The sequence below is a fragment of the Colias eurytheme genome, chromosome 8 (assembly GCF_061535395.1).
Source record: "Colias eurytheme isolate Ceu_HAF_F1 chromosome 8, ilColEury1 Martin Lab GWU primary, whole genome shotgun sequence".
In the NCBI taxonomy this organism is placed as follows: Eukaryota; Metazoa; Arthropoda; class Insecta; order Lepidoptera; family Pieridae; genus Colias; species Colias eurytheme.
The window spans coordinates 11,030,604-11,156,585 of NC_142987.1; the positions used below are offsets into that span (position 1 = coordinate 11,030,604).

Consider the following 125,982-nt stretch of genomic DNA (forward strand, 5'->3'; position numbering starts at 1 on the left):
GTATTTACACTCAATATTATAAAACTAGAGAGTTTGTGTGATTGTTTGATATATGAGCTAACATTTGACTACTGATTTGAATTATAATACTTGTAGTGTTGTATCTAGTCAATTAACCAAAAGAAGGGTGCCGCTACTACGCTAGTACGACTGATATGAGCGAACCATCACTGAAACATGTAATGAAATCGAAAGAAATATTCTTGATCTAAGAAGACGATCCTGCGTGGTGTTGGTAAGTATGGATTTTATTCTTTTAACTAATCACTTGCCAGGTAAGATAATAACATAGCATCATTTAATCTATTTTTCGACCAGTAACTAATATACAAAGGTGTACAAATAAGTTTCCGCCGTTTTGAATTCAGCGGAAAGCTCTTTGTATTTTCACTAAACTAAACAATTATTGTTATAGGTACCTGTTTAAAACCGTGGGACATAACTATAATATAAAATTAGGAAAACAATATATCGAACTTCATGTATCTAATACCGCCATGTCATCTAAGATTGTATATTTATTGAAGTTCAAACACTGCCGTTGGCCTGCCGCCATCTTACGAGCGTGCTCCGGGATAACTCAAGTCTGCTAAATATAAGTTTATGGGTTAGGGGTTAGGTCAACGTATTCATAATATTACATTATGTATTGGATACAATATATTGCGAAATGTGATTGTCTCCTATCAACCGATTTCAAAAAAGAGGTTCTAAATTTAAATGTATTTTTTTTGCTTGTGGCCCCAGGAATTTCTTTCTTTCGTTTTTATTTAAGAGCTGCAGGTGCCCTCCGATTAGACCAATTTAAATTTTGTGTAGTTCTGACAATTAGAAGGCGGATTAGTTTATTGTTAAAAAAATAATAATAGATGTTCTCCTAATAGCTTTAATGGTGATGACGTGTTAATGAGATGTTATATTAACCATAATATGATAGATACTTCTATAAACATTTTAACAATTTTAATGAATAAAATATCATTGTCACTTCAACACGTTTCACCAAAAAGCATAATTAGGACCCATAAAGATAAGGGACATTAAACTGTAGGCAATTTTTCATTTTCTACAATAATTATTAGATACAACTTTAACCAACAGCATTTTGCAATAAACACTTAGAAACAACATAGTGCTAAGTACCTAATCATCTGACCTAATCACTCAAGACAATACTCAACTAATTATTTATCACAGCTCGGTTAGCCAGACCAACACATCACCATAATTACTAGAAGATACATATCTTCTTCACTTCTTAATATGTGTGTGTATGTATTATCTTACAAGTGCAATGTATGATACATAAAGACATTTTAAGTTTGAAAAATCAGATGTTTTGCGCGAAGTGACAGTAGTACCCACCTCAACGCTTCGCTTATGAGGCGTGCAATAATCATATGGAAAACACTTTTCATTTGTTTTTTTTACTTTCACGCCCAACTACTATACAATAATTACGTTGTTTCGGTATTTTGACGAGAAAACGCAGGAAACATCCGTCGTATCATTTTAGATAGATTGTATATTTGGTATCTGTAGAATTGAAATCAAAGCTATGTATATGTTGTCTCCATTCTTTTCTTATCGGATTGTTGATCCCAATGCGAATGCGTCACTTAAATTTTATAAAAGACAATTAAGAACATCAAAAATAAAGTGATACGTAAATATTTCACAGTGCAATATATTATGTACTTAATTAATAATAATTATATATTTATGAAAAAATAATTACATCAGATTTAGTAATCGCAATTGTTTTGAATGTACATATGAATAAATGATTACATCATAATAGTAATAATCACAATTGTTTTATTTCCCATTTGTTGCAACCCTAGCATATTTTCATGTAGCAGCAGAAGTACCTACACTGGCGTCGCGGCGGCATCGTGCGACATCAAAGGCCTTACTAGGTAAGTTTATAATGATTAATTCTTTAATAATTATTTTTGACTTTACTCATTTCTTTTATTATATAATTTACGTTTTACTTTTACAGAATCCGATTCAATGGATTATGAAGACGAGTCACACAACGCCATACGATAGTGATGATGAATGAACATTTCAATAAATGCATGCGTGTTTTTTTTATCTTGTTTTGTAATTGTTAATTGTTTCTTAAATAAAGAAATAAACTAAATATTTAAATGATGATTTGTTATTTGCAACACAACTTTATATTTGAGATTCTTTACAAATGTATTTAGTTTTGTATCATCAAATTTATAAATTTTATTCCATAGTTTTCAAAATTAAATGTAAATGACCATAAAAACATTAATAAAGTAAATCATTGATGTAAGGTCAGGGAACGTAATACATATATACATCTGACCATATAGAAGCTAAGTCTTGTTGACTGCTGAAGTCTGTAAAGTTTTGTTGTCTGCTGAAGTCTGTACGCAATGAAAATGTCTGCCGTTTCGAAAATAAGTTTTTAAGACCCTAATAAATAAAATATATGAATGGCAGATCTGGTCAAATACTTTCAAAATTGTATTTTTTTCAGCACTTTCATAAGTGTCTGCCAGAATGTTATCCGCGTGATAATGGTCTGCCATTGTTATTTTCCGATAGTAATAATAATCTATTTTCAAATATCAAAATGGCAGACGTGGTCAAATGGTTTCAAAGTTCGCCAAAAATTTCCACCTGTCTTACCTAAGCGCGCGCCCCGTCCACCACTCTGGGCTTAGTGACTCCTCATCTCATGTATAGTAGGTATAGGGGAATCAACACACAAAAATCCAGGTCTGGTCAAATACATACAGGTAGCTTTGCGCTAGCTCTCTAGCTAATACAGTTATAATGACACGTGGATACATGTCCGTGGACACGTGTTACCGATGTCACCAACATTGGACAATACAAGCAAATTAATTACATGAGTAATTAAGTTCAATTGTTATACGATTTGTCCTGTAGGCATCCTAGTTCCTAATGCCTAGCAATCATACGCTGCGAGCCGAGCGCAAAGCCGAACAATAAGAATCAAACATTCACACGCAGATTTGTCTGTCTCGTTGTTGCTCGTTTGTGTGGTATTAGGTTAATTTAAGCATGTATATAATTATTCATTACTGACATTCTATCCGTTTTGTTACCAATTTTGTCCGAGAAGATTTTGCGTGAACATAATATAACCTATTCAAATCAATAGTGGATATTATAAGAATTACTGTACAGTGATTTAAAAGCAATAAAATAAATCTCATTACATAACCAATGTCGAATTACTTGCTGCGGATTCGAGATTTTATTCCGGGGTATAAACTAAAGACACACAATAGTCGTGTTACTGACTAAACTCTATAGTTTATTTCATATACATTGAAAAGCAAAACACATTTATTAAAAACTAGCGGTCCGCCCCGGCTTCGCCCGTGGTACATATTTCGCAATAAAAGGTATCTATGTCCTTTCTCAGGGTCTAAAGATTGGCGATGCCAAATTTCATCAAAATCGATTGAGAGATTTAAGCGGGAAAGCGTAACATACATATATAATTATTACATAGATAGTCGTGGGACTAGATACAAAACAAATTTCTAAACGCCTCTGCTAATGCCCTTTAAAAATAGCATCGGAATTCATTCCCTAATCCCCACTTGGCTAATTTGCGCCTGTTTCACTGATCTATTTCCTTTTCAGAGGCTCAGAGCATATAGGTCACCTCATGTTAAGTGCTCGCTCGCTACAATAGTAATATTGCAGGCACTTTTCCAACCTTTTAGGGACGTAAAGGCTCTTTTTTATAGGCCTAGGTTTTTTGCGTTTAGTTATGGATGTTTGTGGTAGTCATTGTTTATTGACAGCTGCTAACCAAGAATTTTAGTGGAATTTTGTGTGGCTAAGTTACGCAAGGTAACACGCGGTACGCTAAACATAAAGGTCTGATTATTTATAATTAAGATAATGACAAAGGCTGTATTTTGTAGAAGATCATATTAGGTGATTTAATACTAACAAAATAATTATTTAATAACAACGAAGAAAAGAAATTAAAAAAGTACTAAGTTTAAATGGGAGCACACCACCACCACACAGCAAGCACCAGCTTTCAAATAAATAAAAAATTATCAGAATCGTTTCACCCAGTCGACAGTTCTGAGGTAACAAAACCAAAAAAATACAGGAAAATTGAGAACCTGCTTCTTTTTTTAAGTCACTTTAAAAGTAAATAGAAAATGTAGACAGCTATATCGCAACAAGAAATAAAATCGATTAGTGGCACGGATCAAGTCGGTTAAAAAGTAAAGAGAAAATGCAGAAAGCTGTATTGCACCAATGAATAAAATCGATCAATGAAACAGATATAATCTTACCCTATGAGGACACACAAAGAAGATAAAGTAACAAGATAGTAGGTACTTAATTGAGAAGAATTCCAACCAATACCCGCGGCCCCATCATTAAAGCGGCTCGACGGAACACAGTGGGGTTTTAGTCGGTAAGAATCCGACATAACCCACGGCTCCTTCCCCGGGGGTCGTTGGTATCTTTGGAAGATTTCCCCACTTTAAAAAAAAGGCACTTAATTGAATCTTAATAAAATAGCTCCTCTTTAATGAAGAAAATAGTTTGAGCTAGCTCTAAGGTCTGTATCCGACAGATTTGCGAAGTTAGCATTTAATTAAAATACTTCAGCACGTTTGTCGGAATTTTCATTTCATTTTATTGTCATATCTGCGTCTAATGAAAACTTTTGGTATTTCCTTGTATCTTAGAAAGGAGCTTGGCAAAGGATTTTCTTGTGGAATAATTACTATGTTACTTAATTTAACTCCATGTATAAAGATAAAAGAATTAATTATATGTCATCATCATCATCATCAGCCCATAGAGGTGATTGAAACTGCTATACGCAAAAAGCAGAAGAAGTAATTTGAACAGTTAAAAATCTCTCGTTAAAGTTAACCACTGGTCATTTGGCAAATATTAAATTCTCAAGGGCTCTGCGAAACTTTTAATTATTGCACACATTTCACAGTTTGTCTGTCTATAACAGATGCTCTCAAACTTTCCAGACAAAAACTGGTTTGACCATCAATTAATTTAACTCCTAAATTATTTAAATTACAAGACATTTACAGGTTTTTTTAAACAACTTTGACCGACATAGCTACTGAAGTAGATTTTTTTTATATTCTAGTTAGATAAATAAAAAATAAAATAAAATAAAATATGATAATATCCTCATTGAATTATTATGTACATTAATGGACGACTAAGATCCGTTAGGCAAAAATAAAAATACAAGATAATTATTGTTACATAATATTACTTAACAATTCCATTGATTTGGTTGTATAATTAGTGTTTGTTTAAAATATTAAGTATTTATGTATTTCAATCACGCGAATGCCTAAGGGAACATCTTAAGACTATACACTTTTTTTTATCTCTTTTCATCGCAACCCAATTAGTGTAAGTGGGAAGCAGATAGCATTATTCTATTCAATACTTAATAGGGCTGCTAAAAGATAAGTATCAAATAATTAAATGTGTACGCAGCTCCACAGTCCACTCTTCATTATAGTACAAATATGCCTGTCATAATGAGGTACTAATTTTCCTGACCGCCTCCTTGGTACAGTGGTTGACGCGTGAGCGTAGAACCGAGGGGGTCCTGAGTTCGATTCCCGGTGGAGACGAAAAAAAAATGTCTCGGTCTGGCAGGACACAGAAGGCTGATCACCTACTTGTCCCTAAAAGAGAAATCGATCAGTGAAACAGATGTATGCATAATACATCTGCCCCTTACCCGACTATGGGACACGGGACTTCACTACTAAATTTCCTCGAATCTGAAAAAAAAAAGTTGGCAGCCCTATCCTGTACTATGTCATGACACGCTCTAAATTGTATAATAATCTCTTTATAATGATAAATCAATCTAAACGGAAAGTGCATTTATAAGTTTTCCACAGTTTTGTCACAATTCACGTCTGGTAAGTACATTTTAAATCAATATATTTTCATAAAATTGGAGAAATAATTACATGTTCAAATAAATTAGTTATTTCTAGACTTTGAAATAAAAAATGTGATAATATTGTGCTCGGCTCTATTATGAATAATTTCGTGAAAGATATTGCATTTTGTGTTTTATTGTGCTTTGGAAAGAGTGTGTGTAAATAGTGTGTTGTTCCAGATTATGACTTGTCCCCTGCTTTAAATTTCGTCACGATCTATTCAGCTGAGGCGCCGTCACAGCCTGAAGTAAAGTTGGTAAATCACGCATCACTACATAGTATAAAACAAAGTCGCTTTCTCTGTCCCTAAGTCCCCATGTATGCTTAAATCTTTAAAACTACGAAACGGATTTTGATGCGTTTTTTTAATAGACGTTATTCAAGAGGAAGGTTTTATATGTGGTATATAATTTATTATTTTTTATTTCAACTGTAATTCCATGATAGAAAGTTAAAATATTTTGATTGCATTTACCAATCAATATTAATACAAATAATATTAGGTATTTATTATTTTATTCCCTTTGTAAAATATCATTCTTTCATATTGTATGTACTTACTACTTATAGGTATTTATTTAATAAAACATTGTTATTTTGACCTCCTAGATAAAATAAAAAATACGACCACATTCCAGATGGACATGTTATATTTTTGTTTGTATTTTGTCTCGTCTCAAATGAGTAGCTTAATGTTAATTGCAAATGAAATGGTCAGACGTATAAAGTCGCAAGTGTATTTCCCAAACAAAAGGTCACAATAAAGGAAACCTGTATCTTTGCCAGTCGTGAATACCTTCTCCTAACGTGTAGTTGGATATTTAAGTTTCTGTAAGTTTATTATATTATCTACTAGCTTTCCGCCCGCGGCTTCGCCCGCGTTTTCTAAGAAAAACCCGCATAGTTCCCGTTCCCGTGGGATTTCCGGGAAAAAACCTATCATATGTGTTAATCCAAGTTACCCTCTATATGTGTGCTTAATTTCATTGTAATCGGTTCAGTAGTATTTGCGTGAAAGAGAAACACACACACACACACACACATCCTCACAAACTTTCGCATTTATAATATTAGTAAGACTAACTTAGTTTATACCAAGTTAACTGTAACTTCGCTAAGTTCGTGGTGAAACTCTCATGACTTAATCTTTATTTTGGCAGTGTTTTTACGTTTGTTAACTATTTACATATAACTAGCTGTCCCAAACATTGTTCTGCTTCACTCTTATCACTTAGGTGTATGAAAAATAAATGCTGGGCGATTCTGTGAGCCGTTTCAGAGTTGTATGGTAACTAACATTGTGACACGAATTTTATATTTATAGAGATTATAATAAACTAGCCGCTCCGCGCGGTTTCACCCCCGTGGCTCCTCTCCTGTTGGTCGTAGCGTGATGATATAATATAGCCTATAGCCTTCCTCGATAAATGAGCTATCTAACACCGAAAGAATTTTTTAAATCGGACCAGTAGATCTCGAGATTAGCGCGTTCAAACAAACAAACAAACTCTTCAGCTTTATAATATTTATATAATAAATTATTGTCGCTGTTGTTGTAGGTTCCGTAATCCATATTATTATATCGCGCTTTTTCTTACGAAATAAAAACAATAATAAAACTAGTAGCTTTACTTCATATAGCTTACTAGCATAGCTACTCTAATAAGCCAGGTTCCTGAAAAACAGTTCTTACTATCTTAGGAGCCTGGGTCGCTCTAATTTGTAAAATGTTTTAAGTGGAATAAATGATTTATTTATTTATTTATTTATTTATTTATTGCGTCAAATCACGAATCTATACATATAATAAATCTGTAGAAGGGTCAATTCTGTACATTGAAAATATTAAAAAAATAAATAGCAGGGGGTGTTACTGGATCGATAGCAAACCCAAATATGTGATTAAAAAAATTTTTGTCTGTCTGTCTGTCTGTCTGTATGTTCAGGCATCACATGAAAACTAACTGTTCGATTTCGATGAAACTTGGTATAATTATACCTTATTATCCTGGGCATAAAATGGGATACTTTTTATCCTGGAAAAATACGTAGAAAAAAATAAATCTTAATTTTTCAGTTTTATCCATAGACGTTGTTCTGTAGAACCGAGAACACACGTTGCGTTAATTATTATAGGTATTTGGGTCCAATAGATATTTATAAGATGTCATTGTCAGAGTTACTCAAAATGGAGAAATAAACCATCCACGCGAAGACCGACATCCGCGCGGACGGAGTCGCGGGCGGAAGCTAGTTTATAACATAAAAATAAAATGATAAATTATGTTAAGCATAACTGAAAACATACAGAACACCCTCCAATTTTCAGTCAGTCAAAAGCTTGCTCATCCAACCCAAAAAACACTTTGTACGAACATGAAGCAATGTCATACACCTACATACACTCAAAGCCTAATTTCCAAGTAACTAAGACAATTAGCAAACGACAATTAGGTCGAAATTGCTGTACACATGTACAAGCTCTCACAACGCTTCTCTTTATTAGATCTGAAGACGTTTCAAAGAAATTCCCACCTTGTCTGTTTGATCTTTGCACCGTGAATACCGTTTCTTGATTCTAATTAAAATTGTACAAGTTTTAAGGACTATTGAGTTATTAATGTATATTTATTATGTGCTTTGATATCGTTTTCACAAAGCTTTAAGTGTATAGATTTTAGTTAATTACTTGTGTTACTTTATGTATTAAAATAAATGGCTATGCTTTAAATAAATTAAGTAACAAAATTTTCCTATTTAACTATCCCTACTAATATTATAAATGCGAAAGTAACTCTATCTGTCTGTCTGTCTGTTACGCTTCTCCGCTTAAACCTCTCAACCGATTTTGATGAAATTTGGCACAGACAATCTTTAGACCCTGAGAAAGAACATAGGCTACCTTTTATCAAAACACCACGCGGGTGATGCCGCGTGCGGAAGCTAGTAATTAATAAAATTAGGGTAACTTTGTGGTAATAGAAATACTATAATTCTAATAGATATGGGTTGGATACTGTGGGAAAGCCAAACGTAATAGGTATTGCTCGTTACCGTAATACCAATAACAGTTAATTTTAGAACTATTTTTTTGTGTTTTGTCCTATTATATTATTAATTGAAGTTTTTAATTCAATGTTAAAGTACTTTAATTTCGTAATTTCTTTTGATATTTACGGCGGTTACAAATGCGCATAAGACATCCCAAAAAACTTCAGCGATATTTTAAACACAATAATTTTGAAGATTTTTTTACTAATCGTAAGAACTGTCTAAAGAAAACCCATCTCATTGTAAAACTTCAATATAAACATGGAGTTACACCAAAGTACAAGCAGATGCTAACCGGTGTGGCCTATACGTTGGCCCCTCTCCAATTGGGCCAAAATATTGCAAGCACGTTCAGATAAAATATCCCTTATCTGCCACGCTACCTGCCACGAAAATGAAAACCTTTTTTATGCTAACCTCTTTACGTATTTTATGGTTTGAGAGTTCATTCACCTTTTAATCGCGGTATATTGGAACTGTGATTGGAACAGAATTTTAAAATTAGAATAGGTTTTCGTTCTTCAATATTACTATCATACGGCGCCAAAATATACGTTCTTTTTTTTCTGCCAGTAGCGTGCCTAAATAATTGTATGAAGTTGACACAAATTAAAAATTAGAATGTGGTTTTAGAATGTTTTTTTTTTCGATATGGCGCCAAAAGTTTATCCTTCGTCTGAGTTTTGTAATGATTTTATGCATTATAATTTGAGGTGTTGTAACATTCTTCTTATTTGGAAGATTAACATTAATTTTTTGCCGCCATTAACAAAAAAAAATTAAAAACCTAGTGAGTAGCACATATATCTCGATGGTGAGTAGTGACATATTATATTAATTTCTTCTTCTATCTTAATAGCGTAAAATAATGGATATTATTATCTGAAAAATTATCTATTTTCTGTTTATACATAGGTAAGTGTAAATAAAATTCTCTTGAGATAAAAAAGACGCGTATTCGTATGTACAATTCTTACTCAGATTTAACAAGGTGAACATCATCTACTTTATACCAAGTAGGTATATACTTATACGAAAATATAAACCTACATACATTGGAATGTTTATTATTAACAGCATGAATATTCATAATTTTTACTTTTTTATAGAAATAAGTCAAGGAATCCAGCTTCCCTCCGTGTTTTTAAAGCTGTAATAGTTTCAATATTATGTTGTTATACTTAATGTCATATTTTTATTGTAGGTCATCATGGCGGAAAGGTTGAAGTTTCCATTTGAAATACGCAACGTTACTGAAGAAGAAGACAAATTAGCAAAAAAATGCTACAAAGGTTAAGAAAAGTTACTTATTTGTAGATCTAATCCTTATACAATTTTAACAGATCTTTAAAAAATGGGTGTTACTTTTATTTAGCATATCTACATACTTAAGGCATTTACATGTATGTAAAAAAGATTTTTATAAGTTTTTAGTTTTCACAGTTCAACCACAGATTAATAAATACTAAATAAAGACGATTAAAATGAAAATGGAGAGGGAGAGTGAGAGCGAGAGGGAGACGGAGAGGGAGAGTGAGAGGGAGACAGAGAGTGAGAGGGAGACAGAGAGTGAGAGGGAGACAGAGAGTGAGAGGGAGACAGAGAGTGAGTGGGAGAGTGAGAGGGAGAGTGAGAGGGAGACAGAGAGGGAGAGGGAGATGGAGAGTGAGATGGAGAGTGAGAGTGAGAGGGAGAGTGAGAGGGAGACGAAGAGTGAGAGGGAGAGTGAGAGGGAGAGTGAGAGGGAGACGAAGAGTGAGAGGGAGAGTGAGATGGAGAGTGAGAGGGAGAGGGAGAGTGAGAGGGAGAGTGTGAGGGAGAGGGAGAGTGAGAGGGAGAGTGAGAGGGAGAGTGAGATGGAGACAGAGAGTGAGAGGGAGAGTGAGAGGGAGTGAGATGGAGACAGAGAGTGAGAGGGAGAGTGAGATGGAGACAGAGAGTGAGAGGGAGAGTGAGATGGAGAGTGAGAGGGAGAGCGAGAGGGAGAGCGAGAGGGAGAGCGAGAGGGAGAGTGAGAGGGAGAGTGAGAGGGAGACGGAGAGTGAGAGGGAGAGTGAGAGGAGAGTTTTATATAATATGGGAGAGTGAGAGGGAGAGTGAGATGGAGACAGAGAGTGAGAGGGAGAGTGAGAGGGAGAGTGAGAGGGAGAGTGAGATGGAGACAGAGAGTGAGAGGGAGAGTGAGAGAGAGAGTGAGTGGGTGAGTGAGAGGGAGAGCGAGAGGGAGAGTGAGAGTGAGAGGGACAGGGAGAGTAAGAGGGAAAAAAATTTAGAAGTTAATTATTATGAACACACATTTTTATTTTTAAGTTAAATATTTCTTGATTTAAGATTACATTCGTCCCTTCATCCGAGTGGGGCCACAGGGGTACTTCTGGATGGCGGGGTTTGGGGACAAAGCAGAAGAAATATATAATCTTGAAGTTAGACCTGATGATATATGGGTCGTCTCTTTCTCAAGATCTGGTAAGTTATATGTTATATTTTGTAATTAGATAATTGGCTTCTACAAGTGCGTAAAAGATGTGCAACGAATTAATAAGTTTTACAATGGGAAAGTCGGTTAAAATTGTAATAGAGCGGAACAAAGAATATCGCAGTTCATTACATTGAGTTACTATGTACTACGTACTAGAGCGACTATGTACTGCACTACACTCTATGTAACACGAGTTAGAGGTTTAAAATTTTTTGTATATGATCCGCCCCACGCCGCGCTTGTCGCTCAGATTTTGTTCGTGGTGTCCTCTCTATACGTAGTAATAATACCTCAATGGTTCATTTTGTGAAACTTTTCGCTTCCAATCCATCAAACAACTTAACATAAAAGATACGCGATTAGAGTCTCTATAATATACTTTGTAAGAAATATAATCGCGTGCCATCGGGATACCAATGTCCAATACCCACGGTGGTAGCGTATACCGCTCTACTCTCAATAGGCATTAAACAAATATCGATTCTTTTTAGATTCTAGGCATACATTTTTCTTTTTTCAATTAAATCAATTTTAAAACTTTTTTTTTCCTATCAGGTACAACATGGCTACAAGAGCTAGTGTGGTTGGTAGCCAACGATCTCAATTATGAAGAAGCTACCGCCTCATCACTTAACGAACGATTTGCTTTCATAGAGTAAGCTTATTTACTAGTTAAAACTTGATATTTGTGTATCCAAAATGTCCAAAGGGTATAAAATTGATAAACCTTCCAAGTGCGAGCCGGACCTGCGCACCGAGGGTTCCGTGTACCTAAACATATTTTTTAAATGTATCCTACAAAATCCATACTAATATTATAAATGCGAAAGTAACTCTGTCTGTCTGTCTGTTACTCAATCACGCCTTAACTACTGAACCAATTTGCATGAAATTTGGTATAGAGATATTTTGATACCCGAGAAAGGACATAGGATAGGTTTATCCCGGAAATTCTACGGGAACGGGTTTTTCTTTGAAAACGCGGGCGAAGCCGCGGGCGGAAAGCTAGTATATTATAAATACGAAAATTTGTGAGGATGTGTATGTGTGCGTGTTTGTTACTACTTCACCCAAACACTACATAACCGATTACATTGAAATTTAGCACACAATATATAGTGATCAGAGAGTAACTTGGATTAACACATAGGTTTTATCCCGGAAATCCCACGGGAACGGGAACTATGCGGGTTTTTCTTTGAAAACGCGAGCAAAGCCGCGGGCAGAAAGCTAGTACATAATAATATTTCTTGTTGACCTAATATATCTGTTCTATACAGATACCCAACCCAAAGTTCAGAAGTATCAAAGCCACCCCCCACCACTAGCCACCGCGCTACATACCACGACTACCGAGACTTACACACACTACCATCACCACGGTTTGTGAAGACACACCTTAATTTGCAGTTTCTGCCACCCAAGCTGGTTGACACTGCTAAGGTAGAGTATAAAGTTTTAATAATTGTTGTTTTTTTGTGTGTGCAGTACAAGAAAAATATTCTCTATTTCTCCCTAATGTTTCAATGATATCAAAAGTTCTTTATTATTTTAAACCTTTTATTTAAATATTTTTCTTAACCAATATAATATATATCTTCTTCTTATATATAAAATTCTCGTGTCACAATGTTAGAAACGGGTGGACCGATTCTCATGAAATTTTCTGTGCATATTTTATTTATTATTTATGGGGGACAACGTTGCTCGCGTCCGTAGGACTTACCATCTTTTCCTCTAAAGACCCACCCTACACGTGTCCCCTGGGTGGTGCCAAATGAGCAACTAACGCCGAGTCGTAGGCGGCGGTCAACTAACCTACATGAGCCTAACAGCTTGATTTATTGGAGGTAGAAAATGACCTTCACACCCGTATACTAGTGGTCATGTTTCGCTAGAACGGGGACCTTGGCTTGACTGCCTGTGTCGCGAGGATGACAACCTCTTATAAAAAAATACCCCAATCCTAAGGTGTGACCGTGCTGAAAGGATGGATGGCTGTGGGTTTACAGTCGCTAACGCAAACCTCGATGGACCTGGCTCACATCGTTGTAGAGTGCCTTCTCACAGGAATGGGCGTTACCCTGTGAGCGACCTATTATATCGACCCTTCTCGTGGGAACAAAAACGAGTACCATTCCAGAAACCCAAACTCAACCACAACAAAAAATACTTAAGCAACAAGCACTTCACCCTTGCTATTTTAGCAGACAACGCTCCTCATCCCTTACTGAAGTAAATAGGGGCCTGACGAAGAAAACCTCAACTATAACAGTTGAAACTCAACCACAACCAAGTATAACTGATGAAATTACTTTACATGAATCTGTCTCGGAATACCCTGCTCCGCCACCTTGGCAACGTGTACCATTGTCTCGTAGCAATAAGAAAAGAAAAATGAGTGAATCACCTCCACAGAAAGCCACAACTGCGACCGAGAACCGGTACGGTAATCTACCACTCGATCCTAAAGAAGACATTATCGTTACAAAACCTCTTAAGCCTAGCAAACCACCTCCAATAGTTTTAAGTGGTATAGAAGACGTTAATGAATTAACTAAACTTATAGAGACAGTTAGCCATAAAGAAGAATATAAACTGAAACTTATAAGCAAAAATATTCTTCATGTTCTTATTAAAACTTCAGAAGATTACAAGAAAATTATTTAACTTCTTAGAGATAATGGCCTCATAGGACACACTTTTACCCCTAAAGAGGCAAAATGCTATCGATTTGTTATTAAGAACTTGCATCACCTTACTCCCCTCGAAGCTATTGCTGAGGCTGTTGAGGGAACTAATAACAAGGTAAGAGGTGAAATAATTAATGCGCGATATGGCCCTGACAAGAAACCGACAACAACCTTTTTCGTCAATATTGAACCAGGGGCTAACAACTAGTGTCCGACCGAACTTTCGGTTTCGGTTTCGGTTTCGGCCGAGTTTCGGCCAAAAATCAAGTTTCGGCCGCAGTTTCGGTTTCGGCCAAAATCGGCCGAAACTTTTGCCGAAACCGAAACTTATTTCGCAAGTTCAGTGAACTTAGTTCACACACGTTCACGCTCGCCTAACTTCGTTTTCCTCGGCAACGCTTTGACGGACGCTGTCAAAGCGTTGGTTGACCCACGCTGGTGGAAACAATTTTTGATTATCTATGTTGAGATTGGAACTGGGTGTAATAGTAATTAATAATTATTATTTTTATATAAGAGGTACCTAAAAGAGACTGATTATTCTTCTAAGTACAAATATCAATCCAAAGTATTAAAGACTCTTTAATAAAGAGAAAGATCTCAAAATACCAAAACTTAGTATTTAAAGTAACAGTAACAATTACTGATTTGATTTAGATGACTGATTTTACTGAGAACTTAATTTGAAAAAATAATAAAAATTAAAATTGTTATTCTTAATATTTTAAAAATATTATTTTTTTATTTTATTATATTATTTTTAAATAAATGATTACAACAAATTTAATATATGTACTGTGCTTTCATTTCATGCCCTAATTAAGGCAAAATAGTAGGTAAAATGCACCAAAGTTCAGTATTTTTAGAAATTTCATACTTGACCACGTGAGTTTCGGTTTCGGTTTCGGTTTCGGCCGAAACTGAAGCCACGGCCGAACATTCGGTTTCGGTTTCGGTTTCGGCCTGGAAACCAGTTTCGGTCGGACACTACTAACAACCCTCTGGTAAAAAACATTAAATATATTGCCCAACAAAAAGTCAAAATCGAAGATCACCGAAAATCAAAGTTTATTGTTCAATGTCAACGTTGCCAACAATACGGTCATTCAAAAAATAACTGCATGAGACCGTTTAGATGTGTGAAATGTGGTGAAGGCCATAAAACTTCAGAATGCAAAAAGAAAGATAGGACTACTCCAGCTAAGTGCGCTTTATGCTCCTGCGATCACCCCGCAAACTACAAAGGCTGTCAAATATATAAAGAAATAGTAGCCCGTAGGAACAAAATCCCTACCCTTAAGTCGAAATTTCCCTCCCAAGAAAAACCAAAAGAAAAGATAAACCTAGCTGGTATACCCACTGTCCAAAACCTGGAATCTGAGAAATCTAGTACTAACACAAATAACACATACGCTGATGTCGTTAAAGGAAGACCAAACCCCCTACAACATTCTTCAACAAACCAACAATCTAATTCTATATTAGAAGATATACTTATCAAGCAAAATGAGAAAATGGATCTCTTAATTCAACAAATAGGCTCGCTCGTAGGGCTTATAACCACCCTAATATCCAAACTTTCAAAATGACTTGTCTACGCATTGCCACGTGGAACATCAATGGACTTGCTCCTAATACTAAAGACCTTGAGATCATCATGAAAACCAACAAGCTCGATGTCTGTCTTATATCAGAATCGCACACTACGGCCAGATCGCGAATTTGCATTCGGGGATACTGTGTGTATTATTTTACTTCGCACCCCGATGGCGGAGCACATGCTGGAACTGCAATAGTAATTAGGGATAATATAAAGCATTGCCTACTCAGACCGTATGAAACCAACTATGTGCAAGCTACAATCATACAGATAAATGACCAAATTGGACCACTAAATCTCTCAGCCGTATACTGTCCTCCCCGTCATATTGTTAAAGAGAATTTGTTTACTCAATTCTTCAAAGGATTGGGAAAACGCTTCATAGCTGGCGGTGACTGGAGTCTGGAACGCGAAGCACTCGTACTGGGGATCGAGACTGATAGCTCCTCGAGGCAGGGAATTGAAAAATAGTGTCGAAGCCAACCATTTGCTCACTATGTCAACTGGAGAACCCACATACTGGCCCACTGATATCAATAAAACACCCGATCTTCTGGACTTCTTTATAACTAAAGGTATATGTCAACAGAATACTCATATCGAGACAAGCCTAGATGGATCTTCTGATCACACACCAGTACTGTTGACTGTGGGTTCGACTGCTTTATTCCGAGATACCCAGAGCTCGTATTTAACCAATGTAAAAACAGACTGGAACTGCTTCCGAAAACATCTAGAGGACAATATTATTCTCAAGCTTCCACTTAAAACTGCTGAAGACGTAGAAAATGCATCTCTATACATAACAAACTTGATTCAAGTGGCAGCGTGGATAAGCACTCCTATATTGAAAGAGTCACATGGCAATACTTTGATTCCACTTGAATTACGCGAAAAAATAAGTGAAAAGCGTCGCCTTCGTAGAGTTTGGCAGCTTTCCCGTAATAGCGAAGATAAGAAACTCCTAAACAAAGCTATTAAGGATCTTAAAAACCTCCTTCATGTAACTGCAAATGATTCCGTCAAACAAAGACTAGAGAAAATGTCACCTAATGCTCATGGAATACACTCCCTCTGGCAGGCCACCAAGAACTTACCTCAGCCCCAACAGTGTTCTCCTCCAATTAGGAACGGGAACACATGGGCTCGAACAGACGCAGAAAAAGCTGAGACCTTCGCTAATTATCTCACTGAAGTGTTTAAGCCTAATGAAGAAGTAAACCCTGAAGACCCTGAAATAGATCGTGTTCTAAATCAAGATCTACAATTATCTTTACCAATAAAACCGACTTCTCCACGGGAACTACTGAAAGAAATCGCCGACTTGGACTCAAAGAAGGCTCCTGGGTTTGACATGATTACTCCAAAGGTAATCAAAGAGCTTCCTAGAAAGTGCATCGTCTTTTTGACATCTCTTTTTAATGCAATATTCAGAACATCTCATGTACCTACAATCTGGAAAATATCAGAAGTAGTTATGATACACAAACCCGGAAAGCCAGTCAACGATGCCTCATCTCATCGTCCGATTAGCCTAACTCCGATCTTAAGTAAATTATGGGAAAAGATTACTCTTACTCGGTTACGCCCATTTATAGATTCTGACCAAGTCATACCTGACCACCAGTTCGGTTTTCGAAGGAAACACTCGACCATAGAACAAGTACATAGAGTCTACCACACTGTGCGACACTGTCTAGAGAAAAAAGAATATTGTTCGGCTGTTTTCCTAGACATCCAACAAGCTTTCGATCGAGTCTGGCATAAAGGGTTACTATACAAAATAAAAAAAAGTATTCCGCATACTTTCTATCCTTTACTAGCCTCATACCTCAGTGAAAGAATGTTTAGAGTAAAATATGGAGATGCCAGATCTGCTCTACATAGCTGCTATGCCGGAGTACCCCAAGGATCGGTTCTTGGTCCTACATTATATAACATATTTACTAGCGATCTTCCCCAGCTGCCTAATGTAACAGTAGCAACATATGCTGATGATGCAGCATTCCTCGCCTGTAACACCAACCCAGAGGAGGCGACTAATTTACTACAAGTTCAACTCGATTACACAAATGAGTGGCTTAACAAGTGGCGTAATAAAGCTAGCGTCCCTAAATCTCATCACATAACGTTCACCTTGCGACGCGGGAACTGCTCAGCGCCCAAATTAGGTAACAACACCTTACCACAATCAACCTGTGTCAAATACCTGGGGTTCTATCTGGACAGAAGGATGACATGGAGGGAACACATAAAAAATAAGCGAAATGAAGTAAATTTTCGATTCAGAAACTTACTTTGGCTTCTTGGGAGGCAATCGACCCTATCCCTGAGCAATAAACTGAGAGTTTACTGCTCGGTGATTAAACCGATTTGGACTTACGGTATTCAGTTGTGGTCATCGGCCAGCAAATCCAATATAAACTGCCTTCAAAGAACACAGAACAATATTCTAAGATCGATATCAGCTGCTCCATGGTACGCCCGCAATTCAGAAATCCACGAATATCTGGAAATGCCCACAGTCACTGATGAAGCAAAACGCTATACAGCTAAATACAGAGATCGTTTGACATCACACCCAAACCCATTATCACACATACTTTTACAGCCTAAAAGTATACACAGACTGAAGAGAGCTGATGTGCTTCCTAATTAAGACGAACTAAGGCACTGGCCTTACCTTCGTCCAATCGTCCAAATAAACCCAACCGATCTGCTTATAGTTGTTTGACTGATTGCAGATTTGTGACATCAAAAAAAAAAAAATATTTTATTTATTTATTTATTTATTTAAAAAAGGCTTACCAACTAGATACATAATTTTTTGTTCAAACAATTCAATATTAACTTAAAATAAACATTAGTATTTACGTATCTAAATTACAGGTAGGCACCGCTTTAACAATTTTTCATAACAATTAAATTATATCTAAATGGAAACCAAAAAGTAAAAACTTAAATTACAATTTGTTTAATGTTTTAACAATATGCTTTTTGAACGAGCTTAGTTTTGAAAAATAAATATCTGTGTTATGATCAACTGCAAATATTCTATTATATAATTTTAAAATAAGTTGTAACGGGGAGTTCGAACCATATTTATTTTTTGAAAATTTTGTGTACATAGGGCAAAAAGTACTTAGCCGACAATTATAGATAGGCACCGAGAGACCAATTTGCGACATTACAGTGATGGACTATATATCGGGTAAGTCTGAGAATCGGCCAACATCTATTTTTCATATGTACCACGGGCGAAGCCGGGGCGGACCGCTAGTAAATAAATAAATTTTTGTTTTAATATTATACTAGCATATGCTGATCTACAATATTAAAATATATAGAAAAAGGCGCCTAATGTGTATTTTATTTCATATTTTTTAGTTCCAATAACCTAAATAATTGAGATTCAAATAGAATTTTAAATTTTTTCAAAAGCTCTACTTTTATTCAATTTGTAAATTAATCATAAAAACTGCAATCGTGAAAGCTATAGAGTCAGATATTTTTAAGTTCACAATTCTGAAAATACAAACACATCTTTAATATCTATATAAAACGCAAAGTAAATGACTGATTTATTGTTAACACAAATTACTGGACTAATTGGCCTGAAATTTAGCATTCAGATAGCTACTATGATCTAGGGTCTACAATGAAAATATTTTGATTAATTCTACTCCCAAGGGCATAAAATAGGGGGTAAAAGTCTCTAAAATTATTTTGACCACGCCACACAGGCGAAGCTGCGGGCTAACACATGACAAAAAAAGACGTGTGGCACTCGGGGACTGCCGCGGTAAAGCTATTGCATGCTATGCCTTCAAGCCACACCTCCGCGCCCGTCGGAGTGGGGAGCGTGAGGTTTTTTCGTTACGGAATTTCTCGATTCGGTCCCCGCGCTCAAGGCCCGCGATAGAAGCTATGCAATAGCTTAATAAAAAAAAATAAGTTCACTCCTAATGAATACTCACTTAATTAAATATCTTTTTCTAGGTATTCTACATAGCTCGCAATCCCCTAGACGTGGCCGTGTCTTTCTTCTTCATGCACAAACTGTTCCGGTATTTCGACCAAAGTGTCGAATTTACCGAGTTTTGGGATCTTTTTAAACGGAATTTGAGTAAGTTATCATAAATATGTACCTTTTATTTGATGATTTAACTATTGTATTGTTATAGTACCTAATAGAATTTAGAAAATAATATTTTTTATTAAAATAAAAATAATTTGATAATTAAGTGAAATTCAGTGATGGAAAAAGGTTGCATGTGTCTTCGTCCGCAGTAAAATTATTTTTGAAGTGAAACTTCTTTATCGGGGTTGGACAAAAATTTAGTGTAACATTTTTGCGTTACGCCGTACGCGTGACATTTTTGCGTTACGCCGTACGCGTGACATTTTTGCGTTACGCCATACTCGTGACATTTTTAAGGTCATAAAGAAGTTTCACTTCTTACGTGTGTACTCTAGTACACGCATGCATACATTTTTTACTTATATTTTTTGTTTATTTGTCAGCTTTTGTCTAGTACCAAGTTAGGTACATTCTAACATTAGAAAATATCTTTCGGTGAATTATCCTGACATGTTTTTCATTCCAAATTATATTGTCATACAATTTATATAGACATTTTACCCACTTTCAGTTCTCCACATGCCAATATTCCCTCACATCGAAGAAGCGTGGCAGAAACGTGACAGCCCCAACATGATGTTCTTGTTCTATGAAGAAATGTAAAAGGTAATTATTCAATAGGCTTTCATATACATATTTTATGTCAAACTCAAACTCAAACTCAAGTCAAACATTTATTCATTCATCTAGACTTCCTCTTAATGTACTTTTGAATAGTCAAAATACATAATTTAATAAGTACTTACTTACCATACCTACTTAAGATCATTAAATAAAAATAATATAATAGTTACGTTTAAGTATAAATAACGTAACATACCTATTAAAATAATGCTATTTATTGGAGCAGATTTATTATTCTAGTTATTTATTAAAGTAATTCTTTAGACTTTAATTTATTACAAAAGGTTAGTTTTGAATAGATTAGTTAAAAAGTATTTTTTCTAACAGGACTTACGAAAAGTGATTGACCAAGTCTGCACATTTCTTGGCAAGGTCTACACAGACGAACAAAAGAACAAACTTGCAGAACATTTGACCTTTGATAATATGAAGAAACATACTTTAAAAACAAATGACGACGATAAGGACTCAGAAATGAAATTCATGAGAAAGGGTTTGTATTTACTTGTTTATTATTTTTAACCATACATTAATCTTTATAGTTACATGTTTTTTCGTGAATATGCCGTGCCTATAATATGCTTGAGTATTAAATATAAAATAATGACTAAATCATATTAAAAAGGTTTTTTTAAACCTCTTTAATTTCCTATTAACTAGTAAAACATTAAAAATATTCAATTCATTCATTCAATAATCGATTTAATTTATAACTTAAGTTGATATAATATACTACTTCCTTTTTTATATTTAAAGTAGATCCTATCCACCAGATCGAATTCTAGAACATCTCATACTATCTCATACACTATCTCATATATCTTAAAAAATATTAGTCACACAAGAATTAAAGAGTAACAATTGTATATTAATAAAAATTATTAATTTCCACAGGAAAATCCGGTAACTGGGTGAATTATTTCAACACAGAAGAGTTAAGAAAAGAGGCCGAGGAATATATGAAGGAAAACCTCAAGAAAACTGACATGCAGTTTCCAGTTGTTGATTGATTAAAATTAGTAGTTTTGTTACAATAATAATAATTTTTGGACCAATAAAAGTTGTTATAGAACTTATTGCGTTTTATTAATCAGAGAAAATGTTATAGACCTAGGTACCTACTACCTTTCCTTAATGATAATGAATAGTATTGTAATTAAATACGTATAAGTTTTTATGTATCTTATTGTTGATCTTGTTATCTATATGAATACTCATAAATTATACCCATATCAAAAGTAGTCGTACATTTGAAAACATCACCCATTTCATAATATCCTCGTTACTAAACACAAAACATTCCTACACAAAATTCATGTAGGTAGATACTTTTTTTATACATCTCAATAATATTATATTCAAATGCCTTTCCATTTTACACATAAAACGAACCCCACAAAACTGCACATTCTAAAAAGTAAATCGAGAGACTAGCATATTCAAAGTCCGTCAATAAACCAATAAATCTCCGTACACAGAAACTTCATAAAACATGCAAGCGTTGGAATAACGCAATTTCAACAATGTAAGGTCAGCAAACATCATGAATTTATAACTGATCCGATTAACCCTTACTGCCGCGATGTCGCTGTTTCACAATGAGGTTTTGCTTTTCTTTTTGTTATTTGTTTGAATTACATAAGCGCATGTGGAATGTTTCTGGAATATTATAAAAGTATGTGGTAGCTATACTAGATAAGTCGATAACGTATATTAAATTTTCAAGTAAATAAAAGTACTGGAGCCTTGAGGAGCATAAGTACTTGGAGTGCACAATTTAGTTTTTTCAACGAGCTTTCCACCTGCGGCTTCGTCTAAGTTGTATACCAACCATCTAATCTATCTATGCATTAAAAGAAAGCACATCACAATCTGTAGCGTTTAATTTAAGCATACATAGGAACAGACCGACAGTCAGCGAGAAGCGATTTTGTTTTATACTGAATATTATGTTGTCTATTCCCTGATATTCCATATCACCAATACCAAATTCAATACGATTCATAATGATATCGTGTAAGTATTAAGTAACCGCCGTGTTCAAGAATAATAGAGCCAATAAAGAGGAAATGTTTCTACAGTGAGATTAAAAAATACTTTATGATGATTAAAAATTTATTTATTATAAGTACACGATTTTCCATGAATTAATAAGAGAACCTGTCTATTTTTGCGTGCGGAGGCGGTGGCTGAAATTATTTTTTGGTACTAGCTATAAATAGTAAATTGCTAAATGCTACTTTGCGATAATATTTCGAACTATTAAAAATGTAATGAGTGATTGTGAGCGAACTGGATTTTGATTATTATCATGTCTTTATCAATTGGCTGAACCGATTTTTATGAATTTTCCATATAAATATATTTTAAGTTTTTAAATAATCATAGAATTTTATTTTATTGGATATCCTCCTTACGTGGAGGCTGCTTATATTTTTTGCGTATTAACCTCTTGTATTTCTGTAAATAATGCTAAATAATTTCGTGTGTATTTTGATACATACCTAACTACTTAGATTTAGTAAATTTTCTTTAAAATATTATTCTTTCGTATGTTTCATTTGTATGTACTATAAAGTTATAATTCATGGATAGGAAATAGGAAATGATAAGCGTAGTGATAAATAAAAAACAGGTTTTATTATTATCCATTTATTTACTCATTGTAAACTCATACACTTGATCTAATCATCAATCGTTTATATTCGCACAGTCGTGCTTCAGAATTCAATGAGCCTCTTTACATTCCGATATAACAAAAAAACAAATAAAAACATTAAAATTATATTTATACTGCCAATAAATTACTAAAAAATATTCTAACACAAATTTTTAAAAACTTTTGTAGCTGCTAAATAAAAATAAATTTATATAACAATGTAAAGAGGACCACAGTGTATATAAATGTAACATACGCACCATAATTGACTCGAAAAAGCATAAAGTATTGCATAGCTTTAATTTCTTCAATAAACACAAATAAATTACAAATATACCGAATCCAAAACACAATTTAATCGTAATATGGCACATAATACCAGTAATAAATAATTAAAAATAAAAAACAACCACAGACTCAAAATAATCAATTTTGACATTGACAAATGACAGATACATAATTTCACACTGGCAACACTGAATGCTTCGTCAAACAATTTCCCGCCTTGGTAACCATGATTGTGCAGATTATTAAAATGGGTACAAAATTAACGTAATTGTAAAGCAAATCGAGGCTAGCAAAGAAGTATATCTCGTAATAGTCTAAAACATTATAACTGCCTAATTAATTATTTATAATGATAATAAATAGTGTGCATTACTTACATTGAAAACCGTGTATTTATCTCTTAAAGAGGTACTGATTTAGAAACTTGAGTGAGACCATTTCTACCTTAAAATGAATACTCATGAAATTCATCAATGCCCAATTTTATAATGCTTCAATATGTCTTATTTCGAGGTATTTATGTTGTGACATAACTTCTCTTAGACCATATTTAACTCAACCGATTTTAAATAAGTCACTGTGTCTTTGTGTATTTTATTAAAAGATTCGGGAAATAATTACATTATTGACATTAGATTAATTATTTCACCACCTGTGTCCAAATTCTTACATTTTTTGGAATAAAATGGGTTATAATCAAATGCGGTTGGATAATTTTGGTTTCTTTTTTCACTCAAGCTTCTAAACCAGTACAAGATATTGCATATTCGTTCAGATTATTTATTTATACTATAATTCACTCCATAAACGCCAGACAATAAGTTCAATAGAAAATTGTTCATTACTTTACAACAAAGCTTTATGATTTAGACAAAACATTGTGATTCGTTATCCAGCTGTATTTGAGCTTTTGATTTACTTAATAATTATGTACTTTTGTCCCAAAATTATTAGCAATACTTGAAGGAAAAAAAATCTATTTCCTGAATATTCAATTAATAAATCGCAAATACATAAATCAAAAGCTATTACAGCTTAAGAAGTTACCTGCTCAAAAATAATTTACATAAGTTACAAAATTGAGCAATATGTAGTCGACAATATAAATACATGTACAATATAAAATAGGCGACATTATCATAAATATTCACTTAAAATAAATAAGAAATGAGATTTGTACAAATTAACCGATTGGCATGTAGCAGCCGTTAAATATATCTTAAACTATCGATAATAATAATATACTAGTTATATACGTATGTACTTATACATTATGCATATCTTTGGCGAATACACTGCTTACGGTACCTTGAAGTTAACTAAAATTATCTCCATTAAAAACGTACGAAACGTCGTTGTAAATTCTCACAAAGTTCACTATTTTTTAATACTGAATAAAAACTGGTACCACATCGCTTATTAACTACTAGCCTAAACGAGAATTATTCCAAAAAAATGATCGCGAAAAATTCTTCAATCGTATTGTCTAATAAAAATATTCTAGTTTTTTTTTTTCCTGACACTGAAAAAAAGTACTTTCACATTGCCACATTACATAAAAAATGACAGTTAAAAAAAAGTATAATTTGCCGCCTTTTTGCCGCGCTTCTATCAACAGATAACGAAACTATTGTCAGTTTTTTTTTTCTTTTTAGGTGAATGGCTAATATGGCTATAGTTCACATACTGTCAAAATTTCTTGTCTTTCGCAATCATTTTCCTTACAATAGATGGTGTTATTAGGAGGATTATTACACTCTGAACACCTAATCTAGCATTTCAAATGGCAGTATTGTTTTTGCACCTTAATACCAGTAAGTCAGTTTTAGATCTACCAATTCCCGTTTCACTACAAAAGATGGAATGCTTACTTACTCATACACTTAACAAGATTATTTTTACAATTAGGTCCACGCTATATTATCTAGATAAAAAAATGCCTTGAGCCGAATTAATATGTAATATAAAAAATCGGTGCATTCACAACTTGTATCGAAATTGAAAAGTTCCGTTCGTCAATAAATGCTCAAAAGATTAAAATTCACACAAACGAGCCTATACGTTATTATGAGATATCTAATATATTTATATACATTTTCTACGTTAGGCTCGGAGCCCCTACTCGCCAGACTACATTTTGGCAAAGTTACCACTATTTAAATAGGTCGCATTATATTCGAAACGTCGAAAAATTTCGTCTAAATTTTTTACAAAACTCAAAACGCTTTCCTCCTCTCATACTGGTGTAAATTTTACTAAATTGTATCTAGTATAGAAAGGAGTAAGGTCGAATTTCGATTGAGCTATTCAATAAATAAGACGAGAAAATCAATGTTTTATTCTTCAGTCATTATCAGTTTCCACAGCCGTAGACAGAAGCTCATTGAAAATAATTCCCGCCATTTTCGTTTCGAATGTTCTAGAATTTTTCGAATATAAAGTAGAGAGATTAAAAATATATACAAAAGTTCCTAGGCCATACTTTTTATTTTAATTTGTACGCACGAAGTCGATTTGTACCCGCTTCGAATGTTAACTGTTAAAATGCAAATTATAGGCATTTTCGTCTTTTAGCGCTCCATGCTCGTTATGGCCGGCATAAAGAACCATCGAGCGAATTTTATATTTTCATAAAAAATGTCACATCACTTTCGTAGGTACAGGGTTACAGAGTAACAAACTAAATTAAATGCTTCACTTGAATTGTCCTTTATATTATTTTATATAGAGTTGTGTGGTTACCGTTATTTTCAGAGATTGATATATTTATTAACCCGCCATTGGTGACGTGAATTTGACTTACACCGTTGGTGACCCCGGTCTCACGCACCGGGGTTTTTGACTACGAGTTTTTCTGTAATTTGCGGTTCATGCTACTTTTCATTGGGATGGATATAAAATTTGATCTTTTATTGTCAATAAAATATAGGTATTTCATAAATCAAATCTCTTTTATTAGCATAAGACAATATCTTTGGAATAACTAACATTTTCAAGTATTTTAACAAAGTTTTTTTAAAACTCAAAAATAAAGCAACAAACTTAATTATTTAACAATAAAATTAGGCTTAGTCAGTCTTATGACATTGAAAACATAAAATGAAGTAACATAAATGGTAATACAAAAAAATATACAATACTAAAATCACTCATCTTCAACAGCAAAACAACTAGAGCAAGTTGGTACTACGTGCGATCTGGTTCGAAATTATCTGGTTCGAAGTCACTTCCAGATTCACTTTCCGATGACGTTTGTAATCTGTCCTCATCAGATACTGCTTCTTGCAAAAGAGCCTCGAGACGATGCTGATTACTTTCGTAAGACATGCTGAGACAATGTTCACAATTTGAACAAAAAACACGGAATTTCTTCAATCAAATCTAGCAAAACGCTTACTAATAATAGAATTATATGATTAAACTATAAATTACAACAACAGCTTTATCAAAATAAATAAATAAAAAAAATACACAATAACCATTTGACTTACTTAGTTGGTAACACCGGTCTCACGCACCGGGTTGGGGCCAAAACTCTGTAACGTGCACCCGCGTCGCTATCACGGGGTAGGTGTAGGGTAGGGGGCGCGAAATTAGGCAGCTACTCGAAACCACAGTGTAATTCGATAAACGGTGAGAAAAATATTTGGGTTTCTTTAACTACCCGGTCTCACAGACATATAAGGTCACCAATGGCGGGTTAAACTTGTCTGGATACAATTTATGTATTAAATTTATAAATACATAGTTACCATTTACGTGTTGTCACATTATAACTATTTCGTTGCATAGAATAGGGGAAGATTACATAAGAAAAAACCTTTATAATTTTTTGCTGAATTTTAGTTTTGATTATATTATGACATCGATTAGAGGTATACTTACGATAATTATTGTTTCTATTGAATGATTTTCTTCAACACGTAATTGATAACTATTTAATCAGATCATTTATTGACACAACAAATTTTAATTGCATCCACTTTTGTCTCGGGTTAACATTATTTAATGCTATATGCACTTAATCCCTCTTAAGAAAAATAGGTGATGAGCCTTGTGTCCTGCTAGATAGGGACATTATTTTTCGTCCCAACATGGAATCAAACTCAGGACCACCGTTCTACGTTCATACGAACCAAAGCGGTCACAACATTCCTTTAAACCCCCTTCTCTTCACAACACAACTTTTTCGCTATTTCACTTTTATTTGTAAACACCTTCTAACCAAATCCACTTAACACTTCACATCAGACAACATCATGGCGGCAGTTTTGGTCGCACATCCTGAGCCGGCACTACAACTCCGTTACCGCGTAACCACTATTTAAATAGGTCGCTAAATAGGCCCTTACATCATGTCGCTCTGGTCTTCGACGCAATTGCCTTTCAACCCTATCTTGTCTTTCTACCCTATCTGGTCTTTCGGGTCGTTCGGGTCGACACAAATTTTCCGCTTTAATCACTTTAACAAAATCCATTACACAACATCATGGCGGCAGTTTTGGTCGCACATCCTGAGCCGGCACTACAACTCCGTCACCGCGTATAGATCCCTTGCATCATGTCGCTCTGGTCTTGGGCGACGCAATTGCCTCTCAACCCTATCTTGTCTTTCAACCCTATCTGGTCGTTCGGGTCGATCTGGTCGATCTGGTCGGTCGGGTCGGTCGGGTCTCTCTTGTCCTTGTCGCTCCTGTCGCTCGGGCCTATCTCTGTCCCGCTCTCGGCGCGGCCGCTGCAGGCTGCGGTAGTCCAGGGCCGCAGCGGAGAGGGGCTGCGGGTCCCGTCGCTGGGGCCGGAGTGTCGCGAACTTGTCCCGGGGGGGGGAGAAGGTGGCGAGGGGGGGCGGCGCGGGCGGGCGGGGGCGCGGCGCGCGGGGGCCGAACGACGCGTACTTCGGGTCGAACCGGTTCAGGCTGGCCGTGCGCCCCGCTTGACCTGCAACGTGATGGAATACGTTAATGGTGTTTCATGACGTGTTTGAAATTTTGAACTAAATGCTTATGTATTTTATGGCAAAATTAAAATAATGAATTAAATGTTGGTGTGTATCATGTCTTGTTGTAAATATTTGAAAAATACTGAAACTTCAACTGCAATGTGCCACGTTAAAAATAATAAAATACAAACTTAAACATTTATTTATTCAACGCCGTGAACAAATGAGTTATCGTGTAAGTGGATTAGCGAGTGAGTTATCGTGTAAGTGAATTAGCGAATTAGTCAGCGTGTAAGTGGATTAGCGAATGAGTTAGCGTGTAAATGGATTAGCGAATGAGTTAGCGTGTAAGTGAATTACCAAGTGAGGTAGCGTGTAAGTGGATTACCGAGTGAGTTAGCGTGTAAATGTGATAGACTAAGTTATGATGTTATACAAACGCACCAGCAGGCTCGGGCGCGCCGCCAGGCCGTTCTCAGTAGAAGTCGTTGCTCTCGAGCGTCTTGCACTGCTTGCTGAGTGTCGCGTACTTGCCGTTGTGCGGAGCCCGGCCCAGTGTGTGCGAGCCGCCCAGGGCTCCGCCCAGCGCGCCCCCTAGGGCTCCGCCACTGTTGCGGCCGAGGGTCGCGCTGCCGGATACGCGCGATCTGCGGGTAGGTATATTGAGACGTGTGTGAATATGTACACATAAAAAAGAGTAAATAACTACACAACGTTTTGACAACATAAATATATATGTATATATTTTGAGTCAAACATAATAATAGAATGTTTGACTCAGAAGTGACATGAAAGTTTTACATGTCAAAACAAAAGAAAGAAGTTTCACCGCTTATTCTGATACGTACGTTTACATTTATCATTTCAAACGATAAGTAATGCATGAAATTTTACGCCAAAAAGGATCAAATAGAGCGGTGAAACCCGTCACAACTTTTTTCCTTTATTTTTAAGGTGATTGCAACGATCTGTTCCCAGCCAATATCCCGCTAGATGGCGCTGAATTCTACATTTCTAGTTTATTTGAGTTTTTGCGTAATTGGAATAGTCATCAAACCTAGGAATAGTCATGGCGGTTACTGAATATTATATTTTATTGAAATATGTTATATCATTGCCTTAAAATCCACCCAATTCGGTAAAATTATGCGTTTTAACATCTGTCATTGCATACAGGGTCGTTTACACACACAGACGTATACAAAAATGATAAAGATTTAACTCTAGATGGCGTGAATGTAAAGCGCGTCACACACGGTGAAGATACTACCTATAATATTTTATCTAATCTAGTAATATTTTATATTACAGTATCTTAAGGTATCCGGTATCAGCGTTCTGACCATCATTTTTCTTTTTTCGCTGTAGAACCGCCATCCTGTTACAAATGACCCACAAAGGAGAATGACCACGGGTGGTATCGGTAAAATTTTAGTTGTGCCACGTATTCGTTATATTGTTAATTCCTATTTGTATTTATAATGATCATATGTATCAATATTAAGTCTTAATTAAACCGGATAAATTGAAATAATAGTAAAAGTAAAAGTTTTTCTTTTGAAACATGTATGACTACGTATGGAATCGGTAAAATACTAGTTGTGTCACGTGTTCGTGATATTGTTAATTCCTATTTGTATTTATAATGATCATATTTATCACTATTAAGTTGTAATTATACCGAATAAATAGAAATAAAAGTAAAAGTTTTGTTTTGACACATACCTATATCTATCTCTCTTGCAAACGTCATATGTCATAGTTTCTATTTGAAATGTCAAATGAATGTGTTCGACGCATTGTTCGATGTTATTTTGAAATAATGTTTAAATTACGATTTACTTTTCACATTTGTCTTGTAAATTAAAATATTACCTATGTAATAAATGTAAAACTTAACGTTCATCGTTAGTTTAAACTCGATTAAGTAGTTTTTTGAAGTGTTGAATAAAACTATTGTTTTATTTTTATTGTCGCGAACTGCGGCTTATTTACATAAAAACTTTAATCATATCTAAAAGTACTAACATCAAGCTTTAAATTGAGCTATATTTCATCTTGACACAATAAGTTTGATTGCGATACCAAGTGCCATAGTCACTTGGGCAATCTCCTGTGCCCAACCAGCAAAGATGTCCTATAACAATAACTTACATCACTAAAAAGCTTTTTAAATGACGTATAACAGTGTCGCGGTGACAAGCTTGTTGTATAATAGCGTTTAATGAGATGATTTTGCTCTATAATCATACACAGCAAATTTGTCCCATAACAAGGTGATGTAAACATTTATATAACTATTTTATACGGCGTTTATAGAGCAGCTCTTATCCAGATTTTGGTACAGCAATAACAGGACGATATTATCACATAACAGCGCTGGTGGTCTCTTTTTTACAGCATATTAGTGCAATAAACGATTCCAGGGTAACCTTTATAGTCCCATGCCTATAGAGGCGTAAAAAAATCTACAATACGACAATTTAGTGTTGTAATGGTTTTCCTTATTACTATTATAGCACTGTGAATCTTCATGGTTGCTGAAACTCCATAATAGAGCAATTAGGTGATATATCCGAGTTTTATATCACTTCTTTGTAACCTAATTGAATTATATTAGTGTTTTTCTGCCCATTATAACGCAGTGGTTTAATAGCTGAGTGGTCAGAGTTATAGGACTGATTTACTGTATAAAAGAGTTATAACTCTGTTATGTAACAAAAACGGCGTATTAATGTAGTAAAATGCGACACTTACGAGAGATATACGGCCTATAAGAGAGTTTCTTTCACTTTAAAACAACAAAAACCTGCCATATTGTCAGCACCGTCTCGTAAATAATTGAAGGGTTCTATTTAATAATCATGGATTGAATGAATTTAAAAAAATCGCAGCTTCAGTAACGATTGTCACCAGACAAATTCAAGGTGAGGCTTCGAATACGGACAATGATTCCGTAGAATCTGTTACATCCTATGAACAAAACCAAGTTAACAGCCATCATGTGGTTTGTGATAATTCAGAAGCAGACCATTCAGACACTAGTGTTTTGCTTGACACTTCGGGATCGGAATCTAAAAATCGGAATTTACACTAGAAAATACAAAATAAAACATGTTATGGGTTTTCTATTTACATCAGGGAACCCTACTAATTTAATCCAGTATATGGCATGACAGTTGTCAAAACTGCGTTCGCTTGCGGACGTATAATAGCCACGGAGTTGCTATTTGGCATCCTATAAAGCAATTTGGTGTAAAATTAGTTTTTTAATTACTTAAAACTCAATAATTCGAGGGGGGCATGAAAAAAACAGCGTAATTATGCATATAATCTATCAGTAAAATTTCATTCACAGGTCAGTTTATGTATCTAACATAATTAACAGTGTAACAAAAATTAATACTCGACACCACGATGATGGTTCCTATAGTCATTTACTCGTATTATCAATTGGTACACGATTTACCATTTTGTATTATAATTATAGCGTCGCAGTGACTTGTACATCGCAACTTCGTGCTACAAAAGATTTGCGGTTACTCTTAAAACACAACTTCGCGCTGTAACAGCATCGCGGTTCCTTTTATATCACTACTTCGCTCTATAACAGCATCGCGATTCTATAAGTGTACTCTTCTATAGGTCCAATTGGCATCTGAGTTGCTGCTACAGCAACACAATACCATCAAATGGCTTTATAAATGCGCCACTTTGGGGTTTATACAACGTTCTTATCACCCTTATAGAACTACCAGTTAGCACCTCTGAAACGTTCTTATCCCTTCTATAGAGCAACGATTTGCTGGTTGGGTGGTTTTCATTTTTCTGTATGGGTAGACAAAACTTCAAAACGCCACCTGCTACGGTTTATATTATTATGAACGATTAGCTTTCCGCCCGCATTTTCAAAAAAAAACCCGTATAGTTCCCGTTCCCGTGGGGTTTCCGGGATAAAACCTATTCAATGTGTCCAAGTTACGTTCTATATGTGTGCTAAATTTCATTGTAATCGGTTCAGTAGTATTTGCGTGAAACACACACATACACATCCTCACAAACTTTCGCATTAGTAGGAAGTAGGATTGTTATAAAAATAAAAGTTATATTTGTTGGCGTAAACTATTTTATTGTAATTTTGGGAAATAAATAATGTCAAAATTGATTACCTACAATAAAACGCAGTTTTATTTTATTACCTACATTACACTATTGTTTTTTTTTTATCAAAACATGTATTTGAAGTAGCAAATATGATATTATGCTGATCCAAGCATTTTCACTCAAAACTAATATCACTAATGATTTGTAAAAGTAAATTATTTCAAAATACATTTCATAACCAACAAGTAAGAATAATTATTCATACAACAACAAATCAAAAACACTATTTACTATGGAAAAAAAACCAGGAAGGTGAAAAACATATTTACGATTTCGATGCACTCGACTTTTAGTAAAATAATAGGTAAAAATATATTATGGTTTTGATCACAGACATATCTGTGGTTTTGATTTTAGCTACTAGTATCAGAAAGCTGCGTGTTCAATGCACGTCGGGGTCCCACAACTGTGGAGGAAGGAAGGTAGAATACCTCCATCGAATAAGTGAAGTTTCTCGACATACTCGATTTGCCGGCCGGCCTCAATGAAAATAGTCCGAAAGTTGTATATGTGCTCTGTAACGAAAAAATTTCGCTAGCGCGATTCAGAGTGAGGTGTCGTACAATATACCTAATGAAGTTTTTCATCTTTTTATTTTACTGCAAATACAAAATAAAAATTAAACAATGGTAATGTAAATTCTAAACAAACTACTACCAAAATACAATTAGAACAAAAATCATTTGACTGGTTGATTTCACCCAGAGGCCAGAGGCGGCTCGTGACAAAATTGTATGGGTGTTCACTTGAAATAAAACAACGAAAATACAATAGCGTAGCAGGATAATTTATTACAAAAAAAAATGAGCACCACATTTTATAAATGTCTATAACACTAAAAATTACAAAGTACAGGCTATTTCAAAACGAATTCAATGACTAGGTATCAATAATTAGTAAATCACCGAATTTGCATTCGCGAGCGTAGGTATCCATAGTGTTTGTCACTGACGGTCACTGACCTCTATAACTTATAGTTATAGAGGTCAGTGGTGTTTGTTGTGTAAACATGTATGTATTTGAGTAGTTAGTAGCATATTATATTCTGAATTTCTGATCCATGCCTATTCACTCAAAACTAATAACACTAATGATTTGTAACAGTAAATTATTTCAATAGGTAGGTATATTTTGAACATTTCCCAACAAGACGTAAGAATAATTATTCGTAGGTATACAAGATACAATAACAAATCTAATACACTATTTATTATTTTATTATTTACTAGCGGTCCGCCCCGGCTTCGCCCATGGTACATGTTTACGTTTTCTCTCCATAAGAAGTAATAGCTAGAGAGCTAGCGCAAAGCTACCTGTATGTATTTGACCAGACCTGGATTTTTGTGTGTTGATTCCCCTATACCTACTATACATGAGATGAGGAGTCACTAAGCCCAGAGTGGTGGACGGGGCGCGCGCTTAGGTAAGACAGGTGGAAATTTTTGGCGAACTTTGAAACCATTTGACCACGTCTGCCATTTTGATATTTGAAAATAGATTATTATTACTATCGGAAAATAACAATGGCAGACCATTATCACGCGGATAACATTCTGGCAGACACTTATGAAAGTGCTGAAAAAAATACAATTTGAAAGTATTTGACCAGATCTGCCATTCATATATTTTATTTATTAGGGTCTTAAAAACTTATTTTCGAAACGGCAGACATTTTCATTGCGTACAGACTTCAGCAGACAACAAAACTTTACAGACTTCAGCAGTCAACAAGACTTAGCTTCTACATGGTCAGATGTATATATGTATTACGTTCCCTGACCTTACATCAATGATTTACTTTATTAATGTTTTTATGGTCATTTACATTTAATTTTGAAAACTATGGAATAAAATTTATAAATTTGATGATACAAAACTAAATATACATTTGTAAAGAATCTCAAATATAAAGTTGTGTTGCAAATAACAAATCATCATTTAAATATTTAGTTTATTTCTTTATTTAAGAAACAATTAACAATTACAAAACAACATAAAAAAACACGCATGCATTTATTGAAATGTTCATTCATCATCACTATCGTATGGCGTTGTGTGACTCGTCTTCATAATCCATTGAATCGGATTCTGTAAAAGTAAAACGTAAATTATATAATAAAAGAAATGAGTTATTATAAACTTACCTAGTAAGGCAATGCTACTAGGTAAGTTTATAATACTGCTTTCCGAATCGGTGGTAAATTTTAAAATATGTAATGACGTTTCAAAAGTGCTTCTATAAGAAGTCTAATTGAATAAATAAATGTTTGAGTTTGAGTTTGAGTTTGAATGCCTTTGATGTCGCACGATGCCGCCGCGCCGCCAGTGTAGGTACTTCTGCTGCTACATGAAAATATGCTAGGGTTGCAACAAATGGGAAATAAAACAATTGTGATTATTACTATTATGATGTAATCATTTATTCATATTATGTACATTCAAAACAATTGCTATTATTAAATCTGATGTAATTATTTTTTCATAAATATATAATTATTATTAATTACATAATATATTGCACTGTGAAATATTTACGTATCACTTTATTTTTGATGTTCTTAATTGTCTTTTATAAAATTTAAGTGACGCATTCGCATTGGGATCAACAATCCGATAAGAAAAGAATGGAGACAACATATACATAGCTTTGATTTCAATTCTACAGATACAAAATATACAATCTATCTAAAATGATACAACGGATGTTTCCTGCGTTTTCTCGTCAAAATACCGAAACAACGTAATTATTGTATAGTAGTTGGGCGTGAAAGTAAAAAAACAAATGAAAAGTGTTTTCCATATGATTATTTATTAAATTTACGCGATTAAGAATAATTTCAACGATACAATTTAGTAACCGAGAATTCAGAGGATTAAAGAAAATACCTGCCTGATCATTTTATCAAACTCTAAAAGAATTATGGTTATTTCGCATCACTCGGTTTATTAGTTTGGTAATAATTATTAAAGGTAGTTACAACCCTAGCCATTGAGTCGAACGGTAGGCAACACAATATCGACTTTGTGCGGGTACATATGGTACATTTCTTCTTGCTGTGAAGCGTAATTATTATTATTAAGATTTTTTAGGCTATTTTGAATCAGCTGTTCTAATTTAATTCTAGAAATTTATTAAAACGTGATTTTTTTAAAAGTATATTATGAGTTTATAAATACCTCAACCAATAGTTATTGTGTCCTATCCTCATTTCTTTATATCTTGGTAGTTAACTAAAGTGTTAAATTTACATAACCTCAACAACAACATTTACACTGCCACTGCACTAAAACTAAACTAACTAGCTCTCTAGCTATAAGAACCATCCTCGTACTTCAAGGGATATAATAAAAAAAGAATTATCGAAATCGGTTCAGCCGTTCTCGAGTTATGCGCTTACCAACACATTTTGCGATTCATTTTTATATTAGACTAGCGGTCCGCCCCGGCTTCGCCCGTGGTACATGTTTACGTTTTCTCTACATAAGAACCATCCTCGTACTTCAAGGAATATAATAAAAAAAGAATTATCGAAATCGGTTCAGCCGTTCTCGAGTTATGCGCTTACCAACACATTTTGCGATTCATTTATATATATATACTAGCGGTCCGCCCCGGCTTCGCCCGTGGTACATAATATTTACGTTTTCTCTACATAAAAACCATCCTCGTACTTCAAGGAATATAATAAAAAAAGAATGATCGAAATCGGTTCAGCCGTTCTCGAGTTATGCGCTTACCAACACATTTTGCGATTCATTTTTATATATGTATAAGATAAGATTATGTGAAAATAACCAGGAAGGTGAAAAACATATTTACGAAAACATAGTAACATAATATGGCTGTCGCTACAATAATTATATTTCAATTTTATCTTTTTATACCTAGTAGAACTGGCCGACGAATAAAAAAAATCGTATTAGAATAAATACAATAAATTACGGAACAAAAAAAGGATTGTAAGTTGTAACTGAATTAGGTATGTTTGTTTCTGGGCGCACCGTTTTCGACGACGCGACGCGCGACGTAAGCGTATAGGTATAGGTACCTACTTTGCTAAAACAAACTAATAAAATTGTGTGTCTGTCTGAAAATTCGGAAAAGCATATTTTGCAAGTTTGTAATTACTTTGATAGTTTACCGATTTATAATAATTGTAATTGTAATTGTATAATATATAATTTGCAATGTGGTGAAATTTCATAAAAATCACGGGCCAATTTTTTGTTTTGAATCCCACCGAAAATATAATTGCGTTATTAGAATAATTAATTACTATACCTACCCACGATCAATTATTACAATATAGTCTCAAATGCATACTAGAGAAATATTGCAATTTGATTCAATTAAAATGCATAGCATACAAAAATAAATTCACAACACAAGAAATTCCGCGCGCAAATCATAGCGCGTGTCAATGAAATCAAGAATGTTTTATATCAAGCCGACGCGGACGACGACGCGACGCCGAACAAAAGTACCTACGACGGACGACCACGCTTCGAGTTGCCAAACAACATGAGTAATAAATTGTTTACAAAAAAAACAAGTTTTCCATTTTTCTGTATGAGTAGACAGAACTTCAAAACGCCACCTGCTACGGTTTATATTATGAACGATTGTTATAAAAATAAAAGTTATATTTGTTGGTGTAAACTATTTTATTGATCAATAATTTTGGAATTTAAAATTGTCAACATTGATTACAATAAAACGCAGTTTTATTTTATTACACTATTGTTTTTTTTATCAAAACATGTATTTGAAGTACCATATAATATTATGCTGATCCAAGCATTTTCACTCAAAACTTATAGGTATCACTAATGATTTGTAAAAGTAAATTATTTCAATATACATTTCATAACCAACATGAAAGAATAATTATTATTATTCCTACCTACAACAACAAACCTAAAACACTATTTACTATGGGAAAATAACCAGGAAGGTGAAAAACATATTATTATTTACGATTTCGACGCACTCGACTTTTAGTAAAATATAGTAGGTAAACATAATATTATGGTTTTGATTTTTGCTACTAGTATAAGAAAACTGCGTGTTCAAACTACTTGTTTGTCTGTCTGAAAATTCGGAAGTACTTTGGTAGTTTACCGATTTATAATAATATTGTATATATCGTTGTTTAAAAAATATTCAAACACAATAAAATATGATATACTGATTTATCACTGGTTTCAGTGATGAACTGATGAGTCAATTATAGCCACTATACTTTCGTCATACGTGTGTATGATTGATGTGATTTGCAACGTGGTGATATTTCAGAAAAATCACGGGTCAAATTGTCCCACCGAAAATATAACTGCGTTATAAGAATAACTATACCTACGATAAATTATACATAATACAATATAGTCTCAAATGCATACTAGTGAAATATTTTATTTTAATCAATAAAATAAAAAAAAAAAATAAAAAATAATAATAATACAAAAATAAATTCACAACACAAGAAAATCCGCGCGCAAATCATAGCGCGTGACAATGAAATCAAGAACTTTCGAGCCGACGCGGACGACGAAGGAGCCTAACAAAAGTACCTACAATCATAGGCGGCTCGTGACAAAATTGTATGGCCGTGTTCACTTGAAATAAAACAACGAAAATAGGTACCTACAATAGCGTTAGCAGTACAAAAAAAATGAGCACCACATTATAAATGTCTATTTATACACTAAAAATTATAGAGTATTTCAAAACGAATTCAATTATTATTTAGCAATAATTAGAAAATCCCCGAATTTGCATTCGTGATCGTATTCATAGTGTTTGTCTACACTAATATTATAAAGAGGAAAACTTTGTTTGTTTGTTTGATTGTAATGAATAGGCTCATAAACTACTGGACATTTTACCAATGTTTGCAAGTTTGTGATTACTTTGATAGTTTACCGATTTATAATAATTGTATACTTATATCATTGTTTAAAAATATTCAAACACAATATGATATAGGTACTGATTTATCACTGGTTTCAGTGATGAACTGATGAGTCAATGTTAGCCACAATACTAATCACTTTCGTCATACATGTGTATGAACTATGATTGATGTGATTTGCAATGTGGTGAAATTTCATAAAAATCACGGGCCAATTTTTTGTTTTGAATCCCACCGAAAATACATATATTACTAATTGCGTTATTAGAATAATTAATTACTATACCCACGATCAATTATTACAATTTACAATATAGTCTCAAATGCATACTAGAGAAACATTGCAATTTGAATCAATTAAAATGCATAGCATACAAAAATAAATTCACAACACAAGAAATTCCGCGCGCAAATCATAGCGCGTGTCAATGAAATCAAGAATGTAATTTTATATCAAGCCGACGAACGACGACGCCGAACTAAAGTACCTACAGTACCATTTACCTTCAGTGTACAATACAGTTTACAGACCTACGACGGACGAACAATAATGAGTAATAAATAAAAAAAAACATAGTTTCTAAGGTCATTAGTTTTATTTTATTTTATTGTTATTTTCTTTGAACGATTGGAAATGAAATTACTCAATTTTTACACAGAACTTTGATTTATTAGAATTATGCTCATTATGCATAAGATAACGAACGCGAATGCACGACATCTAGCGCGTCAATGTCTAAACATCGCCTTTCGTTTAGACATTGACGCGCTAGATCTGTAATAAGTATATAGTCTATGCGCTAGATGTCGTGCTTTATGTCGTGTTTCGCTTGGCAAAAGTCACGCACACTACTGTAGAAGTGTCAAATTTTTCCGGTATTTTACTGTTGTTTTTCTAAGTAAATATTGTAAATTATTGATTAAAAAGGTCGAACGCGCACACATTTCATTATAGAGAAGTGATAAAATGATTAGTTTTAAAGAAATAGTGTCTGTGTTAAGTGTTTAGAGGTAATCAAAAATGTATGGAGGGACGGTCGGAACATCAACCTTAAGCTATTGCATAGCTTCTATCGCGGGCCTTGAGCGCGGGTACCGAATCGAGAAATTCCGTCCGACGGGCTCGGAGGTGTGGCTTGAAGGCATAGCATGCAATAGCTTTACCGCGGCAGTCCCCGAGTGCCACACGTCTTTTTTTCCCTTATTTCCTACCTGGGCCGTTCCCGTTCCCTCTCACTCAAGTCCATGAGCTGCACAGCCGCGCTGTATGACGGCGGCTTGCCGTTCGGGAACGGGGCCGGGCGGGGCAGCGTGCGGGCGGCTGCGGGCCCGCACGCTGCACCCGCTAGGAACGGCGCTTGTTCTTCCGCTGGGGACGCGCGTCTGGGGATAAATACGGTGTTAGATTACAAAAAATGGTGATAACTGAAATTAAGACTCGTTTTGAACAAAAAAAGAGGTAAAAACAACAAATTACTCTCATCGTTTACATTCTATTGTATTTTTAACACATCTTATTCCAATTTTTTTTTTAATTTATAAATTTAACGTGAATCTCCAACTATTCTCGTCATATTGTGATAATCAACATGGTAATATAGTGAAAAAAGAAACCAAAATGATATTTAACTTGATAATATATCCTTACAGTAGATAAACGCAATAAGATAACATAAATATAATAATAAATATATAAAATAATATAATATAAATATAATAAAATAATCTCAAACTACCCTCATCATGTGATAACAAATAAACTTACTTAGTGTTGATATAAATCCAAGCGTGCGAATCGACCAACACGATGGCTGTGAAGAGAAACCCGGCCACCACAGCTGCCAGCAGCTGAAGGCTTAGAGCCTGTAAAAAATGATATTTCAATACCTTTCACACATTTATACCAATTGAGGGGAAGGACACATTACAAAAAAAATATGACATTTAAATGTACGAAAATACAAAAAGAAAACACATATATTTTCATTTGGCGCCCTAACTGAAGCACAGCACCCTCAATTTCTATTATTATGTTGTTTAGCACCATTTTCTATTGACGTTGAATAAATGTCTAGAATTATCCTCAAAAATTGTCCGATGCACTCCGCCTACGCGTACTAGGCAGAGTTTATAAGCGATACAATAGATATTGTAAATTTGTCATCGATCGTTTCACCCGTGGGACATCCACTGCTGGACAAAAGACAATTAGACTGGGGTAGAAGCCTTTGAAAATAATGAAAAGATAAAAAAAATCGCAGTCGGATGAAACCCATTATAAAAGGAGGGGAATATGATAAAAAATGTAAGGAAAAATAAATTACGGTCAATCCGAGTTCGGGAAGCGGGAGGGGGGAGCTTTTAAGAGAAAAAAATGGTTTCTCTCGATTTCCGACAAAACTACAAGTCCTATAGAAAAAAGTTCAATGGCAAAGTTGTAGGTAATTAAAAGTTCTACAACTTTTGTATTCACAATTTTTTCACATAACCTAAAAATTTAGGTGAAAAATTCAAGAAACCAAGTTTTTGGTCTTTTATTTCTATCTACTTCAAAATTTATTTTTTTTCTACAAAATTTGGTGGAAACTTACTTTATTATGTCCCAAATACACTGTAATTTATTTGATTGAAAATATTTATTTTTTCGCCTTATTTTGAATTAATACCAAAAAAACAACCTAATTTTCAATCGAAAAGTCACCCGTCAAAATATCAGCTTTTTTCAAAAACTTGGGGTGCCTTTTATTCATTGAAATCTCTACTTTCATATGGTGTAAAAAAAAATAAACACCACTATAGTAAATGTTCTCAGGAAATGCATACAAACAGTGTGATAATGAGCTTTTACTAAATCAGGCACACTTCTTGAACTCTATATCTTCTCTTGTATCGGCTTTTCGGTAATATTTCAAAAGAAAAATAATTATCTGTTCTAAGTTTAATATTTTACAGCATATTCAAAAGCAAAATGATGTCGATAAAAACATTTCAGGTAGTTCGAGAAGTGTGCCTGATTTGGTAAAAGCTAATTTTCAGACTGTTTGTATGCATTTCCTGAGAACATTTACTATGGTGGTGTTTATTTTTTTTACATCATATAAAAGTAGAGATTTCAATAAATAAAAGGCACCCCAAGTTTTTGAAAAAAGCTGATATTTTGACGGGTGACTTTTCGATTGAAAATTAGGTTGTTTTTTTGGTATTAATTCAAAATAAGGCGAAAAAATAAATATTTTCAATCAAATAAATTACAGTGTATTTGGGACATAATAAAGTAAGTTTCCACCAAATTTCGTAGAAAAAAAATAAATTTTGAAGTAGATAGAAATAAAAGACCAAAAACTTGGTTTTTTGAATTTTTCACCTAAATTTTTAGGTTATGAGAAAAAATTGTGAATACAAAAGTTGTAGAACTTTTAATTACCTACAACTTTGCCATTGAACTTTTTTCTATAGGACTTGTAGTTTTGTCGGAAATCGAGAGAAACCATTTTTTTCTCTTAAAAGCTCCCCCCTCCCGCTTCCCGAACTCGGATTGACCGTAATTTATTTTTCCTTACATTTTTATCATATTCCCCTCCTTTTCTAATGGGTTTCATCCGACTGCGATTTTTTTTTGTTTCAAAAATTATCTACTCTAGTCTAAATGACATAATATTTATTACGATTTACTTCACATTTATCTTCTAAATTATAATGAAAATGAAAATGAAAAATATATTTATTTCATACACACAATGATATTATACAATAACGCCCCTAAATACCGGGGCCTCTCCTCTAATACGGAGAGGCAAATGCTGTAGTAGTCCACCTTATTAAGATATTTTTGAATGTATTTATTGTATTTTAAGATTTAATTTTTTTTTCCATGTAAAGTGTTTAGGTAGTTATAAGTCAAAAATTTGTAAAAGTATTTGTGATTAACCCGTGACACGTTCTACGCACAATATTTGTGTCGTAACGCAAATTGTACTGTAGTGTACTGCGCACAAACTCTGTGCCTAACGCGGCCCGTGACATTGAAGGCCATCTGTAGTGAATTACAAGTGAATGTTTCCAGTATAAAAAATATTTCTCTATGCCTTAAACATTTATAATTCGAATCGACACGACTCCGAGACAGGCAATAGAGACCAAAACCACAAAATAAAAAAAAAAGTGAATCATTGATTGAGTTGCGTCATCGGCCATAGTTTGTGACATTTGTCTTGTTCAACGAATATTTGGATTGTGAATTATGCCGAGAGGAATAATTAGATGAGTGATAATTGAGACGTATATTACTGGAAATTTTACGTAGAATACGTTTATGATATTGGTTTTAGGGATATTTGAAGAATACTCAGTGAAAAAGTGTCTCAACTTTTCAGTGCGGAAGACGCAAAATGGCGCTTTTTTTCTTGTTTGTGAATAATGGAGATTTGTTATTATTCATAGTGAAATACGTTGTGTTAAATGTGTGAAAATATAAGTGAATGTATTTGGCAATCGTGTAGTGATATGAAAACGTGAATATGATCATTTGATGACTCAGCATTATCATGTAAGTGTTAGTATGTAAGCAATTAAAATTAAAACAAAAGAAAATCATTTTTTTATAATTTTATAGAAAAAATATATCGTCATGATTACATTTTTATGCTATAACTAGTTTCTTCCTCTATCCAAAAATATATAATACATGGCATATAATTATAGAACAATAGGGTAAATAAAATTTTCAAACTCGGTAGTCATAAAAAAGCTAGATTTCGTGAACTCCCTTGACACTATCGGGATCGGTGCCGGCTGTGCGCCAGACGCGTGATAGGTTAAACATATTTTCTTTCTTCTTTCAAATATGCTGGTCAAGTACGCACCTGTAGCCCCGCGTCGCACGCAGCCCGTGCCGCGGTCACAAAGTACGCCCGTGCCATGCGGCACTCGAGCGCGCTGCTCAGCGACACGAGCGCACGTTCCGCTTCGCCCGTGCCCGCGCCCAGCGCCCCCAGGGCCGGCTGCAGACCTGTATAATACAAAAAAATATTAATGCAGACCTGTGATGTAGATAATATTCAGTATATTGATATACGAGTCAAAAAATAACTATTTATACTGAGGACTTAAGAAAAAGTGAAGTCCCATGTCCCCTAGTGGGGTAAGGGGCAGATGCATTATACATCTGTTTCACTGAGGACAAGTAGGTGATCAGCCTTCTGTGTCCTACCTGACCGAGACATTTTTTTTTTCTTCGTCTCCACCGGGAATCGAACCCAAGACCCCTCTACGCTCACGCGTCAACCACTGTACCAAGGAAGCGGTCAAATCCAAATCCATAAAATGCAAACGAAATTACTCAGGAATTCAAATAGAAATCCAGCCCGAGGGACTCGAACTATAAATCGTTGTTCCATGTTCCTCGAAAACTCTACAACTAAACGAAACCATTATATCAAATACACTTAGATATTTCAAAAAATCACATCCGGCTCGAAGGACCTATAATTTGATCCTTTGAGCCGGATACAGCCCTTACAAACTACACCAAATAACTTTAATGGCCATTTTCCTGATTTATTTAGCTATCTATTAGCAAAAATACGTTACAATTTACACCACCACACAGCTACCACCGCGCGCTGTGCGTTGCGCAGCTCAGCTGTTACTTACCGAAACCTAACAAAGGTACAGACACACAAACACACAAACTGACCGGGATCGTTGAACAGCTGTGGAGCGCCACGAGACAGCACAGCCAGCGCCTGCCGCACAGCTACCACCGCGCGCTGTGCGTTGCGCAGTTCGGCTGTGAGCACGTTTTCACGGGACACCTTGCAAGACAGGTAGTAGTGGACCATCTGAAATAGATATTTTTAGATGTTTAGGTATTTAGGTGTACTAATTAAAAGGCTCACTTATGAGGCATGCATATTTATTGCGCTCGGCGATACGTCCGGCGATATCGATATTCGAAAAAGAGTTTATAAAGTTAAAATTTAAACTTTATAACCCTCCCCCCCCAATCCCCCCCATTAAATACATACATCAAGCGGCAATCTATGCGGTGCATACAGTGCGATAGCTCGTGCAGGATCCTGGCACGCGTCCGCAGCCGCCACCGAGCCCGCAACCAGCGCTGCACTTGCTGCCCAGCATGCTACTAGCGCACCTAGCGCACACACCTGTATGGATATGAAATAAAATATTAATAAGTTCGAAATCGTGATATTATCGACTAGAGTAGATAATTTTTGAAACAAAAAAAAATCGCAGTCGGATGAAACCCATTAGAAAAGGAGGGGAATATGATAAAAATGTAAGGAAAAATAAATTACGGTCAATCCGAGTTCGGGAAGCGGGAGGGGGGAGCTTTTAAGAGAAAAAAATGGTTTCTCTCGATTTCCGACAAAACTACAAGTCCTATAGAAAAAAGTTCAATGGCAAAGTTGTAGGTAATTAAAAGTTCTACAACTTTTGTATTCACAATTTTTTCACATAACCTAAAAATTTAGGTGAAAAATTCAAAAAACCAAGTTTTTGGTCTTTTATTTCTATCTACTTCAAAATTTATTTTTTTTCTACGAAATTTGGTGGAAACTTACTTTATTATGTCCCAAATACACTGTAATTTATTTGATTGAAAATATTTATTTTTTCGCCTTATTTTGAATGAATACCAAAAAAATAACCTAATTTTTAATCGAAAAGTCACCCGTCAAAATATCAGCTTTTTTCAAAAACTTGGGGTGCCTTTTATTCAGTATAAAAAATAAACACCACCATAGTAAATGTTCTCAGGAAATGCATACAAACAGTCTGAAAATTAGCTTTTACTAAATCAGGCACACTTCTCTCACTTTAGGTTATGTGAAAAAATTGTGAATACAAAAGTTGTAGAACTTTTAATTACCTACAACTTTGCCATTGAACTTTTTTCTATAGGACTTGTAGTTTTGTCGGAAATCGAGAGAAACCATTTTTTTCTCTTAAAAGCTCCCCCCTCCCGCTTCCCGAACTCGGATTGACCGTAATTTATTTTTCCTTACATTTTTATCATATTCCCCTCCTTTTCTAATAGGTTTCATCCGACTGCGATTTTTTTTATCTTTTCATTATTTTCAAAGGCTTCTACCCCAGTCTAATCGGTAAAAGTTAAAATTTTAAATCAAAATGTGGGTAGATGTAAATGGTCTTAAACATCGAGAGAATATTCAAATAAAGTTCAAATTAAGTAAAATATATCTAAGTTAGGTATGAAGTAGAGCGTGTGTACACGTGTCAGAAGTGAACCTTTTTTGGTAAGATTCAAAGATATCAAAATACATATAGTAAAGCGTTACTACATGACATGACAGTATTTCCGTGACGCGAAATTTTACTCTCAGCGCCTCTCCGCCCATAAGTTTCACTTCACAAAAATCAAAAATCGTCATTTAACACTGAAAAAATGTCCAAATGCCATGTCGCCCCTCCGCACCAGCCCGCCTGCAGCCCGGCCCGCTCCCACAGCACAGCCAACACTCACACACAGCAGCAGCAGCGCGCGCCGCGAGCGCCTGGCGGCGGCGGCCAGCAGCGCCACGCACACGGCGCCGCCGCAGCACCAGCCCGCCATACCGCCCGCCCACCGAGCTGCCTCCCAGATCCAAAGCCGCTGGAAACACGACACGTTTCATTAGTTTTATGATAATAAAAATATGTTAATGTTTTAAAAGAAAAATTGATTAGATCCAGCTCGAAGGACCAGTAATAAGTACATATTGAATAGGTGTAAAATGTAAAAACTGCAATAAAAATATGTGGAATTTAATAGCTACAATTGTTAAATTAAATTTTAACGTTTATTTCGCGACACAAACCGAAAGAATTAATAAGATCCGGCTCGAAGGACCACAAAGAGTTTTTATACTAAGTGTAGAAGATAATGTAAAATAGACGCTGGGAGATTATCCTATCGTTGTTAAAAGCTGCAGAGCAACTGACGTTTCTCAACTCCAACAGCGCTTACCTTCATAAACGCGTCCAGATTCAGCGCTGCCAGCGGGCGCCGCAAGTTGTCAGCGGCTGAAGCAGCTGTGCTCGCGTTGTTGCGCAGCGCTGACAGCGCTCGCAGCAGCGTGCCCAGCGCTGTCTGGTTGGCAACGGGCGCGTCTAGTGCATCAGCAAGTCGTGCTAGAGGTGCCCGTGCGCGGGAGCCCATCGCTTCTTCTAGTATGCTTGACTGAAAATAAGTTACCACGCATTATTTACATTTCTTTTTTGTCAGGATCGTAATTTGTTTCTTTTTTTTTGCAAAACATCGCATTGCAATTGCAAATATGATATTTGTAATTTTGGACAGTCTGTCAACTGCTGGAATCTAGGAGAATCAAAAAACTGTTTTTTTGCCAAACAGTGTACTTTTTGAAGTCCTGTAAATTGGTGTCCAATAATGACTAGAAACTACATTATTTTTATCATTTGACAATTTGAAAATTTTATCCTACAAGTAGGCACTATGTTACTGAAAGAACAAAAAAAAATACAAAGATCTTACCATAAATAATTTCGACCATATCTACTTCTAATTCCACTAAATCTATAGCTCCCATAAATTACCTGATTCTTAACAGTGTTAACCAGAGAAGCGAGCTGGTTACCAGCTTGGATGCTCTGCAGCATCGCGTTGTGAAGGTCATCATTGCCGAAGAGACCGACACCAATCGCGCCGCAACAGAGCACCGACAGTATCATTAAAGTTATCTGAAAATTATTGAATAAATATTAATTAGAATCAAATGTTCAACGACATCTGCCAACAAGCACTTGGCCAGCATGGTGGATAATGGCCTTAACTCTCATATGAGGTCGCTAACGATCCCGTGTCCCTGCAGTGGGAACAAATAAGACTCATAATGATGAACAACAATTTATGTATGATTTATAGCATTGTGATTAAAATTGCAAATAGGATTATTGTACAATCAGTTGTTATAATAAAATATTTTATATTTTCATTATGGGGATACACTCAATTTTGAAATCACACTACTAATGTAATGTTCCTCATATGTAATGTTAACAATATGTTCATTTAAAGTTGTGAATCAATAAAAAACATTATAAATGCAAAAGTTCCAACGTAATGTTGAACTTTTTCAATTTACATCAATGAAAAAGTTCCTCGCTGCTCGCTTGTGCAAAGTAATCTTTTATTAAAAAACTAAATCGATTTGCAGCAATTTAATATGCAGATGGATGACCTAAAAACATGTAGGCTAAGTTGTAGTTATATGGGTCAAGACGAGATATTCTAGCGTCTCTTAGTAGATGGCGTGAATTGTCCCCTAGGATTTTTTATGTTTGTATTGTTAAGATTTTTTTTTGTTTCTTCAAGATAATATTCCCATGTAACATTTTTGCATATCCATACTAATATTATAAATGCGAAAGTAACTCTGTCTGTCTGTCTGTTACTCAATCACGCCTAAACTACTGAACCAATTTGCATGAAATTTGGTATGGAGATATTTTGATACCCGAGAAAGGACATAGGATAGTGTTCGAGAAGGTACTCCCTGTGGGACACCTTCACTGCACTCCCGATTCGCGGTATTAAAATGGTACTGTAGGGGTTCGTCTAAATGAAACCAGCCTTGTACTCAGATTGATCTTTATTACCACTAAAAAATGTTGAACTGAAATTAATATTATGTTCTTACAAAAAAATAACTATAGCGAGATTTAAAAACGCTTAAAATAAATTACCGCCACCTATGATTAACTTAACGAACTAATGTAACTTTATACAATCTAATGATCTGTCATGAACATACCGCCCACCAAGGACATTTATTGAGGAAATGTCCTTACAAACAAAATCCGCCCACCTTGAGGGGACATCTTTAAATATAATTATACAAACTGAAACTTACATTATATATGAACTTAAATTAATCTTCTTACATTTTACTCGCAAACATTTTATCTACGCAACAATATCACTTTCTATAGCATAACTTAACTTAAACAAGTACACTTTAAACATCTTCAAAAATACAATATAATATAACAATTATTCTTTCCTTACTAAAATACACAATTTGTTGACAGGTCTTTAAATAATACTTTTTTTAACTAAGATACTGACAACTCTAGTAACTTTATCGTGACCTGGATGTTTGTCTATGATCTTACCCATGATCCACCGCATCGGCGGAAGATCATCTTCCTTTATGAGGACAATATCTCCTATATTAGGCTCGCTGGTTTTGGACTTCCATTTATACCTTATCATTACATTCGACAGATATTCCTTTGACCAGCGATCCCAAAATGAATGAAACATTCTTTGAATAAGTTGCCATCTACTCAACGAACTCACGTTAGAATCTAAGTAATTATATACATCGGGTATGCCTAACAAAGGACCACCGATTAAAAAATGACCCGGCGTTAGAGGTGCAGGCTCATTAGTGTCTGATGTATCGACTGTGATTGGCCTAGAATTTAAGCAAGCTTCTACCTGAGCAAGAAGAGTACTCATCTCCTCGTAAGTGAGGGTGGTTTCTCCTATGACTCGCTTGAGGTGAAACTTCGTGGATTTCACTCCCGCTTCCCAAAGTCCGCCAAAGTTAGGGCTGTGCGGAGGAATGAAATGCCACTCGGTACCATTCGCTTCTAACTGTTCACCCACCGATGAAAGTGCTGACTGGAGCTCACGGGATGCTCCCACAAAGGTAGTCCCGTTGTCGCTCCAAAGCTTGGCACAGTGACCTCGTCTGGAAACGAAACGTCGAAAAGCAGCTAGAAATGCTGGTGTGCTCATGTCACTTACGACCTCTAAGTGAACGGCACGAGTTGCCATAGACACGAATAAACATATGTAGCCCTTGTATGAGTGATGTCCTCGGCCTTTGGTTGTCCTTATGTTTATTGGACCAGCATAATCCACACCGCTGTGCAAAAATGGTCTAGCTGGTGTACAACGAACTGTTGGAAGTGAACCCATTAATGGAGACTGAGTGCTAGCTCTTAATCGAATACACTTAACGCAACTCCTAACATGTTGTTTAACTAAAGTTCTAACCCCTATAATCCAATAGGCTGTTCTCAAATAATTAATCATCAATTGAGGCCCTCCGTGCAACGTCTTTATGTGAGCGTTTGCTATAATTAGGTGAGTTAAATGACTACTTTTAGGTAAAATAATTGGATGTTTGGTTTCATTACTTAGTTGTGACATTTCAATTCTGCCACGTATTCTGATTATACCCTTATCGTCAAGGTAAGGACACAGTGCTTTTAATGTATTCTTATTTAGTATATCACCCTTGTTCCTTAACTGTAAATATTCTTCTTTAAATATATCCCTTTGAGTAATCTTTATGCAACATTCTAATGCCTCCTCCAATTCAAAACTTTGTAAATATTTCTCTTTATTTGTTCTTCTGCGATATCCCCTTAAAAATCTTCGACAATAGGCAATAACCCGTATTAATCTTTGTAAAGATGAAAATCGTTCTAACATTGTAATCTCTTTTACAGCAACAGTAAATGTCTTGACACTTTGTTCTAAATCTGTGCTCATTTCCTTTGGCCTATTGTACTCAATACATTTCTGCTTGAGAAACGACGGTCCTGAAAACCATATCTGATTATCCATAAGCAAATTTGGTAATACGCCTCTTGAGGCACAATCTGCTGGATTGTCCTTAGATAAAACATGATACCATTGGGTGGGTTTCATGATGGTTAAAATCTCTGATGTCCTATTTGCTATGAACGGTTTCCATCTGCTTGGATGGCTATTCAACCATGCCAATACAACTGTGGAATCAGTCCAAGCCGTTATATTGTTCTTAGAAATGTTAAGTACATCTGCTGCTTCTGCAAGCAACCTAGATACCAGAAGCGCACCGCACAATTCCAAACGAGGAATGCTAATCTGTTTGACGGGTGCTACTCGCGTTCTGGCAACCAGCAACGAAACCGTTACTCCACCTTCGGCATCGATTATGCGAAGGTAGATTACCGCCGCATAAGCACTTTTAGATGCATCGCTGAAACCATGAAGCTCCAGTCGATCGTTCAACCTTGTTCGCAGCCATCGAGGAATCCGAATTCTGGTAAGTTGGGGCAACTGACTACGGTAAGCATTCCATTCCTCCATCATTTCTGCATTCACCTTATCGTCCCATCCTACTCCTGCTACCCACAACTTTTGTATAAAAACCTTGGCAATGACCACACTAGGAGCTAACCAGCCTAGTGGATCGAACAAACGAGCTATTTCCGAAATAATTGACCTTTTAGTTTCAGGTGCAGTCGTCGACATCGAGATATTCACCGAGTACTGGAAGTTATCTTCGCTGCGGTTCCAGGTAAGTCCTAAGATTTTTATTGTACTATCAAGCTTAATATTAAAATTTTCCTTTTCTTCATTATTTATGATTCCCGTATGTAGTTGTTGTTCTATATTTTCATTCCCTTCAATTGACCTGATCCTTTCCAATATTTCCTTATTATTACTATTCCATTTTTGTAACACGAATCCACCCTTTCCTAATAATTCTTTCATTTCCTTGTAAATTCTAATTCCTTCTTCAACACTTTCTGACCCTGTCATTAAATCATCCATATAAAAACAATTTAGAATTTTATCTGAGGCGACGGGGTAGTTTGCTCCCTCGTCATAAGCAACTTGATGTAGTGTTCTAACTGCTTGATATGGTGCAGATGCTGTTCCAAAGGTAACCGTTATAAGTTCATAATCTTCAATATTCTTATCAGGACTCTCGCGCCAAAGGATCCGCTGAAACATCGCATCATCTTCTGATATAAGGACTTGACGGTACATCTTAATAATGTCCGCGACTAATCCAATAGGATGTAATCTCCATCTTAAAATTGTGTGTCTGAGGTCTGCTTGTAACGTGGGTCCGATCATTAACGTATCATTCAAAGATATTCCATTGCTATTTTTCTCAGATGCGTTGAAAACCACACGTACCTTGGTTGTACTTTTGTCGTTTCTTATGACCGCGTGGTGAGGTAAGTATACTGCTTCATTCTTTTTATTATCGTTGTCCTTAACCTGCCTCATGTGTCCTAACCGTAAGTATTCATTAATAACTTCTGTGTATTTTTCTTTCAAATCCTTGTCCTTTTCTAATCTTCTTTCTAATGCTTTAAATCTTTTTTCAGCTATTGCACGTGAGTTACCAGCCGTACAAGGAGGATCCTCGTCACGAAACGGTAACTTAACTATATATCTACCACTAGCATCTCTTGTAGTGGTTTTTGTATAGAACTCTTCACACTTTGTTTCTTCCGGTGAGTATAATTTTTTTGTACTATATTTTTCTTCTATTTCCCAAAACTTTTTCAAAATTTCATCATCTTCATTTTGAATATGTAAATGCATTGCTCTAATATTATTTGATCTATTATTTTCAGATTCGATAGCTCCCGATAGTACCCAGCCGAAGGTAGTGTTCTGGGCCACTAGAGCCCCCGAAGAATTTTTCAGTATACCTTCCAGGATGATACTACCGTATACGTCAGCACCCAATAGAACATCTATTTTATTGGGAGTGTTGAACTCAGGATCTGCCAGTTTACTATCGCTTAAACTTAACCAGTCGAAGGAACTTGTACTAAGATCCTTCTCTGGTAAGTAGGCAGTAATATTTTTTAATACATATGCATTCAACCTTAGGCTAAATTCAGAATTTAACCGGGATTGAATCTTTAAATGTACCATGTATTTTATCATGGTTGAACTATGACCTAGACCTGAAACAGAGCCCTTAATTGGGATCTTCTTCAGTCTCAAAAGTTGAACTGTGGCCTCTGTAATGAAACAAGCCTGTGACCCTTGGTCAAGTAACGCACGTACCGTTAGGTAGTGACCCATTTTGGACTCGGCTTTTATTAGCGCTGTGGCTAATAAAACCTGTCTTGGTTTAGAAACCTCGCCTGAAGAAAAACATGAAACTATTGGATCAGTACTAATAGGCGCATTAGTACTTCCATGATCATGCTTCTTCAAGGTGGGTTGACCTTTATGCTCAGCCTCTCCTGAAGGATGAAGCAAAGAATGATGCCGCTTTTGACAGAGTCTACATGAAGTAGGCTTCTTACATTCATAGACTATGTGATTACTACCCAGACAATTAAAACAGATTTTATTTTTAGCTACAAAATCGCGTCTGTTTTCCAAAGTTTGTTTAGCAAACTTTTTACAAAAACAGAGCTTATGCGATTCTGTGCAAAACTCACAACTTAAATTTGGAGTCGACGCGATCAACGCTCGTGGTTTATGCGCCGCTGTACTATTCGACTGATACCCAGGTGACCTTTTTGGTTCTACACACTCTAACGCACGAAAACGGTTCTCAATAAACGACTTAAATTGTTCAAAAGATGGCAATTCATTTTTAGAATTATTACTAGATATATTTAATTCCCATTGCTTTCGCGTTTCTGTATCTAATTTAAATGTAACAATATGTATAATAATAACATCCCAGGTGCTTACATCTATGTCTAAATTTTTGAGAGCATTTAAACAATCACAAGTAGTGTCTAGTAATTCTTTTAATAATGCAGCCGATTCCACATTCATACGTTTTTGACTAAACAGTCTCTGCAGGATGCAATTGCACAGATACTTCCTGTTACTATATCTTTGCAGCAACAGCTGCCAACATGGCTCATAATTTGCATCGGTGATGGGCGTTTGCCTAATCAATTGCTCCGCTTCACCAGTCAAGTGACCCTTTAAGTAGTGGAGTTTTTGGACATTGTCCAATGATTTATTTTTGTGAACTAACGATTGGAATAAGTCTGAAAAGGTTGTCCACTCCGAATACTTACCCGAGAAGACTGGTATACTAATTTTGGGCAACTTGACTGGTGGATCGGAGGAGTTCGGTCTATGATTATCCTGATAGTTTTCCCTAAAGCCACCCAATGCTGCCCTCAATAAAGTTTTATATGTAATATAAACGTCTTCGGTGTTATCGTAAATATCTCTTATTTTTTGTTCGATGGTGTCAAAATCAAAATTTTGTGTTAATGTCGGAAAACTTCCCCCAATCCTTTTCCAAGAGCTCCAATCTCGCTTCGACGTATTCTCGAGTTACTCTCTCCTTGGGACTTTTTTTAAAATTGACTAAGCTTTTCCCTATTACATTTTGCAAACTTTTTAAGGTATTTATGGAACCTTCCATGGCTGCTTTACGCCACCTTATGCTTACCACTGATGCTTCAATTTGTCCTTGCTGCTCCACGCCGCCTGGCTGCTTCAAGTTGTCCTTGCTGCTCCACGCCGACCTGGCTGCTCCAAGTTATCCTGGCTGCTCCACGCCGCCCTGGCTGCTCCAAGTTGTTCTTGCTGCTTCACGCCGCCTGGCTGCTCCACGCCGCCCTGGCTGCTCCAAGTTGTTCTTGCTGCTTCACGCCGCCTGGCTGCTCCACGCCGCCCTGGCTGCTCCACGCTGCCCCGGCTGCCCTTGACTGGTCTTCTCCGCCTGGTGTTCTTGCTGTCTTCTTTTGCACTCGCGCGTACTTTCGACAGCGATCCACTGCCCCTTTCTAGTACGATTGACCGTATGATCCGGTTCGATTGGACCAATGTTCGAGAAGGTACTCCCTGTGGGACACCTTCACTGCACTCCCGATTCGCGGTATTAAAATGGTACTGTAGGGGTTCGTCTAAATGAAACCAGCCTTGTACTCAGATTGATCTTTATTACCACTAAAAAATGTTGAACTGAAATTAATATTATGTTCTTACAAAAAAATAACTATAGCGAGATTTAAAAACGCTTAAAATAAATTACCGCCACCTATGATTAACTTAACGAACTAATGTAACTTTATACAATCTAATGATCTGTCATGAACATCCATAGGTCGCTGGTTCAAATCCGGCTCGAAGGATCAATGTTCGAGAAGGTACTCCCTGTGGGACACCTTCACTGCACTCCCGGTTCGCGGTATTAAAATGGTACTGTAGGGGTTCGTCTAAATGAAACCAGCCTTGTACTCAGATTGATCTTTATTACCACTAAAAAATGTTGAACTGAAATTAATATTATGTTCTTACAAAAAAATAACTATAGCGAGATTTAAAAACGCTTAAAATAAATTACCGCCACCTATGATTAACTTAACGAACTAATGTAACTTTATACAATCTAATGATCTGTCATGAACAGATAGGTTTTATCCCGGAAATCCTACGGGAACGGGTTTTTCTTTGAAAACCGGGCGATGCCGCGGGCGGAAAGCTAGTCTGCTATAAATAAAACTAAAACTGAGCATTTAAATCCACCTTCTTTGCTTCACTAGTTCCATTTAATTTTATTCATTTTAAAATTAAAAAAAAAACGTTTTCAACATAATTTTTAACTACAGTTTCATCTAGAAATATCAAAACAAATCACAATGATGTCAAAAATAACTGTCAATCCATGATTTACCAAACAACAAATTTTAATACTTTTCCAAACGATCCAATCAATAAAGAGTCAAATAAAAATCGAAATTAAACTATAACTCTTCAGTTATATTGGTTGTGAATTCAATAAATCGTATATAGTTTAATATCGAGACTAACAGCTCACACATGTGGGGTTACTTCACTGTGGGAACCGTTTGATGATCCTACCAAGTACCAGCTACTGTAGGGTTTATCAACAACATTATGATTTTAACAGACATGGTATAAAAAAATATTCAAATATGTTCACTTAAATACATGATATAATGGTCTTAACAGATATAGAATGTCTTATTCTCATGCTAATTATATAACTTTTTAAAATACTTATTGTGCTACACAGTGATAATATCACAGCCAATATTATATTGCTTTTGACGAAACGTTAATATATTGATCGTAAGCATCTTTAACTACGCGTGCGAAGCCGCTGGCGGAAGCTAGTTGTGTATACAATTAACTTGCTAATACTCTCAGTAAAAATAATTAGTGGCAACCCTGACTAATATACAAAACGACGTAACTAAAAATATCCCGCTATTTAGTATTGTTTTAAAGGCGAAGTGCACTCAATCTAAATTCCATGCTGACATATTGCTTAATTTTATTATTGCGTGCAACACTTAAATAACGGCTTCGTACGTTTATAGAAAATTCCTTTTCGTAAATTAATTGTATTTACTCGGAAGTAGTGAATTATAGCTATTTCTCTTTGTCATAGGAACAAAAGGGACAAACAAAGTGGAGCGGTAATGAAAAAGCATAACAACAACATTACTACATAGTATAAAACAAAGTCGCTTTTTCTGTTCCTATGTCCCTATGTATGCTTAAATCTTTAAAACTACGCAACGGATTTTGATGAGGTTTTTTGTAATAGATAGAGTGATTCAAGAGGAAGGTTTTAGTATATAATATATTAGGTTTTAGACAAAGAGGGCGAAGCCGCGGGCGGAAATCTAGTTATATACTAAAGACGTTAGAAAATGTATTTGGCATGATATTGTTTCCATAATACATGATATGCCTTATAGTAGGCCTTCTGTTTATGTTATTTAAGTAGTATTAAGTTCCGTAATTTTAAGTTATTTAAGGTCTTTTTAACTGTAACTACATTGTTGTCTGAAGTAAATAAAAAAATAAAAATATATCACAATATGCCGGTCACTCACATTCGCACGAATATGCTCACAAATATTTTTTTCACCAAGGTGAACATTCATACATTTTACGAATATTTGTACGCAAATTATTTGCTCGACTTACATTAATATAATCAATACACAGTACTCCCCTTAAAAACTTTGCACGAATGTTGTGAAAATGTTCACAAGTGTGTGACCCGGGTCTTCTACACCCTACACCTATAGAAGAAGTTTAGAATAGGTCTAATCTTACCTTGAGCGCAGTGATACTCTTGGGCGGGCGTTGCTTCCTGTCGCAGCATCTCGTGAGCAGATATATGAGCAACACGGTCAGTGTGAGGATCAGCCAAGCGCCAGGGATCGAACCGAGGATTCCGAGGCTCTGGAAATTTAGAGGATAAAAGTTATAAAAGTCCTGTGTCGCCTTAACGATAACAGTCGTTGAACTTTTGAGGATAATAGACATGGTCGTCAATAATTTTAGCTGACTAATCAAATATAACAGAGTATAGGGTAATAGCACAGACTAATAATAATATACTACGTATACAATCATTGAAACGTGAAATGTATCACGTATGTTTGAATGATTTATTTTCCTTCCGGCAATTAGGTCATAAGCAACGTTGAACCAAGAAAATCTCCGTTCCCAGGAAGGTAGTTAATTAAGTACAAGGAAATACCATATAATTAATTGATTGAATAAAACCTTTTTTAAGAAGCTTAATAAAGTTAGAATAATAATTACAATAGATATAAAATGTACAATCCTATATAAGTGAAGTCCCGTGGTAAGGGGCAGATGCATTATACATTTGTTTCACTGATCGATTTTCTTGAATTATATGCATATAAAATGTACCTATTTATACTATTCTTCTTTATATAGATGTTCATAGCTAGTAACGTGCTCTGAATTACGTTTTGTATTAACTTCCTGCTATTCATAAAAGCTCAACCATTTAATCATGGACACGTAGTCTATTATTTTAATGCTATTCAATGCTAACACTCGGCCATGATGAAAATTCGCATCGTGTCAGCAGTTGTTGAACTGGGCCAGCTTCCCAGAACATCTGGGTTAATATGATTTTAATATAGGCTTTTTTTTGTAAAATAAAACCTATGTTACAAGAAATTAGGACATATATTTTGTAGTTCTTACTACGACGATGTGGCCTTGTATACCTATACTATTTTTGAATTAAATAACAACTTTAATTGAAGTGATTGTAACTGTTTCTTATACCAACTTTTCTACACCATACCATTACCCGGAAATCTCTAAATTCTCATCCTAGTGAATCATACTACGGATCAAACCTGTATCTTGGTAAAACCACTCTCTCCACTAATTGACTAACAAATGTAATTTTTTGTGAGTGTAACAATAATATGAGTCACTTTTGGGGAACTTATACTTCGACGAGCCTATCTTTTATCTTCTTATATATAAAAATGAATCGCAAAATGTGTTGGTAAGCGCATAACTCGAGAACGGCTGAACCGATTTCGATAATTCTTTTTTTATTATATTCCTTGAAGTACGAGGATGGTTCTTATGTAGAGAAAACTTAAATATGTACCACGGGCGAAGCCGGGGCGGACTGCTAGTTATTATTAAAGTTATATAACTTGGTGATTTAGGTTAACGTATTGGTAATGAGGGACATCAAGGCGATTATGCGCCTCGTGACATTGAATACTTAACCTTTAGGTACGATCTCGAAGGACCTCTTGTATATGACATTGTATCTTTTCTTTTATCCATCCACCTTATTTAAATATCGATGAGTATGAGTTTTACGTATCATTTTACATAATTTCAATGTCCCTAATGGCCTATAGCCATTTAAGAGATAGATACCAGGTTATTATACCCCATAAACATGCATAAGCAAGGTGATTTAAATGCATTGTACGATTTTCTAAGCAGTCAGATCTGAAAAAAAGTTCAGCTCATATTCCCTTGTGCTGTTTCAATTCTCAAGGTATATTTTTCAATGTGTCTTTTAAACGTATCCTTCAAGCAACTGATGATGATCAAAGTCTGTTCCTATACATTATCAGTCGTGGGTGAAGTTTGAAAGTTTCGCTATGATATGATGTTATTTACTACTAGAGTGATATTTTCAAGAGACAACAGATAAAAGATATTTTTTTTTTTAATGTACACACTCACCTCAAGGTATATCGGCGAGTTGGGCGCGAAGGTGTCGTTGACGCGGTGCAGCGTGACGTTGATGTGCGGCAGCGCGTGCAGCAGCCGCGACAGCCGCGGCGGCACGAACTCGTCCGACCCGCCCGACGCGCCCATGCCAGCTGTTCAAGCTCACACCTGAGGGTATTCAAATCTCTGCTTATCTCACTTCTGTTAGATTTCATCCCTTTTTTTATAGGAATAAGTTAGAAGATGCACAACAATTTCATCTCAATTATACGAACCTTTGCTATCACAATACATCTCTGTATAGCGGATGATTTCGTCCCTGTTATTATAGGAATAAGAGACAAAACTATTGAAAATCAATTGAATCTCATATTCAATAATTTAAGACTTGGATAAAAGTTTCAAACCACATAAATTAAAATGATCAAATTAAGATTATGAACCCTTTTATTTTGTAATCTAAGTTATGAACCAACAAATACATATTTCAAATCATTGGTTACTATTGCAAATAACGTCTTATTTGCAAGCAACAAAATAACATTTAATTTATACGCAAATATTCGTCGCAACATATGCCTTAACTTGTCACACATTGTGCACATATGAGAAAAATGTAACTTGAATTCCTATTGATACAGTCATAAAGAATAATATTTTACAACAAAAGCAATCTACCTAAGTAAAATTTTAGTTAACTATATGCAATTCTAGAATTTAAAGTGTTTTTAATAGGTATCATGCATGTAATATTATACTGAAAGGTGGTTCTGTTATAAATAAGCTATATTTTAAAATTGTTGTTCATTTAATATTTCGTTTAGAATTACTTCTTCTTCTTCTTTTTTTATGATTCCACCCAAATTATAATTATTTGCTAGTAAGTCTAAAAACACACACGTCACCTTACTTTTTAATCTACACACCGATAATAATAAGTCTACAATAATAAGTCTACATTATCTGTGCACCAAACGTCAATTTTTTTTTTAACTTACCGGAAAAATGTCACTTCCCGCGCTTTACGCCATAACCCGTTACGCAGCTGGAGTCATATCTCTATCGGGAACGCATCTGTAACAATTCAATGGTCGTTAAGTGGATCGTTGTGAAAAACATCTGTAACAATATTTATTATGGAAGATGGAAGATTACCTCACTGTTAACTATTAAGAATAAATAGGGAATTGAAAACAAGTATTTAATTGAAATTGTGTAGGTACATAATAACAAAAAAAGTATTGACAACAAATATATAACTACTGTTTATATTATGTGTTTTCTCAATTTAATCTCAATTTTTTATCAAAACACACACACATATTTTTTTTTCACTTGTAACGAACTATGATTATTAAAGTCTGATCGAATTTTATGATCCATAACCATCGAAAGCCGTCTAAATCCATAAAAAATTAATCCAATACTTAAAATTACTAGCCTAGTATCTTTAGGTCCCAGATCATCGCTATTCCTTACTATTTAATATCTATATTTAATATTGGTACAAGTAATAAATCTTACAAATTACAATCAGTCGTCTAAATCTATAAAAACCTAATTCAATAAACACCCACACAAAACCAGCTTACAATTCCTAGCCTAGAATCTGTACCTAGAATCTAGGTGCGATCATCACTGACTCACACCGGTGCAACCCGTTCTCTATTCCTAGACATAGAAAGCACGTAATCAATTTCTATGTTGATACGTGAATCCTAAACTCGTTTGATTAAGGCCGGTTGCAGAGCTTCACCGACCATCAGTGCGTACGTCAGTCGCGCTTGTCATATGTATGGAAATTCGCGTGGTCGCCGGTCGGTCTAGCTATGAACGGTTTTATGGATTTCCATAATTAGTTCTTATCGGCCCCTAAAAAATAAGACAGTTTACCAGACAAAACTAAAATGTCCCCTATTTGAGCACAAAAACACCCTGTTCATGACATCAATTAATAACATTAACAAAAACACCTATCCTTATTTCGCCCAAATACCCTTCATTCCGCAACATATTATAACCGTTTAAACGCGTTTTTGCATCGTTAAACATACTAGTTCCCATTATTCATTAGGCAGGTTCACACAGAACGAGCAGCCTCGCGAAGCAATTGCTGTGCAGATCTGCTCACCACGCTACACCGTGCCGTTTAATCATCCTTTACTCGAACGAGGAAAATAGTATCGTTTCAAACGCTAAATGATGGTATGATTGGTTTGTACAAACATATCCCGCGCTACGCAACCTCGCACATCTCTGGTCGAAAAGTACCCTTAGGCGAGTCCACACAGAGCGAGCATCCTCGTGAAGCCATTGCTACACGAAGTAGCTCGATCAGTATGGACATTGCCGAAGAAACACACTCGCTTTCTTCTGCCTAGCCATGGAAAATTGCTTCGCGAGGCTCCTCGCTCTGTGTGGACCCGCCTAATGGACACAATTCGCCATTTTGAATAATCACAACTCCATTTATGTAATACGCACGTGTAAATACTGAATAATGATGTTTGTTTTTGTTTACGTTACACTTACCGAAAGTTGTACAAAAAGAGGTTTGCTTCTTGTAAATAAGGTTTGGGTCACTGCACTTATTAACCAGATTCGTATGATTATTACTTTTTAAGGCTAATTATCATTGTAATTTCTGTTTTGATATGAATGATAAAATAAATCATTTATAATAAATAATAAACTGAATTTCTTTTGAAAATTTCCAATGCTCATATGAAAATCGTTTCATCAGTTCCATGGTGACATACCTAATTTAGTATCAAACTTCTTAACGTACCATCTAGTTTCTACATACAGTGTAAACTCTATATAACGTCACTTAAGGGACCGTGCATTTTTCGACGTTATAGAGAGTGGTCGTTAAATAGAGAGAAAGGGAAAATTGCATGATTGGTCCTGAGACAGGAATATTATTTTCTCTTTATTATCGCTTGATCAAGGTCTTCATATTGAGGTTTCTTCAAGTTTTTGGCAGATCGTCCATCTTCTTCAGCATGCAGAATTTTTTCTTTATTTTTCTACGACTGCATTTCTGAGAATCTTCGGTATGTCAGTAAAAAAGAATGTAAACAACTACATTTTCATTGATTTCGGCAACTTAGTCAGTACTTCCTAGTCCTAGTTCCTAGTTGTAATGTCTTATTGTGGTCGTTAATTAGAGTGAGCGTGATGCTATATGGAGTGTATTATTGTATAGACAACAATATAAACTAACCAAAGTCGAGAAATCTTGACGTTATACGGAGTTTGACGTTAAATGGAGTGTCGTTATATAGAGTTTACACTGTATTTGATACTAGCGGTCCGCCCCGGCTGCGCCCGTGGTACATATTTCGCAATAAAAAGTAGCCTATGTCCTTTCTCGGGTATCAAAATATCTCTATACCAAATTTCATGCAAATTGGTTCAGTAGTTTAGTCGTGATTGAGTAACAGACAGACAGACAGAGTTACTTTCGCATTTATAATATTAGTATGGATTACTACATAATATAATAGTAGGACATATAGATATACAAGCCATATTTAAAATTCATTTGTTCATGTAATGTAATTAGTAATTACCAATATAAAATAACGGTACCTAAACAAATACAAAATGAATATATTTCCATCCACTAGTACTTCACAACTAAATTGCATTATATCTAAATCGATTATATCTGCATATCGAATATAGAATCGATAATAACCCGTTCGAATATAAAATCGAGAGGTTATAAAAACAAACGATCATCTGTTCTCGACTCTTTGATCTGGAACAGATAAGTCGGTATTTATGAATCATCTAATGCTGCGCGCAGATTATGGACTAGACGAACTTATAATATAGGATAATTCGATATTCGAACTTAAATGCTTCATTCTAGAATTTAAAAGCTATAACAAGTATTTTTTTGGTGCGAAATAAGGATGGTTCCAATGACAGTGTATTCAATTTGAGAACACTATAGGGAACGTATTTAAGCCTGTATTATTACTGCAACAACAAATCCATACTAATATTATAAATGCGAAAGTAACTCAATCACGCCTAAACTACTGAACCAATTTTCATGAAATTTGGTATGGAGATATTTTGATACCCGAGAAAGGACATAGGCTACTTTTTATCCCGGGAAAATGACGCAATCCCGGATATCCCACGGGAACGGGAACTATGCGGGTTTTTCTTTGACTGCGCGGGCAAAGCCGCGGGCGGAAACCTAGTATAAAATATAGTTTCGTAGATGTCTAGCTCTGAACCTAATAATGCGTTACAGATGTTTGAAATAATTTGTTCACAAAAATTACTTATTATTCATAACGGTGTGTTATATTTTAAATTAAAGCATACAACGCTTAAGGAGTTTTAAAATAAAGATTGTACACATCAAGTGCATGAATATTCATCGAACTTCTTCACTCTGGTATAATGTGCACTCAGCATAATACTCTTCCGGATTCCTAAAGCAAAGTCAATGTGTCTATAATCTCCAGACTATAAAATTATTTTCGCCTTTTTCTCATATAACCTCGAAGTAGGTTAAATAACTTCTATTTGTCTGCGGGTGGTCCCTTTATAAAATAACGACATCAATACTTTGTGCAAACAACCTTATATTTTGTTTTTGGGGCGATGGTATTATTATGCGGGCAGTGAACATTGAAATATAAACAACACAAGTTTATCTTGTACCTTAAAAGGATTATATTATTCACTACGAACTACGCTGCGTGTTTTCAATTATAGTTGTTTTGTTTATTCGTCTGTATGCATAACAATTTACATAGGAGAATTTTAAAAGTTAAAACCATCAATAGAATCAAAACAATTTTTTATCCGTGAATCATTTTTGTCTGTCTGTCTATTTGTTCCGGCCTATCTCTGGAATGACCGGACCGACTATGTAATAAGGAGTAATTTATGATTATTTATATTCTGATATTTCATTAGGATTTGGTGAAACCGCGGGTCGCAGCTAGTATCACATATTCCATTTCAAAGCTTTCCAAAGGAAGAAAACCTTCTGACCCATTAAAACTTCCACCTAATTAGGTAAACGCTACAGCACTCTATTAGGTATAGCGGCTAGATCCAAATCATCAAGTCATACAAACATTTGAATTGACCACAATAGCTTGTCAAATGTTTTGTTACACGTCCTGCCGCTATTGTCACCCGTTTGGTGTTGACACGCTTCTGGTGACAATGGATTTGTTACTGTACTTGATAATCATTTATGGGTCCAATGTTGGTGCGCTCTTTAATATTATGATCCTTTATTTTCTTCGTACGGAATTGCTCTATTCTTTTCGCGATTTTAGACTATTGGTTATCTCTGATATCCTGCAAATGATTGTTTGGATATGCACCGTACCATTAAAGTAACAAGTAGTCAAGAAATAAAGATATTAAAATAGAATTTTATGAGATGCAGATACCAAGAATGTGGAAATCGTCGTAGTCTCGAATAGTGTTCATAAGTTTGGTAAATATGCTTTTATGATAGAGATCACATTTTCACTTGATTCCTCGTCCTATAATTACCTATAACTATCATATGAAGACGAGACGGAGGGCTACTAGCTATCAGCAACAAACCAAACGCAGCTATCAGCAAAACCACATATCTACCTACTCCACAAAATTCGCACACTGATAACCCAATATAATTTACATTATGTGACTTCCCATTCACTCAAATGTACGTTATGAAGAATCCCACGAGTGCACCGCCATTTTAATTCGCTTCCATTTATTTCGATATCAATTTTTCCGGCACGACGCGTCGCCGGCCCGCCCGCTTGTATTCATATTTTTATATTTAATTACTCGACTGTACATTTCAACGTGCACATGTGAAAATGGAACGCCTTTTCAATTTATCCTACTAAAATATTAACTGGTGTGCGAGGTGTGTTCAATGTTCATGTCTATTATACAGGTGTATAAATTATGTTGTCTTGGGAAGTGGTACGTGCGTGTTACAAGTTACAACCAGGAGGTACTGGGTATAATCCAGCTTCTAATCGAATAAAAAACCATTGGTCAAGACACTAATCACCTTCCTTCTTAATAAATAATAAGATAGTCAAACATCATGAATCGATCAGCAAATCAGCTGTGAAGAACTAGTATAAGTTCTTCTATTTCTCAAATTGGAACATGCCAACCAAAAACCCTGAAAACTTAATATACAAAAACAGTACGCACAAGCGCACACCGCTTAGCAGCCTATAGCATTTAGCAGGCATTAGGGAACCGGGAACAGGACTTCCTCCGAACCCTCAGTCCTATATAAGACCAGATTCTCAACCGGTTCACGCGGGAACATTGCGTGAAACAAATCCAAATCCTCCTGAGGATGCGCCCAATCAAACGGGCACACTTGGCTAATTGAATAATCTGCATACTAGACGTCCAATTATTCTAGAATATCTCCCCTATCCGATAACCTGGCCTTGAGCCGATTTCGGATGAAAACGTTAAAGCTAGTATTAATTAAACTTTATTGAAATACTAGATTTCCGCCCGCGGCTTCGCCCGCGTTTTCAAAGGAAAACCCGCATAGTTCCCGTTCCCGTGGGATTTCCGGGATAAAACCTATCTTATGTGTTAATCCAAGTTACCCTCTATATGTGTGCTAAATTTCATTGTAATCGGTTCAGTAGTTTTTACGTGAAAGAGTAACAAACATCCATACATCCATACATCCATACATCCATACAAACTTTCGCCTTTATAATAGTACATATTAAGATTAAGATTTGAGCGTCAATGTTAACAGTATTTACTTTGAGAGTAAAATAAATTTTAACTCGCTTAAGTTTCCCGATATATTCCCAGTGCGTATAGTTAGCCTGCCATAATCTTTTATGGAAGGAACTAGCCTTCCGCCCCCGGCTTAGCTCACGTACTTTACGTTATCGCGCGCCAGTCATTTTCCATACAATTTTTCATTCTATATTTTACCTCAATATGTTCAATTCTTTAAATGGGGTTATCTGTTTCTTACTTGTATTATGTCATAATTCATGTAATTGAGCTAATTTATGAGAATAAGATAAATAGTACCTATTTCATGTGCATTAGGTTAAACCAAATCACTAAATAAGGATGAGAACAATACTCGTAGAAGCATACATTCAAAAGTTTTGAACGTGATTCTTATAAGCTGTTTATAATAAAACTAAACATCATGTTAAACTCCCAACTTAAGTTTACAATATCTAAAACTATACATTCCACATAAATTCAAACCGATCCCAAACAACCAAAACGAAACATACAAACGACGTTAAAACCAAGCCCGTCTTTAATTAAAACAGTACTATATTTCAGCATTAATAGCTCACGGGTTTTCCTGTCCGACGCATGCGTACTCCGGCAAAGGAACTATGTCAAACATGGCTTAAATTTATGAACGTTAAAATGTGCAGCTACACGTAAATCGTAAGCGTCGAGTGCTGAATAGAATTAAGGGATTAAGATGTGGAACAATTTGGCCACCAAATAGACCAAGCGTGTGTGGTAAATTAAATGGCCAATCCTGGGTGTGTGGCAGTCAAAATGGAGATTATTTTATCCTTTTCCGCCATACTAGAACATAAATTACGAGGCGTCAAAAGCATTCTGATTGTACGCGTACAAACTGACTGTGGATTACTTAAAAAGTATATGAGTTGCTTATGTATGTTTCGACATAAAGAAAGAGAATGCAAACAATTTAAGCTATCATAGTTAAACGCGGACACGACTATGCAGAAATAATTATATACAAAGAATTCATACAATACCATTCAAATTATTCGTAGTGGAAATATGATCGATAGGAATTAATTCAGGCTGTTTTGCATGACCTAATTTCTACAATAGTACGCAATTAAAAAGCGAACGAAGCCTATTTCATAATTTCCTCGTATAGCTCCAAATCACGTAACAGTTGTTTTCAATGCGGAGATAATATCGAGTCAAAAGAGATCTAAAGTGAAGTGATCTGAATAATGATTCTGAAAACGAAATTATGACATCAAAAGTGGGACTCATTTATCAGAATTCCTCATCTTATTAAAGCAGAATTACAGCACTTAAGCCAACAAGAGCGAAGTTTTTATAATGTTTTCGCTATCCTGGAAATCTCCACGGCTTCTTAATCCCTAAAGTGGAACGCTTGTCGAGCGACACAGACAACTTAGAGAAGAATAAGCCACCTACTCCCTACTAAAATAGCCAAGATTCCAATAATATATTAAATCTCCCAACAAATACATCCTTTGAGCTTTTTGCCTAATAGGTACATATTATGTGCACTTTTGAGCTTTTTGAAATTCTCTTGTTATAAATTTATTACATCTAAAATCTGAAAAATATCTAACCATACATTCTTTGATAAACGCAATACGCGTAGGTAAAGAGCCTCACATTTACCTTTGAGTACCTCTATGTCTACCTACGTCTATTTCCCTGTACCGCAAACATCACCTAACTTTCAATGACAAATCTCACAGCTGCAAGCCAATCGATAGTGCATCGTACTATCCGATAGCCACTATGCTCCCACGTGGTGAATGAAGCACGTGGGGTGCGGCCGCTCGATACAGCGGAGGCTGCGCGCTGGGTCGCCCGGCGTCTTGTTTGTTAGGGCTGTCACTTTAAACTTTTTATTGTGAAATTTTAAAGTTGCGTCGTATGCGTATTATAGTGGGAGTATCGTTTATATCATGAATAATCTAGTAGATATTGAATTAGTATTTCGTTGCACTGTGGATATCTTATCTGATGTGAATTTTAATTTTTCTTTCAAATCATCATAATAAAACATCAGTCTTATAAAGCTTTACCTGAGACTATTTTCATGTAACAACTCAATTGAAAAATAAGTAGCTAGCAAGCTATTAAAGTAGCTTTGGATTGTCTATACATCCTTAGAAACAATTTCAGAACATTCAACTGACTAGACCAATTAACCACACGCGCAACCCTACTAACGGCCAATCACAGTTGACCCCCCGCGCTCTCATATCTAATGAAACATTCGAGCACTACTTAAAAGCCCGGAGCTCATGCAAAGTGGATAAGCAACGTTTATGCACAGATACAAATTACGATACTCAAGCCTCGGTGATATATAAATATGACGGATTTAACAGATACCAGCTAACGTCGGCATCCATCACGTCGTGACGGGGAGACGATAAAGAAATAACAAGTAGATGTATTCAACGCTCATAAACAAACGATAAATCATAAGCGCTGTAAGCGGAATAAACGTAAAGCTACATTACTCTTCATGTACCACAGTACCTACTTTCTAATCTATGAATTGCAAATTTTAATGGATCGGGAAATGTAACCACAACCTCAAGATTTAAAAGCTCCTCTTATTAAACCAGCATTATAAAAATGTAATAAAACTGCTCGAACAAACGGCTATTCAATATTCAGTCAGCATAAAGCGCTGCAGCGATCGACCAATTGCATAGCTCTCCAAACAAATATCTGTAAAGCGTCTCTGCGCATCAATTGTGCTCGTCAGTCTAAATGTAACAAACACAAGAATCTCGAGTTAATCTGATCGCGGTGGCAAAAAGAGCAAAGCTGGAACATGTACGGAGCCGTCCAATAAAGCACGTTGTTTATGGCCGCGTCACTGCATTACAGTGCTGACTTGCGACATAAATAGTGAGATGGGGACGATATTCAAATTCTAATATTTTTTATTCGCCGACCGCTACACGACGTAAGGTGTTTTTATATCTGCAATTATCCTTTTTTGCAGGTATTTTTAACATATTTGATATGAGTGCAAAATAAAAATACATAACTTTATTTCAAGATGAATTTATCCTTGCAGTGTCAATAAGAAAACTAATTTGTAAAAGGACATCCTTACTTTATTAGAAAACCAAGAATGTCTAAGTAATGAAATAAAAAGAATCGCAAGAGCTAGTTGCACCCAGCACCACTGATTAAATTGCTCAGTGCTATTGCAACTAATCCAGACACTTTAGTAAAAAACTACCGCAACCATGATTCCACTAGAATTTAATGTTCAAAGTAACCCTTCACCGAGAAAATTTTAGATATGTAGACTTAGAAAGTAATTTTGATAAAAAACGATGACTTGCCTGAACATTACGATAGTCATTGTATTATTTTAACAGATGCTGATATAAACGGAACCGTCAAGCGAATTGCCGTGGTTATGAACTTTCCTCTGGAATCATTAAACAGCTATAATCTGTACATTTTAATAAAACTAGATATCAAAATCCGTCACGCAGCAGACCTTAACATACATAAGCACATAAAGACAGACAGTGGTAAGCAAATTTGTTTTATAAGTACTAATATAAGTGTGATAATGATGACTTGTGACTGAAAACAACGAAAACAATTTTAACATACTATAAATATAAATATAATTAAAAGAATTGCCCCAAACGTTGTATAACATCGCACTTGAAACTCGAAACTCATCGTAACATTTAATTTATCGTCGATTGACTTCGCACTTGAAAATTCGAGATGAACACTTGTAAAATGTAACACCAATTTCACATCAAATATTGACAAATATAAAAACAAAAACAAACAGTTACCGAAACATTTTTAAACGTACGAATCTCTCGATATCTATATGATTTTATGCGAGTATTATACATTTTAAACTTTAAGATTTTTAAATGTGTCGCTGTAAAGTGTTTGAATCCTCATACTAATGAATAAAACGCGTTTAAAATCCGTTAAAAATCTTAAATTTCTAAACCCTTGAATCTTATTCATAGACACAAATGTATATTTTATACTTCCGGATCATAATCGTCCTTCCAACAAAATCAAACTTAAATCTGAACTTTTAATTACAAAAGCACATACCACTGATGTACTATTTATTACATCATAATTTAAACATCTGTATAAACAGCAAAAAAAATTGAGCAGACACTGCTATTTCCATTACAATGTCGTTATAATAATTAATATTAATTAAAGCGTGTTAAAATAACAATCTCTTCAAATAGTTTAATTTAAAAAAGATGACTAGTCCGAAACAAGTGACACACTAAGCAAATAACACAAAATAACGTAAAGAAACAAAACAAAAACCTCTAAAATAAACTAACGAAACACGCTAAGCCTACTTCGCGTCCAATATTCTATTTTCTGGTCTTAACAGGAGCTCAGGGAAAGCTATCCCACCTGATCATTGCAGTGTTATAAGCCACGCGTGTGCCTTCTTTATAAGCCACGCGTGTCACAGAAAATTCTACAGGAAAGTTGGGTATCTTTGGCTCTTTAATACTGACACATTTCTTATTAAAAAATAAGCGTGTATGCGGAACACACGAGTCAAAAGTGAAACTTAGGCAAGATTCAAAGATACCTTACTCCATGACGTGACAGTGTTGCCATGGCCTAACCTTGAAATTTTAGTCTCAACGCGCCTAGAGAAGTATCACTTCAAAAATCATTATTGGTAATCTATCTTCACTTGCGTTGGTGGTGGCTACAAAGTAACCTACATACTAAAATCTGTATAGAAAAGTCTCTCCTGTAAACCATTTTTGGACAGAGTAACAAACATCCGTCCATCATCTACCTACCTAGCATAAACATTCACGTTATAACAACAGAATTTCAAAGATCAAACGCATATCTAAACATGATGAAGCAAAATCGTAAATAGAAAACATTTTTAAATAGTCTAGTAGTTACATTTTTATTGGAATTATCTGAACCTGCTACAGGGACAATCCTCTACATAGTAAATACATTACAATACACACATTTCTCAGGAATACGACCCATTTCACACGAACTTATGTATTATGTCAGCTCAAATGGTGTTTAGAGATCAACCACTTTAGTGTTTATTCATAATCAAATGCTGAATTTTGCTTTGAATAGAAACTGATTTATGAAAATATGGTGTTTTCGGACCTAATTTAGAATCTTTAGTACATATCTATAAAAATGGTATTTATATCGTTGTTTTTTGTATTATTATACTTACTAAGTTTAACGTCAGTGAAAGAACGGTTTACCGTCCTGGTAGTCTTTACTCTTTAGACTACCAGTAACCAGACAGTCCTCATTGTAATAGTAAATAATTCATGTTCTCCTTCAATTAAGCAATCTCCATTTAAAAGCTTTTAACTTCGTCTTGCAAGAATAAATATTTGAGTTTGAGTTAATTACTGTGATCAAATGTGTACGTAAGTATAGTGGCACTTAAAGTTAGTTCACGACGTAAAGAAGTTTAAAACAACCGGAGTTAGGTAGACGGATTACACGGATTCCAGAATTTTCCAGGGAAGAAATTAACCCAATTCGAGTCTGAACAATTCCTCGTAGTGTGCAACTAACAGTTTTAATAAGAGGGAAAATACATTTATAAAAGCTTACTTTTGGTTCGCATGTAATAAAAGATATTGTGTGGGTGGTATCCCATATTACATATAGTATCCACTATATTCACCATTTTTAGAATCACAACGCAACAAAAAGTTACTTAAGTTTACTTCCAGAGTTAGCATCAATTTTTCTGAAGCAAAACTCAACTGAATACAATATGTACAATGTACATACGCAATACGTATGAAATACGAGTATAACGTAAAAACAGACCTACTTCTCAACATTTTATACAGATAACTGAAGTTTAGCATAAAATATAAAATCCAAAAGGCCTTAGGCCACCCATCACACACACACACACGTCAACTCAAATCACATATTCAAGTGGAACCAGATTTTTATGTCCTAAACTACAAACACCGTTACTGTGACAAGAAACTGGGTTAGATCTATTTTATAGGAATTAAGATTACTTGACTTTAACGACCGATTTTATGGACTTCGTTCCTTTGCTTTTACTATTTTATTATTATTTTGTTCAGTGATTGAATTACCTGATAGTATCGACACAGCATTCTAAATAAACAACAACAGATTCTTGAGTGCTTATTTTTTATCAAATTAAAATAGTATTGGATTTAACGCATTACAATTTGAGATAGTAGATATTTTATTCCTATCTCGACCCGCGAATAGTGTTTTTTGTGCTTGTTACCTTTTGCCCTGGTTGTCTAGAAGAGATCACTTGTAAGTGTTCTTATTTCCCTAAAATAAATGATCTTTCTTTCTTTAAAAAGTTTCTATGTGTACAGCTGTTTTGAAATTTTTAGTAAAAACTAGCTTCCGCCCGCGACTCCGTCCGCGCGGATGTCGGTCTTCGCGTGGATGGTTTATTTCTCCATTTTGAGTAACTCTGACAATAACATCTTATAAATATCTATTGGACTCAAATACGGCTAGGCCTATAATAATACCCAACGTGTGTTCGCTGTTCTACAGAACAACGTCTATGGTTAAAACTGAAAAATTAAGATTATTTTTTTTCTTCGTATTTTTTCAGGATAAAAAGTATCCTATTTTACGCCCAGGATAATAAGCTATAATTATACCAAGTTTCATCGAAATCGAACCGTTAGTTTTCACGTGATGTCTTCACATACAGACAGACATACAGACAGACAGACAGACAGACAGACAGACAGACAGACAAAAATTTTTTTAATCACATATTTGGTTTTGGTATCGATCCAGTAACACCCCCTGCTATTTATTTTTTCAATATTTTCAATGTACAGAATTGACCCTTCTACAGATTTATTATATGTATAGATAATACCCAACGTGTGTTCGCTGTTCTACAGAACAACGTCTATGGATAAAACTGAAAAATTAAGATTATTTTTTTTCTTCGTATTTTTTCAGGATAAAAAGTATCCTATTTTACGCCCAGGATAATAAGCTATAATTATACCAAGTTTCATCGAAATCGAACCGTTAGTTTTCACGTGATGTCTTCACATACAGACAGACAGACAGACAGACAGACAGACAGACAGACAGACAGACAGACAAAAATTTTTTTAATCACATATTTGGTTTTGGTATCGATCCAGTAACACCCCCTGCTATTTATTTTTTCAATATTTTCAATGTACAGAATTGACCCTTCTACAGATTTATTATATGTATAGATAAATAGTCAATACTCTACTACTGCAAATCATATTTTTATTCACATACGTATATTTGTAACACAAATACAGCGTGTTACATTTTAACATCACAACTTCGCAGAATCGGTTTTATATGGTGATTTTATGTACACCATAAATTTTATTTCTATTTATTAGAATTCTAAGTATATGTTATAACAGTTGGAGATAATGTGAATACAAATGTCTTGTTTACATTGTAACTAAAGCGCTTAGATTAAAATAAATATTATCCAATTGATGAATAAAACACACATCGTTTGTTTTCAAGTTTTGGGAAGTCATTATTATCTTCACAACACAGTCCATCATTAAAACTAAATTTCAATGAATCTCTTGTTATCCTTACAAAATTAAACTATCTACCCATCGAGGCTAATCAAAAACGAATTGTACTCTATATTTAAAGAAGAGTACTTATAGAAAAAAAAATTGGTTGTCTGTAAAGTCGGTTTACTGACGATAGTTGAACGTGACAACGTGCGATTGTGCTTCTTTCTCGCTCGTTCCGCGCTCTCGCTTGCACTTCAAGCCTTACATGGAACGCCTCATAGCGAGGTAACGCCGCATGAGTCATGTTTAGATGGCTCTATCGAATTATAAGACGTTGTCACGTCAAAAACTTTATTTCTTCAGTCAGTAGTCATCACATATACTATCAATAAACTACAACCACATGAGTAGAAAGACGGAACAGAGACTAACGTGCTGGCCACGGACAATTCGCTATAGCGAAAATTCGCGCGGCGCGACTGGCGGCGCGTCTTGCGAATGAATCAAATGTATGGAAATGTACTGGGCATGCCACGCGCAGCGGCGACCAGCGAGACGACCGGCGAATTTCCCCGAGCGAATCGCGCGGCACGACTAGCGATCGAAACAAATGTATGAGTTATTACGGCGCAGGCCACGGAGTCGAGCGGCAGACGCGGCGACTACTCCCGGAGCGAACTTAATTTAAAATAGTTTGTTTTTTTTTTCGCGAAAATGGAGACGGAATCTTTTATTGCAGAAATTCTAGCTAGACCAGCTATTTGGAAGTCTAGCCACCCGCAACATAATTTTTCATCATGTCTATATTTTTCATATTTTTGGTGGAATTCTCCGTCTGTAACACGATTTCTATTTATTTCGTGTACTCCACTATATCTTCCAAACATTAAATCTTGAGCAAAAAAGCTGCTACTCTCCAAACAACGTCGAGCTAACTTTGATAAAGCTATATCTCGTCTCCTCGTCTACACTGGTCGCGGCGGCGAACGCAACTGCCCGTGGCGTGCTTACCGCGCCGCGCGACTTGCCGCGCCGCCGGTCGCGCCGTCGGTCGCGCCGCCGGTGTCCGTGGCCAAGGTGTAAGCTTCTTAAGAACGTGCAAAATTGTTACCTATTTTGGTAGGGTTGTCACAATAGGTTAAGACAAATTAAACAAAACTACCTACTACAACCCAACCTAGGTATGTACACACTTACAATACATACATACATACTTACAAATGCTAAACTTGTAATAATAATGAAAGGTAAAAACACACCGTGTACAATTCTCATCTTATTAAAAAAGGACCTAATAAAATAAACGCAAGTAGGTACTGACTTGAAAAAGTAATAATCAAAATATTTACTCACCTATTGTACTCCTTGAGATAGTTGAAATATGATATATTTTTAGTTTTTCTACTATTATTCATACACACAGTACAATAAACAACCATTTTTGACAATGAAATATTACGTTTTATATTAAAATATTCAAACTTGCAAGTTGCAACTAATAAAACAAACAACGTGCGTCGTATCAACCCTGAGACTGTCCTCTGCCTGTGCAAGCGCAAACCGGTTTTTTCCAGAATCGCTGCGTACGCGACAAGCGGCCAGAGTCACACACACATGGCCCCGCGTACTTGTAGTAGTGCAATCGATTCTCGCGTTTGTTTGAAGCAGTCTCTGTTCCGTCTTTCTACTCATGTGCTACAACTTACATTCAGTTGCGACTATTATTAAAATAACAGTCCGCCCCGGCTTCTCCCGTGGTACACATTATGAGAACCTATGAGTGCTATAAGCTACAACTAAACATACTCTTCAGCTTTACATAATTAGTGTAGGCATACTTTTTGAGACAACAAGCATATTTTATCAATTCATTAAACTACTGCGTGCTAAAGAACTCTGTACTTTTCCTACCTACCATTTTCCACACGTGACCCAACGCATTTTTACCTCTCCTATTCTCCCCATATTCTGCAACCCAATTCCCTCATTTCCCCAGATTCCAGAGCACCAACACAATAAAAGCCTTATCCATTGTGCTACGGTTGGCACACTTTCCCTGTTTACCCGTGTTTGCTCGCATTTTGTTTTGTGTTACTTTTGGCGAATTGAGGATTTACTGGCACTGACAATCTGAATAGTTAATCTGCGCTGTGTTTATCAAAGGGCTGGTTTTTAAACATTTTTGTAAAGGTATTTAACGGATGGTGAACAAACTGTATTGTTGTGTGCATTTATTTGTATACGTTGAAATCTATCTAGTATATTATAAAGGCGAAAGTTTGTAAGGATGTATGGATGTATGGAATATGGATGTTTCTTACTCTTTCACGTAAAAACTGCTGAACCCATTACAATGAAATTTAGCACACATATAGATGTTGAGTATATAAATTTATAATGTAGTTTATGTGTATCTGTGAATGCTATGGTACAAACTGTCTTTGTAAATGTTTGAAGTTTCTCGTTTTGACATTTGGTGCGCTATCTGACATCTGTCCTTTTCATGGTTGCTCTGTGCTGTACTGCTGTGTAATGTAATGCGTTTATCTTTTATTAAATACATCGGTTGTAATGAAGAAGTTTTATTGAAAATATTACCAAATCCCAACAGGTTATGGGCCCAGGCATATTTAAAATATATTTTCAATAAGAGAAATCTGTAAAAGAGCAAGATTACAACCGGTGTAAAAACTAACCTAAAATGGAGGTTGCGAACTCGATGAAAATTGAGAAGTTTGATGGGAGAAATTTTAAACAATGGAAATTTCAAGTTAAATGTGCATTACGAGCAAAAGGATTGAATATCGAGAAGGCAAGACCTACGGAAACCAGTTCGCAAGTGCAATGGGACAAAGATGATGGCATGGCAATGTTCATTCTGACATCGTCCATGGATTTAAACCAAATATCTTTAATAGAAAACTGCGAGACTGCTAAACAAGTTATGTCAAAATTAGAAGCTATCTATGAACAAAAATCTGAATACAACAAGATGTTGATTCATGAAAAATTTTATCAATATTCATATAATGGCAACGATACTATGGCACAGCATGTGTCCAAGGTAGAAAGCTTGGCAAAGAAACTACGGGAGACTGGTGAGAAAATCAGTGACACAGCAATTATGACAAAAATTCTAAGTACATTACCATCAACGTACCGTTCACTTAGACAGGCATGGTTGTCACTTGATGAAGGAAGTCAAACAATTCAAAACCTCACTTCTCGGCTAGTAGATGAAGAAGCCAGCCTTGCCAATGATATAAATGTGAGTGAGACAGCATTAGTGACATCAAAAAGTAATTTCATATCAAGAAGTGAAAATAAACAGAAATCTTCAAAAGATCAACAAAAAACAAGTCATAGATTCATATGCTATAATTGTAACAAAAGAGGCCACTTCGCTAGAGACTGCAGACTGCCAAAGAGAAAGCATGATAAGAAACCTAACAATATGTTGGCTTTCAGCGCTGCACTGAAGGAACATGATGAAGAGGCATGGATTCTTGATAGTGGAGCCTCAATGCATATGACATTCAAGCGGGACTACTTCTGTGAGTTTAACGAGTGCCAAGAGAACAATTCTGTTAAATTGGGTAACAAACAGAATATAAAAATATGTGGTAAAGGAACTGTACTGATAGACAAAAAGGTTAATGGTTCATGGGAGAGGTGTAAACTTGAAAATGTTTTGTATGTACCCGACTTGAGAAGAAACTTATTTTCGGAAGGTGCTGCGACAAGAAAAGGATATATGATAATGAAAAGCAATGAAAAGGCAATGATTATGAAGAATAATGTTGTTGTTATGATGGCATATCTATCAGAAAATAACCTATATGAGTTAGATGTCAAAACAATAAAACAAGAAAGTTGTAATGTTGTGCAAACAGATTTAAAAGTTTGGCATGAAAGATTGGGACATTTAAATGTGAAGGAACTTCAGAATATGTGTAAAAATGGTATAATTCCTGTTACATTGAGTGGAAATCAGGATTTTATTTGTGAAGCGTGCCAGTATGGAAAGCAAGCAAGGCGCCCTTTCTGTAAATCAACCAGAGGTCCAACACAGCCTGGTGAAATTGTGTACAGTGATGTTTGTGGCCCTATAGAAGAACTTTCTGTGTCTGGTATGAAGTACTTTGTTTTATTCAAAGATGGAGCTACAAGCTACCGCCATGTTTACTTCATAAAGCATAAGAGCGAGGTATTTCAATGTTTTCTTAAGTATAATGCAATAGTGAAAAACAAATTTCAACATGATTTGCACATATTACATACAGATAATGGGTGTGAATATGTGAACCAAGAATTTACATCATATCTGGAGAATAAGGGAATAACACATGAACGTACTGCCCCTTATACCCCTGAACAGAATGGGAGAGCAGAGAGAGAGATGCGTTCAATCATGGAAAGTGCAAGAACTATGTTGTATGCGAAAAACATTCCTTTAAACTTGTGGGCAGAAGCTGTCAACTGTGCAATATATTTATTAAATAGAGGTACATCAAGCCAAACAGGAAATGTTACACCATTTGAACTGTGGCATGGAGTTAAGCCTAACTTGCAACACATAAGAATATTTGGGTCCATTGGTTATGTACATGTACCAAAAGAAAAGCGAAAGAAACTTGCAAAGAAAAGTGTGAAGATGTTGTTAGTTGGGTATGAACATGAGAACTACAGGATGTTTGATCAAAATACTAGAAAGATTATAATATCGCGGGACGTGAAATTCGATGAATACAGTATGCCAGAAGAAAAACAAAGTTTTGTAGAAGTAACAGCTTCACAAGAAAGAGATCAAGATCATTTTACAAGGTCTACTCCAGAGGATGAGTTTCAAGAAAGCAGTACTGATGATAGTATGAAGAGCTCAGAGGATTTAGATGTAACTTATATCCCTCCAAGAAGTATATGTTTGGAAGAGGAAGAACTGAGAAACATCACACTACGTCCACGTCGGAATAGAAACCTGGAAGTAAATATAACTGAATTAGAATTACCTAACACTTACGAAGAAGCAATGAATAGTCCAAATTCTCACCTATGGAAGAAAGCTATAGATGAAGAACTTCAGTTGCATAAAAAAAATAAAACATGGATATTAACTGATCGAACTGAGAAGAAGCCTGTTTCTTGTAAATGGGTGTTCACTATAAAGAAGAATAGAGATGGAGAAATAGTACGATTCAAAGCACGACTGTGTGCACGTGGGTTCACACAAGTCAAGGGCGAAGACTATAATGAGATTTTTTCCCCTACTAGCAGGTATGATTCCATCAGGGTGCTGCTGAGCATTGCTGCGAGAGATGAACTGCATATCGAGCAATTTGATGTGAAGACGGCCTTCCTGTATGGTGAGCTCTCCGAGGAAATTTTCATGGAGGTGCCCGAGGGTTTGGAAACACAGTCTTCAAAAGTATGTAAGTTAGTTAAATCTATATATGGTCTTAAACAATCATCGAGATGTTGGAATGAAAAATTTAGTTCTTTTTTATCTTTTTATGGATTTAAACCATGTCCATCTGAGAATTGTGTATTTGTAGGATATTTTAAAGATGTTAAAGTAATATTAATTCTTTATGTTGATGATGGTTTGTTACTGGCTAAAAGTAAAGTTGTTTTATCTGAAATAATAAAAATATTCATGCAAACATTTGAGATTAAGACTTTAGACTGTAATTCTTTTATTGGAATGGAAATAGATAAAGGAAAAGGTTATATTAGTGTAAGTCATAGTCAATACATTCAAACAATAATTAATAGATTCAATTTGTTAGATGCTAAGGGTAGCAGTACCCCCGCTGATGTAAATGTAAAGTTGTCTAAGAATACAGTTAGTGATAAACTTATTAATTTCCCATATAGAGAAGCGGTGGGAGCATTGTTATTCTTATCATCAATATCTAGACCTGTCATAGCTTATGCTGTAAATGTTGTTAGCAGGTATGTCAATAATCCAGGTCCTTCACATGTTATAGCTGTGAAAAGAATCCTACGTTATTTAATTAATTCTATTAGAGATAAGATTATGAGAAATGTTTAATGTTATGTAAATTCATATAAATGTGCCTAATGTTTAACTTTTGTAAACTTCATATAAGTGTGTCTAGTATTTAACTTTATATAAAGTTAGAATAAAAAGTGTATGTAAGTTGAGAATAATATTTAACTTTATATAAAATTTGGAATAAAAAGTGTATGTAAGTTGAGAATAAAACAGTTTGTAGTTTATGTATTAGAGGAGTTATATTTTTGTTCTTTATGAAAAATGTATGAAGTTAACTAGAATATTTTATGTTTGTTTAAAAAAAACATTTAGTTGTCAGTTAAGTTGTTATGTCTACCTTATAAATTTAGGTGGGAGTGTTGAGTATATAAATTTATAATGTAGTTTATGTGTATCTGTGAATGCTATGGTACAAACTGTCTTTGTAAATGTTTGAAGTTTCTCGTTTTGACATTTGGTGCGCTATCTGACATCTGTCCTTTTCATGGTTGCTCTGTGCTGTACTGCTGTGTAATGTAATGCGTTTATCTTTTATTAAATACATCGGTTGTAATGAAGAAGTTTTATTGAAAATATTACCAAATCCCAACAATAGAGGGTAACTTGGATTAACACATAGGATAGTTTTTATCCCGGAAATCCCACGGGAACGGGAACTATGCGGGTTTTCCTTTGAAAACGCGGGCGAAGCCGCGGGCGGAAATCTAGTGTTTAAATAAACTTTCCATTTTAAATAATAGGCAATTCAGAAAGTGATCATTATATGTATTAAGATAATTGGACTGTTTTACTACGGAGATAAAACTTATTATTCATAGCAAACCAAATAAAGAAATGTTACAACAAAAAGATACATTTCAAGTACCTTAAACAATCGATACTATACACCAAAGAAAATTAATTAAAATCGGTTAAACTCCCAACAGGAACACGTAACGAGCGCCGAAATCAAACGCAATAAATATTAATTTCTCAAGTTCGTTTATTGCATCTCCGATAAAGTCAACATAAAATGAATGCCAGAGTTGGCAATCAACCGCTGAAATCAAGTAGGCCATGGCGGAACGTGACTCCATCGTGATATCGGGAACACGTCGCAGTATTTGATAATAAAGGAAATAAATTTCCGATTGAAGATTTAAAGGATTATGAAAAAGATGGGGAAAATATTGAGCGGAAAAATGGTTCGGATGCTTGCCTCGCGTAGTAAGTAGACTAGATAAGTTCTGTTATGCAATATAGTGCTGGCGCTTTTTGCATTTTTGAAAATTTGATGTAAATTCTATAAACCATTCAATATTAAAAGCTACTACACAATACCATTCTGATGCTATAGTTACTTACGTCTTATGTTTAATTCAATTTTAAAATTGCCTGTTAAATATCACTATCACTTAATCTACTATGTACTTTCGAGTAAACATAAGGATGTAATAAATCTGAATTTTTTTAACAAACTGGAATCCAATAATAAATAAAAATGCAATATCGAAACGATACCAGTAAAAGGCTCAAAGGCAATAAATTGGAACACATCGCTGAGGCCAAATCTGACTCATTTTATGACTCAGTATTCACACGGGAACCTGACCTTTAATAATGTGCATACATTTCGATTATTATGTGTAAACAGTAAGTTACAAAAGGGTGGAAAAAGCTCAATGCTCAAAGCTCAAAGCTTATATGCTCAAGTTATTTAAGGACCAAAACTCTACCCTGGAGTACTCTTAGCTTATGAAACTATCCGAGGCGCTAACAAATATAACTATACACATAAATTATAAAAGCAAAACGTTTTGTTGAAGAGAACTAGACAAAAATAACACAATCCCCCTTTTAATTATCCAAAAAGCTAATATATACGCAACCTGCAGTAACAAAGGTATTATATTGCGAAAAGCGTTCAGAAACATCCAATTTAGTCCGGGATACATCGCCCATTTTTGCAAGTGATTACTATCAAGCTAATTTTTCGTGAGTAGCTTTATTTTGATGAGATGCCCAATAATTTCATGTATGAAACTCTCGATTGTGGTAGCTACCAGAGGAAACAAGGATAAAATATTTTGATTTGATGGTTCTCAAATATTAATTACTAACTGAATGTTTTTTTTTTTGTTCAATCTCAAGATAATTATCTAAATTATTCGAAAAAATATTTGTCCTACAAAATCTATGGTTTGATCAAAGAGTCCCCCTTTCCAATGTGTATCGATAACGAAGTCATCATAAATGATTAGTAACCAGCTGATTTTTTTATTTTCACTTATTTAATACTTATATAATTCAACAGACATATTGTCCTACAAATTGCGTAATAAATATTTGAGAACCGTCAAATCAAAAAATTTTATTCTTGTTACCTCTGTAAGCTACCACAATCGAGAGTTTCGTTCATGAAATTATTGGGCATCTCATCAAAATAAAGCTACTCACGAAAAATTAGCTTGATAGTAATCACTTGCAAAAATGGGCGATGTATCCCGGACTAATTTATTTAGAGCTGTTTAAACAGGGTCCAATACAGAGGCTTTTCATTAATCAGTCACTCAACAGCAGCAGTTTCATAAATCTGTGTCCGAAAATCACAATGACAGTGCAGTTCAAAGTTTGGCCTAGTTCACGGCATGCAGTTTTAATTTCACTCCATTATGACCAACGACACAGTAATTGACACGTAAAATATGCTCGTGTCACTGGCAGGTTACTATTTGCACTCTTTTTTACTTCTACTATGCTGTGTCCTTTGTCCTCCAGAATCGGGGTCAAATTCGCAATTCCCGTTTAATTCAAAACATAATTATGCACGGATTACACACAAAACGAAAAGAGAAAGTATACTAAGTTTGTGACCGTATTTCTGGGATTGCAATTAAGATAATTTGAATTTGTTTTTTATTTATCGTCGCTGCGTATTTTATTCGACCCTCTTACAGCTCCACGCGATTAACGGAGAAAAATACCTCTCTCGATAAATAATATTATATGCACAAACATTTTTACAAAAAGTAAATCAAAGAATAACATGACTTGATTTTTTTACAAAAGAAAAATAATTCTTAAATAATAAATGCCTATCACTTATCTCATCGTCCAATTTCAAAGCAAACGCAGGTTGATGAACGATCTTGCCGCAAAAAATAGACACATTCCTTTTCATATGTTCGACATATGGCTAGAGAACTGACCGGAATATGGGTTTAAGTACCTTTTGAGCCGAAACATATTCAGCAATTAGCTACGCATTTTGTCACTTCACAGCCACATAATATATGGTTTTGCTCATAAATAAACTGTTGCATAGTTCCCTTCAGTATTCTCAACGCGTTTAAAATCTACGTTTACAATTTTTCCTACTTCATCATCGATTACTCGCATAGTTCGAAAGCTTTCTGGTCTACAAAACAAGCCTTCTTCAATATAATGCATAATATCGCGTCAATTCGTTCGGCCAGTCACCCGGTCTACAAACCTTTATCTTGATCTCTTGAGAGCCTGCTTTGTCCACCACCTCGCATATAACACGTAACCACTACGGATAATGGATTTTCTCGACCTACTTGAGACATTTTAATTTTGCACTACACGTTTGTCCTAATTACTTTGGAGCTAAAGCTGCAATTTCTTAAAGACCTACTTAGCCAAGTAAGTCGTCTAATATGAATGGAAGCACATTTTATATCCTAATTTAGTCAAGGTAATAACGTTTTACTGCGCTCTCGATATCTTAGTTCAATTTTATGGTCCGATTGCAAATCTATGCCTATAATATCCATGTCCTGGATGTTGGCACTCAAATCGTATTGGGCATAACCACCTCACAGCTGACCCTCTATGAAATATGACACACAAATTGACCATTTGTTTTGAAAGTAGGCCGTCAATTTAGATAATTCTAGCTGCAGAGTGGGCTGAAGATATTTGATTTCACGGAATGACATCATTCTATCAGTTAATATCTTACTGAAATAAGGTAATAGGTTCATGAAATGAACGGCAAAATAATTAAACTACTTGCAACTCATATACATATATGCACTTCTTCAAACCGATCCAAAACAAACGTAAGTATATTATTTTCTATTTAATATTTGTTACCATAAAACATTTCTCCACTCCTTTCTCCTTCAACATGAATGTTACAAAGCCTACGTATTGTCAAGTATTTTCAAAATTACCAGTATCTAGCCACTACTGCCCCCCTATGCAAGTGGCTTTCTGTTAGCGTAGCGTTCAATAGAATAGACTACGAATGTATGAGATTGACGTAAGCTGTAGATAAAATTACCTACAGCTTACGTCAATCTCATACATTCGTAGTCTATTCTATTGAACGCTACGCTAACAGAAAGCCACTTGCATAGGGGGGCTGGTTGCCGTGCTTGAGTGCTCGTCTGAGTGCTCCAGCGCTGAGGGAATTTCGAAATAAATAGCCAATCCATTAAAATACCGAGAGGATAGCTAACAAAGACGAATTGATGGAAAATTAAACAAAAGATGCGACGGTAATGTATAGTTTGTCCAGTACGTATTACAGCCATAATAAGTTGTAGTGTAGTGTTTCAATTTTCTTCTTCATTAGCGGCGAGTTGATTTTTAAGCTATTGCATACCTTCTATTGCGGGCCTTGAGCGCGGGGACCGAATCGAGACATTACGTAACGAAAAAACCTCACGCTCCTCACTCCGACGGGCTCGGAGGTGTGGCTTGCTATGCAATAGCTTTACCGCGGCAGTTCCACACGTCTTTTTTTTTATTAGTTACCTATTGATAAATTTAAGGATATTTTCGAATATATCTTGAAAGCTATCTTTTTTCAAACTTAACGCGGCTTACTATTATAAAAGAAAAATAAAACATAGAAGGCGTGTATGAGAACAACAACAATATTTTTTGTCCATGACACAAAAATTGATCGACAGCATTATCATGATACGGAATTCCATCGCTAATTGATTGCCCTTCATATACTCGACATTTGATTGAGCCATTTATGAAGAGGCGAAGGAAATAATTCGTAAAGTAATTTTCATGATTCAAATCGTCTATATATGTCTAGTTTACTTTTCTTCTTCTAAAGATTACACTTAGGTAGTTAGGGCAATAAAAATATTTAATTAACATCATATCCTTTTATATTACTGACTACTAATTTACCGTAATTTCTCTTGCAGCTCAACCGACGTTATGTGCATGACAAATACTTATAATTTAAGATAACGTTGAAACTTGAAAGCACATTCGACCAGATTCAACCCGTTTTGATAAATTAATATCGCATTTATACCATCTTATAGCTTTCCACATGAAGAGAAATTAGGCGGAACACACAGAGCGAGCAGCCTCGCGAACAATTGCTGCGCGAAGCAGCTCGGTCAGGACGTGTCTCGGTCGAGGAAATCGCGCGTGCCTTTTTTTTATCGTTGGAAAATGCATTTACGCATCCCCCTCCACAGTTTGATACTGCTTAATGTGGTTTGTGAGGCTCACATGAAGCCCTACCTACTAAAAACCCACAGGGTCTATCATTCGCCCGCAATAATGGAGCTAGAAATCGCCTATGTCGCCATTTGTAGACAAGCGCGGTACAGCAGTAGCTTCGCGAGGATGCTCGCAGTGTGAACCCGTCTATTCACGATCGATGTCACAGGACTGTGATAAATTAAAGCACGCAATTCGCATTTTATTACTAAGTGAATTCCCGTGTTCTCTAGTGGAGATGGCGGAGGAAAAGAAATTATTAATTAGAAAACTTTGCATTTGCAGGAAGCTAGACAAATTGTGGTTATGTTTAAACATAATGTCCATCGTCTTAATTAATTATAACGTGCATGTTGATAATTGCATACGTATTGGCTATGTTTATAACTTTGAAAACTACCTTCAAGCGTAGGTGTTTTATGTATGAAAATTGAAAACCAAATATATAGCAACGTTTTGAAGATTTATTATTTCAACTATCATACTCATTATTTAGTCAGTCAATTTTAACATAGCATATTTCGGCGTATCATACAAGCTGTTCGCCCCGTCTTCAACCATTAAAATAATTACCCTATATCCAACTAAATAATTCCTCCATACATAGACGTAATAACCACATAAAACAAAGTCCACATTACAAAAAACTACATATCAACGGGAACATTTTAATCGCCCCTCACATTATTCCATCAAAATATCAATTAAGGCTATCAGCGGAGAGTTCGCGTCGAGGTGTTAATTTCGCCGTAAATGCGTGAGTTTGATGTGGTTTGGCCACTAAACGCGAAATAAAATAAAATTACAAAATAACAATTCATCTGTCTTTAACTAAAAAGAGAATTTTAGAAAGAAGAAAACTTAAATAAAGTAAATTTTGACAAGTCTTTTAATAATATTTGGCACTCCTTTTCATGGTAAAACTTGCTTAATTTCAAACTCGAAACCAAATGCCTTAAAAATTAAAATGTTAAAATTCCTGTTTGTTGTTGTGTTTAACCAATCTTTTACAGTATTTTTAATGGCTTACCATCAAAACCATTGCACCACTTTTTATTAATACTTGTCACCCTTATCACAAGTTCAATGGGGTCATGGTTTCCAAGTTCAAAGCTCTCACAGTGATCCAGGATGTATTGATTAACTTAATATCGGTGGCCTTCGAAAATAATAAAGTGTGTTCCCTTCATTTCAATATCCTTCCCTTGACGAGGAAGTTTATGTTGCATTCTTTTGTTTTTATAACTATTGCAGCAGGGAACAGATAGATTAGTGTAAACTATTTGCGAAAGGAAATCTGTAACAAATAAAGTGAAATTCATCTTATTTGCTTTGATTACATTCCTACTTCATTACTTCAACCTTTTTTTTCCTTCTGTAACAATAACTAGCAGACATTTCCTATAATCGTATCGCTCGTTTAGCAGCTCCCCCCGCACGTCCGTCAGCAATCAAAACACATTAGCCACTGAAACACGGTAATACGTACCAATGTCACGTTGTGTCGGGTTACATGACTCCATTAATGGTACTAGCGAACTGTGTTACCAGCGTATAAATTGTAAAGTTTCTTTTAAAGAAATGTGAAGTAACGAAGGAGTTTTCTTAAGAGCAGAGACATAAGTAAAGGTAATGTAGCCTTTTAAGGGCCTTGAAGCAACCTACTAACCCAAGCAACTGCCAAAGGACTTCTTTTCTTTTTTAATTTGTATGGATACAAGGTACTATTGGGTACTAAAGATAGGGCATGCAGAATATGCATTTATTTTCGTATTATTTTTTGCTCGAAAATTTACAATATTGATCCAATTCCTTTTCAATCTAGAGACACAGCAGCTTTTCTTTCCTATCTTGCATCAATATTATACAATTCCCTATAACTGTTTTAATAGGTATAACTTGATATACGGAACGGATATACGTATACGGAACTTTTAAAATCTCCTTTATTTGAAACATCAAATTTACCTCTCCTGACACAGTGCAATAAATTAAATGCAATCGATAATATATTACCAAAACAACGACTTGTTAAATACACCACACATTCGCACATCTATAAATAGTTTTGGCACAGTTATCTGCTATCGTACATCTAAGGTCCTTGAGTTTTTGTTGGGTATTTTTTTATTGGCAAAGGGACAGCGTTCTGATTACGTATTAAATGTTCACTAGCCCTACTGAAGGAATCCAAAAGGAATTGTACCGTGGAGTATTTCATAAATCTTTTTGCATTGTATTTAGAACCTAAATAACAGTGCTACATATTCCAAATAGGTGGATAAATTAATTGGTCCTTAATTATATTTTGAAGCCTTTGAGCTTTGCAACACCAATGTTTGTAGAATATCAAAATTCAGAACTGGGTACTGTAGTACTGTACACGAATATAAAACAGCATCCATAAAACAATTTAAAGGAAAGAAAATTAATTGGCTCGATTGAATCGTGGCTTATTTAGCCTTATAATTGGCATCGCATGCGCAATGAACAGACAAAATAAAAATTGTCGTATTCAATTTACTTGTAACTTATCCAATGACCGATTCACAAGTACAGACCTACAGAAAGTTTCGACATCAGATATCATCTACCGAATTAATAAAGTTAACAGCCGAGTACCATTAACACCATATTGTAATTAATAGCCATTCGAAACTCACCGTAATATCAACAGCATACATCACAAATTCCTGAAACAAAAAAATACGTGTTATTTTATGAGTATTTAATCTGGTGTTATAACTATCGAGTTTCTTGACGATTATTCTAGAAGTGAATTTTAAATCGAAGATAGTTAAAAAAAATATTCTCTTAACTGGTATCAATAAGTTACATAGCTTGAAGTTTTTTCTTTGTGGTATTATGACAACCTGTGAGAACAACTATACCTAGTTTCAGTACGGAGACTATAATAGTTTTGGTATAGGCAAGTCTAATAGACGTGGATATAACATCTATGATCTAGTCACTAGTGTAAATCGTGTTACAAAAGTACCTTGCATAATACTCTTGCGTCTATTTCAAAACCTTCATATTCTTAAAAAGGTCACTTTTTGTAAAATTGAACGCTCGTTTATAATTTCACATCAAGATTTTATGTTCATCTTAGTTTTAAATTTGAATGTATGTATCCATTCAAATTTAAAATTAAGATGAACAGAACATTTCCTATTTATTGGTATTTTCAATTTTACTTTTACGATTCAATTAAGTATATGTTACCGGAAATGTATGTAATCCGTCATTGTATACAATTCCTAGGAAATGTATATAATTCCTAAAATCACACGGAAATGTGTGAAATAAATTATTTTATTCACATTTCCTAGGAAATCTATACATTTCCTAAATAGCTATCGGAAATGTAAAACATTTAAGATATTGATATGTCGCAGGCAAATTTTATATTATCTGGCCGTTTACAAACGGTCAGCATTTTGTAGTAACTATGCCGATAATTCGTAATCAGAAATTTTTGGTTTGAATAAGGGGGTGGGTTAGGTTAGGTTCGTGTTTTTTAAAACTTCGGCTCGCGACCGTCTTTTTGTAGAATTTTGGAAAAAGACGAATTTTCGGCATAATAAAACAGCTAGCCGTAATGTAATACGGTACTTGCCAAATGAAAATTTTATTTTACATAAGAATAAATATAAGTTGATTTTGTGATATTTACATTAAAGTTACATAGTTTATTTTAAAATGTTAATTAGTAAGATAATAAATTGAACATAATATTATTACAATTTTACGGTATCACTGTTACCCGATTGAATCAATAAGACCTATAATAAAAAAAATAACAACGTGTTTTATTACAGAAAACATTTACTTTACACATTTCCTAATACGATATTGGAATTGTATACTATTCCTAGGAAGATTATACATTTCCTAGGATATGCATGCATTAAATAGTTTTTAAACAATATTTTATACATTTCCTAAATGGTATCGGAATTGTATACATTTCCTAAGAATTGTATACAATTCCTTGATTTCATACATTTCCGGTAACATATACAAAAAAACACTACCTGTACCACCCTTACCAGTCAACTTTAGACACCTACCCAATAAAACAATTTCCATACATTACTTTACATACATAAGAGCACAACAACTCGATTGCATATCGATTACACTGCGGTCAATTCCTGCCAAGGACGTAATTGAACCTTATTCTGGTTCATACTTCTTCTTGTTGCTGATTAGCCATGTAAGTACATCCATACTAATATTATAAATGCGAAAGTAACTCTGTCTGTCTGTCTGTTACTCAATCACGCCTTAATTACTGAACCAATTTGTATGAAATTTGGTATAGAGATATTTTGATACCCGAGAAAGGACATAGGCTACTTTTTACCCCGGGAAATAGGATAGGTTTTATCCCGGAAATCTAACGGGAACGGGAACTATGCGGGTTTTTCTTAGACTGCGCGGACGAAGCCGCGGGTGGAAAGCTAGTACTTTATAATTATTAATAATTTTCTTTCATGTAGGGATAATCAAAGATAATACTAATACTAAATTAGTAAATATTTTCCAACGTGAATAGATGTAACAAAACGACTCAGAATCACTTTAGAATTACCTAATGAAATACACGGTTTTATTTAACAAATATGTAAGCTTTTAATATCTAGGTATAGATAGCTAAATGAAATAAAAGAACAGTCAAGTCTACATTTTATAGAAAACAACCTTCTTATATATATTGCATCTATAAAAACAGAAAATGAAACTCCTCAAAAAAACCTCGATACACCGCAATCTAACTCTAAAATCATTCACGATTGCAATACCAACTTTTTTCACTTCCAAAGAAAACCCACAAAAACCTAATTTCCTTCGAACAGCTGCCCATTGTTAAGGTATCCGTGAAATCTTTCAATCGCCTGTAAGTGTGCCGGTTATTGAACCTGGCTTTTTTATTGTTCTTCGCTAATACAATACTGCGAGAACCTATAGATATACAATTATGTGTGCGGCTAATATAGGCACTAGTATTAAGCAAATTAGAATGTATGTATGAAAACTTGTTATTTTGTAATTTGTACGCGGATCAAGCAGTCTCTTTTGGTGTATAAAGACGGCAAAAAAACAAGTACAATTAAGTGCAACTAGTGTTTTGTTGCAAATGTTTAAAGTTTTTAGACTTAAAAATAATGTAGGTATTGGTATTTCAGTTATTTAAAGTGTTCAAAATTAAAAAGTCGATTCAAGACAATTTTAAATGTATTTAAATTATGAAATACAGTTAATAAGAATAACACGTCAAGTCTTTGAGGATTAGGCATAGGCTTTTCCGGATATCCTTTCTTTCTTAAATAATAACGAGACCCTAATTTACTTGCAAACCCATGATCTTGGAACACAATTCATTCGATTTATTTAAATAAATTCAATCATTCAAATGTTTAACGGAACATTCAACGGAACACATTTGCACTTTATTTGCAAACAACCACACGTATTAACGCCTTCATAACAAGCCATATTAATTACATATCTCTCCAATTTACATTCCAATTGTACATAATATTAAATATTAATTATATTTAATTTATACAATTATAGTCCTTTCCACCTAAGATGATTTCTGTGACACATCGATTTTTGACACGTGTAGAGATGTCGGTTACTGAAATCGTATCAATTGTTTCCGATAATCGATAATATTTTATATGGAAATGAAATCGATTTGAATAAAGTACCAAAATTAGTTTTTTCGGCATTTCGCCAACAATTAACTAAGGAAACTTAGCAAACAACAGCAACAAAAAGTAAACAATAACAATTAGTAACAATAACAGAATATCACGTAAAGTATCAATATAAAAATGCAACTTGTATACAAGGCTGATGCACTCGTACAGACGATTGACTCGATTGACAAACGATCACAAGATGGGCGCCGATTATATGATTTTCCAACTCTATGATTTTTCAACGGTCCATTTCATGTACACGAATTGCGTAGGTATTATATTTTTGTGTTATTTTATTTTATTTTTCATTATATTAAACTAAACAATACTGTTTTTGATTTATAAGCTTAAGATGTTTCATTTTTAAATTTTTGATAATAATGCCGCCAAAAAATAAAAATATTATGCACTAAAATTATTTTGGCTTTTTAAACATAAATACGTAATTCGGAAAACGATGAAGTGTCACAGGAATCATCATAGGTGAAAAGGACTATAGTGAGCTGTGAGTATTTCATAAGCATTCAAAATATTACAAACATAGATATCGTCATAGTTAAAAACTCCATAACAATACAGAAGTCTCTAGAATACAAAATTCTAGAACAATTTAAATAAAATCCTGCTAAAGAAAACATTGTATTGACAAAATATAATATGGAGTCGCGCAAGCACGAACGTACGTGAACTCCACTACGTCATACAAAACTAGACCCTAACTCTGAAACATTAGGTTCACATTAAGGGGCCGGCGGACGACAATTTTTCCATACAAACGTAATACCAAAATCATTTTCAGTTTGAGCATATTTCCACTTTATTGTGCTGTTATTCGGAATAAGACAGTATTTATCTAGGTTCCCAAATGATTTTTATTGCAAAATACTTAAATACAACGAATTGTAAACAATTTGTATTTCTCACATTTTTAAAGTATAAATGATATGTTTTCTACTCATCAATTCTGTATTAAAAACGGCAATATTCTTAATATAATGTAATTCGAAACATGGCTTATATTGTTAAGTTACACAATATGCAAAAAAAATTGGAAAAGCATCGAGTTTTCATTCATCATTTTTGGTATTACGGCACACATTCAAATTAATCACAAATTTTCATCGGTCGTCGTGCTGTCGCATTCAAGCGTGGGGCCGGCGGGAATTGTGCAACAGAGACAACAATATTCGAGCGTATTTTGACTTCGCTTCGAATTGCAGTTGCGAGCGGCCTCCGCCGGGTTCTTAAACACAACAGCTCAATGGGGTCAAAGTTCAAAACAAACAAGTGAAAACTGCCATTGGATTATGGATCTAATGTTTTAAGAGTACGTTTCAATTTTGAATACAGCGCCGTTTCTTTCATGGCCTGTGATAAAGAATTTCGTATAAAAAACATTCTGACATAATAACTTTATTCTTCTATTTTTAGAAAACGAATTATTTAACGTTTATAAACAATTTATCCTGTACCGAAACAAGAAAGAACAAAGTCCAATTTAAAAGACATTTATAAATGTATCGAAGTTATTACATATAGGTTGCTCGCTATCCCTACCTATAGCATCCACCCACATAATAGAAATGGTAAATACGTAATGTAGGTGTGTGCTTCGATTAGACTAAGCTAGCCTGACCCGATTCAGATTCGTGAAAAATGAAAAAGCCTCGAAATAATGGCCTCCGATCACGCACCGGGCTTTTATGACACACCTTGTTGAAGTATTAATTAATTTCGTATTATTGTCAATTTATAAAATTGTACTATTAGTTATAACTGCAATTGTATTTCTGGGCTGCTATCTGGCTACGACGGCTGTTATTATTATAATTTTATACGCATGAAGATGATGAAATGTACAACATACTAAATTAAATACGGTTTACAATTTTACGGGTAATTATCAAAATCGGACAGATTGTTAATTTTGTCATAAACATTCAGACACATTTTAAACAGATTATAAACTTTATTAAATATATTGACTGGTAAATAGTTTGGTATCACAATTATTTTACCGCAATTCAGTTTTGCTCAGTAACGCTATTTATTTAACTTCTTAAATACTAATCCTTTATTGTATTCACAATTAACATTGTATTTAAAATAAATATTTCAGGACAATTTTCACACACGGCACAATCTAATCCCATATACTTAGCTTTCGCTTGTGTTATGGAAACCAGATGGCTGATAAACATACATAGGTATATAATTTTTAAATAAATACTTATATGGATAATTAACACCCAGTCCAGAGCAAACATCTATGTTCATCACACAAATATTTGCCCCGGGTGGGAATCGAACCCACGACCTTTGGCTTGGAAGGCAGGGTCACTACCAACCAAGACAACCGGTCAGTCAGTCATTTATGCAAATACATAAATACAAGTCTGCGATTATATCGAATCGGAAATCATCGTTATCATAGCGAACAACTTTATGGCTCACATCCGTCTTAGTTTTACGAGGGTGTATCCAAAGCTATTACTTATAGCAAATAGTGTCTATTTATAAGTGACCTCCAATATTAGTGGCCGATCACTTACTTACTTATAAAGCTCATACAATTGTGTCTGTAGACTTATCTGTAGAGATCAACTATTATAAAAGTTTTGGAAGCGACTCTTTTAAAAGAGGATATAAAGTTGATTAGTAATTTGAAAAATAAATTGTATTAAGATTAATTTTATTATTGATGTTACTATATTGTACCTATGGAAATTAGTCAAAAAAGCAACGAACCATTCACAAAATCAGGGTTATTATCAAAAGGAAAATTAAACAATTCATCCTAATTAATAAGTACTATACCTAGCGTTTTAATTTTCTTCTAATTTGTTACATTTACCTATTTGACGCAAAATAAAGTTAAATTAACAAGTAATTCAGACGTAAAATTTTAATGCTATTTTATTGCATAAAAACGACACACAGCAATTTAGAATACACATTGCAAAGTATCGTTTATTACGCAAAAAAAAATCAGTGTTAAAATATCTTATCAGTACAAATACGTCCGATTAAACGACACATACATTGCAAATGCTTATATCTTGCAAATAACGGAATACACCTCAAAAACGCCTACTAAGAACTTAATATCCAATCCTGTTTACGCGAAAATCAAATCTAACACCTGATTATACGGTTCATTTTTCCTTGAAGGTTGATCGATCGATTGAAAGGGGCTGCAGATAAGCGGTCATTGAACCCATAAAGAATATTTCCTTACAAATAAAATTTCAATCAAGTTAGGCTCTTGTTACAAGTAAAACTATGTGTGTCAAAGTTCATTGGTCAATAAATGGGGTTTAGCTTGTTCGAAGGTTGTATCTCTTGTAGATTTAAGAGCACTTAGTTATAATAACTCTGATGATGATGAAAAACTGTTAAAATTAGAAATTAAATAATTTTTAACGGATTTGAAACGCGATTTATTCATTATATTATTTTCCCGACGTTGCGAACACTTTACAGCGAGCGTGGTCACGGGGAGACTGAACGTTAAAAAGTCTTTAATTTCTAAATGTATAATACTCTCGTAAAATCAAACACTAGAAAAAACTGTTAAAATGTTGAAACTTCTTATACTTTAACTCATAGATAACTAAGGTGATAAAGAAATTAGTGTCCGACCGAACTTTCGGTTTCGGTTTCGGTTTCGGCCGAGTTTCGGCCAAAAATCAAGTTTCGGCCGCAGTTTCGGTTTCGGCCAAAATCGGCCGAAACTTTTGCCGAAACCGAAACTTATTTCGCAAGTTCAGTGAACTTAGTTCACACACGTTCACGCTCGCCTAACTTCGGCGACGCTTTGACGGACGCTGCCAAAGCGTTGGTTGACCCACGCTGGTGGAAACAATTTTTGATTATCTATGTTGAGATTGGAACTGGGTGTAATAGTAATTAATAATTATTATTTTTATATAAGAGGTACCTAAAAGAGACTGATTATTCTTCTAAGTACAAATACCAATCCAAAGTATTAAAGACTCTTTAATAAAGAGAAAGATCTCAAAATACCAAAACTTAGTATTTAAAGTAACAGTAACAATTACTGATTTGATTTAGATGACTGATTTTACTAAGAACTTAATTTGAAAAAATAATAAAAATTAAAATTGTTATTATTAATATTTTAAAAATATTTTTTTTTTTTTTTTATATTAAATAAATGATTACAACAAATTTAATATACTGTGTTTTCATTTCATGCCCTAATTAAGGCAAAATAATAGGTAAAATGCACCAAAGTTCAGTATTTTTAGAAATTTCATACTTGACCACGTGAGTTTCGGTTTCGGTTTCGGTTTCGGCCGAAACTGAAGCCACGGCCGAACATTCGGTTTCGGTTTCGGCCTGGAAACCAGTTTCGGTCGGACACTAAAAGAAATGTATAATTTTACACTTAGAAAGTTGTATATTTCTAAGTTACATAGGCTACTTTTTTCATCCCGGATCAATCGGACATAAACGCCTAGGCCGTAGAATAACATACGAAAAATATTGTTGAAGATACTTAATACTAACAAGCAAAATTATGGCAGCTATATTTATTATATTATATTTTATAGGTATGAAATTACTTGTACAAAAACTAGTTATATTTTTTCTAGTTTACTGACTTCGCAATTTTCCACCCTTATGCGTTACAAATCATAATTACCCGAAGATTTACTAAACGTTATTTTAAAACCCAAATTAACTTTTTGTTCACGTACAATTTACCTCAATTTTAAAGGTTATAATTATTTCCAAATTCATTTATTTTGACTTTGTTCTGCCTTTGACAATATCCCTCTGATTTTATTTTTAGTTTCTGTATCAAATAAAAACAAAAACATAGCATAAAAAATCTTTTTAGAAATTGAACATGCTCCGTTTGCAATATGTGCGGCCTGCCGGTTTTCTAGGTCACAAATTGGATGACCTAGGGTTTATTGGAATATCTAGACTTGATTACATTCTATGTGTTAGAGAATTTAAAACTCTATTTAATATATCATACGGTATATTTTAGAAAAATTTCCGATACATGCAAAATTGTGTCACGTGTTATCTGACAAATTAATACGTGTCGTAGGTCGAAAATCGAAAGCAATATTAATAATTGAGTAATTTATAGCCCATATAATGTTTATAATATTCTAAATACATTATTGATTCAAATATGTATAATTGAAACTGGACTAGTTTCTATAGTATATATTTTTCTAAAAATGATAACTAATTCAGCCATTCTCGATCTAAATAAGAAATAATTTGGAAAATCCAAAAGTGCACGCCTCATAATTTTTTTTTAATAAATATTTATTAATTATTATTTTTGTTTATTTAATAACAATTAAACCACATCGAATCAGACCCTGAAAAATGAAAGGGTTCTATTCCTGAGCATACTCAAGCGTAAGAGAAAAAAAAAGACTCGATTAGTAAAGTATTTCGGTCGCTATCGTGTTAACAAGAAAAAGGATCCGCACATACAGACACACGGACGTCCAAGACAGAACTTTTTTAAACTGTTTTTTAACTAGTTTAAATAACAAAAATGACATCAAAAATATCATGAACGTTAAAAATAGTGTTTTTTTCTTAATATGTGTGTGTATGTATTATCTTACAAGTGCAATGTATGATACATAAAGACATTTTAAGTTTGAAAAATCAGATGTTTTGCGCGAAGTGACAGTAGTACCCACCTCAACGCTTCGCTTATGAGGCGTGCAAAATTCCTATGTGAAGTTGGCAACTAACTGAATAAAAATGAGTGTTTCTCAATTCTATTCGATTGTACTAGGTTTGTACCGGATTGTACCGCTATTTATTTCGTTTGTACCCCAAAGGGGTGGGGAGAAACATAGGGTCGTAGTTATATGGCAAGTAACTGAATAAAAATGAGTGTTTCTCAATTCTATTCGATTGTACTAGGTTTGTACCGGATTGTACCGCTATTTATTTCGTTTGTACCCCAAAGGGGTGGGGAGAAACATAGGGTCGTAGTTATATGGCAACTAACTGAATAAAAATGAGTGTTTCTCAATTCTATTCGATTGTACTAGGTTTGTACCGGATTGTACCGCTTTTTATTTCGTTTGTACCCCAAAGAGGTGGGGAGAAACATAGGGTCGTAGTTATATAGTTCGCTGCTAACTGAATAAAAATGAGTGTTTCTCAATTCTATTCGATTGTACTAGGTTTGTACCGGATTGTACCGCTATTTATTTCGTTTGTACCCCAAAGGGGTGGGGAGAAACATAGGGTCGTAGTTAAACTGAATAAAAATGAATGTTTCTCAATTCTATTCGATTGTACTAGGTTTGTACCGGAATGTACCGCTTTTTATTTCGTTTGCACCCCAAAGAGGTGGGGAGAAACATAGGGTCGTAGTTATATAGTTCGCTGCTAACTGAATAAAAATGAGTGTTTCTCAATTCTATTCGATTGTACTAGGTTTGTACCAGAACGTACCGCTTTTTATTTCGTTTGTACCCCAAAGAGGTGGGCAGAAACATAGGGTCGTAGTTATATAGTTCGCTGCTAACTGAATAAAAATGAGTGTTTCTCAATTCTATTCGATTGTACTAGGTTTGTACCGGATTGTACCGCTATTTATTTCGTTTGTACCCCAAAGGGGTGGGGAGAAACATAGGGTCGTAGTTACATGGCAACTAACTGAATAAAAATGAGTGTTTCTCAATTCTATTCGATTGTACTAGGTTTGTACCGGATTGTACCGCTATTTATTTCGTTTGTACCCCAAAGGGGTGGGGAGAAACATAGGGTCGTAGTTAAACTGAATAAAAATGAATGTTTCTCAATTCTATTCGATTGTACTAGGTTTGTACCGGATTGTACCGCTTTTTATTTCGTTTGTACCCCAAAGAGGTGGGGAGAAACATAGGGTCGTAGTTATATAGTTCGCTGCTTTGGGGAACAAACGAAATAAAAAGCGGTACATTCTGGTACAAACCTAGTACAATCGAATAGAATTGAGAAACACTCATTTTTATTCAGTTAGCAGCGAACTATATAACTACGACCCTATGTTTCTCCCCACCTCTTTGGGGTGCAAACGAAATAAAAAGCGGTACATTCCGGTACAAACCTAGTACAATCGAATAGAATTGAGAAACATTCATTTTTATTCAGTTTAACTACGACCCTATGTTTCTCCCCACCCCTTTGGGGTACAAACGAAATAAATAGCGGTACAATCCGGTACAAACCTAGTACAATCGAATAGAATTGAGAAACACTCATTTTTATTCAGTTAGCAGCGAACTATATAACTACGACCCTATGTTTCTCCCCACCTCTTTGGGGTACAAACGAAATAAAAAGCGGTACAATCCGGTACAAACCTAGTACAATCGAATAGAATTGAGAAACACTCATTTTTATTCAGTTAGTTGCCATATAACTACGACCCTATGTTTCTCCCCACCCCTTTGGGGTACAAACGAAATAAATAGCGGTACAATCCGGTACAAACCTAGTACAATCGAATAGAATTGAGAAACACTCATTTTTATTCAGTTAGTTGCCAACTTCACATAGGTGTGCAAAATGCATTATAAATTTATTCAAATAACACAATTCCATACAATACTTTAGTAGGTATATTTCTTTGTTTGTCTTAAACATCAATAAAAAGCTGACATTATCGTAGACATTTATTATTCACGAATAATTAAATTCTTAGTTTAGAGAGACAGAAATTCAAGAGCTCGAAAATGCTAAGAGGCTAATACTATTGACCTTAAGCGTAGAGGTCAATTAAGATTGGTCAATCTACGAATCTCTCCGTACATTCTAAACATACTTAAACAGCGAGAAAACATGTTTTTGAATTTAGAATACAAGACAACTGTGTCACAATGTGTCATACAAAACATTCTGAATACAAGAATCTTAAAAAACACATGCTATATTTTATTTTTAACTGCACACATAACTTATAACTAATCCTGAACTCTAATTACCATACAACTATTCAAGAAGCATTTCATAATATTCCAATCCCTGGCGCCCTTACATTTAAAAACATTGGAATTCGAAATTCAAAAAACATATAACAGTATGTTAATATCTATTGATAAGTCCCTTACAGTGAGCTCTTGTTGTCCTATTCCCCTTGGCACCAAGGGGTCAACCCCTGCTGGTCGTACCTGGTGCAGGCTCTAATTACAGTACACTGTGTTTAAAAACATTCAAATTCCAAATTCAAAAACATTCGAATTCTAAATTCAAAAACCTATTCAGCCAGTATGTTAATACTATTGTGATTAAAAGAAATGCCGACCAGTCGACCATTGACCAGCGTAGCATGAGCTCTTGTTGTTGCATTCCCTTTGGCACCGGGGGGTCAACCCCGGCTGGTCGCACCCGGCAGCATCGCGCAGCCTCCGCGGTATCGAACGACCGCGCCCGCCAACATGTTCCGCTCACGACACGCCGCATCAAGTATTCCGTTTTACATTTCATCTCTTCCTATTTCTAATGTGTTTGTTGTAAAAATGTTTGTACTAGCTGCTAGTACTCAAAGTTGCTAGCATACTTTACGTTTAAAATATGATAGACAAAGTTAAAAGTGTATGCAAGTAAAAAATTCTTCTAGCTTTAAATTTTACTCTACATTACTATAAATATACGTTAAACAAGCCTTATTAGTTTATCTACACGATAATTTATTTATTAGAAATATAATGTGCATTTTATAAAGCTCAAGCTCATAAAAACGACTACACATTTAAAGGTTAAAATTCTAATAAAATCGTGTAAATGTGAACAGGAAAAGGTGCGACACCTAATTCTTAGAAATAGACGAGAAATTTCTTGTTACTAACTATACAAGTATTAGGAGCGAACAGTTTTAAATTATATTTTGTACCAAAATGCTCTATTTTTTACAAATTAATTTGATATGAGCATAGTATTTAAATAATTTAATATCTCAATTTGTAGTTTGGAAAGTCTGGCTTTAACTTAATATGAAGATATATTTTCAAACAATCCATATAAAAAAAAATTGGTTGTCACTTGTCTGTAAAGTCGGTTTACTGACGATAGTTGAACGTGACAACGTCCGATTGTGCTTCTTTGTCGCTCGTTCCGCGCTCTCGCTTGCACTTCAAGCCACATGGAACGCCTCAGAGCGATGTAACGCCGCATGAGTCATGTTTTTTCGTGCGTGCAGCCGGCTCTATCGAATTATAAGACGTTGTCACGTCAAAAATGTTTCTATGTATCCTACCAAAATACGATAACATACAAAATACATGCGCTCGTTCCGAAAATTTTGTTTCCACCTAAATAGACATCTATAAAAATAATATTTATTGTATTTACACTTCCACTGTTCTCATGGGATGACGATAAATCTTCATAACAACACACACATACACAACAAATAGCAATTGATACTGATTGATGCGTACGAAACACGCTGGCGGAATATTCAATTAGAAATGTAGTGGAGTATACAGGTTCAATATCCATCAATATTACTGTAAGTAGGAAACGAAAAAAACGAATACTATAAAAACTACTTTAAAAAATTCTACTACTACTTTACTACTTTTTTCTTTTTAATAAACTAACTACTATACCTACTGTAAAAACGAAGCAGCTTAAATTTTTAAACTACGGCTTTTGATGCAGTTTTATTTAATAGTGTTTCTCAATTACAAATAAAAAAAATATATTTTGCAGTCGTGTGTCATACTGATAATATAAACACTTAGTGCCTAGTGTGTTATTACAATATATGTATATTCAATTACTTATAATATAATCTATTATCTAATTGTAATTTGCTTTCGAATCAATATCAATTAACTAACTATGTAGTAACATGCAAAGATGGGAAGTGTAGCATGTATGCTCTGTTATCAAGCCAAAACAGTAAAACCGTTTTGATAAATTTTGGCATAGAGCTTTTTTTATCTCTATCCATCTACATGTCTGACCGTCTATTTGTTCCGGCAAATCTCCGGAACAGCTGAACCAATTTTGCCTGACCTTCACTTGCCAATATTACAGGAAGCGATTGCCATCGACAAAGTATTAAAAAAAATATTGTTACCCGCAAAAATTCTTCCTTTAGAATCTAAATTTTCCTTTTGATAACGACGTAAGCGCCACCTAGCAAATAAGATAAGAAACATTACAAAATGTCCCCCTAACCTAATTCCTCGTTAGTTACATCAGACGGTATCTTGTAGTAATTAATACTTACGATTGCACTGTATACTGCAATTAATAACAAGGTTGCCTTTTCCGGCTTTGCTTACACTTTACGTGTTAAATTTGCATCCTTTTGAGAAAGCTCTACAATTTTTATTTTATTAGTTGGTTTTGTTTTATGTTACGTTCATCAAACTGGAGCGATAAATATAATTAACCAGAACAACAATAATATGTCAATTATCTGCATAGCTCGTAGAATCTACCATCTATGAAAATTTAAAAAAACCAATAAGTATAAAAACAAATAGCAACAGAACAGTGTAAAGTTAATTTCTGTTTGTTACATTGAAATAACTGCATCTTATTTCTCACGTATATGCAAGGTTTTTTTTTCAATTAAGTTGCACTTTTGCATCACGTAGGTATGACGTTATCACCACAACTACATTGCGCCAAAAAATGTGTGTCAGTGTATTATGCAACAAGGCATCATCGAGTGTAGGATACCTATAGATCCAATCTAACTTGAACCTAGTCTAGGTTTTCTTTTTAGGAAGTCCTAGTTCCCTTTGGGTTTCAGACAAATGGGTTTGACATCTGTTGTGGATCTATTTTCTTTGCTGGCTTTGCTTCCGTGCTTTGTCGATCGACGCGTGAAAAAGATGGAGATGAAATCTATCTCTTCGCTATAATTAATCAATATCGGTTTAGCCAAATGCCAAAATATGAAAACCAAGGGGCAAGTACACATACTTTATAGGTTATAGTATTTAAAATATCGAACTCCATGATAAAGCCAAACGTAATACGTACCTAAAAAAAACAACTCTCTATTAATTTTTAACGTGATAACGTTTTTAAAATCGTTTTAGTCGGGTGACATGTTCAGAAACTTGTGTCACACCAAAACCTCACGAGCGCGATCGCAGGTATAACGAGAGAGAGACGGACCGATCTCCCGTCTCATCTCGAGCGCTGCCACCAATAAGACGTTATCACGTAAACATCTCGATCGTAAACCTACTTTATTTACAAACAACCAATTTTTATTTTTGTACATATATACATATACATCCATTATTATCGTTTTATTATGGCTAGTAGTACAGAGTTCAATAATGCGTCATACATAAATCATAATGCATTTAGATACATGATAAAAATAATAATAATGGGAAGTACCCACACAAAGCATTGTCAATAGAAATATTATTTAGCTAATAATAATACTGGCATTTTTAAATGATACCTATCTATTTTGTTGCACTACGAGGGTCATCAGTATTTTTCAATATTTCCATGCGATTTTCTAGTCAAATAGTCAAATAATATAAGGAGAAAATATAATTTTTTTTATTTGTTACAATTTAAACAAAAACCTACTCGATCGATTTTTTAAATTATCTTATACCGAGTATAAGGGCTCTACATTTCATATCCCAGGAAGCCATGACATGCCATAGCGGCAAGTGTTTAACCAATTTATACAATCCATAAATACTGGGCATTGACCGAATCATTTAATTAGTGGCGCCATAACTAACAAAAAGCACACACTTATGTTTAAAATAACAGTTTATTTATTGTATGTTTGAAAGAATAATCGACACCTAAACTTATTTCGACAACTCTTTCCTAAACAGAAAGCTAAGTATTTACTATTTCTAATTTATATATTATTATTTTTTTTATGTTTCCAAACAAAAAACGAACTCAAATCTAAATTCTCCTTATAAATATCCTTCATCCACAACATTCGACCCTGCTTCAGCTGTATAATTGAATCCGAACTTGGAACCATTATTTATTATACAAGAAAACTAATGTACCGTAAACACTCGAATAGTCTCCGCTCCGCTGGAAAACAATTGGGCCTTAGATCCGGCACAAGGAAGCCATCTTTATTGTTATTTTTATAGATTTAGTTTTTTGCTAGCCAATTTGTGTATTGATTGAGCGACCCCCATCCGCGGAATTATTACGTTGGTAAACACTTTTTTAATTAAAAAAGTGAAATAATTAAATAAATTCTCAATGAAGCTTGTCTATATTATTCTGTGCAATTATACTGAATATAATTCAGAAACAATACACCTAATATACAATTCTTTTTAGCAAAATTGGAATCGTTAACAAAAATAAATCTGTAAGGGATTAGGCAATAATTAGGATTGGGAAACAAAAGAAATGAAAGCCCTTGTCCAATCGTCGAGCAGCGAAAAACAGATAAAAGGAATTGAAAAGGACTAATTGCCTAGCTGTCTATATTGACTACTTTGCTAACTGGTTCATTGTTTAACACAACTCCAACTGTCTTCACGAAATTCCCTTTTCCTAAAGTCCTTAAGTTGGCTTCTTGAAAATCCTTAGATGTTAAAAGACGCTGATAATTTGTATCGCAAAATGTTAAGAGCGTTTTCGTCGGGCCTTTCATAAAAAACTTCAAGACCTTATTTTTAAATTTTACTGAACCAATTTAAGAACTGGATACATAGGCCTAAAAACTTTGTAGAAAACAATATGCCTTATTTAAAAATAGGTAAGCGGTTAACTATGTTAAAATGCTGCAGGGCATCAACCACTTTTCTAAATCAGGCCAGTAGATATCTCTGCCAGTAGATTATATAGAGAAATCCTGTATACCAAAACCAGTGCAATAAATCAATTGGCTCGAACCACAGCATTGTTGGACGCGTTTCAATGCGGCAACGTGAAAAAGGATACTTATTTGAGCTAATCAAGTGGACCTGACTCATTGCTGTATTGTCAATTGCTCATCCTGGACTGAATCGTGAATGAGAAAGTTTCTCTTGAGCGCTAATTTTTGGGAGGATTTCAGGAAGCCTGGGTTATTTAAACAGGTATACAGAACCAGTATAAGCTTATAAGACTATAATCGGATCTGAACCTGTATACTCTGGTGGTGAAATCATATTTCAAATGATACAGTTATAGTTACTGGCTACTGATTGAAACAAGTAGGTATGTGAAATTTTATCGTTAGGGGAATTACATTTTTCGCGATACAACAAAAGTTCAGCGTTATCAAAATATCAGCATTGGAGCATGATTCATTTAAGCGCTTATGGGCGTATCGAGTTTTCCACTCTCTTTACTACCTACTGCGCACTTCCCTATTAACGAAAAACTAATTAAAATAAGGCAGAACAGTCAGAATAAAATAACAACAATGTAGGTATAAGACAACATGTAATAATCTAACATACTCGCATATTCATACAAGCAACAAAATGTTCCAGAAAGAAGAAATCCCCAGAAAGAACCCCGTCATTAGAAGACTCATACGACATCGAATTCGGTTGCTATAACTGCTAATTATTATGAACATATTAATTAAACGACAGCTTAAGGAAAACCACAAAAATAAACACAAATTCTACTTCCCATTAACCACTGCACAGTGACACTGTTAATTTCCTATCATCATTTATTGACGCGAACATTACTCATCATTATCAAGCCCATAACTCATTTAATTCACGCTTATTACCAACAAATTATATTCGATTCAAGGATACTTAATATAGACATTAATTAAAATTATTGTGAGCAACTTCTGAGTTCTGATGTAATTTTATTATAAGTTAGTTATCTTTAAATGCCAATAAATAAGACAGATGCAGTAATGAATAACACATTTGTTTTTCTTGAATAGAAACCTGTGTTTGTGACTTTATACCATTTAATTAAAGATGCGTTTAATGGCATACATTAAAAACATCTGTACTTATAAAGATTATGAATTCTTAAGTTTAAAACTCAAGAAAGGATGGACAAAGCTTACTTTAATGATCGTTAATTTGTTCATTTTATCACAGCCGAATAGTAGAATAACTTAAAGAAAACCGCGTTTGTCAAATGAGAAAGATCTTATGTCGTTTCGAGGTTCAACCAACTTTGCCTGCAAGTAAAAATAAATAAAACAATAAGAACTACACCCACATTAGGGTTTCACTTTTATACTCCGATACTCGAACATGCGACATGTCGTTAAATTATTCATTAACCGGCCCAAACCCGTCAAAAGAATTATCCATCATTTCCATTCCTTATACGCGGCCAAAACTTCCTATCTCAACTAAGGGCCGACGCACACGGACCACTCCAGCAGTAAGCAATCAATCAATAAAAGACCGCTCTACATAGTCATAGCCCGTAATTACATAATGTTTCTCCTATCTACGATTAGCATCAATCTTCGAATCCTTCGATTGTTTACTGACAAGCTTTTCCCATAATAAGTGGAATGCTAAAATCTGTTTGCAGTTTTTGCAGGATATATTGATAGTCAACAGCTTGCAACGGCCGCAAATCAGTCGCTGTGTAACTTATGTTAAGTACGTTGAAGACACACATGCAATCGCAGCTTAACGTAGAAGATTGCAGACACTATTCAACAATCCTTCAAGCTTCGAGCTTCGAGCTGTGCGAGGCGGCTCTCTTTTTTACCGCTTAAATCTTGCATAGATAGGCACGACACCTGTGGAAGGAGCCGTGGGACATGTCGTATTCTTACCGACTAAAACCCCACTGTGTCCCGTCGAGCTTTAATGACGGGGCCGCGGGTATAGATTGGAATTATTCGTGTGTGAGGCGGCCCTAACAAGTAACTACCAATAACCACGTGTCGACGTATTTGGTGCTATCACGCGGAAGCGACGTTGCACCCAGCGTCCGGTCGGATTATTGTCTATGATTTCGTTGTGCTTCCCGTGCGTTTATGGCGCGCAAAGTGACAGATGTAATGGCGGCCGGAATAAATATGGCCGGTAATTTTAGACAGCGGACATCTTGATTGTCTTGTTGCTAACAGAGTATTAAATTAAAATTTGAGTTCGTTTAAAATGTTATTTACGAACCCGTTAACTATCGACTGCAAAACAATATATTATTAGTTGATATGGAAGAAAATGTCAGGACGTATTCGTAAGTACTTATATTTAAATACTACACTACCTACACATCCATAATATACTGAACGAAATTAACTAGTTAGTATTAGCAAGGTAATACTTTTCAAACAAGTACAAACACACACAACGCTCGAGATTAAAAAGGAAATTTTCATGAAACTATTAGCCAGCACGCTGAAGTTGCCAATAGTCACATTCACATAGGTATAACTAAACAAACGAACAAACAATACTTTGTACACACTATCACATGGAACGGGACGCATTCCGCCCACATCGCCGATAAGAGATAACAAATGCAAGTGCATTATGCACTTTGTATTGCAACTATAGAATCACGCGTTTATTGTGTTACTTTGTAAAAGACATTAAAAAAAATCATAAAATATTCAGACCAATTAATCAATTATTATCATCAAAGACCGATCGACTATATTCACTTATAATGGTTAGGGAGCCAGGTGCAAATTTGGTTAACTATTTCCTCTCAAGAGATAATTCGTCAGACGCATGAGAGTATAGTATTATAAAGCCTCGTGAACATCAGCTGGCGCTCGGTTGGGGGGGTGAGCGGTTGTAGCCTCCCACGCACATAGGAAAAAAAATACATTCATTCATTCATTTCCTCTCAGCTAAAAATTTGTCAAATTGTAGCTAACCCAATATCTCAACGAAAAAAAATAGTCAGCTGGTTACAACATGGTGTATTATACGTCAGCTGGTGTCTCGAACATGAAAGTTAAATTTAAAGAAAAATTTATTTTCCGTTATTTCCTCTCAAACAAAAATTTACCTGATGATAGCTTATATGTAACTGTGGATAAATATATATGTCAGCTGGCTGTATCTTGGTGGAAAAACCGTCAGCTGATACGGGAGGCTACAACCGCTCTTCCCCCCAACCGAGCTCCAGCTGACGTTCACGAGGCTTCATAATACTATACTTTGATGCATTTTACTAATTACCGCTTGAGAGGAACTTGGTCATAAAATCTGCTGCTGGCTCCCGGACCATAATACCACAAGAGCTTCAAAATTATCGGGTATTTTCCGATAGGTTCGTTGCAAACAAATGAAGGAGTCAAGTTTTTAGTCAAGGTTAAAAAATCACGAGCGCGAAGCGCGAGTGATTTTTCCTGAAAAACTTGACGACTTTATTTGTTTGCAGGGAACCTTGAGGGAAATGCCAGATAATTTTTTTTGTTTTGAAGCTCGTGTGGTATTCGGGAGATTATTTTTCCGTCCCAAATGTCGGCCAATAATTTCACAGTTGAATTGAACCTGTCAGTTTGACGTCAACGACCAGAGAAAATTTTCAAAAAATTATCAGTATAAAACCATGTAGGTTGTACCACGTGACGTCGAATGGTGCAATTCTATTGGTCGATATTTGGGTCGGAAAAATAATCTTTAATAATATTTCAATTATAATATAAATTTTCAAAAATAAAGCCTCCTGTCTGTTTCCCTCTCGCGGCTGTGGTCGCGGTCGGTTCCGAAAATCTCTAAAATAGCTGAATATGCATTTTCATCCGGGTTTCGACAATGCAAATGCGTCTAAATTTCCACAGAAAAAGGGCTTGTGAGCATAATTTGCTAAAGTGTGTTTTAGTACTTGATAAATTTCAATATTTGTTACGTCTAGAAACTAAACCTAAACAATGAAGCAAATTTTGTGCCACTAATAATATTGCTCTGTTAATTATTAACAGCCAATTAAAAGATAAATATCCTATACACGTTAATTAAAATAGTTTAGTTGTTAACCAACATAAAGTTTGTTCTTTCATCGCGGTAATCTACCAAACTATTAACCTAATTTTTATATTCTAATCAATTCTTGACATTGTTAAATGTTATTTTATTATAAAATCTCTATATATATATATATAGTGGTGGTCATATAATTAAGAACGATCTGAAGTACTAGAAATTTTTATTTATAAATAATGTCATACACAGAGATGTTCACCTTCTGAGAAGCAACTAGTTATGTCATAAAATAGCCACATTAATAGAGCAACCAAGTTTAATAATAAATAATAAAATCGCCAACAATATTTTTTGAAAAATAATTTATTTAACCAAAGCAACACATTCAAATAATAGTGAAGCTGGACAAATAATTAAGAACGATTAATTTATCTGCTCGGGAATTGTTTTGTATGACACTTTCATTTAAAAAAATTACAATAATACGTTGCGAGAAAAATTTGTAGAGCAAGTTAATACATTTTTAACTAAAATAAATATTTAATAGCATGTCTACGGCTTTTAATTACTGCTTTACACCGGCGAGGCATTGACTCTATTAATTTTTGACATTTTGCTAGAGAAATAGAATTTCATTCTTCTAAGAAAACGTCGTACAGCTCCCTTAAATTTCGACACTGTGTATTTGAAACCTTTTTCTTAACTTCGAACCACAGATTCTCTATTGGGTTTAGGTCAGGGCTGTTAGCTGGCCAGTCCAAAACAGAAACTGACTGCGCTGTTAGAAATTCCTTTACAGTGTGTGCAGTGTGCTTTGGATCATTGTCATGCTGGAATGTCCAAATAACCGGTAGAACTTCTTCAGCATAAGGTAACATTGTTTCTTCCAGTATATTTTTGTATTGGAATTGATTCATGTTACCTTCTATTAACTTTACAGGTCCAACACCATGTCCAGAAAAGCACCCCCAAATTTTCACATTTCCACCACCGTGCCTGTCGAATTCTGTATTCGGAGGACGTAAAACATATCGTTTTCCATCGGAAAATACTCTGTTTATTTTCGTTTAGTCAGAGAAAAGTACATTTTTCCACTGTCGCACAGTCCAGTTTTCATATTTTCTTGCAAATCTAAGCCGGGATTGTCTGTGGCAAAGTTTCAACATGGGTACTTTTCTTGCTATCCGACCGTGCAATTTTTCTTCTACCAAACGTCTTCGAATAGTGCGTGCTGAGATTGCTGAAGGGTTATTTTCGCCGAAATATTCTTTTCTCAGCCCATTAGACCCTTTAAAAGGATTTTGTTTCACCATAAGGGCGATGTTTCGGTCATCTTGAGGAGTTGTTTTTTTCTGTCTTGGCATACGTGGGACATCCGAAGTTGTTTGATACGTATCAAAATGCCTTAAGGTGTGTAAAACCATAGTTTGAACATTGCAGATGCACTTTTTATAAGACCAATTCTTCCCGCGAAGTTTCATTATAACTTTCCTAGTAGATTTATCACAACTTTTATTTATTTCCATTTTTTTTATGAGAAGTAATCACTTTTAATCTTTTGCAACACTTAATGGCGCCAAAATTATACAAACAACCACAACACACAACACACAACAAATCGAGTCCAGTGTTCTCTATTGAAATTTGAATAATAGTATAAACTATTTAGCGTTCTTAATTACGTGACCAGCTAGTAAATAGGAATACTATGTTTAGAAGTAGTGTAAAAAGTTTGTCTATTAATTTTTAGGCTAATCACGTGTATTAATGAATACAGTGATTTGTTGGAAAAGTATTTCTATATCGAGAAAAATAAAAATAATTACATGAAATTAGTTATGCATCTTGGTCTGAAAAAATCTTCCCTTTGTATCAGCGTTCTTAATTATATGACCACCACTGTATATATATATATATATGTATAACAATGAATACATATTTTCCTTGGTCACAGCATCACGCGTGAATAGCTCGACCGATTTCGATAATTAATTTTTTATCATATTCCTTGAAATACGAGGATGGTTCTTATGGAGAGAAAACGTAAACATGTACCACGGGAAAAGCCGGGGCTGACCGCTAGTAAATAATAAATTGTATAATAGCAGGTGAATCCGCATACTACTGCTAGTTATAAAAAAATGGACATTAAATTTTATTCAAGTGCCACTTATCATCAATTAAAATTGTGCAATTGCAAATGTCGCTACATTATACAACTAGTTAAGGCGTATAACTTCGTCTCTCCAGTAAAACAAAAAACTATTAATTTCATAGATAAGGTCAGACCAGCGCATTCACATAATAGTTAATTCAAGGTGTAACCTACTTTAGGTAATGTTAAATTATTTTTTATGCCAATTGCTATTTATCACATTCTGGTATAAAAATAAAAATTCAATTTCTTGAAATCAATTTACTTTCAAACGATAATTAATTAATAATGTTTCATAAAAAATAACATAAATGTATTTGGTACAGTTATTCAGCTCGATCGGCTCCAATAGATCGGCAGTTAGTTGAATCATTCAAAAATAATAAATTCAATTCTACAGTATTATTTTATCCATAACAATTTTGTAATAAATAAAGGCAATCTTTGATTCACTTTCCTATTGGAATTTGATTTGAAGCAAACCCACAAAACATAAATAAGTATAAGTTATACATTTTGTAAATTGTTCTATCTTACTACATTCTCATTGCAAACGACGAATGAGTGTACTTTGGAACCCTATCAGCACTTGAATCTGAGCTTTTATACCAGACAAAAAAATTCCACACTTTTCAGAGAAAAAGCTAGACCGCCTGATAAGTTAAAATGAAATAACTTGACTTTCCAATATCCAAAAAACATTATTACAAACCAGGGACTTTCCCCCTCAAGTCTGTCTTGTTCGCTTGGCAATCTCGCGAAGCTTTGTAGTGACAAATCAGTCATAATCGCGAGGGGCTTTGATTGGATTCCATTCGATATAAACACCAGAATTGAGCCGAAGTAATTCCGATGAGATCTTACGTAAACGCAATCCAATGATTTCGATTTGTATTACGTCACTAACCTGTATATAGGAAATACGATACGTAACGGGAACGAAATTCGTTGAATTTTTTTCCAAGATTGGACTATTTTAATCCGTACAGTATCGAGCATAAACCACGTTAGGAAAATATGTATCATATTTGTCTAATATTTTTTTTCATTTTAGATAATAAACAATTGTGTATGGCTTAATGAAGTTACCTACAAATTACAATGTAACGCTATAAATTCTGTGCATACAGCTACATTATATCTTCTATAAAAAAATAAACTGAAACGCATTTTGCACTGCTTCTGGACTTGGATATTAAAGATTCCAGTAATCAGTCAAATCAGTAAATTCTTAAGTTTAGGATAATATAACGTTCTCATAGTCATAAAATTGGGGAAAACGAACTGTCCTGGTACTGGATGTAAAGGTATACCTAAAATAATGTACATATTTCTAAAAGCCGCAAAGCTACACAAAATAGGCTGCCAAATTGTTTCCAGTATTTTCCAGAATGGGTCAAGAGTTGTTAAGACGCGGTGCAAATTGCAAGCACCATTAGGCCGCTGCTGGGCGGGGGCTATAACTGCATTGGGGCAAGGGGTGCATTACGAGAGTTACTTTATATTACGTCGGGGACTGTGGTATATTTATCCCTGTGCAATTTTACTAGCCATATTTTCTTTTTGTGCAATACTTCTAGCAATTTCCATTTCACGGGGTGTAGCTTGCTTCGCTTCCTCTATAAGTCTATCAATTGGATTAAAAGCAAATGATAATACTGTAGTATTTTCAGAGATTAACACATTTAGGTGACGAGGAAACAAATTGCCTAATACGGTATAAATAATAGGTGTCATAGAATCCAGATTACAATTTCTCATTAAGAATGTAATGTATGAAATGATTATCGAATTTTTTATTTTTATACATATACAATATTGTAAATTCATGAGTAAAACCAGCTAAAACATAACCTTATACTTAATATAGAAATTATTATCCTTATCGACTTGTTGAACATTGAATTTTACACAGGTTATAAAAACTAGACAATTAGGTACTTTTTTAATTAAAATTTTAATGTAACATGGGGCGTTGATAATGAGAAAAACTATAATTATTCTTAATTGCTCTTTTGGGGAAGTTTTGACGGGGGAGCGATAGAAATATTAGGGGTTACAGCAAATAGGGACGCGGACGCAGAGAATCCCCTTAAATACCAATAGTGGACAGAAAAATATAGCGTGAAAAATTATTTGTACAAATTGAACGAATCACCTTCACGATTTCAGTATTAAATAGGTATTTCTATGATCTGATCAGAAAATTAATCGAATTATAACTAATTTAGTTTTTGAATTATTATCGAAATATATATCCTACTAGTGGTCCGCCCCGGCTTCGCTCGTGGTACTTACATATTTCGCAATAAAAGATAGCCTATGTCCTGTCTCGGGTATCAAAATATCTCCATACCAAATTTCATGCAAATTGGTTCAGTAGTTTAGGCGTGATTGAGTAACAGACAGACAGACAGAGTTACTTTCGCATTTATAATATTAGTATGGATTATAGAAATACCTACTAACTTTTTGAATGGGATTTTTTCGATTAATACGATAAGGAGAGCAACCGTTTAATTGCCTTTATCATTTTAACTTCCAAGTACATCAAAGCTCCGTGATAATTCAAACCACAGAAGCGCAATAAATAAACTACAAATATAATTAATAGTAATGACATTCGAATTGACCGCGTGTTCAACAGCTGGACGCATCCAATAATAGGTATACCACCGCCGTGATTTATGCCTCTTGGGAACGGGATTCGATTTCTAATGTAAGCTTGTATGATTAGTTCGTTTGAAAAAAAAATTTTTACGAAAAACATTTTTGATGAAAAAATTTGATTACTTTTTTAAATTCCAATTTTTATACCTTTCTGTTGACGATATCCTATGATAAGTTAGAATACTTACTTGAAATTAAAACATTAAATATTTAATTCACATAAACGCACATAAAAAAGATATTAAATAAGTAATTAATTAAACATTTTTCAGCAAAAAATGACCCACTTTTATTGCATACAGTAATTAAAATGTATTGATACCTATACTATTAGACACATTCACAAGATTAGTTAAATATCTTAAACTAGCTTTCCGCCCGCGGCTTCGCCCGATTTGTTTAAAATCTAGTAAGTAAATTATATGTACTAAAACCTTCCTCTTGAATCACTCTATCTATGAAAGAAAACCGCATCATAATCCTTTGCGTAGTTTTAAAGATTTAAGCATACAAAGGGACACAGGGACAGAGAGAGAGACTTTGTTTTATACTATGTAGTGAAGTCATAATCTATAGACATCCTTAACATATATTGTGTGTAGGATGTTTACTTACCAAAAACAGCCGTATTAACATAGTTATGCTAAAAATATTTTAACCAACTAATAAAAATTTGAAATGGCTCTAAATCACAAAAATGTCTCTATCAAGGAAATCAATACACCAATACAATGAACAATTAACTTTTAAATTTGAATTGACGACGCGGTTGGCGCAGTGGTAAAGTAACTGCCTACTGAGCCGACGGTCCCGGGTTCGATCCCCGGTCAGGGCAAATATTTGTGTGATGAACTCAATTATTTGTTCTTGGGTCTGGGTGTTTTTATCTATATATGTATTTATTAAATATTATATTTATCGTCGCCTAGTACCCACAACACAAGCCTTAATTGAGCTTACTGTGGGACTAGGTCGATTTGTGTAATAATGTCCTATAATATTTATTTATTTATTATTTATTTAAATTTATTTTTCATACATTAAAAAATAAATAGATCTATACGCACCCCACATGCAGTAACATGACTAAGCCTCTATAAATAATGTAACCCCCATGCTGATACCATCTCATTTACATTTAGAGTAAAACACTATTTTAATATTATGAACTACTTGCAACATAATGACTCTTATTTTTAAATAATAATATTTTAATAGGTAATATGAAAAATCTTTTTTTTTTTTTGTGACCTAGCCGATGGTCATTAATTTCATTAATTTAAATAATACTATAATTACTTATAGTATTACTACCTACATGTTTAAACTATCCTATCTCTCAAGTTGGATCAAACTGCACATGGTGTGTGAATTTTATTGCAATCGGTTAAGTGGTTTAGGAGTCCATTGAGGACAAATATTGTGACACGAGATTTATATATGTTACATAAAGATTTGCATTTTATTGAATTATAATCAAATTGTTTTTCTGTATGTACCTATCTTATTTTGGAAGGTCAAGTATGAACTTGAACTCATCTTGATAAAAATATAATCATATTATTTAGAAGATTAAACTGCACCAGAAAATGCATGCTTTTTATGTTATTAATTTAGTAAAATGTAGGTACTTACAATAGTAGTTTTTAATGAGAACTTAAACACTAAAATCTTATCTACATTTAATCATTCTTATAAATTGATTGTTTACTCATATTTATCAATACATAGATTATATTATTATTGTTTTATCTACACTAGAAGAAGCATCATTATGTTTGTACAAAAACTACATACCTACATTATTCTGTTACGTAGGTTTAACGTAAATCATATACATATGTATTATTAAATCTTATTTTTATTTTATTAAATTTTCTTTTTATACTGAAACCAAATACAGTGAATGTTTCAAAAAAAATTATTCGAAATAAGCAGGACCGTTCCATTTTTAAATCGAAAATATCGTCGTTTCCAATTATTTCGGATCATTTTATTTCAACGTAATTTTGTTTAAAATTAACCTATTCAAATTAGGAATGAGAGAATAAAGGCTGTTATTGATTCCGTGTGCTTTCTAATTCACAATTGCCTAATCCCATTTAATATACATTCGTCTTGCGAGGGGTGGGCCGAGCGAGTCGGCAACACGCCCGCATGGTAGAATCATTGATATTTTAAATAAACACATAAGCTTTACTAACTCGTATTATGACATAAATCCACAATTAAATAAAAAAAGAATTACCTCGAGAGACTTCTCTAGTTATATTACACAAAATCTCGAAGAGGACGAAATCTTGCACAACCACTCAAGATTTACGCAAATAAATACACCAACACACGCAAATCACTATTTTTAAATGAAATAATAACAAATGAACAGTATCACAAACTTTTTATGTCACAAAACGTCCTATAATCCTTTATAAAATGCAGAAAAAATAGCATCTCTATACAACGGAACCGGCACACAAAATACAACCACAACTCAAGAAATCTATAGAAAACTGAAAAAATAACAAGACGGCGCCACTCACGCTGAGCTCTAGTGTCTTGTATTTAGCGCAAGCGCTGTCATATTTTCCTATACGAATGTTATTTATATAAATTAGCAATTAATTAAGTTAAATTTTAATTAAATTGAATATAAATTTAACTTCTCAATATTTTTTTTATTTCGTCCTTAACATAATACAGAATTTAAATAAATTAAAACCTTTACGGTGACTTAATATTTATTAATGTTAGCAACATTTGGTTAGGTATTTAAATTAAGAATGTCAATGTCAGTCCAAAGTTTGCCAGTTTTTAATGTTTACCCACTTTCGGTAACATACATTACTATAATAATTTCAATAACAAAATAAACTATAAATTACTTTCTTTAAAAATCAGATCCTCCTCTGAAAATTAAACACAAATTTACTTACAATTTAAACTTTCCAATATTCGAATTTTAATTCGAATTTTTAATTTTATTTACATCTTTTAACTAAAAAAATACTTGGCTAATTTTAAAACCGTATATGGTAACCCTCATCGTAACTTTTAAAAGTAGAATACAAATTTGTCATTTGTTTTTTGTTTCTGACTTGATAAATTTGATTTTAAACTATAATAATTAGTATAATAAAATGTTGGAACAAGTGAAGCAAGTAATTTTAGTGTTATCGGGCAAAGGTGGTGTCGGTAAATCTACAGTTAGCACACAATTGGCTCTAACACTTAAAGAAAAGGGATTTAAGGTTAGTAAATTCTTATCTAATTTGATTTTAAAGTATATCTCGCTACTACGCTTGTACTTACGATTGAAAATAATATATGGTATTTTGTACCACAAGTCTAAACTAGTATTAGGAAACAGGAAACGTTTTATTTTTTTTTTGTAATTGTTAACACAAACTTTACTGTTCCGATTTTAAAAATTCTTTCACCAGCAGATAGCTACATTTTTGTCGAGTCATATACACTTAGTCTGGACAGCCACGACGAGCGGCTAGTTATTTATTTTAGGGCCGATTTTTCAATGCTTGGATAAAACTTATCCGTCCAATAAAGTATCACGATAATATTAAAATGTCACGACTCACGTAAACTGTCAAATACAGGCAATTAGAATACGTTTTTAAAATGGTAGTATTATACATACAGTGGTGGTCACATAATTAAAGACACTAAGAGCATTTTATACTACCCCAGACACATCTCTCAACATTTTTTTTCACACTACCATTGGAACTTGTTAAATAATTTTAAAATATTCAGGTATGTGTTGTCTAATGCTAAACTAAATTTTATCTACAGAACTTGTCGGTTTGTTAGATTTTAATCGGTTCATCGTTACTACTAGCAGTTTTAACCTATCAAAGGTCTGGCCATATAATTAAAGACATTAGACTCGCTTATGGGAAACATAAAAAAATATTATTTTAATGAGATTATTTTTCCAACACAAAATGCCTGACTTATTTACAAAACATTTTTACATTTTTCAATATTTGGTTGCATGTCCTTTGGCAGTAATGACGGTTTACATCTCTTGGGCATTGAAGCAACTAATTTTGTACAAGTTGCATCACTAATTTGGTTCCATTCTTCGAAAATGCTTTGCAAAGTTAGTCGACGTTTGATGACCGCTTTGCCGCGACTTCTTTCTTTCTTGATTCCATAAGTTTTCGATCGGATTTAAACCCGGGCTGCAGGGGGGCCAATCCAAAACAGTTACAGATTGGTTCCTTAACAAGCACTTCACTACTTTTGCTGTGAGCTTAGGATCATTATCGTGTTGAAAAGTCCAAACAAAAGGTAAATTTTCCTCCGCATAGTGCAGCATGGATTGCTCTAAAATATACTTGTACTGGAATTTATCCATGTTGCCTTCTCTATTTTTGACAGGTCCAACACCAAGTTCAGAAAAACAGCGCCATACATTGATATTTCCACCCCCATGTATGACTACCTACTTATTAGTTTATCTTGGATCCATTTCCTTATTGAGATGTTTTCTGACAGAATTAATCATATTAATCTTAGTTTCATGCAAAAACAGCACATGTTTCCATTCTCGTTCAGTCCAGTGTTCGTATTTTGTAGCAAAGTCAAATCTTGCCTTCACATTTTGTTTTTTCAAAAGTGGTACTTTCCGAGATAATCTTCAGTGCAAGTTTTCCTCACACAGTCTCTGTCTAATTGTCCTTGCAGACACCCCCTTCAAGCCTGCTGCACCATACAACTCTGAACTGTATCAGTTTCGACCCTTTAACGGGATCTTTTTTAGCCAACAACACCATTTTTTAATCTTTCGGCCAAGTAGTTTCACTTGGTTTTGATTTTCTGAGTACGTTTTCGGTCGTGTGGAACATGTTAAATATGTTTTATAGCATTCATAACAATATCCTAGGAACATTTTAATTATCATGGAAGTTAAAAATAATATTTCTCGTGGACGAGTCGCAACTCTTGATTTTAACCATAATAATCGATATTAAAACAATTAAACATATGAATTTTAATTTTAAAAGTTAAAAATACTCAAAAATATTATGGAGTGTCAACGATTTATGAAATTACGCGGCAAAACGAAGAAAAGCACAATGCTGTTTCTTTTTATTTATAAAAAATTACAACTCATTTCTTGTTGTCTTTAATTAAGTGGCCAGCTACACGTACGTAAACAAAGTTTGTGTTACATTCCCACAGAGAGCAAGTGTCGAAACTAACAAGGAATATAACTATTTTTTGTCCCTCATTTTAAAGAACATATTGTCTTGTATGGTTTAATAAAAATAATACTAGATCAAATACCTTTTTCAGATAATTGAACTTCCTAATGGAAATCTTTTACGGTCAATTCGGGGGTGTCTTTAATTATGTGACCACCACTGTAATTCGACGAATAAGTTTTAACCAAGGATTGAAAAATCAGCCCATATAGTATATAGTAATAAATACATATTTCTCTTAAATAAACACTATTCATTTTGAAGTCTACATTCCAGGTTGGTCTCCTAGACATAGACTTGTGTGGTCCCAGTATTCCCTATATCTTAAATTTGGAAGACCATAACATCCACCAGGGTCCTGAAGGCTGGATCCCAGTATACTTGGACAAGGAACAGAGGCTTGGTGTCATGTCGATTGGGTTTCTATTGAACTCAAGGAATGATGCTGTAGTGTGGAGAGGACCGAAGAAGACGTCTATGATTAAACAGTTTCTAGAAGATGTTTGTTGGCAAGAACTGGACTTTCTTGTTATTGATACTCCACCAGGTAAAGTTCTGAATTTTTTATTTATAGCTACATGAATTGATATTTTTGGTTTTATGGCATTCAAATCTTCTTATATATAAAAATGAATCGCAAAATGTGTTGGTAAGCGCATAACTCGAGAACGGCTGAACCGATTTCGATAATTCTTTTTTTATTATATTCCTTGAAGTACGAGGATGGTTTTTACGTAGAGAAAACGTAAATATGTACCACGGGCGAAGCCGGGGCGGACCGCTAGTGCTTTATAAATATACTTTACGCGTTGGTCAGGCCGCCCCAGATTGGCGTGAAAGGATGCGGGTTCAAGTTCCGCCTTGTGATCGAATTTTTTTTATTCTTTTTAAATAGCATGTTATGGTGTTCATGAAAAAGTACTGAGGAGGTCATTTGCACAGGCACAACGGAATGTGGAAGCTTCTTGTGGAACTTTCCTGAGTTTTAAGTTTTCGTTATTATAGTTTTTGATTATTGTTAATCTAGAACTTCGGCCTGCATTGTGAAGACATAGCTGTTATAAGTTGATTTTGAAATTAAATGTAGATTAATACATGTAACAATTTTAAATTTTAATATAGTGCCATCCTTGTGCCATAAATCTGTATTTATAAAGATAAAATAAAACTGAATTTTGATGTGCAAGAAAGACAAACACATATTTCCCACTAGCTGTGCTCTGCGGTTTCACCCGCGTGGCTCCGCTTCTGATGGTCTTAGCATGATCATATAGCCTATAGCCTTTCTTGATAAATGGGCTATCCAACACCGAAATAATTTTTCAAATCGGACCAGTAGTTCTTGAGATACGCGCATTCAAACAAACAAACAAACTCTTCAGCTTGATAATATTTAGTATAGATTTAAAATACTCGGTTAAGGACATAAACATAACATAAAACATATTAATCAGGTACATCAGACGAGCACATCACAGTAATGGAGAACCTTCGTCAAGTGCAGCACAGTTCCGCTATCCTGGTGACCACACCACAGGAAGTAGCCATCGAGGATGTGAGGAAGGAAATCACCTTCTGTAGGAAAACTGGCATACCAATTATGGGTATTATTGAGAATATGAGCGGGTAAGTGTTAAATTAAAATTATTATCACTACATAGTATAAAACAAAGTCGCTTTTTCGTCCCTATATCCCTATGTATGCTTAAATCTTTAAACTACGCAACGGATTTTGATGCGGTTTTTTTAATAGATAGTGTTTCAAGAGAGAGGTTTTTGTATATATGTAATTTATTTTTTATTAGACACAGCGGGCGAAGCCGCGGGCGGAAAGCTAGTTTAAAAAAAAATATAAGCTATCATAATACATGGGTACAATTATGTAATGCCAACTAATGGGCTCTTAGTTAGTACTTTAGGTAGAAAATTTTACTGTTCAAATAAAATAATCACTTGTTTCTAAAAGGGTAGAAATCTGCTTTTCAAGCATTTCCAAAAATTCGCTTATGGGAGTTGGGAAACGAACCCACTAAAAACTATTAAAATTATATGTTGTACTTTTACTGTATCAATCATTAATGTATGTGCAATGTATACATCTATTATAAAGCTGAAGAGTATGTTTGTTTATTTTAACGCCCTAAATGGGCTATCTAACACCGAACGAATTATTCAAATCGGACCAGTTGCAGTAGTTCCTCCGATTAGCGCGTTCAAACAAAACTCTTCAGCTTTAATCCTTATAATATACTAGCGGTCAGCCCCGACTTCGCCCGTACATAGAAGGATAGAAGGTAGCCTATGTTCTTTCTCAGGGTCTAAAGATTAGCTGTGCCAAATTTCATCAAAATCGATCCAGTAGTTTATGCGTGAAAACCATACATACATACAAACCTTTCCTCTTTATAATATTAGTATAGAAGTATAGAAGTACAGATTGCACGAAAACTTAATTTGCATAAATTATAAATATACTAATTTATTAATTTCATGAAATTCTTTCCAGCTACGAATGTCCCACATGCAGTCACTGCACAAACATTTTCTCTAGCGGCGGGGGACAATCCCTAGCCGAGTTAGCAAAGATTCCCTTCTTGGGGACATTACCCATTGACCCTCGAGTGGGGCAACTCGCGGGGAAGGGTTTGGCCGCAGTTACAGAATTACCTGAATCCACTACTAGTAAAGTTTTTAGTACTTTGGTGGATCAATTGGGTGGTTTGATGCGAAATGGCGCGTGATTTTTCGTTGTATAAGTTTAAGTTAAGGGTAATATGTAATACTTAGTCTGTAGTAAACATCAACAAAGTCTAGGGCAAGAAGCTTATATCTAATACACTGGAGATTTCAGTATGAACATTAACTTGTAACAAGAAAATATGACCTTGAATGACGCCTGTATGTTTTTTTATCCCTTTCACACCTACTTGGCAAGTTAGCAAGTTAGGTGTGAAAGTGATAAAAAAACATACAGGCGTCATTAAAGGTCATATTTTCTTGTTACAAGTTAATGTTCATACTGAAATCTCCAGTGTATTAGATATAAGCTTCTTGGTCTAGGGATATATTGTATTTTCAAATATCTAAAAATCTATGAAGAACTAGCAAACCGGGCGAACTCCGTTTCGCCACCAGAGACACCTTTTCTTTGCTATAAACCTCACGGAGCCCGAGACCTTTCCAACGAATGCAAAACCGTGGGAATCGGTTCGTGCGTTCTGGAGTTATAGCGTCAGGAAGGAATATCCGACTTATTTTTATATAGTAGATAATGTTAATGGAATAATTATTATATAATTAAAATACAAGATATCCATAGACTTTTTTGATGTGTGTCTGTTAATAAAATTGTAAAAACAATAAAAATAATGGCTATAAAGATGTTCTTATTGACTTAAGTAAAATATTATATGTACATATGTATAGTAATTTGGTTGCTTCTCATTTTAAACGATTTGTTTTAAGTACAATACATGCAATTCCTATTATAATCTTGTCTTTATTTTATGTGAACCAAGTTATGTGTATTATATTGTTATCTTAAAAAAATACTAGTTCATCCAATCCTGATTTGATTTTTTGTATTATATGATATACAATTTAATTTAAAATTTAAACCAAAGAGATAAAAAAAAATTGCAAATTGTCATTCCTGCATGTAAAATATTCTCTATAACTTGAGGCAATTTAAACTATGAATAATTTCAAATATTCAAGCACAAGTACTTCTTTCAATTTAATTACTTATATTGTAATATTTAAATATCTATTGAATGCAATCTTGCTCAATATCCAATCATGTGAAGATTACATTATTTTATAACTAGATTTCCGCCCGCGGCTTCGCCCGCGTTTGCAAAGGAAAACCCGCATAGTTCCCGTTCCCGTGGGATTTCCGGGATAAAAACTATCCTATGTGTTAATCCAAGTTACCCTCTATATGTGTGCTAAATTTCATTATAATCGGTTCAGTAGTTTTTACGTGAAAGAGTAACAAACATCCATACATCCATACATCCTTACAAACTTTCGCCTTTATAATATACTAGATTTCCGCCCGCGGCTTCGCCCGCGTTTTCAAAGGAAAACCCGCATAGTTCCCGTACCCGTGGGATTTCCGGGATAAAACCTATCCTATGTGTAAATCCAAGTTACCCTCTATATGTGTGCTAAATTTCATTGTAATCGGTTCAGTAGTTTTTACGTGAAAGAGTAACAAACATCCATACATCCATACATCCAAACAAACTTTCGCCTTTATAATAGTATTAAGAAAGATTAAGATTTAAATGATTATTGACTGTTTAGAACATCCTATTTTTATATAAAAAATTCAATTTTAATATTATGTACTATCTATGGCATTATTATAACAATTACTATCGCTTATTAAAAGGTTCAATATGTTCGCGAAGTGTATAAAAAATTCATTTAAATTAACACCTTATATCATGTCAGTAATAAACAAAGTCAATTGTATCGCTAATTTGAAAACTCTGCCTTATTGTTGCGTAGGCACAGTTTTACTTTGGACAATAATTTTGCGTGATTGCGAGTCTTGTTGCTGTATCATGATTCATGTGTATACGAGATAGCGTTTTGAATATTGTATAAAACTAATTTATTACTTCAGTCTTATGTTCCAAGGAAATGACAAAATGTAATGTATACCATCTATCATCATTCCAAATTGTTAATATTGTGAAATAAAACATGTTTTAAATAAGAGACTTTTATTTCGTTCTTTCTGACAGCCCTTCCCTTCCCTTATTAATAGGACCCTCCCTGCCAGCTTATAACGTCCCTGATAGACTTGACCCATTTTACGCAAGTTTTAAATTTGTCTTCAACTGTCAGATAAGCTAAACACATTAGGAAGCTGTGAAACCAGCCCTAAACATCGTAGGTCTTTGATGAAAAATATGTGCCTATTTAAAATGTCCATTGTAACTATCACGATAGTGAAGCTGCGGGCAACAATTACTTTAAAATTCATAGGAAAAGTTACTTTAAAATTATCAGATAAATAATATTGTGTCACATTTTTAATATAACGCCATCTATCGGAATTTATAAATTTCGGATACTAAAAGCACAGACTAATAATAATATACTACGTATACAACTAAAAGTTTCAATGGGAATGAAATGTGTATTTACTGCTGTAAAAAGTAGTAAAAGTTGTACCTATGAACAATGTAGATGTTTCCAGATTCTTGACACTTAAATCTAACCATAATATCGTTCTATTGCGACGTGGATGGATAACAAACCAACACACTTATTAAAGAAGGCTAATATCAAATATGTTAGATGTAGGTTGAACACGACTCATCACTCTAGTTGTTAATTTAAAAAATAAACAACTAGAGAATTTAAATGAGAATCGTTTAGGTAGCGTTAGCTACTAATAAGTATTCTGTGGTTTAGGGAAAATATGAGTTGCGCTATTTCACAAATTTCAAGAGGTCGTCATAATTTTAACACTAACTTCATATGCTCATGTTTCATCGGTTAAGGCTATTGTTAACGTTAAATAACTGTCACTGGCTTTAATGCTCTAAGGTCAGAGGAGTCTAGAACAAAATGAGATTTCATTTGACTTCGATAACTTTGCTCAATAAATACGCTGGTGCCACCTATTTCGCTGTGACTGTTGAAGTCACCGTTACTGTTATTGTTAAATTTGACATTAACCTTAACTATAACTAAAATTAGGTGCCTAAGTGAGTGACTGAAGGCCAGTGATAAGAAATCAATATACAAGCGACAAAATAGGCACCTTCATAGTATTTGAACGATTTTGAACACATTTTTTTTCAATATTATTGGCTTAATATGTTTTATTTATACAACGCGGCATTTTATCTTAAATGAGGAGGTTCGAATAGAAAAATCACTTTGAAAAATACTATAATGGGCAGAGTAGTTACTATGAGTTCACTTTTTTTTATTTTATCAAATAACTAGGTATTTGAAAAAACATTAGCCAATAAGTAAGCTTACAAAAATGCAAATAGGTAGGTAACCATTTCAAATTGTTAATATTGTAAAATAAAACAAATTTTAAATAAGCTTTATTTATTTATTTCAAATACACTGAAAAAAATTGACAACATCCATAAGTAATCTAAATTCTAACTTTTATAACATAATGAACTAACTATAACAAACATCTTTTAAATATTATATTTCAAAATATTCTCTAACATTGGCCCACAATAATAATCATCCTTTGCTAACTTAGTTTATTTATAAATACGAAAAACATATAAGGAATATGCCCAATTTTACAATATATACCTACATAATATAATATAGATGATATCACAAAGTAAACATTTTATACAAATACGTATAACCATATAAAATATGAATTTATAGAAAATAATATCTCCATAATATTTTCAATATGTATAAATATTATCAAAATTGTGTATACAACATACATATTTTCTAAGCCACGTTAAAAACTAATATTCGATAAAACTATCAAAAGATCAACTTCGATACAAAATATCCACAGTTCTGTTCTGTTATTTTTCTTATATCCTAAATGAGAATCGGCATGCCTCATACAATAATTTTTTCTAAAAATCTAGACTATGCTATCCCTTATATTTAACATCTATATTTCTGATTTTTTTTAAAGTGAAACTTTTATTACATCGTCTCAAACTTTTTGGTCTGTGTAGCGCATGTCGCGTGACGGTCGGCTGCCGAGAAGGTATAAAGCAGTGTTCGGAGTCATTATCGTACAAATACGATAATTTTGTGCCTAAGTTTCACTTTTACCGTGGTTTCATAAAACCACACAACATTTTTTTATATTTTTTGCTTCTATATTAAAATTGAGACGTTTGAGTCTACACATATATTGTACTACGTTATTTTTTATAGTACCAATTAAAATTACCTAAAGAAGTGTATTTTCTTTGGCTATATTTAATAATACTATTAAATTTTATGTATTTTCTAACATCAATAAACACTGAATTGAAAAAAAGAAACAGTTAAATATAATAACATTTTCTATACTTAATATTAAAAAAAAAATTAAAATAATATCATGCATACTGAGACCTCATTTATAATTCCGTAAACAAAAATAACAAAAAATCTAAATAAATGCATGCAATTATAATTCAATTCCCTATACATATTACGTTTACATTTTTAATATTTCAAAGAAAATAATGTCACTGTAATGATTTACAGGAATTTCAAATTTGGGAAAATAAAACCCATTGACATAATATTATGTCAATTACATTTTTTTGTCTACTTAAATTACATTTTTCTTTACTTGTCACAAAAATTTATGAGATCGTCATAATTCATCACTATAATAATATTCTATTTAAAACACATATTCTATCGACTTTCATAACATACATTAAACATTTTGACATATAATTTGACTATTTTAATTTTTTTTTCGTTTCAACCCAGTAAAAGCCGGATTAAAGTTTTATAATTATTTTATTTAATTAGTATTAGCGATTTGTTCCAACTGCGAGTCTTCATGAAGCCACATGAACTGTCGGATTTCATCCTCTGAGGAGGGACAGCAATGCGGCTGAGCTTTATCCAGGATGCGACGTAACTCCTGAAAAATAGAAAAGATTAGTGATTTTTTATACTGAGTGGTGTTACTGTGTAAATTACTGTTTCTGACTGTTTTTTAACAACTTGAACCTTACCATAAAAAAAAAACGAGTTACACTCCGGGAGTGCCGGCAGAAGTGAAAACTTGATTATTAACGTTCAGCATGTTTCATATTTTGGAATGGTATCCGTCTTACGCATGGAATATAAGGGCTTAAAAAAAAAACTTCCGTCTTACGCTTTTTCGATCAGGCCACGTGTCCTGACGCGAGTTTAAGATTTTATACCCAACGCCGCTAAAGAAGTTTTCACTTCAAAAACTTGAGGAATATGTTTTATACAAAAAAAAGTTTTTTTTTTTGCATTGAAATTATTTTCTATTATACTCGCCTAGGACAGTTTTTTTGTCAATATCTTTATCAAAAATTACCTTTTTATCGCCACTTGATTTTTTTTTGACAAAATTTCTCGATCGAGTTTTTGTCAAAAAAAAATTCTATTTAAATACACCTAGTACAATACAATTAGTCATTAATCCCATACCTGCATAGCGGCGCGGTTTCTGTCAGCTGCCTCCAAATGGTCGAGTATGGGCGGCGGGTAGTCGCGTCCGATCACACAGTTTGCGCGCTGCTGCACGTCTAGTGGGGCCTTCCATGGCTCGTATCTGTAAATTGTATTGTTTTTCGTTAAAATCTTTTAATTACATTAATGGAAGATAAGTCGTTCGTGGAATAAGTGCATCTGTAGGAACTCAGCTAAATGAGTGAATAGCATAACATAATATCACTGTTGCTAAAAAAAATTACATAAAATAACTTTATTTGCAATTTTTTGTAATTTTTGCTACACACGCAGCGGCCGCTGGGCTCGAGGCGCAGGCACAGACACAGACACAGACACAGACACAGACACACGCTCACATGTAGGCGTCCGGCATGTGCGTCAGCTCGGGCACGTAGCGGCGCACGTAGCGGCCGCTGGGCTCGAGGCGCAGGCCGAGCCGCACGGGGCACGCGCACTCGCCAGAGTCCAGCAACGCCTCGAACGCAGAGGATGACACCCACATCCAGTTACCCGCGCATACCGACCTGCGAAATCACATCAATCATCACAATGGTAAACAGCCAACAGTAGGAATAAGGTTGAAAAAATGGGGGGACACTTGTCAAATAGACACTGAACCAACAAATAAATTTACATAAAAAATATTATCATACTAGTCACATATGCGCAAGGATAACCATAAATCTCGCAAATAAAACTAATCGACATCATTTTAACATAAATTAAACTAAAAAACGTCAATAACAAAAAGTTCACAACAATCATAATAAAACAAAGTCAAAACACACAATTACCTACAACTAAATAACTAAGTTAACTAAACATATTTAAAGAACATGTTTGTCAAATAGTGAAATGATGTCCTAGTTGTCTAATTTTGTAATTTTGTTATTATTGTATAAGAAAGCATTATTTAATTATTTTAATTGTCTTTCTTTTATATCTAATATTTAATTATTGAATTTTTAATTATGATTTTATTGTAACACGCTTTAAATAACTGTAAGCTGTATCTCATTATAGTAGTAATTGTACACATTTTGTTGGGT

The 125,982-nt window shown here is 34.5% G+C and overlaps 3 protein-coding genes and 1 pseudogene across 6 annotated transcripts in view; 2 read left to right on the plus strand and 2 right to left on the minus strand.

Annotated features, from left to right (window-relative positions):
- Positions 1 to 9,725: 9,725 nt before the first annotated feature.
- LOC149906778 (sulfotransferase 1C1-like) lies at positions 9,726 to 21,623 on the plus strand (annotated as a pseudogene). Its single transcript, XR_016457034.1, has 9 exons — positions 9,726 to 9,849; positions 10,240 to 10,327; positions 11,367 to 11,501; positions 12,070 to 12,169; positions 12,795 to 12,957; positions 19,807 to 19,933; positions 20,460 to 20,554; positions 20,900 to 21,065; positions 21,467 to 21,623. The product of XR_016457034.1 is annotated as a sulfotransferase 1C1-like (transcript).
- Positions 21,624 to 27,888: 6,265 nt separating this feature from the next.
- tty (tweety) lies at positions 27,889 to 114,074 on the minus strand. The gene is made up of 16 exons (XM_090104956.1): positions 113,782 to 114,074; positions 86,820 to 86,849; positions 59,319 to 59,394; positions 58,333 to 58,488; positions 56,404 to 56,532; positions 47,115 to 47,258; positions 46,525 to 46,737; positions 46,042 to 46,170; positions 44,561 to 44,698; positions 44,230 to 44,374; positions 43,397 to 43,542; positions 40,300 to 40,397; positions 39,747 to 39,917; positions 39,600 to 39,615; positions 28,903 to 29,131; positions 27,889 to 28,457 (listed from the first exon to the last, which is right to left on the minus strand). The coding sequence occupies exons 4-15, from the start codon at positions 58,465 to 58,467 to the stop codon at positions 28,934 to 28,936; spliced, it is 1,662 nt and encodes a 553-aa protein (XP_089961082.1). The 5' UTR covers positions 58,468 to 58,488; positions 59,319 to 59,394; positions 86,820 to 86,849; positions 113,782 to 114,074; the 3' UTR covers positions 27,889 to 28,457; positions 28,903 to 28,933.
- A 513-nt stretch (positions 114,075 to 114,587) lies between these two features.
- Nubp2 (NUBP iron-sulfur cluster assembly factor 2) lies at positions 114,588 to 120,301 on the plus strand. The gene is made up of 4 exons (XM_090104354.1): positions 114,588 to 114,781; positions 117,035 to 117,305; positions 118,213 to 118,384; positions 119,265 to 120,301. The coding sequence occupies exons 1-4, from the start codon at positions 114,671 to 114,673 to the stop codon at positions 119,497 to 119,499; spliced, it is 789 nt and encodes a 262-aa protein (XP_089960480.1). The 5' UTR covers positions 114,588 to 114,670; the 3' UTR covers positions 119,500 to 120,301.
- A 3,926-nt stretch (positions 120,302 to 124,227) lies between these two features.
- Positions 124,228 to 125,982, minus strand: part of cry (circadian regulator cryptochrome) — a 25,645-nt gene continuing 23,890 nt past the window's right edge. For all 3 annotated transcript variants that reach the window (XM_090104949.1, XM_090104950.1, XM_090104951.1), the window contains exons 11-13: positions 125,290 to 125,457; positions 124,910 to 125,033; positions 124,228 to 124,367 (exon numbers count right to left, since the gene is read on the minus strand). In XM_090104949.1, the coding sequence (XP_089961075.1) occupies positions 124,245 to 124,367; positions 124,910 to 125,033; positions 125,290 to 125,457 (415 nt within the window). In that variant the 3' untranslated portion in view covers positions 124,228 to 124,244. The remainder of the gene's footprint in view (positions 124,368 to 124,909; positions 125,034 to 125,289; positions 125,458 to 125,982) is intronic.

What these genes read in the sequence shown, in the direction of transcription:
- tty (XM_090104956.1), bottom strand. Translation starts at nt 58,467, where the DNA reads ATGGGCGCGTCGGGCGGGTCGGACGAGTTCGTGCCGCCGCGGCTGTCG. An exon ending in ACTCGCCGATATACCTTGAG is followed by an intron (nt 56,533 to 58,332) that starts GTGAGTGTGTAC and finishes CTAAATTTCCAG; the next exon opens with AGCCTCGGAATCCTCGGTTC. An exon ending in AGAGTATCACTGCGCTCAAG is followed by an intron (nt 47,259 to 56,403) that starts GTAAGATTAGAC and finishes AATAATTTTCAG; the next exon opens with ATAACTTTAATGATACTGTC.
- Nubp2 (XM_090104354.1), top strand. Translation starts at nt 114,671, where the DNA reads ATGTTGGAACAAGTGAAGCAAGTAATTTTAGTGTTATCGGGCAAAGGT. An exon ending in TTAAAGAAAAGGGATTTAAG is followed by an intron (nt 114,782 to 117,034) that starts GTTAGTAAATTC and finishes TCTACATTCCAG; the next exon opens with GTTGGTCTCCTAGACATAGA. An exon ending in TGTTATTGATACTCCACCAG is followed by an intron (nt 117,306 to 118,212) that starts GTAAAGTTCTGA and finishes CATATTAATCAG; the next exon opens with GTACATCAGACGAGCACATC.